General features: G+C 49.6%; 2 protein-coding genes and 1 pseudogene across 7 annotated transcripts; all 3 read left to right on the forward strand.

The window, feature by feature from the left end:
- The first annotated feature begins 25458 nt into the window (after positions 1 to 25458).
- On the forward strand, positions 25459 to 27144 carry LOC125406421 (ubiquitin-ribosomal protein eL40 fusion protein pseudogene; annotated as a pseudogene).
- A 12302-nt stretch (positions 27145 to 39446) lies between these two features.
- Positions 39447 to 86988, forward strand: Slc6a17 (solute carrier family 6 member 17). Of its 2 annotated transcripts, none has more exons than XM_087897663.1 (12): positions 39447 to 39814; positions 56679 to 57051; positions 61721 to 61878; positions 63448 to 63574; positions 64220 to 64401; positions 65933 to 66043; positions 76753 to 76994; positions 77251 to 77443; positions 79618 to 79810; positions 80386 to 80545; positions 82342 to 82504; positions 82996 to 86988. In XM_087897663.1, the coding sequence occupies exons 2-12, from the start codon at positions 56766 to 56768 to the stop codon at positions 83362 to 83364; spliced, it is 2184 nt and encodes a 727-aa protein (XP_087753789.1). In that variant the 5' UTR covers positions 39447 to 39814; positions 56679 to 56765; the 3' UTR covers positions 83365 to 86988. The 2 variants fall into 2 exon arrangements, with proteins under 2 accessions (XP_087753789.1, XP_087753790.1); XM_087897664.1 differs by lacking the exon at positions 39447 to 39814 and adding an exon at positions 40038 to 40164.
- A 7876-nt stretch (positions 86989 to 94864) lies between these two features.
- On the forward strand, positions 94865 to 116305 carry Kcnc4 (potassium voltage-gated channel subfamily C member 4). Of its 5 annotated transcripts, none has more exons than XM_048443440.3 (4): positions 94865 to 96354; positions 106021 to 106957; positions 108852 to 109055; positions 111177 to 115136. In XM_048443440.3, the coding sequence occupies exons 1-4, from the start codon at positions 95677 to 95679 to the stop codon at positions 111344 to 111346; spliced, it is 1989 nt and encodes a 662-aa protein (XP_048299397.1). In that variant the 5' UTR covers positions 94865 to 95676; the 3' UTR covers positions 111347 to 115136. The 5 variants fall into 5 exon arrangements, with proteins under 5 accessions (XP_048299397.1, XP_087753791.1, XP_048299402.1 ...); XM_087897665.1 differs by lacking the exon at positions 111177 to 115136 and adding an exon at positions 115969 to 116305 and having other exon boundaries at positions 94869 to 96354; XM_048443445.3 differs by lacking the exon at positions 111177 to 115136 and adding an exon at positions 115143 to 115508 and having other exon boundaries at positions 94870 to 96354.
- Positions 116306 to 142070: the final 25765 nt, after the last annotated feature.

Here is a 142070-nt window from a genome sequence, read left to right on the forward strand (position 1 = left end):
CAAAGTTCACCCCAGCTCTGGGGGGAGCAGCTTTGCTCAAGCCTGGCTCAGAGAAAGGCTGCCTGGCTCTAGACAGAGCCTCTCCTCCTCCAAAACAGAAAGACAGTTGAGTCTGTTGTCTGTCCTCCTCATAAACTCCAGACCCCCAGTAGTATAGAGAAAGGGAAGGGCTCTTAGCTGCCCTCGAACTCTCGTGAGAATGTTCTTGCTGTCCTCTTTGTGCTTCCATAGCTTCAGAGATGGGACAACAGGGACAGAAGTCAGGGAAACTGGTAGCATGGGCCAGTCCTGGGGCTCACAGAAATTCAGGTGAAGCTGCAGAATGACAGGAAACAATGGCAGGAAAAATGGTCTGCAAGTGGCACACTCATGGGGGCAGTTATGACCTTTGCACACTCATGGGGACAGTTATGACCTTTGCACACTCATGGGGACAGTTATGACCTTTGCACATAAATGAGGACAGTTATGACTTTTGCACACTCGTGGGGACAGTTATGACCTTTGCACACTCGTGGGGACAGTTATGACCTTTGCACACAAATGGGGACAGTTATGACCTTTGCACACTCATGGGAACAGTTATGACCTTTGCACACTTGTAGGGACAGTCTGAATAGTTATGACCTTTGACACATTCTCAGTATTTAAGGTAGCGCTGAACTCCTGATATCTGGCTGGGTTTGCTCAGTATTCCTTTGGAAGAAAACAAAATCAAACAAAACAGTACCAACCAGGCCCCATTTCTTCATGGGGTCTATGGCCTCAGTGAGAGAGGTACACAGGAAAAGCAAAGCGGCGTTACGGCAACAGCACAGCCTACACAGGCTCCATGTCCTGGTGCTTCCGACTTGCAGAGTATGCCAGAACAGGTCTTTTGTCTTTCCGGGGTTAAGAAGACAGCCCTAGATGAGAGCCAAGGAGCCCAGTACTGTGTGTGGGTGGGACAAGTTCAGGGTTGCTCAATGAGAACCATAGTCCCTCATTTGCTGTTGAAGTCCCCTACTGTACCTGCAGAAGTCCTGGGCGCTGGAGACAGAGACTTGCAGAGGGCAAAGGGAGATAGATGCTCGTCAAGGGACAGGAAGCAGTCCTGTTGTTCTGGGAAGCACTCTGCCCTCGGCCTCTAGGGCCCTTGACTCTCAGCTTAGGCCAACCGATATATTGACTGGAATCCTTCCCCTGTAGGATGCTGAGGCTTTCCACTTGTACCATAGTATCCACTCACCCCAGAGACATCAATGCAGGCAAGAGGCAAAGATGGTATAGTTGGGAGCAGTGTTTTCTAGCAGGGAGCTCCGCAGTAATGGCGGGAAGGGCCTGGGGATCCTCTACTGGGAAAGCCTGTTTGGTGGCGTTGTCCTGTCATTTCTTGGCTAGAGACAACTTCATTTTGCTGGTAGTATTCAGCTCTACCATATCTGATAAGGGGAGAAGAAAGTCAGGATTCCGAGGGTCTGAATGATCTCCTCCTGGACTCACTGCCCACAGGTGAGGCTGGGGTGGGGTCCAGGTTGCTTCAAGTTCCTATCCTGATCTCACTCTCATTCCTGGGCCGTTTGCCATCTGCTGGGAGGTCTCATGATGGGTCTGTGAATTCATTTGTGCTGGGCCAGTGTCATTTGCCAAAGGGGACAAGCTTATTATCTTTACATTAGGGGGACTAACAGTCCGTTTCCAGGAAACCTCTGAGAGATAAAAGTAAGTGGGCTGTTTTATTCTCCTTGCTGAGAGAAACTGGCATGAGGGACAGGCAAAGCCTTTGTCTCCTCTGGTGAGTCCTAGTGGCAGAGAGCAAGGTAAATCAGGTAGCCAGCCTCCTGCTCCTATGGCGAGCAGTTCAGGGAGGATGTGTCCAGTCCTAAACCGGGAAGAAAAAAAGTTGGATCATCCTTCTATCTGCGCTGTGTGTCTCATACTACTGAGTCCATCCTTCCCAAGGGCCCTCCTGCCCCATCTACTCTCAAAAGCTGAGCACCAGAGAGCATATGCTAACATGAAGCTTGGCAACATTGAATTTGTTAACTTCCCCGGAGATGGTGTCACTCAATGCAATAATTCTTGTTGTATAGTTATGGGCTCTGTTTCTGAAATGAATTAACATTTCTAGTCATCAGGGAAAAGCAGGTGCAGATCTATTGAAGACACACAGGGTGCATCAGTAATGTGGACCACATCCACAGCAGACCCCGAACTCCCACGTGAATCCTGCTGTGTGTGGATGACCCCAGTTCTTGGGTCACCCGCCACAAGGTCTCTCCATTATGCTAGGAATGGGTGGAAAGGCTGTCTGTTTCCTACTCTGCATCGCCACTTGGGAGGACAATAGGAATAGAGATCAAGCTTTTTCTGAACGTCAGCTTTGTGCAGACAGCTTGTCAACTCCTCATGCTATTTCTCTCCTTTCCCATGAAAGGGCGTGCATGTTACTAGCGGTAATAGCATTGCTCTTGGGACAGCTTTGTGTTCCTGTCCACTGAGAAACTGCACCCTCCATCATTGCTCCCTCCTGGTTCACCTACCCGGAGTCCCAAACCCCTTTGGTCCCTGCAAAACTAGTTCTTATTGAAATAGGAATGGCGTCTTGGCCCATGTGCTATCGCACCATTTATTTATTTCATCAACAAACATTTTTGGGCCTCTGTTATTGACTTGTATCAGTTCTATTGAGATTCCTTAGGCTTGGGTAATTGTCTTTTGAATATTAGATGCCTCCCATAGGCTCATGTGTTTGAACACTCAGTCCCCTGTTAGTGATGCTACTTTGGAAGAATGTGGGACCTTTAGAAAGGAGAGTCTTGCTGGATGAAGTAAATCTTTGAAGGCAGACCTTTGGTTTCTCTAGTCTGCTCCTACTTCCTGCCTAATGTGATTAACTGTCTCGTGCTTCTGCCACTGTGGACCACTTACCTGGACTGTATCTTCCTTCCTACATTGTGTTTGTCAGACATTTTGTCACCACAATGAGAAAAGTAATGGACCACAGAAACATGCTGACTACAGTTTTGGAATACTGGAAGTTCGAGATCAAGGTGCCAGTCAGTCTGTCAAGCTGCTCCTCATTGGTGGTACCTTCTATATGTCCGCACACAGGTGAAGGGCAAACACGCTCCCTCCCAGGTCTTTGCATGTACATACACATGAATGTATGGGCCTGTATGTGTGCAGGAGCATATGTGAGTACATATGTGTGAAGGAATGTATCCGTGTGTGTGCAAGCATGTCAGGGCCAGAAGTCCTCATTGTTTTCTGGGGTGGTTTGCCGCTGGCCTGAACAAAAGCCAAGTAGACTAGGTTGGTTGGTCAGCAAGTTCTAAGAATCTACCTGTCTATCTTCCCAATGCTTGGGATTACAAGAGGATGCTACCCTGCACAGCCTTTATGTAGGTGCTGGGAATCAATCTCAGGTCCTCATGCTCTTGTGGGTGACGAACACTTTACTGACTGAACTATCTCTTCAATGATTCTCTTATATAAGGGTAAATTCCAATCACAAGGACAGAGCACCTGCTAAAAGGTCAACCTCTTAATATTATTGCCTTGAGGAGAAAGTTGTCCATTCCCCATCAGCCCCTTTGAGCTTGGTGCTGGCAGCTTGAGCTGGTAATAGAAGAGCCCTGGCTTCTGGACAAGGGCAGTGCTCCCCCTGCTGTCTCTTGCTGCAAGGTGAGCTGAGGGCTTAAGTGGTTCTCCACCTTCCCGATGCTGCGACCCTTTAATACAGTGGTGACCCCAACCATAAAATTATCTTATTGTTACTTCATAATTATAATTTTGCTAGTTATAAATAGTAATGTAAATATTTGACAAACAGGATATCTGACATGTAACCCCCGGGAAAGGGTCGTTCAGCCCCCAAAGGGATCGTGATCCACAGGATGAGAACTGCTGGCTTGGGGGAGTCCCCGATATCCTGCTTTGACCTAAGATTGAGATGTGGCAGGTAAGCCACATTGCTTTTCTCCTGGTTCTGTTTTATTTATTTTGAGACTGGATGTCACTATGTACACCAGGCTCCTTGGACTCTCAGTCTTCCTGCCTCAGCCTCTTGAACACTGAGATTGTGGGCCTATGGCGAGGCCTGGAAATCTCCCCTTAGCTCTGAATGGCCAGGCAGACAATGGTCTGTCAGGGTGAAGTCTTGCAGATGTGGAAGAAGCTTACACTGTTCCAGAGCTCAAAAGATGCCTGGGTACCTGGTTTTAGAAGGGAGTCCCAGAGCTCTCTGCTTCCACCCCTCATCAGCTCCCCACCCCCATCTCGGCCTATTTGCTCAGGATTAAGTGAGACTTTGGTGGTTGTTTAAGTTTCCAGCTGTTTGAAACTGGGGAAGAGGGGCCTGGATGGGAGGAAGTGGAAGGCATGGGCAAACTCCCCAGAAAAGCACCCCAATCCAGTTGAGACGCCTGAGGGAAGGCATGGTAACACTGCATTGAGATGTGCACCAGATGGGATGGGCAGGCTGTGGGCATCTGCCATCTGTGCTGGCTGTACTGGGAGAGGTTCCATTAGGGGGTGAGGCTAGGGGTAGAGGGCCAGCTTCTATTTCCACATCTGGTACTTAGCTTGAACACAGGTTTGCTTTTGCTAAATGAAAACTATCATTGTGGGAAAGGCTATAATAAATGTAAGCCTGTCTGGATGTTATTCTAAAATTATTGAAGTTAATTAACCCTTACTACAGTGGAGAGGCTGTGTGGAGGCACCCGTAATCTCTACCTACTGGTATCTAACCCTTTATATAACCCCTTCCCCCTGAATGTAACTTGCTCCTAATTAATGAAATCGCAGTGTGAAACACAGTGTTCAGACCAACCCCCAGATAGGTATAGCCAGATAGCCATCGGCTGATATGGGAGCCCTGGGTGGCCCATGCTGCTTTACTGTTTGCTTTGAGCTTTGGGCGAGTCATTTCATATTTCTGAACCAGAGATTCCTTCACTCACACAGTGAGTTTGATAAGAGGAAAAGGGGCTGGGCTTGAATTCCAAGCTGTCTTCTTGGGCTAAGTCCTATGTTGACAAGAAGTCACACACATGATGTCGCCAGGTTGCTGGAAGCTGATGCTTGCATGGATTACTATGAGGCATTGAGGTCAGGGCTTCTCAGGATATGTTGTTACCAGGTAGCATGGAAATTATAAATACATTAAAATACACTTAAAATCACATAAAACATGTTTAGGGACACACACCTAGGAGGATATTATGATAAAAAGTGAAATTCAACTAAGGCAAGGTTTAGAGGGTTTTTGTTTTTTTATGAAGCTATGGTTTGGTAAAATGCCTAAGTGGGTATTGCCACCAAGCTTGATAACCTCAGTTTAATTCTCAGGATCCACACAGTAGAAAGATAATATCAACTCCCACAAGTTGTCCTCTGACCTCCACATATGCACCATGGTACATACATGTGCACACATACATAATAAAAACTTCAAGTTACTTATATCAAGTAGTGGATACATGGGTATTATGCACGATCTCATTGTTCAGTGGCATGACTTACATGCTCCTTAGGGTCTCAAAGCCTATTTGAAGATATTCAGTGGGCTGTGTTCCCATGTGGGAGCTTGATGGGGTAAGAGCCCACTTCCAAACTCACAGAGATTGTAGGCAGAATTCTTTCTGTCATAGAAACCAGGGCTTTGGTTTAATGGGATGTTGGTGCAGGCCATCCAGAGTTCCTCAAGACTGCCTCTGACCTCGTCATACAGGTTTCCCAACATGGTTGCTTCCTTTTTTCAAGCCTGCAAGGAGAATTTCTAGAGAAAAATAGATCAAGTTCTACTCAGGCCGATGTAATGCAGTATCTTATCCCCGTTTCCAGATTCTGTCAGAGGCAAGTCAGAGCTGGGGGCCATTCTACAAAGTCACGGACACCAAGAGGTGAAGATCATAGAGGCCCTTACACCTCCCTGCAGAAGTGTGATTACGTCACTGCATTTCTGCATATATAAAAATCACTGGAAATGAGCCAATTGCTGTATTCTGTTGATCCTAGCAGAGCACAGAGGAAGAGTGCTCATTCCTAGCTATGGCTTAAGGAAGCTTCATGGAGGAGGATATATTTGGGCTAGGAAAGCAGGGGAATTGAAGGATTGTAGTCACAGGGGGCTTTTCATGACACCTGGGGTCCACATGGCACTTGGCTGAGTATCCCACACATCTCACCTTTCTGGATGCTTCATGACAACCATGACCCTTAGAGACACAGACACACCCAAGAGGCACACTTACAAACACAGATTCTCCTATCTCCTAGAGCACCTCAGACCGCAGAGTGGGCTCTACAGTGGTAGTCTGACTTGAAGAAGTGAGTCAAAGGCCATTTGCACTGTGAGGATAAGATTTGGCCTTTCTGGTTCAGGCTGCTGAAACTGAGTTGACCCAAGCAAGCCTAAACCAGCCAGCATGTCAAAAGATCCTGTGCTACATAGTCAAGGACACAGAGGGAAGGCCTAGCAGAGCCAAGTAGAGGCGCTGTTGGGGTTGTAGAAAGAAATAGCCAGACCAGTTCTTCTCCCCACAAGCGGTGCAGGGTACAGTCAAGACAGAAGTGTTCCTGGGGAGCCCTGGACATGTGAAGGATGTCACACTTCTACAGTGGCCCCAGCTGGACTTTGTCAGGTGCCTACTCACATACATCAGCTCATACATGTATGCACGTGGAGCCCCTACTCTGTGCACACTCTTGGAGGTGACAAGTTTGCTTCTGGATGCCTGGCCTGGCTTGGCTCATTACTCTTGTGCTCTGGGCTGGGCTTGACTGGCTGCCAGCCTATGGTAGGGGAGTGGCCAGAGGGCAGGCTGCCCTGGATCCTGCTGCCAAGCCAGCTGTCACTCCCTGAAGTGGCTAAGGTGGAAACAGTTGCCAAACCGAGGTCCTGGTGCCCTCTGGAGCAGATGGTTCCCCCTGCTGGTCACCTCCCACTCTGGCTCCCTTCCTTTCTTGGGTGACCTTCCCTTCTTCTGTCCTTTCTGCTTCCCTTCTTGGGCCTCTTCTCTACCACAAGCACATCATCCTGTTCTCTCTGACCCCATGTGGGCCAATTAGACCGTTCTGTACAGACATCTGGGTGCTTCCTCTGACTCTTTCTGTTTCTTGCCTCTCTTTTCACTCAGCCCTGCTTACCTTCTCTTGCTTCCCATCCATTTGAATCCACAATAGTTGTCTTTCTCTGAAATATTGGCAGCCAGGCATAGCAGTGCATGCCTGTAATTCCAGCACTGGGGAGGTTGAGACAGGAGGATTTCTGAGAGAGTGAGACTAGGACTGAGCTACACAGCAAGTACAAGGCCAGTGGTGGTTTCTGACAAAACCTTGTCTCTAAACAATAGCAACAACAAAACATACAAAGCAAAACAGATGGAGACACCATCGGTGGTCTCTCTGTGTGAACTCTCATTTATTGCCCTAGACTTATTTATTTACTTTTTTTATTGGTGTTTTCCAGACAGGCTTTTTCTGTCTTGGCTGTCCTAGAGTTCACTCTGAAGACCAGGCTGTCCTCAAACTCACAGAGATCCGCTGCCTCTGCCTCCCTAGGTCTGATTAAATGGGTGTGTCACCACCCCTTGGCAATTGCCCTAGACTTAGTAGGCTGGCAAGAACAGATCTAGAATCTATGACATTTGGGTATGTCCCTGACCCTCTACTTCCACCATGTCTGCAAATCTAATTCATAGGTAGGTATACAGGCCCAGCCTGGTACTGGGGTGCAGTGAGAAATGGTTTCTTTTCATACATATATTGTTTGTTAATACACACCCCCAAACATCACACACACACACACACACACACACACACACACAAAGGGCATAGACAACTGCATAGGCAAGGTCTTCACAAACAGCCTTGGGCAAGACGAGCAAGCTGGCAGAGAGGTGAGAGTCCCAGGCAATATCTCTTCACCTGCATGGAGGGAGCCAGAACTCTGTGTTGCTCTGCAACACAGCAACCAGCACTTTCCATGCGGGGTTCCTGTTCTGTTCCCAGCTCTGCTCTGCGGGCCTTGGGTACCCTTATTCTCTTGACTCAATTCCTGGCTCCTTCCTACAGCACTGCTTGGCTCCAATAGGCTTCAGGAGTTTTTAGTTGTAAATCCCAATCTAGAAAGGCCTGTAACCTGAGGAGTGAGCAGGAAGCCCCAGCCCCTGGATGGCTCCTACCTGCCCCTCCATGCTCTCTGACAGCATTTCCCATCAGGGTGATTTAAAAGCTCTCAGGCTGCCTTTGGCGGCTCCCACTGCCCTTGAAGAAGGGTGATAAATCTGAGGTAACTACCGTAGGCCGTCTGGCTGTAAACCTGTCACAGCCCGCTGCAGCAGAGGCGGGTCTGCCGTGGGGCTGGGCAGGTCTACCTTCTCAGGCAGCAGCCTTTGGATGGGTCCCCTGGGTACCTGGGCCTGGAGTAGTATTTATGAGAGTCTCAAACCCTGGGATCAAAGCTTCCGCCCCTCCAAGAGGTCAGGGCGCTGGCCCTTGAAGCTCTCCTATGGGCCTTTCCTCTCATCCAGACACCTCAGGCCACCGGTGCTGCTTAGAATTGAGCTGTAATACATTTGGGGAAAGCCTCAGCCCCCCCCCCCCTCAGCTTCCTCTGAGTCCCTTCCATTTTATTTCTTTGACCAACTCTGGGTGCATCCCCTTTCATGTGTGCATATAAGAACATGGACTCTGAGGAGCTTAGGTGGTGGGATTGCAGGGCCAGGCCTCTAGCAGGGCAGCTGAAGCCTGGCTCATCAGGCCCTTGGACTTGGTCTCAGAAGGCCTGTGGCTGACCTCACAGGGCAGGGGACTCTGAGGTGTATGCTCATGTTAAACTGAGTGGCAAGATCTCTTCAGACTCAGGTTCTCTCTGTGGTACCCAAATTCCTATAATCATCTTGGTCCCGTGCCTTCTCTTTATGCATAAGATGGAAACCCATGGGGGCAAGGAAGACCGATGGGGTCAGAGCATAAGTCTAGTCTTTAGAATTCTCTGCGTTCACTTGGAATCCAGGACCTGGTGGCTTATGATTCTGTCCTAAGATGCTCCCAATGAGACTTTGGTCACCTGCTCACATGGACTCATCTCTTTGAGAAAGACAACACCACTCCTGTGGGATAGTAGATGGAGCCCATCAAGACGAGGTGTGTCAACATTTTATAATTCTAAAGTACAAGGCAGAAGTAAGAATTCTTGTTCTCACTCTCCTACCTCTATGGGTCTCTATTGCACTTAATAGAGACTTAACTGCAGTCCAGGTTAAGCACAAAAGAATCTATTGCAGGAAGCAGTGGGTTATAAGGTCAAGGATCCAGGCTTGGACATTTACCTGGACCACTGTGGCTCAGAGAAACATCATCACTGCCACCCTACTTGCTGCATTGTCCCTTTGGTTCCAGAAATGAGCCCCCCCAGGAACCCCAAAGTGCCTAAGTTTCTCTGTAGAGACATCTGTCATTTGGCTAATTTCAGCCTATAAGTCAAGTGAATGTGTTTGCTTTGAAGATGTCACTTTGCACTGAAATCTTAGTTGAAGAGGAGTCTTGAAGAAATATATTCCAACAGTTTTTTTACAAAAAGCAAAATGGTTGGATGGGTTTAAAGAGTGGCTGGATATGAGATGATACTGTGGTGGTTATGCTTGAAAAAGTCATCCTTTGGGTGAGAGACGGCTCAGTGGGTTAAGTGCTTGCTATGCAAACATAAGAACCTGAGTTCAGATCTTCAGAGCTATGTAAAAAGCCATCCATGACATCACGTGCCTCTAATTCCCACTCTGGAAGACAGAGACAGGAGGACCCCAAAGTCTCACTGCCTAACCAATCTAGCCAAAATGGCTAGCTCTGTGTTCAGTAGGAGATCTGGTCTCAGATAATAAGGGGAAGGGCTAGCAAGATGGCTTAGTTGGTAGAGGTGTTTGTAGTCAAGTCTCATGACTTGAGTTTGGTCTCCATGGACCACATGGTTGAAAGAACAGATTCTCAGTTATCCCCTGACCACCACATGTATACCATAGCACATGCACAGACAGACAGACAGACACGCACACACGCACATAACACATTATTTTTTTTTATTTTTCTTTCCTTCTCTCTCTCTCTCTCTCTCTCTCTCTCTCTCTCTCTCTCTCTCTCTCTCTTTTGGTGTAGTATAATAGAGGAACACATCTACCAAACTCTGGCCTCCACATGTATGCAAGCACACACACCATCCCCACGTACACACATAAAAAGCCATCCTTTAGCATGCATCACACCATCCCCACGTACACACATAAAAAGCCATCCTTTAGCATGCATAGTGAGGCAGTGATGCATGGGATGAGGTGATACATTTATTTCTTTTGGAATAGCCCAGGGAAGCAGGAGCAGGATGGGTTGGCTACAGGCCATCCTGGATGGTGATGCAGTTACTGGAAACTGGGGCCTGGGGGCTGCTTACTACTCCATTTCATATTTGTTTGAAATACGTCATAATAATTTCCGAAAGAAAGGCTGACTTCATCATCTGCTCTCAGCATGCAAAAAAACCTTTCTCCAGTTATATGGTGGCCTCAGGTGCCTCAGGAACTCTCGTCAAGATGAGCCATTCACCTCCTCTATTGCTGGCCATTTCGCCATGGCCTCAAAACACTGAGAATGAGTTCCAGATCCTCATTTCCTGAGGGCTTCTCACTTGGAATCTCTTCTGATCTGAATCATTCTTCTAAGTTGGGGGTGACAGATGCCATTCTGGCTAATGTACACAGACAGGAATTTATTAGAGGATGTTAAGTTGTTTCTAGAACTTTCTGAAGGTCCAGGAGATGCATGGTTTTGAGACAAATACCCTGGGGAAATCCCACCAGAGGGATCTGGGGAAACCATTACCCTTCTGTCCATACTCTGGGAATACTAAAAACCTCCATAGCTGCCCCGGGAAACCCTCATTCCCTCGGCCAGTGCTGTCTTTCATTGGCTGCCATTTTTGCCCTTTACCCTGCCTCTAAGGGTCATGTAGGAACTTCCTTGGTGAAGCCGGGTCACGTGTGAATCTTAGCTGCAAAACAGTCTTTTGTGCTTTCTAGTCTATCCTCTCCCCTCTCCTCCCCTCCTCTCCCCTCCCCTTCCTGACCCTCTCCTTCCCTCTTCTCCCTTCTCCTCCCTTCCTCTTCCCTCCCTCCTCTCCCCTCCCCTTCTTTCTCCTCCCCTCTCCTCCTCGCCCCGCCCCTCCCCTCCCCTCCCCTCTCCTCTTCTGTCCTCTCCTCTCCTCTTTTTTTCCCCTTTGAGACATTGTTTTTCTGTATAGCCCTGAATGTACTGGAATTTTTTCTGTAACAAGACTGGCCTCAAAATCTGCCTGCCTCTGAGTCTTGAGTGCTGGGATTAAAGGCATCACTACCACGCTCAGCTCACTTTCTAGTCTCTTTAACACAAGAAAACAGTCCTCCCTTTCGTCTCTCCCTACTCCTCCCTCCTTTCTCACTGTCTTCAGAAAGTCTCTTGGTTTCAGAGACCAGCATGTGCTTCTTGAGTGTTCAGTGATGTGGGGGAGCCCAGATTTGGGCGGGTGGGCAAGGAAGTTCCACACCAACATGAACTTTCCTCTGGACTGGTAGGATGGAGGTTTGGCACAGGCTACACTTTGTTTGGGGAAAAGAAACATTAACAGAGGAAACAAGTCCCAGTGTCATTGTCAATGGCTTTTCAGAAAGGCTCCGGGCCAGCCACATCCAGAGAATCCGGCCGCATTCAGAAAATCTGGTTGGATCACATGCTCGTTCAGTCCCAGTCCAACTGGCCTTGGTGAACTCTCATTAGATCAGTCCCCTTGTATCAGTGGGTGATCGCACTCCTCGCAGTCCTGAGTTTTTTTTTTTTCATGTTCTTCCTCCTTCTGCTCCTCATTTGGACCATGGGGGGCTCAGTCCGGTGCTCCAATGTGGGTCTCCGTCTGTATCGCCATCCATCGTCGGATGAAGGATCTATGGTGATAAGCAAAATCTTCATCAGTATGGTTATAGACCTTCCTGGACCTGGAGGGAGGGGGGAGGAACTTGAACTTCCCACAGGGCTGGAAGCCCGGACTGCTCTTAAGGATGGAGAGGGAGGAGGAGGGGGAGGGGGGAAGTGGGAGGGTGTTGGGAGGAGGGGCGGAAATGTAAACTTTCATAATTTAATAAACTTTGAAAAAAAAAAGAAGGGAGAGAAAAAACGTTTAAATAAAAGTGATTGCAATTTACAGACAAAGTAAAAAAAAAAAAGAAACATTAACAGCTAGGTCTGCTTGCCCAACTATTCATCAAGCTGAGACAGGAGGATTGTGGGTTCAAAGCTAGCCTGGGCAACTCAGTAAGACACTCTCTTAAAGTTACAAAAAGGTCTGAAGATTCAGCTTAGAAGTAGAGCATTTACACAGTATGTACAAGGTCCTGTATTTAATCCTCAATACTGAAAAAAGAAATGTGGTCTTCTTTTATGCTAGGCCAAGATGGCCTTGGAAACCCAGGTCTCTTCCTCTAGCCTTTTCTGATGTGAGGTAAATGGTTTTCTGTCCTCCTTCCTCTTATCAGACTCTCTGCTCCAGATGAAGTTATGAAGGAGTCAGGTAAATACCCGTTCAAGTCTCAGCTGCCTGTGAACTTTGGTAAATCATACACACACACACAAAAAGAATGAAGTGGCTAGATAGGTGGGTCAGAGGTTAAGAGAGTTTGTTGGTCTTACAAAGGACCCTCGTTCAAATATATAACTGAGCCACTCACGACTACCCGTAACTCTAGCGCCAGTAGATCTAACATCTACTTCTGATCTTAGACTCCCCTCACACGTGATACGTGTACACACACACACACACACACACACACACACACACACACACACATGTAGGGGGGAACAAAAGACAGAGACAGAGAGGGAGGAGAAAGACAGAGCCAGAGAAACAAAGAAGGGTAAGTCTTAACTATTGTGTTTTTGAGCAAATTAATTAAATTCCCTACAAATAAGCTGCTCTAATGGTTGTGAAAGATGGTGGCCTGTGGCTCAGCACTCTGCGTGACAGCAGGTGTCTTTATGAAGTAGGTACGTGATGGCTTCACTGACGCTAGGCAAAACCACACTCCCAGAATTCCCTTTCCTGTGTGGTTTCACCGACAGTTGGCAAGGAGTGATCTACTCTCATGGGACTTGGGGGACACGGCAGTTGAGTCATTTCCCTCTCTCCCCCCCCTCTTTCTCTCTCTGTCTGTCTGTCTTTCTCTCTCTCTCTCTCTCTCTCTCTCTCTCTCTCTCTCTCTCACACACACACACACACACACACACACACACACATTTAGTTTATTTTGTGAGGGGTTTTGTTAATGGTTAATGTTGAATGTATTCTCTACCCAGTTTTCCTACCATCCTTTTTTACACCTCCCCTCAGCTAGTTCTCTGTACCCTTCCCCCCAGTTTTATTTCCTCTATTTTATGCTGCATACACACATGGTTTTGTATATCTGTACAAAATATAGGAACCACACATGAGAAAAAACACAGTATTTTCTGGATTGGCTTAGATCACCTACTATAATTTTTCTCTGTTTGGATCTGTTTCCCTGCAACCAGCATGACTTCATCCATCTGGAAGGATGAGAAAGACTCCGCTGTGTACACAAACCTACCACCTTTTCTTTGTCCGTTTCTCTGTTGCTGGACACCCAGCTTGGCTCCATCATTTAGCTGCTGTGAAAACCGCTTTAGTAAAGCATTGATATCTAAGTATCTCTGAAATATACTGACTGGAGTGCTTTGGATAAGCAGGAGACACACTGCCCTTGAATTAAGTGTTCAGTTAAATGCTAGTGTTACTGTGAGGGATTTTGTACCTATAATCATGGCTCCTTGTTGGTTGATTTTAAGTTAGGGAAGTTATCGTGAGCAGGCCTGACCCAATCAGTTGAAGCTCCTTAAGAGAAGGTGGAGGCATAATTCCCACCAACCAGCTCCCAAATAACCACACAGAGGCTTATTATTAACTATAAATGTTTTGCCCGTTGCTTAGGCTTATTTCTAACTAGCTCTTAAAACTTAAACCAACCCATCTCTACTCATTATTTTGCTGTCACATGGCTCATGACTTGTTACTTCATCTTTTTTTAAAAAAAAAATATTTTATTTAGGGGGCTGGAGAGATGGCTCAGAGGTTAAGAGCACTGGCTGCTCTTCCAAGGGTCCTGAGTTCAATTCCCAGCAACCACAAGGTGGCTAACAACCGTCTGTAATGAGATCTGGTGCCCTCTTCTGGCCTTCAGGCATGCATGTGGGCAGAACACTGTATACATATTGAATAAACAAATCTTAAAAAAAGAAGACAGTGATACCTGTTTTATAAAAAATATATTTTATTTATTTGTTATGTCTGTGTGTGTACCTACAGGCCAGAAGAGGGCACCAGACCCCATTACAGATGGTTGTGAGCCACCATGTGGTTGCTGGGAATTGAACTCAGGACCTTTGGAAGAGCAGGCAATGCTCTTAACCTCTGAGCCATCTCTCCAGCCCTTGTTACTTCATCTTATACATATCCTGCTTATTTTGCATCTGACTGGCATCTCCCTCTTCTTCACCCCAGCACTCTTTCCCTGTCGACAAGTCCTGCCTAACCTCTTCCTGCCTAGCTATTGGCCATTTAGCTCTTTATTAAACCAATGAAAGCAACATGTCTTCATGGTGTACAAAAAGATGATGCCACGGAGAAGGCTTCATCCTCCCTCGAGAGGGACAGGTACCTGCCAGGTTTCCGTCCATGGCTTTCCCTCCTTTACTGCTGCACAGCCAGGTTCCACTTGGCTCATCTCCAGGCATGACTCCATGAACCTCTGCAAGTGCCGCTTCTCTGGGGACAGTGCTGGGAGATACTGGTGACATGCAATCAGCTGTGTTTGGTGGATGAGCCCCATATCTCCTTCAGGGGCAGAGGGACTGCAGGCTGTGGACACAGTGCATCCTGCCTCTGTCTGCACACGTATGCCGTTTGTACAGTTCCCTCTTCCTGCTGGTCATGTTATAAAAACAGGGTCGTTTATAAAGAGTGGATGAGATGGATGGTTAGCTCTACTTTTCACTTGAAGAATTGAGACTTGGTAAGGCAAGACACTAGACCAGGATCGCTCAGATAATTAGGTAATAAGTGGTAGAATTGAGATCCACTGACCCCAGGGGCCCTCACAGCCTGCAGCTGCACTCTCTGCCTTGTCAGTTGTATTTATGTTGGCTCAGAATCTGTATGTCAAGTGTCTCTGCTGGACCAATCCCTGAGCTGGGGCTAGGAATAAAGTAGGAGGCAACAGATTTCTTCTCTGCCCTTCTTCAGCAACTCCTGGGGAAAGCCCATGGGGCTGAGGCAGAGTTGATGCTGGGCTACAGGTAAGCTGCATTCTGCACACAGTGTTCCCAGGGGGATCTGGTTGCCCTGAGCAACGCACAGACTCACATCCTTGAGGGGAAACCTCTACAGAGGAAGGTGTTCCCTTCTGCAGGAAGAGCGGGACCTCTCAGAGCACCAATAGGGCCCTAGTGTCAGTCCCCCAGGCTCTCCTGGGCCTTGTTAGAAGCACAGGCAGCAGCACTAGCAAGTGCTATCCAGAGGGAGGTGGAAAGGGAGGGGGTTTAGAGGCTTAGGGGAGCGCTTTTCACCTGCATGCTGCTTATGGAGACTGAGCCTCTCACACTTCATTCAGTCCTGGGCAGGCCGTCCACAGATGTGAGGAATGAAGACAAGTGAGCACTCTATGTCAGCCACAGACCCTGGGAAATGAAAAACTGTCAAAGCCACATCCTACAGCCTAGCTGGTAACTTAGTTATTTGGGTGTCAAACTTTTAAGAAGTCAATGTATTCTGGCCGTTTATACAAACTAGACCAGTGTCTGTCCCCTCCCTATGTCCTAGGCTATGCGCAAACCAGCTTCTTCCATGTTCAATAGAATTGCTTGAGGCACCACCACGTGTCCTGCACTCGATCCCACCTCAGGCAAGGACACCAGAACCAGCTGAGCAGCTTGCTGAGGGCAGCAGGAACACAGACCTGCCTTGGAAGAAGGTGGTTAAAACACCCATCATAGCTGTCTGGTCAGTTGTTGGGAAACCTGTATTTCCATCTGTGTGCATTTACAATTTCCATCTGTCAACAGTTTTTAAATCCTTTCCTCTCTCATTCTCTCTCCATCTAATATAAGATGCCTGACTTAGAGTTTCTATTGCTGAGAGGAAACACCATGACCATAAAACAACTTGAGGTGGGAAGGGTTAATTTCAGCTTACTCTTCCAGGTAAGAGTTGATTGAAGGAAGTCAAGACAGGAACTCAAACAGGGCAGGATCCTGGAGGCAGGAGCTGATGCAGAGACCATGGAGGAATGCTGCTTACTGGTTTGCTCATCATGGCTTGCTCAGCCTGCTTGCTTATAAAATCCAGAACCAACAGCCCAGGAATGGCACCACTCACAATGGTATGGGCTCTCCCCCATCAATTGCTAATTAAGAAAACGCTTTATAGAGGGATCTTATGGAGGCGTTTTCTCAACGGAGCTTCCCTCCTTTCAGATAACTCTAATTCATGTCAAGTTGACATAAAACTATTCAGCACAATGCCCCAACTATTCAGGAGCTAAGTTACATACAGGATATTAAGCGAGAAGAGTCTGATTCAATTAGAAGAAACTATCAAGCATAAATTCCTCACCTTTACTGAGCTTACATTCTAATGAGGAGAGAAACAAGCAAAATACACAGGCACTAGTTATGGTAACAAAGGGATGGGGGAGTAAGTGTGCATGTGTGCACACATGTGTGCTACACAAATGTGTATGCATTCGTACGTGTGTGTGTGTGTGTGTGTGTGTGTGTGTGTGAGGAAGTGTGTGCTAAGCCATTCAGAGACCTTGAATGAACCTCTGTGTTTCCTGGGATAAAGGAATGACTCAGGAGAGCTGGACTAAGGAGAGCTTGCAAAGATGAGTAGGTGGAGAGAAGGAGGTTGGAAAGGGGGCTCCCTGAATAACAATGGCTTAGTATAGCCAACGGCCTTCACCAGCACATCTGGGCCTCACCTCTGGTTTCTCTGGAACTTCTGGGTAAGGATTGGGGAATCAAGTCCTCACCACACTGTGACTTAGCTAAAGAAGCTCTAGATAGACCTTAGGGGGCGCTGAACTCAGTTACCCCTAACCCTGCCTTTCAGTCGTCAGGCACAGGTTGCTACTAGGGGTGCGAACATGTGAGGGGTTGAGGAAGGAGGGACTGCAGGTGTCCTGTCCAGGGCAGTCCCTGGAGTGGGACGAGGGAGTTAGGAATTTCTCAGCAGAAATTCTAGAGGTTCTGAGGCTCTTCACGCTGCTCAGGGACTCTAAGGAGCTGGGATTTACGTCCCTTCCGCGCTCCCACATCTCTGTCTGGGGAGGGCAGCTCATTTTTCATGGGCACCTCGTGACTTTCCAGACTGTATTTTCAGCCTCGGTTTGACGTCAGGCTCGGGCTTGGTCCCGAGGGATGGGCTTTGTACATTTCCAGGCTGGCAGGGCTGGAGCCTCCTCCTATCCCCTTGAGCCTTTCATGCTGTCCCCTCCGCTAGCTCGCCAGCTCCCTGGGTGGTGCACCAGAGCAGAGAAGTCCCGATGAGCAGGGATATTTTGTGAGCCAGACGGTGGGAGGGGGTAATGCGGGTGGCATATTGGGGGTGGAAAGCAAGAGGCAGGCAGGCAGGCAGCCAGGCAGGCTGAGATGTGAGGTGGCACGTTTGTCTCCCGCCTGATTCTCTGCAGATGGGAATGGGATCTGTCTCAAGGTCTTAGAAGGAAGCTGGTAGTCGGTACAGAGGAGGGAAATAGAATGGCGTGTGAAGGCTAGCAGGTAGTGGCAGGGACAAAGGAAGGAATAACGGGATGGATCCATGGGAGAGCTTCCCATTTACCTTCCTAAGCCAGCCAAAGAAACACACACACACACACACACACACACACACACACACACACACACACACACACACACAGAGAGAGAGAGAGAGAGAGAGAGAGAGAGAGAGAGAGAGAGAGGTGTTTCTTAGCTCTCAACGTCTTACTCTTAGTCCAGTCCTGCCCCAGCTTCTATTTCACACTTAAAGAGCCAAAAACTGAGTGCCTAAGGCAGGGACCCCAAACCCTGACCATGCCCTTCCCTTCGGAGCGTTTCCATTTGGTCCTTTTTGAAATAGGATCTCACTGTGCCACTCAGGCTGGCCTTGTACTGCCTGTGTAGTCCAGACTGACCTCAACCATGTAATCCTTCTGCCTCAACCCCCTGAGAACTGGGATCACAAGCATGTCCCATCATTCCTTGCTTCCATCCTTTCTTGGAGTCTAGACTACGACTCCATTGGTGCCAGACTCAGCAGTGACAGTTGGAAGACCCCCAGTCCCCCTTTCTGCCTTCATTTCCTTTCCCCGTGACTCCAGGGTCATCATTGGTGTCTCTGGGCTTCAACTGATTCATTGTTTTGGTCCCATTAGTTTAGTGCTTTCTAAGCTAAATATAGCTTCCCTCTGGTCCCCAGGAGGGGCCCAGGTCCCTCCTCGTCATCATTCCTGTCTGGTTAACACGACCTTTCAGCTCTCCTATTCCAGGACTCAACTAGTCAACCTTCATTATTGCTGATAGTACTTCCTAAATCTTAGGGGACCACTGTCCTCCTGTGTGTCCCTTGGCCAGGGCTGTACCTTCCTGGCCTCCCTCTGGATGCTCTTCACCCCTACAACTCATTCTCTGGCCTCAAGTCTCACTGTTGCCCATAAAGGACAACAGTGGAGGGATGAAGTGGATCAGGCTAAAGCCCTGTTGCTGATTGGTTAGGAAGAGGACCTGGTTCTTTTTCTGGTTCCGGTTCTACTCTCTTTCTTCATAGAGAATCAGATGATGTGAAATGTGAGTATCTTGTCACACAATGGGTTTCCTGAGGACCCCCCCCCCTCCTGCCACACCTTCCAGTGGACAAGAGCTTTAACATAGTTTCAGTCATTTGATTTTCACTATCGCTTGGGTGTGCATGGCAATGTGGGGTTTTTTACCTGCAGTCTCTGCTCTGTCATTAGCTAACTGTGTGGCCTGGGGTAAGTTACTTAACCTCTCTGTACTCAGCCTCCTCACCTGTAAGGCGAAGATGATATTAGGCACACGTTTCATTGGTTTGTTATGACATTAAATGAATCCTACATGTACAGTTCTAAGAAGCGGTGCTTGGCAAAGGAGTGTTCAGCAAACACTAGCTTTAATGATTGCCTGGTATGTAATAACCCCCGATGCAGTCTTCTCGCTCCTAGTTTTGTCACCTGCACTGTAGCCTTTGCTTAGAATCCAGAGGACTTTTTCTGTCATTTCCAAACAGGCTTGCCACACAAAATACAGGATGTGCGATTCCAGTTCTAATTTAACTGGACGTCTGGCATTCTCATGGCTAAATCTGGCAGTCCTACCACCATGCTTTTTCTTCACCACCTTTAAAATAAAATCTCAGCACTTTAGTATAACATTCAAGATCTCAGTGATTCAAGCTATGGCCCTCAAGGTTCAATCTTTCACCTCCTTGTTTCTGATCAGCTCCAGCCCCCTCATCTTATGCTCTGACCACCTCTAACTGTCCCTTTGGGACCCCAGGGGTGACTCTCTTGACATTTTGGTGCTAGATAGACCATTGCCACAATTTCAGATGGGAAAGTTGGGGGTTCAAAGGGGTTAGGATCTGCACAAAACCACGGCAAGTAGAAGCAGCCTTTGGGGATCAGCTAACTGGCAAATAAGAAATAAGTCGGCCTGGCGGTGTGGGTGCATGGTTTTAATCCCAGTCCTCGAGAGGTAGAGACAGGTAGATCTCTGTGGGTTCAAGGACAGCCTGGCTTACAAAGTGAGTTCTGGGGCAGTCAGGGCTGCACGGAGAAACCCTGTCTCAAAAAAAAAAAAGGAAAAAAGAAAAAAGAAAAAGAAAAAAGAAAGAGAAGGATGAAAGAAAGAAAGGAAGGAAGAAAGAAAAGAAAAACATGCTTGGGCCAGAGGAGCGGCAAATATATAGGGTCAAAACCCTTGTACCCAGAAGGCCTGGTCAAGTGCTTCTCAGTTAAGGGTTGGGGGACTGCTGGCTTAGAGCAATTCCTGGAGAATGGCATCACTTGGAAGACTGTAATGTCCAGGGCATTTGGAGAGGCGGGAGAGATAATCTGGGAGGTTTGGGGCTCAGGTACAGTTAGGACGCAGCAGAAATGCCTTTCCTGGGACTGAAAGAGCAAGGCCATATTTTCAGATTGTCCATGGGGTTTAGTTTGGAGTGGAAACTTACTTTTTTAATTCCAGGTAACTGAGAGCAAGGATGCATTGAGCTGGGGATTCTAAAAACTATATTCTTCATTTATTTTGTGGGGGGGGGGGGTCGGGAAGGTGTGCATGTTTGTGTGCCATTCAGAGAAAAGCTTTTGAGAGTCATTGCTCTCCTTTCAACATGCGGTTCCTGGAAATGGAACTCAGGTTGGCAGGCTTGGCGGCAAGTGTCTTTACCTGCTGAGCCATCTTTCCTTCCTAGATTGGGGATTCTAGAATGTGCTAGATATTCCTGGTTGATTCAGTGCCTACTGGTGACCACAGGGGGAAACAGAGAGTAGAGGCCATCATGATGGGAGTGGAGGCAGGTTTCACCTCTCCTCATCACCGCTAGCAGACATAGTTTCCTAGCTGGATCCCAGGGACTACCTGGCTCTGTTTCAGCCACACTCGATGAAAATATCTCTGCTCAGTGCTGAAGCCTTGGTCTCAGTAATTGACTTGTATAATGTCCAAAGACTCTGTGCCTGTAACCAGCCCCAAGTGATGCATCATCTTTAGCAGAAAGATTTATCATGGAATCCGTGGCAACCGCCCATTTGTCGGTAGCAGAAATAGGAATGACTGCCCTTGCCAGGAGTCAGCTTTTGTCTTCAAAGCAAATTCCTCCATGGTTGGAGGCTTTCTGGCCAAGATCCACAGTTCTAGCATCTCTATCCCAAGGATCCCAGTCACAGGCAGCAGGGAGCAAGGCAGAAACTGAATCTCTGGATGCAGGAGTCCTCAGCTGTAGGATTGATGGCTACCAGCTGGTCTGTACCCTGGGCAAGTCTTTTGACATCCTATGTTAGAGGCTAGACCACAAATGTCCCTCCAAAGGCACAGTTGGTGAAAGTCTGGCCTCCAGTTAAGCACTTTTGGGTGTAGTGTAAACCAGTTGTGGTTTTAGTGGGAGGTCTTCAGGTCTTTAGGGGCAAGCTCCAGCTAGGAATTATGGAGTCCTGGATTTTCCTTTTCTTACTCTTGTTTTTAAAAAATAGTTTTGTGCCGTGGGGCAATGGTCTTGTACCCTGTAAAGATTTGTCACTTGTATTGATTTAATAAAATGCTGATTGGCCAGTAGCCAGGCAGGAAGTATTAGGAGGGGTGACCAGAATACCAGAATTCAGAGAAGAGGAAAGGCTCAGACTGCAGTGGTCACCCAGATACAGAGGAAGCAAGATGAGAATGCCTCACTGATAAAAGGTACCAAGCCACGTGGCTAACACAGACAAGAATTGTGGATTAACGTAAGATGTAAGAGTTAGTTAATAAGAAACCCTGAGCCAACCAGTTTATAATTAATGTAGGCCTCCGTGTGTTTCTGTGGGACTGGGCAGGACAGAAACCTCAACCAACAGTTTTGTATTACATTTATTTATTTATCTCTCTCTCTCTCTCTCTCTCTCTCTCTCCCTCTCTCTCTCTCTCTCTCTCTCTCTCTCTCTCTCTGTGTGTGTGTGTGTGTGTGTGTGTGTGTCTCTTTCTGTGTCTCTCTTCCTCTCTCTCTCCCCCCAATGGGTGTACATATGGAGGTCAACTGTGGGAGTTGATTCTCTCCTTCTGTCATTTGGATCCCAGAGATCAAACCTGGCTGTCAGACTTCCTGGTCAGTGCCGTTACCCTCTGAACCATCTTTCCATCCTCTCTCTGAGCTGGGGAAAACAGTAGAGCTGGCCCTGGTGAGAGAGCATGGGAGAGCCAGACCCAAGCGTGTAAGAGCGGAACTGGCCCAGCTCCTTGCTGCCTACTGCATTGGGTGAGCTAGCTGGGGCAGTGCTGGATAGCTTGCCCTGGTATTGATGAGGGAAAGCTGGCAGACAAGCTGTCCAACCCACAGTCACCCAGGCTCAGAACCAGGGCTATGAGCAAGCCCACCCCAACATCCTCCTCAATTATGAACTGCTGGAGTATCTGAAGGGCCAGATCTGCAGACCCAAAGATGCAGGACCCCCATGACAGGATATTCAGGAGGAGTCCCAGTCAGGGCCAAGTATGGATGGAGTAGCAGAATCTGGAGGCCTTGACCAACGATCCATTGCACAGAACACTTACAAGTAAAGATGTATGGTCTAAGGGGTGAATTGTGTGACTCCCTGTAGAAGCCACACCACAGCTTCCGCACTGAAATTTTTTGTATTTCTTGCTTTTGTTTAAGACTATACTTTAAAATTTTGTTTTGTTTGGGGGGAGGTCACAAGGGCAGAGGGCAGAGGTGAGGGGATGGGGAGAGGAGTGGGACCAGGATGCATGATGTAAAACCCACAAAGAATCAATAAAAAGTTTTAAAAAGTTGAACTATCCAAAAAATAAATATAGTTCCTTCATGTAAGCATAGGGTCTGGAGGCTCTAAAATGATAAACAAATAAAATTCTTTTCTTTTTATGTGTTGATCATCACAGTATATTGTTATAGTTACAGAAAGCTAATGGACAGATTCTCTGGCTTTTTCATGAGATAGAATCTGGGATCCTGCTTGAACTTCCTCATAGAAGAAATGCATGAGGAGTCACCTGTAAGCCCTAGGTGACAAGTCTCAGGAGTCATGGTGTAGAAATCATGTGAGCTTTGTGATCAGATAGATCTAGGGTCAAATCCAAGGCCCGTTTCTTATTTGTATTTGGTTAACATAAGTTTCCTAATCTCCTTGAACTTTGCCTTTGTGGAGTGGAGATACCAACAACATGGACTCCATGAAGGCTGTAAGAGATAAAAAGAAGGGGTACACAGGAACTTTTAGGACGTTGCTGGAGAGTGGTCCCCTATGACCTGCAGTTGCATGAGAACAAAAAGATGGGTAACGCTTATTCCAAGACAGGCCCACCCCTACGGCATATCATTGCTTGTTCGTTTACTTAGAGATAGTGTTTTCAAACATCCCAAGTTTGTCTGGAATTTGCTGTGCAGCTGAGGAGGACCTGAACTGCTTATCTTCCTGCTTCTGCCTCTACCTCCAGAATGCTAGGATTAGAAAGCACATGCCACCAGGCTGCGTTTATACAGAGCTGGGGATTGAGCCCTGAGCCTCAGGCACGCAAGGCAAGCACTGTTCTAGCTAAGGCATTGTCACCGTCATTGTGATGGTTAATATGACATCAACTGGACACTACCTAGAAGCACCTAGAAAAGAAGTCTCTGGGCAAGGTTGTGAGAGACTGTCTAGGTTGTGTTAGCCTCTGGCTATGACTGTGAGGGATTATTTTGATTGGGTTAACTGAGGTAGGGAGACCCACACTAAAAGTGTATGGCACCATTCCCTGGGCTTGGGTCCTAGATTTTATGAAAAGGAGAAATCTGCCTGGGTACAAGTTTTCATCATACTCTGTCTCCTGACTACATACAATGTGACCAGTTGCCTGGGCTGGCTCCCGTGAAGGACTGAATCCACAAACTGTGAGCCTTCCTCCCTTAAGTTGCATTTTCATTACAGTAACTACAAAAGTAACTAAAATCAACTTTATTTAAGGTCATTCTTGGTAAGATTCAGGCTGGTCTGCAACGTACTGTGCAACTCATGCCGAACCTTGAACTCATAGCCATCCTCCTGCTTCAGCCTCCTGAGTGATAGATTGCAGGCGTGAGCCCCTACACCTGGAATAGCTTATCTTTTAAAACCTTGACAACTCAAAATGAGGAAAGCGAGATTTGGAAAGGTAAGGACTGAATTGGGCCGATCCATTTGAGTTGGGAGTAAGCTTTATACCTGTTTCGAGCTGACTCCAAGGTCTATGATGTTTTGGTCATGCCTGTGTACATTACAGATGGAAACAGCACAGGTAGCCATGAGGAACAGTGCATATCAACCTGTGGGAACAGGTCAGCTCCTTGGGTTTGGATGGGAAATGTCCTCCACAAGGCTCAGGTGTTTTGACTTTGGTCCTCAGCGGTAGTGATATTTTGGGAGGTGGTAGGACCACTGGGGTGTACGCCTTAGCTGATGAAGGTAGGGCACCGAGGATGGGCCTTGAGGATGATATGCCCACCCTGCTTCACATCTGGGCTCTCCTTGTGCCTCTGTTATCACCACAGGAGCCGAGGTTGAAGTTCTCACCACCGAAGACCAATCCTTCTAGTTGTTAGATCTTTTCTGCCATGGTGGATTGCAAATCCGTGAGCCCAAACAGACATCTCCCTTTCATCGTTTCTGATGGACATTCTACAAAAGCAACTAATCCAGTGAGGGTGGTCTCCTGTCCCACCTGGGTTACCTTTCAGCTGCATGGCTGTGAACAGGGATTAACTCCTGTGATCTCGTCTGTGGTACATGCTCAGTCCAGTATAAAGGTGTTCATAGGATAATTCTCATCGTCATTGCTGTTAAAAGTAAGCTGTATTGTGCTCCTAAGGGAGGTGCCATGGTCACTAATAAGTACAGGCATAGTTGACTGAGGGACATTAGGGTGAGTTGGAGGTACTCAGGTAAGAAAGAGAAGGATGTAGGTTTGGTGGGGGCATGTCTTATTTAGGATTTCTGTTGCTATGAAGAGACGCCATGACCACGGCAACTCATATAAAGGAAAACATTTAAGTGGGTGGCTTGCAGTTTCAGAGGTTCAGTCCATTATCATCATAGTGCGACATGGTGGCATGCAGGCAGACGTGGTGCTGGAGCTGAGAGTTTTATCTCTCGATAAGCAGATAACAGAAGCAAACTGAGAATTGGGTGTGGCCTGAGCACATATGAGACCTCAAAGCCCACCTCTACACGGACACACTTCCTCCAAGAAGGTCACACCCGCCCCAGCCAAGCCACACCTCCGAGTAGTGCCACTCCCTCCGGGGCCGTTTTCTTTCAAACCACCACAGGGGGTATGTGTGTATGTTGTAAGTATGCACGTGTGTGTATGTTGTGAGTATGCACATGTGTGTGTGTTGACAAGTGTGTGGATGCACACTCTTCCTTCTCCATGTCCTGTAGGGGAAAAGAAGCGATTTCCACATCAGTTCTTTTTCCACGCCACTGTGACCATCATCCCTCACCACAGCTTCTCTTCAGGGTAGGTGACACATCCCTTCTCACAAGGGAAGCAACGGAGGCTCAGAGACTAAATAAGCTCTGAAGGCCACTTGTGTAAGTGACACAGCCGGAATTCAGATTCAGGCCCACCTCCAAAGCTGAGCAAAATGCCAGCATGTCCCAGGCCTTCCTGCATGGATGTCCCATGAGCCCTGCTGTAAGGCAGAGGAACGTTTCAGACACGGGTGCGGCAGAGTCTCCGGACTCCAGGGGCTGCTGTCCTGGCTGAGTAAACACAGGAACAGTGACTAGCATAGATGAAGTTCCTCCTTTCTGATGGAATAAATCCTCTGTCCCTTCCATGTTGGGAAACTAATTATTGGAGTCCCTCCGTTGGCTGGATAATAGAGGTGGGTGAGGACAGGAGGGACATGCTACTCTCTGATTTCTATCCTGAGGTATAGGAACATGGCAGGAGTGAAGAGAGGCAGAGCCCCTGAGCCTCTGCCTGGGTTTCCCTGGAAGCTGCTAGGCTGTAGCACACCCACGGTTGTGTGTGTGCGCACTTGTGTGTGTGTGTGTGTGTGTGTGTGTTAACCTCTGCAGAGCCTGCTGAGCATCTGTCCCAGGACCAGGTGACGATAGAGCCTGTAATTGCTGTTGCTGATCTTCCAGTCCCATGACAACATCTTCATTTGTTCTCAGTCCTGTGCAGAAAATTTTAACACAATGTTTCTTTATCTGAAGTAATCGCCTCCCAGGCCCTCTATGGTGCTTCTGCGGCCCATTTGAGGGAATCATATGAATGAGCTTGTGACCAGCAGCTAATTCCTTTTCTGAACCTTGGTCACCACAATCACCATGGTCACACTTTCTCCCCTGCCCTCACCGCCCAACCTCTGCCCCGAACATTTCCTCTTGCTCCTTCCAACCCATGTTTCAGGGTATAATTTTTTTCCTCACTTCCTGGAAGCCCACTTTGATTTCTATGGTTCACTCTAATTCCAGATCTGAGAACCTCTCTGGAGCGTAGTTTGTGAATTAGCAAGTCTCTTCAGACTGGGCATGGTGGTATGTACCTATAATCCCTGCATTGGGGAGGCTAAGATAGGAAGATCAAGAATTTGATCAAGAATCAAGAGGCAGCTCTTTCTCTTCCACGAGGTGGCCGTGTGAACGCCAGCCTGCAGATCTTTGTGAAGCCCCTGATGGGTAAGACTCTTGAGGACAAGTCCAGTGACACTATCCAGAATGTCAAGGCCATGATACAAGACAAGAAAGGCGTCCCATCCCAGTAGAGGCTGATATTTGCCAGCAAACAGCTGAAGGACGGCCACACTCTTTTGGACTACAACATCCAGAAAGACTCCACCTTGCCCCTGGTGCCTCGCCTGCGTGGTGGCATCATCGAGCCGGCCCTTTGTCAGCTTGCCCAGAAGTACAACTGTGACAAGATGATCTGCCACAAGTGCTATGCATGCCTGTACCCCCGTGCAAGAAATGTGGTCACACCCACAATCTGCGCCCCAAGAAGAAGGTCAAATAAAGCTGGGGCTATACCTGGCCCATGATCCCAGGACCAAATAAGGTTCCCTTCCATTGACTGGAGCAGGAAAAAAAAAGAGTTTGAGGTCAACCTGGGCAATATAGTGAGATCGTGGCTCAAAAAAAAAAAAGAAAGTCTCTTTGATTTTCTTACCCCTGATAGCTAATTACAGTGGGCATGTGCTCTCTGTGTGGAAAAACGTTCACTCCATGTCTCTTCATTTCACCTCAGAGTGAAACACGGACAGGCACAAGATAGGGTGGGTCTGAGACATTTTGATCATACAGAGATCACCATAGCTAACTAAGCCTGAACTGACTTTGCTAATTGCAGCGGGACCTCTGGTTTATTAGTCATTCCCTCCTACACTTATCAGTCAGGTTCAGGGCTGACCTGGCACAGACTAAATGAGCTCTGTGCTCACTCATGGCCCCACCCAGGTTCAGTAACACAGGAGCAAAGGAACCTCATGTCCTGAGCATCAGAGGTCATACTTAGATCTCTACAGGCCACAGCAGACCTTGCCCAGAGGGGAGCCCTACTTAAATGGAGAGGAATCAGGGAGGACTTGCAGCGTGGGGACGGTTGCCCCAGTTTTGCAAAAGTCTTGCTGTGTGACCTTGTAGAAGTTGCCTCCCCTTTCTGGGCCTTGCACTTCATCTGTACCGACAACAATGATAGAGGATTATTTCCAGCTCTGAATCTTTAATTCTCTGACTCAAAGGCAAAGAAATTTACTTCGACCTGAATAAAAAAAAAATGTTTCTCCTGTGACAGGAGCCGGAGAGATCAATAATTCTGTCAGAGCATCCTAACAGTCAGGCTGGAGCACCGAGCCTCTCCAGGGACTGGAGACATCATCCTTACTCATTGTTCATCCCTGTTCCTTCCCCTACCCTTGGTCCGCTTTCCACCTCCCTTAATCACTCCACCCTCAATCCAGGACGCAGCAACCTGCTATGAATGAAGAGTGGCTGGTCACGGGGCCAGTCACCATGGTGACGGATCCCCACAGCTGAGGTTGGCATCAAAGTCACATGAGAACCCCGGAAAACTGGCTGAGGTATTTATAGAAACAGCTGCTGATGCTTTTATGGAAACGGGTCTATATTTGAAGCTGGTCCTGAAACCTCCATGCCTTCAGTGAGCTGACGGGACGCGGGTTTTGTACCTTAAGTTCTCTTGGTGTTTGGTGGGACTGACGTCGCCCTCCCATTCCCAGAATTACCCAGCACATCTTCCCAGCCCCCTCCTGGCTGATGCTCTGGTCCCACTGAGCATCATTTACATCGAATGGCTGTTCATCCGCCAGACTGAAGTCAAGGCAGTTGGAACACCTTCTTTCTCTCCCTCTCAGGTACAGAGAGGAGCAATGTCCTTGCTGCTCATATTAGAGAATTTTGCTTGCTGTTTCTCTTCCCGAGCAGTTCGGAGGCAACTTCGGAAGGGAGGGAGTGTGCACATTTGAGTGTGAGGCTCCGTTCCTCCTGTCCTTCCTGGCATTCTCCCGGTTCCCAGAAAAGCTGTAAGCAGTAATTGTTGTTTACTGAGTGAGGGCTGTGTGTACTTTCTTCTTTACTCCTCACCAGCTCCTGTGGCCCCTCCACCAGCCTCACTGTGCAGCCAAAGAGGGGAAGCTCAGAATCAGAACCTAGCAGGTCTGCCCCAAGCAATGAGCAGGGCCTAGAGGAATATTATAGTTGGTATAGGGTGACCCTTCCTTCAGATCTGCCATGCATATAGAAACCCACAGTGATCTATGGGATACAGGGGTGGAGACATGGGGAACACAACACTAAAAGGCAAATCTTCATCCCATACCTGCCCCTGTTCACACAGCGCCTTACCATAGAGGAGACATAATTATTGACCTGTCAGGTATTGATCAAGAAATATCTCTGGCTCGACAGGCATACACAGCCACGCCCTCTTTATCCTTTCTGCATTTAACCGCCCATCTTGGAGACATTTCTAGGTCAGAACATAAAGAGCAGCCCCGATCATTTTAATGACACTAAGAATGTCACTGCATGGAGGTGCCATAAATGATTTAAACAGCTCCTTGCTGATAGATAGCAAGACTGTTTCTGTTTTCCATATTGCAGACTCTGCTCAAGGAGTATCTTCAAATGAGTGTCTTTAACCAAACGCATGCCAAATGACTGTATGTCTTCCTATTTTTTTTATAGACATGGCCTAGTGGTCAGGGGTTTGTGGCATTGGAATTTTGATAACTATAGCCTAATTCTCTTCCAACGAGACCGTACCATCTAACTCTTCCGCTAGCAACATGTGTGTTCTCAACCCCCTTTCTCATGTTTAATTATTTGCCATCATAATAGGGAAAATGGCATCCCATTGTTTTTCCAATTGTATTTCTCCTGTTACACATGGAACTGAACATCTGTTTGCATTTGTAAAAAAAATGTAAGAGCCAGCTATATTTTCATTTTTAGAATTTCCCCCAATAACATTCTTCTCTATATAACCATTTACTATTTTTCCTGCTGATATTTAGAGACCATGTAGTCAGTCAGTCAGTCAGTCAATCAATCAATCAATCAATCTCTGTCTGTCTGTCTGTCTGTCTGTCTGTCTGTCTGTTTCAGGCCCATCCACTTGCTAGCTCTTGTTCTCTCAGTGGTCTGGAGCTCACAATCCTGTCTCTGCCTCCTGCGTGCTAAGTTTATGGATGTGGGATGTCATGCCTGGCTTCAAAGGATAAACTTCTGGCAAGCCTTTCAGCTATACCATGCTTGTTCATGTCTTCACCTTCCCTACCGTCTCCAGCATCTCCTTCCTTCTGTCTGTTTGGGCCTGCTTTGTGTTTCTTTTCCTGGGGTTTGAAAAGGTTGCTTGGCTCATTGATTTTTCAGCCTTTCTTCCTTGCTAATAGACCTATAAGCAAGCTATAAGATCCCTCTAGGTCCTGCTCATGATGTGCAACTGTGGCTTAGGTTTTTACATTCATCAATATTGGCCCATCTATAATTTATGTTGATATAAGGAGCGAGGTAAGGATTCAGATTTATTTTTGCCTCAGATGGCCAAAGCAATATAATTTATTAAAATACATTTCTACCCATTTTAAATACAGTCTTTTCTGTAGCCCAAAAACGTCTTACCTGAGATTTTCTGAGCTTTATTGCTGCTTCCTGTATTTCTCTTGATTTGGACTACATCCATTTCAGTAGTTTTAGAATATACTCTCGCTTGTGGGCTAATTCTTCGCAAATCTCCATTTTCATAATTACCTGGCTAATTATTTTTTTCTCTCTCTGAACCTCAGAATCAGCTTGTCAAGAAAAAAATTGTTTTTTTATTATCGTAGTTTTTTTTAAATCAGTAAGAGAGAATAAACATGCTTACTATGTTTTGTCTTTGAGAAACATTTCCTCCAAAGATCATAGTCTTTTGTTATTGTTTATGGTTTTGAGACATTTTTATATGTAGCGGGGGCTGGTCTCACGCTTTCAGCCCTGCTTCACCAGCTCCCCAGGGGCTGAGATTACAGTGATGGAGCATTCAACCATCACCATTTCCTTCCTTATATTCAAGTCATCTTTTGAACCTCTCGGTTTTACTTGGACTCTTCTTCATATTGATTCTCTACGTATTTTTAATTTATATTCCTGTTTTTCTTTTTAATTGTTGTTGCTATGGTAACAGAATCATTTCTTGAGCTCTCTGCCCGGTGGTTGTGGATTGGAGGGTTACACACTTTTAGTTTGCTAATTTTTATAACCAAACGTTGCCGAATGGTTTTCATTAGGTTTCTTAGTTAGGTTACTTTCCAAATGAAGCTTTTCTCCTTCAAGGGGAGCACGCACTATGTGTTTTAAAACTCCTGGAGCAAATTGCTATTTAATGATTTAATGGTTTATAACATTAAGTGTTAAGTTGCCCAGAGCAGTGTTTGGTGCATCTTAAGCGCTCCTACTGACAGCAGCTGTGGCAGGCTGCCTTGAGTTCGTGCACTTCTCTAACCCTTACAGCATCCAGGCAAGCTCAGGGCACAGATTTCCAATTTCATTTCTTCCCCATTTTTGTGTGTGCCCATGCACACGAATGTGTGTGTGGTGTGGTGTAGTGTGTGTGTGCGTGTGTGTGAAGTGCCCGAGTGCTCCTGTGTGTGTGCAGAGGACACTGGGTGTCCCGTCCTGTCACTGTCCTCCTTATTCCTTTGGGAACTTGGAAATCACCATTTTACCTAGGTGACTGGCCAGGTGTCCTTCAGTCTTCCGTTCCTGTGACCCCTGGCTCTGGCTACAGGTACACACATGCCTAGCTTTTACATGCGTGCCCTGGGACTCAGGCTCTCACCCCATGTTTTCACCCCATGGGCTCTTACCCACCGAGCAATCTCCCCATCCCATTTCCATGTTACTTTTTTTCCAGATAGAGGGTATGGAGTTCATAGAAATTGAACAGTCTATCAGAGGTTGTTTGGTAGTGTACAGGTGGTGCTAGCATCAGAACCTCGTTTCACCTCGCTCTGCACTGCAGTCCAGGGCAAAAGAGAGAGCAGATCCTTTCCTGCAGTGAGATGCTTGCCTAGAATCCTGCCCTAGCATGCTTGTTTCCAAAGGTCTGCTCTGGGTTTGGCTCTGGACGGTGACAGTGGCGTGGTGAGCTGGGATGCCCGTCCTACCCAGAAGGAACTCTCTGAAATCAGGCTCTCTAGGAGCCATGTTTCCTACCATTGAGTTCCAAGACACAAAGGAATCAGACCACGCAGCCTGCCTGGTACATCTTGCTCCTGTGAAGGGCTGTGCATTCATATCTTCACCACCAGCATGATGGCCTTGTGTTGCCATGGGAGATAAGGAACAAAGCCATTCAGAGGCTCCTCTGAGTCACGGGTGGAGGAACATGAAGTGGCAGGCAGGAAATAGAGGCCTCCATTAGTTCTCTGTGTGTGTCATCCTCCGCTGTCTTCCTCTGGTCTCAATTCCATTCCCATTTCTCTGCCATTTTTCCCAAACCTGTTTGTCACTGGAGTCCATTTTAGGAATCTTCCTCAGGTCCCAAGGCGAGGCTATTATGAAAGACGCAAAGTCAACAATGAAGAACTTCCTAGAAGCTACCATGAGTGGACTCTAGGACTAGAAACTGAGATCTCTTCTGAAAAAGCAGGCTATTTCTGAAGGCCTCTGGGGTAACCGCTTCTCAGCTAAGCATCGCTAAGTCCTTGCCATGATGTCTTTTCCATGCTTTTAAACTTTCAATAGTTCACTATTATCTTTTGGTACTAGATCAAAAATACCCCCTGTAATAGTTTGAATGTAATTGGCCCCTATAAGCACAAAGGGAGTGGTACTCAAAGGAGGTGTGGCTTTGTTGGAGTAGGTATGACCTTCCAGTAAGGACAATAAGTCACTGTAGGGTGGACTTTGAGGTCTCATAAATAGTCAAGCCATGCCCAGGGCCTCGGTCTACTTATTGTTGCCTTCTGATCAAGATGTAGCCAGCACCATGTCTGCCTGCACACTGCCATACTCCCCACCATGATTATGGACTAGACCTCTGAACTGTAAGCAGCCACCTCAATTAAATGTTTTACTTTATAAGAGTTGCCATTGTCGTGGTGTCTCTTCATAGCAATAGATATCCTAAGACATCCCTCTTGTGCCTGTGAACGCACTCGTGTTTGATGTACATGTATGTGGTACATACAGACATGCACATGCTGATACACTCATACAGAATCAGAGGAAAAGGAAAAAAGGTTGAGTGTACTACTGTACCAGTCTTTTTTTAAAATATTTCTTTGAGATAGCTGAGAGCTAGGCTAAAGATCAACACAGTCTAGCAGTAATCTTCTGGTCCTCATGCCCACGGTTCTGGGTTTACAGGCATATATGGCTTTACATGGTTGCTAAGGATTTGAACTCAGAACCTCCTGCTTATGTAGCAAGATCTCATACCCAGTGGGCTATCTCCCTATCTCCTAAGTAGAAGCTGCTGGGCCTGACATGTCACATTTCTATATTAGAGAACTGAATGCATCTTCTGGCTTTACCCCCTGCTTTTTCCTTAAGCCCAGGAATGTAAATGGCCTCACTGGACCCACACCTGCCTGTGAGGTCAAGGACAAAGCTGCTGTGGAAGAATCCTTTCGTATACTGTAAAGATTTGTCACTCAAATTGGTTTAATAAAAAGATGACTGGCCAGTAGCCAGGCAGGAAGTATAGGTGGGACAACCAAACTAAGGATGCTGGGAGGAAGGACAGAGTCAGAGGAGATGCCAGCAGATGCAGAGGAAGCAGGACATGTAGAAAATGAGGTAACAAGCCAGGAGCCACATGGTAGAACTTAGATAAGAAATAAGGATTAACTTAAAATGTAAGAGTTAGCTAGTAACAAGCCTGAGCTGTCAGCTGAACACTTACAATGAATATTAAGTCTCCATGTCTGTTATTTGGGAACTGGTGGGCAGGAAGGAAAAGTCCACTTACACAAAGTAAGTTCCTTATTGCCCTCATTTGTGCTTACTTCCATAAGAGACACCTAGGAGGGTTTGTTCTACCTCTGCCTTCCCCTGAAAACAATAATTCTGCTAATAAGGCTTAATCTTCAGTAGTTATGTGCTGTGGTTTGCATCTGGAATATCCCTCCATCCTGTAGCCTAAAGGTTAAAGGCCTGGTCCCCAGCTTAGCACTACTGGAAAGTGATAGAAATTATAAGATGGGATCTAATTGAAGAATTCCAGGTCATTTGGGTGTGCCCTTAGAGGGATCTTTGAGACCCTACCTATCTATCCCATCCCCACACAGCATGAGGTACATGGTTCTACTCTGTCGAATTTTCCTGCCTAGACGCCATACCACGGGCACAAGACGATGAGGCCAACGGACCATGGGCTAGAACCTCTCTACAACTGAGCCGCATTAGAGGCTTTGTCTTGACAAATGGATTATCTCATATATTTGTTATGCTGACAGTCAGGTGACTTGACCCTGTTTATCAACCATTTCGCACTGTTATCTCAATCTTTATCTCAATATACGTTAAGACTCTAGGTTTCCGTGTTTATTTTCACAGTCCCTGCTGCTGCCCGCCGATTTGGGCAGGGAAGAATCTTGGGCAGTGGTGTTGATGATTGCGGACTCATAGCTGAGAGTGAGAGGCGTTCTCTCCCTGCTCCCCCCGACAAAGAAAATAGTCCAGACGTGAAACTATTAGAGTCCTTAAAAGTTGTGATAGAGAAGCAGAAGTGTAGCTCTTCACAGTTGATGGCTTCTGGTGGGGATTGGGGTGGGGGTGGGGTGGGAGAAGGACTCCGTTCTCTTTAAGGAGATGGCCACTGGGAGTTTGACCATGCTCCAGTGAGTATATGGGCAACAAATTGTACTTGCTTTTTCTTTCCTGGGGGTGGGGTGGGAGAGGGGTGATGCACAAGGATGGGAGGGTGGATCTGGGAGGACTGGGAAGCAAGTGTGTTCAGGGTGCATTGTGTTAAATTCCCAAATAATTAATAAAAACATGATGTTCCGTGTGTGTGAGAGAGAAATAAATAAATCATTTCTTGCCCCTCCCCCAAAGACTCTAGGTTTCTATTTTCTATAATCTTAGAAATAATCTCCATTATTGAAAATTTCAGAGCGTGGTAGTGGCCCTATGGGAATAACTTATACATCTTTGCTTGGGAGATGGGTCCAAGTTCCCTTAAGGAATACCAGGATTTCTTAGAGGAAATCTCAATTTCTATTTCTGGGTTCTACCTTAAAGAGAAGAAAAAAGAAAAGCCTCTAGGAGTGTTTTTTCTTTTTCTTTATGTATAAATAATGAAATATTTATTTATATTAGCACTACTGGGAAGTGATAGACATTATGAGGTGGGATCCAATTGAAATTAGAATGAAATATGAATGAAAATAAATCAATTAGATTTCTTCTAAAACACAGTACTCAGACCAAAAATGAATGGAACACCCTTGCCCTGACCACTGGGTGCTGGCAAATACCCTGTTTCTCGCAAATGGAAGCATTGCTCTCCTTGATCTAGGTGAAGTTCAGCACTGTCTCCTCACCACACAGGCTGCTTTGGGACGTTTACTAGGTTCTGGCCTGTTACAGAGAGAAGCACCCCAACCACCTCCCAGTTGTTCTTGACTGGTGTATCAGCCATTCCTCTGAGATACGCCAGAAACTGAGCCCCTTGCCCGACAGAGGGATGTTCCCAATATGTCATTTATTGGCACTTGAAACCCAGAGCACACTATGTGACAACAGGAGGAGGTAAGCGCTGAGCCATAGGAAGAACTGCCATCCCCAAGGCTGGTCTAAGCGGCCATGTGAGGAGGAGCAGCTGCCACTCCATGCTGTCTCTGCTCATGGAAGTCCCCTCCCCTTTTGGTGGTGGATAGGTGACCTTTGGAACGCTCTTGTGGATAGGCCAATCTCTCTTCCCTCTCAGAACTCCATTCCATGTACACAGGGTCACAGGAAGAAGAGCACCTTCACTTCTAGAACCTACCATGTCCTCCCTGCATCACCATCCCCGTCCCCATCTCATCTCTGACGCTGTGGCTGCAGCACCTCACACGGATGGAAGCTTCACCAGGCACCCACTGCTGTTAGAAATGTATTGTCACATCTTTAAATACCTCATCACGGTGTGACAAAGGCTACAGAGGGAAGGTACCCACCTGAGAGAATGGCATTATTCTTCTGCACAGTCAGAAGGGTGTGGAGGATTCTGTTGGGTGAGTGGACAGGAAGCAAGGGGAGAGGAGGAGGGGCTGTAACGGATTCCTGGTGGAGGGGGCAGATGGGCCGAAGCTTGAGCCAGGAAAGCGTGGGAAGAGTGGGGAGAGCAGAGAGAAGGCTGATGGAGCAAGTGGGCTGCAGGGAAGCCAGGGAGGGAGGAGTGGCAGATGAATCTGGAGGCAAGAAAGGGCCTCAAGGCACCGCAGGCTTGAGAAAGGCACCATTACATTTTACTTCTAAAAAGATTTCTGCTGTAGCCAGGTGTGGTGGCTCACACCTTTAATCCCAGTGCTCAGGATCTCTGAGCCTGAGGCCAACCTGGTCTACATAATAAGTTCTAGGACAGCCAGGGCTATACAGAGAAACCGTGTCTTGGAAAATCATTTAAAAATTCCTCTTGTATGGGGCAAAGGGGTGAACCTGATATCTGAGTCAGGAGATTCTGAGTGTTCAGGTGACTAATGGCTATAGTTTGAACTAAGATTGTGACGATATAATTAGAGAGAAGTGACCAGACTCTCATGGCCTTTAGGAGCTAAGACCTCCAGGATTTAATGGTGCCTATCATGAACTGATAAGAAGGAAGGGGTTGCAAGGTGATGATTGGTTTTCTGTGAGGGAGACTTGGAAGTGGAACAGAAAGAAAAATGTTGACTATTTTGCAGGCTGGGTCTCTGGATAAGGAGGTGATTCTGAGACAGGTGGAGTAAGTGAGTGTGCAGGGCTCAGGAGACTCAGGAGTCTCTGGAATGAAAGTAGCAGCAGGAGAGAGGGTGGTTTAGAACGATTTTGAGTTACAAAGGGACAGATGTAACATGAAAGCCGGCTTGTTGGGGTATCAGTCCCGCCTAGTACCCCACAGCCAGCAAGCCCCAAAGAAAATCACACATAGGACTCCATAAGAATATAAACTGATCGGTCCATTAGCTCAGGCTTCTTGTTAACTAATTCTTACATCTTACAGTAACCCATAAGTCTTGTCTGTGTTAGCCATGTGGCTCAGTACCTTTTCCAGTTGTCAGCTCACATGTTGCTTCTTCGGTGGTCTGGGCAGGAATGGCAGAATGAGATGGCTTCCTCCTCCCTAGCCTTCTCCTATTCTCATTGTCCCGCCTCTACTTCCTGTCTGGTTGACCCGCCTATACTTCCTGCCTGGTCAATCAGCGTTTTATTAAAATACATGATTGACAGAATACAGACAATTCTCCTGCACCAGACAGTGATCTGGGAAGTCCAGTACATAAAGGTCAGCAGAAGAACTACAGGGATGACCAGAGGGCAGAGGGAGATAAAGACAGGGACTTAAAGAAGGCGAGAAGTCCAAGGAAGTACTATACAGGGGACAATAACAGAAGGACTGGGGAAATGTCCTGCAGATTTAGTGAATCAGAGGTCATTGCTGACATCCATCTTGACGTCATGAGAGAGCAGGGTTGATTAAGAAGTGAAGGGGAGAGGAGAAAATGGAGACAGAGCATTTGGAAGAAGAAAGTTGGGGTGACTTTTAAAGGAGATATCTGAACGTGCTTCTAAGCCACCGAGAAAGCCCCAGAATCTAGGGTGGCCGATGTTGTCTGAGGCTGTTAAGAAGGTGTGGGCCAAGGGACCCAGGGGCTAAATAGGACCTGGATTCTGACAGCAGGCTCCCCTGCTCTCGCAGGGACTGGAGGGAGAAAGTGCAGATACTCGGGGGGGGGGGTGCAGGTAAGGCTGACACACAGCCCTGGGTGAGCATCAAGGAACTTCTGAGAGACTGAGGAGGTGATGGGTAGACAAGAAGGGAGGTTGAGAGAATAGAAAATTGAGGTGACCTTGACTGTAGAGAGGAATAGGTGGCTCATAAAGCCACATGGAGGTGCTGGGAAATGAGAAGGCCATTCAAGGCTGGCAACCATGAAATCAGAAGGATATGGGTTCTTACTGGAACTTCTTTTCCCACAGAAGTTTGAATGAAGAAACCAAGTACTGAGTTCACTCACAATTAGGGCTGTCATCAGGTGGACGTGATACAAGGGCCTTCGTACCTGAAGACATGCTGTTCTCAGTATCCAGGGTCTCTTCACCTTTGCTCCCAAATCTTCCTAGGCTATCTTAGTGACAATACAGTCACCCATTTACCAAGGGTATGTGATATCAGATCATTTAAAACAATCATCGCACGTGACCATCACAACCGCATAAAACATTATTTTCTTGCAGTGTGTACCTGTTTTATAGATGTGGAAATTGAGGCTCCTTAGGCTATAGATCTTACTCAAGGTATGTAAGTAATGGCAGTCTAGATTAAAAACTTAGGTTCACCAGACTCAAAAGTTCTTTTCCCATCTCTACACCAACTCTACAGCCCTCCCCCCAGAACCATCTACATCTGAGGTTTCCCTTCCTTTCACCCCTCTTCACACATTGGGGGGGTCACACTGAACTTGTTCACCCCCATCACAGCTCCGCACCTTCTGCTTCCTCCTTCCCCGCACCTCCATCCTGCTGGTTTCCTGGCTAAGTGCACCAGGATGTAAATTCCATAAGGGCAGGGATCATGATGGGTCTTGCCTGTTATGTCTGCAGGACTATAGCAGTGTCCAGCAAACAGTAGGCTTGCTAAATACCCGTTGACTAAAAAAGTCAGCGATTGGGAGAGATTATTCTCAATGGGCATCTTGCATTTCCAGATGTCTCATGGGCAGAGGCACGGATGGCCTCTTGATCCAATCTAGTTCAGCGGATCTTTGCACAGTGAATTGCCTCAGAAAACTGAGATGGTGGAGGGTTGTTTTGTTTGCTATCCTTTATGATTAAAAATTCTGTCGGTTCAAATCACCAGCAGGTTTTCTTGTAGTCCGTTAGAAAACATTAGACTTCCCTAAACTTGAGACTCCTCCCATAGGACTTGAGGATTAGGAGAAGCTGGCCTGAATATGAAGCGTGTGGTATTTGCCGTCCTATACTACAAGTCCATTGTCTCCAGCCCCGGAGTTCTTTGTCTTCTGTCAGCGTCCATAAGACTGTGGCAGGACAACTGATTAGACTGTAAGTGCAGAATCTCAGTTCCTTCTGAGTTCTTTCTTCTGGTCTTTATCCACTTTAGCTGGGATAATTAAGACAACTCCACCTTCTCCATCCCAAACAGGTACCTGCCTATGATATACCAAAGGCTCCCTTGAACAGAGACAATCGTTTCAGACTCCCCAAACAGCACTTCCAGCCAGCCAGATCCTGTCCCCAAGACTAACTTTGCCTCTCCCCACCCTCCAGCTCTGCTCCAGTTCAGCAACCACCTGTCTGCACACATTCTTCGCTCTTGTGTTTGCCCTGGTCCCCTTCACAATGGTTATCCTTTCCCCTTTCGTCTATACATTATTTAAGGCCAGCATAGTTAAACAACTTTTTGGTACCCAGTCACAATTTCCCTCTCTCTCATTGCCCCCACTCCACTCGTTTGTCAGGGTTCTGGGAAGCTGTGTTGTGCAGGGGTTGGTCTTGTAGGGTGGTAGGATGGAAGACTGACGTGGGAAAGGACAGCCCAAAGGTAGGAAGAGAGGCGACATTCACATGGGATGCAAAGAATAACCACCGAGTAGGGCTGAAATCCTGAAAGAGGGTCAAGAGGAGGTGAATTTGTAAAGACAGATGAGGTCTCAGGCTCAGGTAGGCCTATGGCCATGGGGGGCCCATTTTCCCCGAGGGTAGATGCCCTAAGAAGAGCACTGAGATCTTAAGAGGCGGCTCCCGGCAACCCTTCTGCTCCCTGCCCACCCCTCTGCTTGTGTCGGCCATCAGAGCCTCGTTCGCAGCCCAGAAGTCTCGCATTGACGCGGGCCCGCGCGTGAGTCAAGCCTGCGTCACGGCGCCCCGCCGCCAGGGTGGCCTTTCGGAAAGCGAGGGAACAGTGCGCGCCGCGCTCCGCCCAGCTCCGTTCCGCTCCGCAGAGCCAGTGCGGACAGGGCGCGGGGAGGGCGGCAGTCGGTCGGGGCCTTCGCAGCCACGCGCTCCCTCCGCCGCGGGATCTGGGCCCCGGGGTGGCTCCCCAGAGCCCCGAGCGAGCGAAGAGCGGGAGCAGGGTTGGGACTGACGGCGAGGGAGGGAACGAGGAGCCAGCTGAGCCGCGTGCGCCGGCGCGCGCAGCTCCGGGTCCCCCCAGCCCCGGACCGGGCCTGTCGCCGCCTGACTCCAGTTGCCCTCGGGAAGGACGGTGCACCCACGACCCGTCGGGGACCACGGCCACTCGGCGGTAATCCAGGGGCCGAATCCACGCGACGGTCCACGCGGGACAGGTGAGTCGCCGTCTGATTCCCGTCTGGCATACCCGGGCCAGCCACGGCAACTTTGCCTGCTGCGGCCCCGCCCCAGCCTGGAAGGCCGGAGGCCCCTGGTGCGTGGCGGCGCTCCTCCCGGTCCGCCCGACCCAGCGCTGGCGCGGGGGCTCCTCCTGGCGCTCCAGCCGCCGTTGCCTGGCGACAGAGCCCCGGGGCGGCGGTGATCTGGCGCGGCAAGGGTACTCAGCAGCTCCTGCACAGGTTGGACTTGGGCTTCAGCTTCTGGAGCTCAGGATGCCCCAGAACTCCGGAGGTAACAGGACAGCTGCAGAGGCGAGCACCAGCGGAGGACCAGCGAGGCCAGCTCGGTGGGTCCTTGTGCCTGGAGTGCGCCCAGGGCGCAGCTCCACCAGGAGGCTCCGGCACAGCTGGGGACCCCAGCCCCAGCCACTCGGTCTCGGGCCCGTGACCTTGACGGTAACATTGGCTAGAGAAGCAGTACGTTCGTGCCGAGATAAATATTTAATTTCCAGTTCCGGGGCTGCTCCTCAGTGAATTTGGAGTTAGAATGGAAGAGCTTCTTCCTCCCCCGAGGAAAGCGCATCTGGGGACCGATGGATAGAGATAGGAGGCGTGCACTGGGGGCCACAGTCTAGAGGGGCCTGCTGTCGGGAGAGAGGCCTCCGCCACATTTATACCTGTGCAGACGGTGCTTTGAAGGGATGTTCTCAGTATGCCAAGGCTGCTCCCCCAGGGGCGCGGCCGCCTTGGAAGGCAGCCCAGCTATCTCTTCAGCTCTGTCAGGGGTTCAAGTTCAGAAGTTCTGAGGGTACTCCGATCCAGTTGCTCTCAAGTGGACTTTATTCTTTGAAAATTTCCCTCCGTCCCTCTTCCCACCCTCCCTCCCTCGGCCTCCCCCCCCCCGTCCCTCCTCCCTTCTTTTCCTCTGTCCCTTTCTCCCATCCTTCTGCTCCCCCTCTTTAGAAATAGTTTAATGGGCCATATGAATAAGGAGATTTTTAAGTAGAGCTACTTTGGGCGGCAGTTTAGCTGTGAAGAAGAGGCAAGTTGGGTTGGGTTGGGTTGGAGCTATGGGGATGAAGAAGAAAGATCCCCATTGCCGCTGTTAACAAGAACTTCCGGGGACTGGGAAAAATCCTGGAATGGCTCAATAGTATCCGTCAAACTTTGGTGGGTTTCAAACTGTGTTTCATAAGCATCTTGTGCCGTCTTCGCTTCTCACATTGTATCATATCCAGTAAAGTAGATCCATCTCCTGGAAGGAAGGACTTTCGGGTCACACCTGGCTGCCCTTGGCTACGGACTTTTTCTCTAATGGAGCAGCTGTGGCCAAGTAGGTGGTTGAGTTGAATAGAGGATTTCTGCAGCTTAGCCTTCAGTGACTCAGTGCAGGAGGTGAATCGTGCCCACCAGCTGATCGGAGTTTGCTTAGCCTGAGTCACAGAGTCGTGTGTCAGCTGTTTGTGGGATCAGTGCAATTCTTTAGCAGCACTCGTGAGGAGACTGGCTTGAGCGCCAAGTGACTTAGGGGTGGATGAATCTTCAGAGTAGATCTCAGTTTGCCTGCTGTTAACATGGGCCTGTTGAACTCTGTCCTCATGGGGGTGGCCAGCAGAGTCAGGCTGCAGAGGAGGCACTGTGTTTATTGTCACGGTCTGGCCAGTCACTGCATCACAGAGCATCTGTTTCCACAGTTGTTAAGGAGGATGCTGGTGGTACCACTTTACCCAGTCTCACTCTGTGACCGGTGCTAGACATAGCAGGTGCTGCCAGATATTGGGTTCCCACCTCTTCTGCTGTGGATCTCAACCAGAGATGATTTCCACCTCTCGATGCTGTGCTCCTGAGCATGTGTGTGTGGGGGGGGGTGTATGAAGGTGGCCAGATCCTGTATGACTGAACCCACAGCTCAGCTTGAAGTGAACCTGTTTTTAAGTCTCCCCTGGATGGGAAAGCTGCGATGAGAACCAGGCTAGTGTGAGATAAGTAGTGTGGCCATTTACAACAGCTCCTAAATGGCTCCAACAGAGAGACCTGGACTGGCTGGTATTGTTTATGACTGTGGCCTGTCCCCAAGCTGGGGTACTTGCTGAGTAGATTTCAGGGGTTCTTTCTCCTTGAATGGGTCTTGCCATCTCCCCTACTCACCTGCCCTATCTATAACAGATCTGGAAGCTTCAAAAGAAATGCTCAGTAGAGCTGATGTTGGCCTTTTCCTGAAAAGGAAGGAGAAGAATGGGTCTCCTGCTTTTCTGAGGGATCCGGACTTCTTGTCCTCCCCTTATAAAGGGTCTAGATCTAAGGCTGACCTAAGATGCATTCACTTCAAAAATCAAGATTTCCTCAAGGTAGCAAGAAAAAGTCGGAGCTGACCCGTGGAACTACAGTTGGCTACTGGGAGAGAGAGAGTTGACATTGTCTGTCCACTTTGAAGTCAATGCCTTCCCTATTTTGTCTGGACACCTATTCCATGACCAATAGAAACAGGCGCGAGGACTCCAGAGCAGCATCCTCCTGCTTGGTGCTCTCCCGCCCCTCGGGTTCTCCTGTCCAATTCTGCTGCAGTAGGACGATTCATCATTAATCCGTCTAAAACCGCTCAGATAAGCAGCAGAAGAGTTTTAAAAAGAAAGTGGATTGGACGCTTCCCTTCCCCCACAGACAAAGTCTAACTTATCACTGACTTCCAGGCTATGCTGCAAGAAATCTTGACAGCCAAACATCTGAGAACCAGGGTGGGAAACGAAACAAAACCCTTGCACCCCAGACCCTGTGCCAGCCTCCTCTGAGGAGCGTCCTAGGCTGCTAGAGGTCAGAAGCATAATCCTGGATTGCTGGTACACTATCCCAGGCACAGTGAGGCAGTGCTCTGAGGGAAATGCCCCCTGCATTCCAAGCCCTTCTGGTACCTCTCCTCCCCTTCTCTCTCTCCATTCTTCTCTCCCCTACCTTTTCCCACTCAGATAGTGTCTCAGGTAGCCCACCCTGTAGCTGAGAATGACCTTGAACTCCTGACCCTTCTGCCTCCCAAGTGCTAGGATTGCAAGTGTGTAGTTGGACACGCAAGCTTTTAGCAGGGGAAAACGCAGCTCTGGACTGCAGCACTTGGTGCCGTGGCTGGCATGCACAGCTAATACCCAGTTTTTTTTATTGAGGCCTCTGTGCTGGGCTGAGTATTTATAGGGCCATCTTCTTCCATCATCTCCACGGTCCCAGGAGATGGATATTGCTGTCTGTAGTTTATAGATGTGGATTTTGAGGTTCAGAGAGGTTAACTAATTTGCTCAAGGTCATTCAGATTAGTGAGTGGCAACCTGAGACTTGGCACTTGCTTCTGTCAGACTCCAAATTCCAGGCTCTTAACCACTTTGTGATGTGTTTCCAATAGCAAGTTCTTAATGAGTGTGGCCAACAGCGTAGGCATTTATCAAAATGAAGCTTTATTAAAATCTGTGGGCTCTGATCATCCAACTAGTACCCAAGGGAAAGAAGAATCAGATTTCTGCCAGTGGGAAACTGGTATAAAATGACCAGACCCCTATTGCCAAGGTTTAAGAGCTATGACATTTGGTTCCAGGAGAGTCAGAGTCCAGAAGAAGACCTTAGGCTCTGTCTTGGTCCTGTCTATCTCTTCCTGACTGGACAGCCCCAGATCTCACTCCCTTGAAGTGTGTCCACTCAGGGCTGGTGCCTGGAGCCGGGAAGGATGAGGCGGAGCAGGTCGGATGCTGCCCTGAGAATCTCTGCATCCGCAGAATCAAGGACAGCCAGGCGCTGCTGGGAGCTCTGGTGTGTCAGGTTTCCCTGTTGGACAGTGTGTGCCAGGGATTTACAGTCTCTGATGAGGCCCAGACCCCAGAGCCAAGCTGCTGGCACAGCACTGTTATTTATCGTTGCTGCTGGCAGGGGCTGGTGAAGGGGGTGCCGCTTGCTTCCTGGTCTCGCATTCCATGGAGACTCACCTCTTCTCAGGCCTCTACCCCTGTTTCCTGGGCTGTTCTGGGGCGACTGGCATGTGGTTCCTCTTGCCTGTCTGTCTTTCCCAGAGGAAGAGGTCTGTATTGTTCTAGCCTGCCTCCCACCCCCAAACCACCAGACAGAGACCTTGAAGGGGAAGCTCCTGTAAATAAGGATGGATAACTGAAATGTAAGCATTAATGGTACCCTGCCCCAGCAGACAGACGTTATCCAGAAACCTTTGCTTCGGGGGCAGCCATTTTGTGGTGATGCCCTCTGCTGATAATCGTTCTTTCTCTCCTCTTTTCATGAGTAGTTTTCTTTTTTAATACCAAGGTGTTCATCCATGTGCAAATTCAGCTATTTAAAAACACATAACCAAATATCACTGTGCACAGGAAGCTCCTATGTGAGAACATAGGCTCAGAGGCAGTATGAATTATTACTGAGTCATGAAGGTATTCTTATCTCAGTATCAGGTAGGTTTTGTTGGAGAACGGTTCTGGGTCCAGTGCGTCTTAGGCTGCCTCTGTCCACAACTTGGAGTTGAGGTGTAAAGACCCCTTTCTTCTGTAGTTCTTGTGGGATGGGAGTGAGGCCTACGAAGGGCCAGAGGAACCCCAGCTCTAGGCCCTAGCAGGACGCTTTCGAGCTTACCCAGCAGTTTATCTGGAGAGAGCAGGTCGCCTCACCCCACTCCGTCATTTATACTCATTGGTTTAGCTAGAATTTCTTATGCGCTACGAATTCAACACCTATTCTTTTGTTCACAAATAGAATTCACTGGTCCATTCTCCCAAAACCCTGTCAATTATATTGTTCTCTCTACGACTGGAGACGCCTGTGGTTTAATGACCCACAGGGGCTGCAAGCAGAGCAGAAGGGCTGCTCACAAAAGATGTGACTGTCACCCAGTAGGGTGGTCCCAGCAGGTGCTGCCAGATGGGAAGCCAGTGAGGATTTAGACTACCTCTTCTTGTGGGATCTAAAGGAAGGGGAGCTGGCCTTCTCCTGCTGAGCAGTTGGACTGGTTCCCAGAATGGCTGGTGGGCGCTGTCCACGGTCCTGCCACACCCGGAAGCCAGCTGCCTACTGGTAATCTGGGACTTCCTTATAACAGCCAGGAAGACTCTGCTTGACCCAAGAGTAGTATGCTGTTAGTTTCAGAGAAGGACCCAAGGGAGTAAGGAAGCTCTTGACCTCAGGGAGAGGACATGGTCCATGAAGTTGTTCCACTTGACCTGTGGCGGTGCCCCGTTCTGTACGGCTGCAGGACACACTACAGGTCTTCCCAAAAGTTGCTAGATGGTGCCTATGATCCAGAAACCACGATGCCCATCTCTCTGGGACTCACTTGGGGATGGCCCAGAGTTGTGAAGCCTCCTTCATTTTCCACAATATTCCAGACCCGTATTAATTTTTCTGAGTACCCTGATTTGTAAACAGTTGGGAAACACTAGCACGTGAGAAGGAGTCTTCACTACAGAGCTTGGTAGATCGCTGTTTAAAGCTCAGCTCTTGCACTTAATGGCTGTGTAACCGCATACACGATGGTTAGAGTTTCTCCGCCTCAGAATCTTCTATCAAACGATGGTGGTGCTTTCCTTGTCATTGTGAGCATAGTAGGTCTTCGCTGTGCCTTGTCCCCAGGAAGGAACACTTTCTTGCCCAGCTGTCCACCAAGCTGCACAGCGAGCTAAGGAAAGAGATCCAACTCTTCTTGTTCCCAGGAAGGAGACGCCATGTGGGGACTGTAATTAAGGGTTTCTGATTACTATTGCTTCAAGTGCTCTTCAGAACTCTGCTGGCTAACTCAGGTAATTGGACACTCTGATCCTTCTGTATGTCTTTGAAACCAGAGAAAATAACGAGTTTAAGAAAATCCAGGTCAGAAGATTCGGGCAGATGCGAGGAGACCCGTCTGCCACCATCCTGAGTCCCCATGGGTAGGGAAAGAAGAGATCAAGGCCTTCAGCTAGTCACTTTTGTTTTCATATCTAATTTTAACCTTTTTCGTTCTTAAATTTGGTGTATACATGAATCTCATGTCTGGGGCCTGGAGTTTCCTTCACCAACCTGGCTTCCTGTGTTTCTCTCTTCAAATTTATGCCTCTTGCAACAGCTTGGTCCAGGTTATGACATCTTCCATCTACCTTCCCAGTTTCTCCAGTTGTTGAGTTACAAGCAGCTATTGATCCTTCTGAAACATCCCTGTCAGATCCTGTCTCAACACACAAATCTCCGAGACCTTTCTTCCAGCCTCAAAGAAATCCCAGACTGTTTCCCATGACTGTGGGTCCTGCCTTCTCTAGACAGTCCCCATCTTCCTGCTTCAGCCCCTCCCAACTTCCCTTACTCAGGGTGCTTTGGTCATGAAGCTTTCTGTTGTTTACATCCGCCAAACACCCTGGTCCCATCTCAGAGCCTTTGTGCCTTCTGGTTCCTCTCTCCTGAATGCATTCCCAGGATATCAGAATGGCTCGTTCTCTCTCCATTTAGGCCCTTGTGTTATCTTATCTGAGTGTGCTATCTTAACGCCTCTGTATCTCATAGCATCCCTGCCCCAACTCTATTTTCTCATACGTTGCATTATGTATCGTGTATTTATTTGCCTCCCAGTATGAGAATATAAATCTCACAGGGCAGGAACATAATTTCCTCTGTTCTCTGCTGTCGCAGAACAGGGTCTGACACATAGTGTATACTTATTGAAAGAAATAAAGGAAACAAAGAAAACAAAAAAATTGAGAATGTATGTTCAGTAGTGCCTCTAACTTACAGAACTCTGGGCTCCACTCCTCCAGCCCAAGAGGACAGAGGGAAGTCATTTTAGTAATGAGAACTTGCATGTCCCCAGCAGCTCACCATGTCTGTGGGCCCCTGTGTGCCTGTTCCACATTTATTTCAGGGCATCATAGGATCGCAGGTGAATGTTCCTGTGGATTGAGCCAAATTCCTACATTTTCTGTACTAAAGGCGGCAGCCAGTATTGGCTTTTGTAGGGTAGGGGCTCAGTTGACCACAGTCCTTCTGTTTTTATACACGTGGATCAGTTTTCATTCCCACCTTTCCAGGTAGAGGATGTAGGATCAAAAGAGGCTACATACTTTCCCAGAGACTCACTGCTGGTAGATGGCAGAGCAGGACACATAGTCAAGCTTACCTGCCTCTAACCCCATGTCTTCCTATGCTGGCAGCCGGGCTAGAGTCAGACCCTGGAGTCAGACTATGGCAGTGCAGGTCAGTGGCCTCCACTTTCTGGACATGCACTAGTTGCTCTATTCCATCCGTTCCAAAGTGCATGTTTATGCTCACTGATACATCTAAAAGCAGTCCATAGTGTGTAATCAATGTCCATTTCAAAATGGCAGCTGGTGTGTGGCAGGGGTGACCTACTTCCCTTGGCCCAAGATCAAAGACTCTTGAGCTCTGTGAAACATAGGCCATTCCTCATAGCCTGCACTTCTTCACTGGCAAAATGTGAACACCAGTGGCATTTTCCTGTTAGAATTATGGAGGGATTAAGGAGGGACAGTGAGTGAGGGGTGTTAGCACCGTGGCTTGCACAGCGGCAGAACTGAAGCCGTGTGACCTGTGCACCGTAGCTGTCATCGTATGGCTACACCCTGCCGTGCTTCCAGAAGCCCCCAGAAAAGAACTCAGCACCTAATTCCATCAGAGTGGACTCATGCAGAGGCACAGTGCTGCCCATCTTACATACTGAGCATGCATTTCCCCCTCATGTGAAATGGTAAACAGAACCGAACGATCTTATTTGCGCTGACCACGCCCACGTTCTCCAGTGCCAGTTCCTCCCCCTCTGGACCATCTGCCTCTTTTCCTGCCTCTTTTCTGTCTTGACTAAGAAAACAAAATATTAGCCACACAGAACACATCCAGCAGATATGACAGGAATGTGATGAGGGGCATCGCAGAAGTTACAATCGATTCCTTGGCCGCATTTGTTGTTGGGACCCATCCCCCCACAGCCCCCTGGCACATGGTGCCTATCCACACTCACTCCTGAGATGAAGATGAATCCTATTTGTGAGGTAGTGAAGGTGGAATATAAATACTGGCTCCTCTGAAAGAGGAAAAAGCCAGTGATCATGGTCAGGCTTTCTGGTGCACCTCAGATTTTAAACTACCACCGGAGGACATCCTTGGGGCATGACATCAGAATATTGCATCAGAAAATGGAAAAATATCTATACTAGGAAACTAAACTCAGACTGGAAAAAATTAAGGGGCCTTCAATATGCAGGTTCATTTTTTTCATAGCATATTTATTGAGCATGCGTGGATAGAAAAAAACATCAGAATTTAGTCTTGCCAAATAGGAGACCAAAATACAAACCCCACAAGCTGGAGAAATGAATGATCAGACAATCACCATTTCTTGTGTTTGATTCCTCAAGGAGTTTCTGCTCCTTTTCCTGCTGCCCATGTGGTAGCCAGATGCAGTTGGTAGGTAAGTGGTGCCCTCTGTTTTACAGATGAATAAGAAACAGAAACCTGGCTTCTATGTGCTGGGTCCTTCCCACATGCTCAGAGAGCTGCCTTTGGTGACTACTCTGGCAGGTCCCTGCAGTCTTCTGGTCCTGCTTGGTGTCTCCCTGGTCAGCTCTGCTCCTTCTTCACTCTTCCTCTTTGTTTTAAAGGCACTGGTTGAAATTTCAACATGGAAAGAAGGTTGTTCTTGGAGGGTGGGAAAGGAAGTCCATGCTTCACCCCTGGAAATGTTTCTGGGCAGCCTGTGTATAACAGGCGGTAGCTGCACAAGAAGTAAGGAAGGTGGACAAAAAGCTGACCCCTTGGTTCCTGCCTCGAGGAATGTCCTGTTTGGAAAAGGAATGGGCCATGTGAATAGCTGACTACCCCAGGAGCCAAGGTAGTGTCACAGAGTACGCGGAGAAGGGAAGAGGAAGCACAATTGTGCTTACTCGAAGAGTTATAGAAGGTGTTACTACGGTAAGGGGAAGAGGTAGACCTAAAAGGCTTCTGGAGGTTGAGAACATGAAGGGTTGCTGTAGGGGAATTGAAGGACAACATTTATGTGGACATGGAAGAAATCAAATGACTTAAAAAGGGCTATAGAGCTGGGCATGGTGGGCACACCTTTAATCCCGACACTTAGGAGGCAGAAGCAAATGGATCTCTGTGAGTTTGAGACCAGCCTGGTCAACAAAGAAAGTTCCAAGATAGCCAGGGCTACACAGAGAAACCCTGTCTCAAAGATAAAACAAAACTAAAACAAAGAAAAAGAAAAGAAAAAGAAGGGCTATGGGTTCTCTTTAGAGGACAGTGAATCTGGCTGACATGGTATTTCTAGCAGTTGCTTCTGAAGGTCACGTGTAAGAGTCAGCAAGATGGCTTAGTGGGGACAGTTATTTGCTGCTAAGTACTGTGGTGGACAGAGAGCACCAACTCCCACAAGTTGTCCTCAGACCTGCATGTGCATGCACACATACACAAGCATACACACTAACACAGACATATATGTATGTATGTGTATATATAAACAAAAACGTAAAGGCTTCTAAGCAAACAAAGGGCTTGAAGCGGAACAGGGTGGTGGGGTCAGGACAGAGATGGACACTCCTGCAAGACTTCATGACAATTGGATGGAGTGAGAGAAAGAGGAATTCGAAATGGGGCTGGGGGTCCCTGCAGGTGTGTCCTGGGAGAGGAAGTCCAAGGAAAGCTGCCTCAAAACCATGCAGGGCGTATCAGCTTACCTTTGGTGACTCAGAAATTTGGAGAAAAGAACTAAAAATAATTTGGAGGACAGTTTGTGCCTCTGATAGCAGTCCAGCCTGTGTTGAGCTGTGTGGAAGCCCAGAGGCACTGAGGTAATTAGGAAAACTGAGGTCATAAGTCCTTGTCACATGGAGCTCAGGAAGCCACTAAGCATTCTCTGAGGGGAAGGGGTCTAGCCACATTTTCTTTTTCACTGCCAGATATTACTGAGCTGGACCTTGGCCTCGAGGCCCAAAGGGTAGAGTTCTCAATTCCCGCTTAGCGTCTGCCTCCGTGGTTTTTCTTCAGAATGACTGGGTCACAGGATGCTTTCCAGAGCCATAAACTTTAGAGAGCAGAACTGGGCACATCCCAGACTGGAAAATGTGTGCACTGTAGTGTGAATAGTTGGGCGAACTGCCTGCTTTCCCAAAAATGGCATTGTGTTCACCCTGCTTCTCTGGGGAGCTTATGTTTTCAATGACCTGGTCCAACCTTTCTGAACAAGAGACACCCCAGATCCAGAGGAGCTAATCTAGCATTCCAGAAGAGCCTTTTTTTTTCTGTATTCAATGGCGTTGGGGTAGGGGGCTCTGGGTGTGGCGCTGCTCACAGGGTGAGAACAGTCTTGCCCTGCCCATGGCTGATTACCAAGGTGTTATGCCTGAACATTTGTTGTGGAGCCATTAGAGCCCTGGCAGGAGATATTCCTACCTGTCTGCCTCCTAGTCTCACTATATTTTTTCCCCCTCTCCTTTAAAGAAGATTCACAGTTCACTGCTCAGTCCTGCTTTTTTCGCATGAGCTATTCTGAGCGCAGAGCCACACGGGTTGCTAAGTGACTAGCTGGCGCTGAAGACTTGCTCTGCTCTCGAGCCCCTCTGTGTTGTGCTTTAAGTCATTGAGGCGTTCCTTTCAGAGTACTGTGCAACTTCGCCGTCTGATGTGCTGCTCATGAAAGAAATTACAGCCTACCCCAGCTACTACAGGGGGATAACTGGAGTATGGTGAGGTTGATTGTCAACACCTCCTTACTACACCCCAGCAGGATCTCAGCCAGTGGAGAGGGGCAAGACAGACAGACTGCAGAGCCTGGTACACTCAGTGCCTGGGTGATCATGTTTTGCTCATACCCACCTTCAGGAACAGCACTCTGGATATATGCTGGAAGGTTGCACAGATTCCTGATTCTTGCACACAGGGAAACTGAGGTCCTGTGAAGTTAGGGTGCTGGCTACATATCTGACTCATGGCTGGTCCTAAGGGATGTAAAGGCAGAGCAGAGAGAGGTTGCCCTCTTGGGGTTCTAGCATTGTGGTGTTTATCCAAGGCTGTTTTAGGGCCATTGGCTAGGTAACTGTAGATCCCCACACCCTGATCTGAAATCTGGCATTTAGCCATAGACCAAGCCAGTGCATGGTCTCCAGGCTTGCGGGTGGGTGTGAGGGCTTGGGATAAGAAATGTCATTTCAAGCTGCTGGTACCACTTTCCTTCTAAAGAAACTCTATAGGACTTCTGAGATGGTCTAGAAGGTAAAGAAAACTGTTGCCAAGTTTTGAAGTTGCCAAGCTTGAAGACTTGGGTTCAATCCACTCACATGGTGGAAGGAGAGCATCAATTCCCACAAATTGTTCTTTGATCTTCGTGTGTGTGTGTGCTGTGGCATGCATATATATATAGATATATACACACACACGTGTGCTGTGGGATAATGCTCTTGTACACTGTAAAGATTTGTCACTTGCATTGGTTTAATAAAATGCTGATTGGCCAGTAGCCAGGCAGGAAGTATAGGTGAGGCTAGAGAATTCTGGGAAGAGACAAGACAGAGTCAGTCATCAGCCAGATACAGAAAAAGCAAGATGAGAATGCTGCAGTGAGAAAAGGTACCAAGCCACATGGCTAAACTTAGACAAGAATTAAGGGTTAATTTAAGTTGTAAGAGTTAGTTAATAATAAGCCTGATCTAATAGGTCAAACAGTTTATAATTAATATAAGCCTCTGTGTGTTTCTTTGGGACTGAATGGCTGAGGGACCTGGAGGGACAGAAACTTATACTATACACATGTTGTTGGATTTTTTTTCACTCTAGTCCCACATTAGAACGCCAAAATGTTGGAACTTTTGTTTGTTTGTTTGTTTGTTTTATTCTTTGGTTCTTTACTCTTTTGGCTCCCAAATAAATTACACATGGAGTCTTATTCTTTCTTATAACTTCTCGGCCTTAGCTTGCCTCATTTCTAGCCAGCTTTTCTTATCTTAAATCATTCTATTTTTTGCCTCTAGGCTTTTATCTTTCTCTATTTCTGTATGCCTTTCTTTACTTCTTTGTCCGTGACTTGCTGTGTAACTGGTGGCTGTCTGCTGCTGGCCTCCTCTCCTTGTTCTATCTTGCTCCTTCTTGTTCTCTTACCCTTTCTTCTTCTCCACCCAGATTTATCCTTCTATTTATTCTCTCTGCCTGCCACCCCACCTATCCTTTCTCCTGCCTTATCATTGGCTGTTCATCTCTTTATTAGACCATCATGTGTTTTAGACAAAGAATCACAGCTTCACAGAGTTAAACAAATTCAACATAAAAGAATGCAACACATCTTTGCACCCTTAAAACAAATGTTTCACAGCATAAACAAAAGTAACACATTTTAAAATAATATTCTACAACACACACAAATAAATAAATGCAATAAAAAATTAAAACATGTCAAGGATGGTGAATAGCCTGGAGAATGAACAGGTCGAGGAGTAGACCTGTGAGGTGTGGCCCTTTTCTGGGTGTAAATGACATGCGTGTAGTTTACTGCTCGCTTCCCTGAGCTGGAGTGGAGTGCAAACGAGAGCCCATGGAGAGAAGCATTTGTGAGAACCTCTTTGAGTCTGTGGCTGCTGTCCTGCATGACAATTCTCAGAGCTGTGAGGGACACTTTAGAATACACCTGTGACAGATGAGGAAACAGAAACCTGGGCAGTTGATACCCAGTGAGGCAGGGATTTGAACCCAAGCCCAGCATAATCGATACCCATGCTACACCAGCATGATATGTTTTTTAAAATGGCTTCAAATGATCACAAATGCTATATATGAGCTATTTTTTATTAATAATACTTATCTTTTATAAATAATGTTGCTGAGGTTTTGGATCCAAACCACCTGGAGCTGATGGTATTTACTTGGCTCTTTTGGGTTCTAGGGTGTGATGAGTGGGGTGCTGGTGAGAAGCCCTAGGAGGGCCTCATTCTTGCTATGAAGAATGAGCATTTCTGGGGTGTGGATGTAGCTCAGCAGCACTCACTGCGCACAAGGCCCTGGGTTGGACCATCAGCAACACAAAAGACGAAAAGGGGGCCATTTCAACCACCTGCCACCTCGCACACCTCTGCTCACTCTGGTTCTTTCTTTCTTACTTTTTTTTTTTTGAGGCAGGGTTTCTCTGTGTAGCCCTGGCTATCCTGAAACTTGCTTTGTAGGCCAGGCTGGCCTGAGACTCAGAGAGATCCATTTGACTCTGCCTCCTGAGTGTTGGGATTCAAGGCATGCGCCACTCTGGTTCCTTCTGAGGAGAAAGAGGGGAATCATGTAAGCAAATACAAATGAGATCTTACATAGTTTAACGTACAAAGATGAATACTGCCAGGCCTTCAGACTGTAGCTGTCGGTGGCTGGGCCCTAGCTCTGTGCTGGGCACTTCCAGCCATGTGTTCCAGCTTTCTGGGAGAGGGAGCCTGTCATTAAATAGAGCCATTTTCATCAGGAGGGAATTGGCCCTTGGGTAACTAATGGGTCTTTCCCAGGAGCACACAGCTAGTGTGTGGTCAACACCTCATGGAGAATGCCCGTCCAAGTCCTTACTCCCCATCATGCCTTCCCTGCTCTCCCTCCTCGCCCTGGCCATTTGGATCACACTGCTGTTCTTGAATTACTCACAGGGCTTCCTTTCATAAGTGTGTGTGGGCATGCGCACGTATGTACGTACATGAGTGAGTGTGTGTGCATGTGTGCGCGTACACGCTTTTGTGTGTGTGTGTGTGTGTGTGTGTGTGTGTGTGTGTGTGTGTGATTCATCTCTGCTGGTGCGCTCTCCTGTCATTTGGGCCTCTGCTCCAGATGATGCCCTTCCTGACTTCTTTCCTCCCCAGCATGAAGGCAGGTGGTGCCATTCTGCCCATGCTGTTTCTCTTTGCAGCGCACATCACCCCTGGCCATTACATTTGATATTTATTTCTTTAGTACCTGGCTCTCCGAAAGAAAGGGGGTCTGTCTTGCTCACTGCAGCATCACATCCCCCCCCCCCCCGCATTAGCGACTAGAGCTGCTACTCTCCAGGTGTTTAGGGGAAACGTGCTCTAGCTGGTTAGCATCGAGACGGATTCTGCAGATGGTGGGGATCTCCCCTGGCTTTTTCCACTTCGAGCCTAATGATCAGACCTAATGCACTGCAGAACATCCCATGAAATCCTATGTGAGAAAGATAACTGGAGGAAATTGTAAGCCAAGGCATCCCAGATTGCAATCTCCAGACCCCCTCAGCCAGTATCCCTGGCTCCAATCTGCAGTAAAAGCTTTCAAGGTTAGTTGCAGGGGAGGAGCAAGTTCCCAGACAAGGCTTCCTCCAGTTGAGTGCCGTGGGGTCCATGGGGGCACTCGCCTTGATTTTCCAGGTCCAAACACAGGCCTCCCTAGGACATAACTTCTGTAGTTCTCTTTACTGTGTAGCATGGACTATGTGGCAGCGGGGAAGAGAGTCCTGAGGGCTGAAGAGCCTACAGACATGCAAGTGCCACCTTGGTCACCCTTTAGGGGTGTGGAAAAGGGACACGGAAGTCTCAGCTTGGTTACCTCGGTGCTCTCTCATGCTGCAGAGGACACCCATGAAAAGTGGGGCACAAATTTCTTGGCCTGTCTCCCCAGGGCCTATCCTGTCCTGTGAGGCAAGCCATAGAAGAGAGAGACACATTGCGATTTTCAACTAGCCCACTATACCAACTTGGGGCACCTTCCAGGATGCAATGGAATATTCAGCTAGCTCACTGTGGAATCTCAACAAAATGTCTTATTGGGAATTTTGAGGCTGACTCTGCCCCAGTTCCTCCAAAGCCCAAGACCTTGATGTCCTGTTCCTGGGGTGGAGAGGGCAGTTGCAAAAATTCACTGCTGTTCTTGAACAAAGAGAGCAGGTTGGTGTCACCTTCTGATGTGCTCCACAGCCTGGCCTGGGGAGAGCTAGCCAGTCTCACAGACTAGCATGGATGCCCCCACCCCAATCATCATATGGGCCTCATAGGTTTATCACACATGCAGCAGGTCCTGGCTGGAGTTAGCCAGGAAGGGTTGTATCAACCCCAGAAGAAAGAATCCCTTGTGCCCTTCTGCCGCACAGTGACCTTGCCTGTGCTTTTCAGGGGGGCACAGACACATGAGAAGAATAGTAAGCCTGGCTTCCAGAGACAGCTTGTTCCCTTAATAAAGTAATTACAGAGCTGGCTAATTTACATCCCTAGAAAGATGCAGGGCAACGGTAGGCTGGTGTGTGTGTGTGTGTGTGTTTTATTTTAAATTCTCCAGCCTCTCCTTAATGAGGAGGTGCCTTGAAATATAACAGAGCGCTGGATTCTTCAAAGCACTCGTTTTCTTGGTGCTTTCTTTCTGTAAGGGAAAGTGTAAAAGACAAATGCGGGGAGGCAGAGGGGGGAGGGCTTTGCCACCCCCGCCCGTGTTGTGCAGACGTTATCTGCCATAAAGCTGTCGCTTGAAGGATGGAGAACCAGCTCTTGGCTGCAGTGGCCCTCAGATAATGTCAGTGCTGAGCAATGACCCAGGATTTGTTGGCATCAAGCGAACATTTCTAGGGCTCTGATGCCAGAATCCATAGCTGAGCCTGGGCACCTTTCCTGCCAGGGAAATGAGAGGAACCCGGTAGCTACCGTCCAGGAGCCCCATAGTGAGACTCAGGGAGCCTTCTGAATCCTAGAGAGGCTCTCATTTCTACCAAACTCCTGGTGACTCCTTGGCCCATGGATTATGTTTTGAAAGGGAAGAGTTTAGAGAAATCAGACACTGAGTTTCTATGTGTATTATTTTCTCATGGCTGTAGCCAAAGATCTGACAAGAAGCAACTTAACAGAAGAAGGCCTTTGTCTTACTTAGGATTCCTATTGCTGTGAAGAGACCATAACCACAGCAGCTCTTATAAAGAAAAGGCATTGAATTAAGGTGGCTTGCATTTGCAGAGGTTTAGTCTGTTATCATCATGGAGTGGCATGGCGGCATGTAGGCAGACATAGAAGGAGCTGAGGGTCATACATCTTGACCTGCAGACAACAGGAAGTGGTCTGAGTCACTGGGCATGGCTTGAGCATATATGAGACCTCAAAGCTTACCGTTACAATGACACACTTCCTCCAACATGGGCATACCTACTCCAACAAGGCCATGCAGCCTAATAATGCTCCTCCCTATGGAGCTTACAGGACCAATTACATTAAAACTACAAAAGCATGGTGGTGAGGGCAGTGGCAGGTGGGCACATGAGACTGCTTGCTCCTATCTGCACAGACTCAGAAGCTCGGAAAGGGAAGGCTGACTTATTGGCTCTCTTTTACCCTTTTTACTCCATCTGGGACCTCAGCCAATGGGGTGGTATGGCACACATTCAGGGTGCCTAGTACCCCCTGGCTTCATCCTCTCTGGAAACACCCTCTTAAAATACCCAAAGGTGTTCCTTAATTCAGCAAGTTAATAGTTGAAATTAACTACCACCCCAGGGTCCCAACAAGTGGTTTTGGCTAAGTAGAACACAACAGAGGTAGGTGTAAGTCACAACCACACTACCTCAGAAGGGGAAGAGTATGGGCATCTCCAGAGTCTTGACCACTCTAGGCTATGATGATAAAAGATGAAGGTCATGGTAGAGGACTTGTATTTGGGTTTTGCAGGTTTTGCCCCATTAGGTTTCTAGCACCTTCTAGTGATACCCAGGCAACACCTATGGGAAAATAGCTCCCCAGTGAGCATCCTGGTGGGGACAAAGTTGAGCTCAACACTTGGAAACTCGGGGCCAGTATGGGATATATCCCAGGACTTGATTTGGGTTCTGTCTGTCTACTTCAGGTTCCCTATTTCTGGCATTGACCACCAATTCTCCACTGCTTGTCTGCTTTCACAGGCCTTTGGATGAGAAATCGCTGACGGGAGCCGAAGCCCACCTTCTCTGTGTGCTGGGGAACAGGGCTGCACAGCCCCAGTGGCACCCATGCCGAAGAACAGCAAGGTGACACAGCGCGAACACAGCAATGAGCATGTCACCGAGTCCGTGGCTGACTTGCTGGCCCTCGAGGAGCCTGTAGACTATAAGCAGAGTGTACTGAATGTGGCCGGCGAGACAGGTGGCAAGCAGAAGGCAGCGGAGGAGGAGTTGGATGCAGAGGACCGGCCGGCTTGGAATAGCAAATTGCAGTACATCCTGGCCCAGATTGGCTTTTCTGTGGGGCTTGGCAACATCTGGAGGTTCCCCTACCTGTGCCAGAAAAATGGAGGAGGTAAGAGGTACCCACGATTGATCAAGGGCACCTGGAAAATGGGTTGGGCTGGGGTAGAAAGGACTACGCCTTTGCTGAGGCAGACCTGGAGTCCTTAGAGATAGGAATGCAGAATTCCGGAACAAGAGCCACACAGTGGCTCATAGGTCTAAAAAGGCTGGAGGTTATGATAAGAATGGGGTTGTGGCTCCAGACTGCCACGGTTCAGATCCCATTCTAGCATAGCCAGTTAGGCCTGGGCCCTAGTACAAGCTGCTGGACCTCTGTTTGTCAGTGCTTACCCTGTAAATTGAACATAAGAGTGTTTCCTGCCTACTCTTGATAGTTGAAAGGATTAAGTGATTTTTATATACTACCTCGGTAAAGAGCAACTGTTGGCTGTTACTATCAAACACTTAGAGACAGGAAACGCTGTTGTAAACGCTTAATGGCTTAACTCTTCCTCTTTGAGCATCTTGGAACAACTGAAGCACCAGCTTCACACTGGTCACCCATCCTTTCCTCCCAGTGACCTTAAGGAGGTCATTGTCTTTACTGTAGAGACTATAAAACCAAGGCGCAGATAGGTTGGATAATTTTCCCAGGTCATGTGACATGAAGGTTTAATGCTAATGGAATTCCACCTGGTGGGTGTGGCCTGTGCGCATTACAGCACATGGGCCGGCTGCCTCTCGGGGATCCTCACGCTGCACCTGGATACAAATTCCTTTTGCGCACGTGGCATCCTATAAAATTGTCATGGGGTTGACAAAGCACAGAGCAGACAGATATCCCTAGGCGCTGTCACTCCAGAGTGTGGAAGTTTATCAGAATTTTCCAGAGGCAGGCTGGCTTGAAATGATGGGGAAATTACAGAAAATAAAGAAAACCGTGGTCAGCGCATGTTTTGGTTTCTTCTGTGATGAAATACTAACTAGAAGCAACTTCAGTGAGGGCACAGGCCATCATTGAGGGAAATCAAGCAAGAACTCAAGGAATCATGGAGAAACACTACCTGCTGCCTTGCTCACAGTATGACTCCTTGTTTGCTTTTTTTTTATAGCCCAGACCAGTTTCCTAGGGAATGGTGCCGCCTATGGTGGGCGGGGCTCTTCTGGATCAATTACTAATAAAGGAAATCCCAGAAAGACATGACCAGAGGCCAGTCTGATCCGGGAAATCCCTCAGCCAAGATGCTCTTCTCACATGGCTATAGTGAAGCTGACAGTGCTAACACAGAAAGCTAGAAACCGCATTTCCAGGCCCACGCCTGTGTCCCCGAGAAAGCTATCCTTTCTATGAAAGCTATGAAGGGAACCTCATAGCTCCTGAATCCCCTGCCCTGGGACCACCACACTCCAGCCTGTTGGATGGCTACAGCTTCCTAGGTATTTTGACTCAGCTTCTTCCTGCGGGCGAGTTCCTACCATTGTAGCCTTTCCCAAAATTTCTGCTCCATTCAGAGAGGGACACCTCACCTTTGTATCGGTTACTTTTCTTGTTACTGGAACAAAATAGTCAACAGAAGAAACTTGAGAGAGGAAGGACTCAGTTTGTCTGAGGGTTTCTGGGGAGCTCAACCTGTGAAGGTGGTAATGCGAATGAGTGTCTGTGTCAGAGGAAGTGCGTTGGGGAGCTCATCGCAAGGCAGAGTAGCAGGAAACAGGATAATACAGAATCAGGGACAGGCTGTTCCTCTCAAAGAACCACCCCGGGACCCACCTCTGCCAGCCAGACCTCCTGAGATTATACAGCAACATTCTTACTTAGTCTTCCTGTTCAAAGTACCTCATTCCTTCTTCACAACACCCTTTAGAGAGTGGAGGAGTATGGAGTGACATTTTTGTAAATAAAAAATGGACACATATCAGATATCCCCTATGGCTTCGTCTAATACTTTCACTCTGCATCTATGACAAAACAAGAGCAAAGCGAGATCAAGTAATTTGTCCAAAGTTGCAAAGTAGGTGGCAGAGCCAGGATTCCAGACTTGATAATCTGATCACAGAGTCTGTTCGCAGCTCCTTTTCAATCCATATTTCAGTTGACTGGAGGCCAAAAATAGAAAAAAGTGAGCTCTTAAGCCCCAGAAATAAATGGGCTGTGCCAAAAGCAAGGCATGGTGTATAGAAAGAGATCTGGCGAAGTGCAGAGAGTCAGGATCCACCCAGTATCCTAATGCCCTGAGGGATGCTCCCAGCTGTTCCGTCCCAAGACTCCCGAGAGACACTGTGGCGTCAGAAGAAATCCGGTTGCCTCCAGGTCGTGTTTTCCAAGGTAGAAGAGGGTGAACTCAGTGATGATTGGCACACAAGAGAGCCTTTGATTAACTATGAGCTCGGCTCACCTGAGTGTCCTGGCCTTGAGCCCTCTGGCTAGACTCAACTCCATGTGGCCCTGACCTGTAGTCATGACTCGGACAGAAGGAACACGGGACACGGGAAGCCAGTCCACCTTTGGACCACAGATCACTTTTAGAGGATCTCCCCAGCTTGTGGGAAGAGGGGAGAAACGTAGACAGGAGAGAGCAGTGTGCTCTGACACCCCAACACTCATCTCCCTATACATCGTGTCCCTCCTGAGCACCCTGAGGCAAAGTAAAACACCAGTGAGGCTCCTCCTTGTCGTCTTTCTACAGTAAGTTGCTACTGTTTCTCTCTACCAAAAACCAAGCCAAGCTAGAGGTCCATATCCACGACTTTTCAGGCCCTTCCTTTTCTGAGCATTTGATGGGGCTGCTTGTGAGTGATAGGATGAATGAGTGAGTACATGGGTGGGTGCCTGTGCATGCATGTGTGCTTGTGTGCATGCGTGTGTGTCTGTGTGTATGCGTGTGTGCGTGTGCATTTGTGCGTGTGTTAAAATGATGTTGCTCTGCAAGAGTCGGTGGGAAGCTTCTCTTGAAGGCTCTCCCCATGGGTTCCCTCAGCAGATGTGTGCTCAGGTGGCCCCCTGTGGTGTGACCAATCCAGAATGTGCCTGCTGACACTGCCTAAATGAATCTGAGGAACTTGCCTCCCGCGAGGTCTCCCAGGATGGCATCTGGGTCTTCTGTTCCTCCTGCATCCCCCAAAACCTGAATCTGGCATGGAGGAGATCCATGGTAAACAACTTTTGCTGCTGATTGACAGATTTTGTGTCCAGTAGTTGCCTGACCTCCAGTGTTCATTGGCAGATTAGGCGTGCACCTGAGAAGGGTAAGTTGCAGGGGACAGTGTAGCGCGAACTCTGGTTGTTCTTAATAATAAAAACTCAGAGTCAGATATTAGGGGGTAAAGGCTGAAGGATCAGAGAAGCAAAGGAGCGAGCCATTAGAGAGCCTTTACCTCTACCAATGCTCAGACCTAAGGGGCGATCCTGTCTCTACAGATCCTCAGACTGACTGCTGTCTCTATGAAACCTCAAACTGCATGCTCAGACCGAATCCTCAAACTACATCAGAGCTCTTGTCTCCTCCCCGCCTTATATTCCTCTCTCCACCCAGCCATATCACTCCTGTCTCCACCTCGCTAGTGCTGGAATTAAAGGCAAAAGGCATGTGATCCCAACTCCTAGAATCACCTTTTTTTTTAGACAGATTCAATCTCGTGTAGCCCAGGGTGGCTTGAACTCATAGAGGTCTGTCTGCCTCTGTCTACCTAGTCCTGGGATTAAAGTTTGTGCAACCACTGCCTGACCTCTATGGCTAACTAGCGTCTTAGCTCTGCACTCTGATCTTAAGGCAAGCTTTATTTGTTAGATTATAAATAAAATACCACTACAGGACAGAGCAGTGTAGCTGGGGCTTTCAGAGACCCCTCTCTTGAGCGGATCTCCCTGAAGGTGCTTGGTAACCCAGGAGACAGGAACAAGCAAGACAGTTTGACAGGCAGGGCCTGACTGATAGTGTTGCCAACAGGGCTGTGTTCTTGGCACAACTCTTGGTGGGGTGCACTCGTCCATGTCCAGCCGTGGCTTTAATTCCCTTGCTAAATGCCCTGTCACTTGGAATTGAGATCGTGTCTGCAGCTAGGTTTAAGACAGCAAGATTAATTTGTTATCTGTAATCTTTAGCAAGATCATTCCATCCTTTATGATTCCCTTATCACGCTTTCCTGAACAACTAATTTCTCTTCCATTCCTCCCAATTAGCTGTGGATTAATGGTGATGCTGATCAGACCCTCTCCCTGGAGAGCTTCCAAGCTCGGCTTCTCTCGAGTTGCTCAGTCTGCTGTGTCAGCATCTGTCTCAGAAGCCGGCAGGCCAGACCACAGAGAGGGAGGGTGGGTGGGAGTGAGCCCTTGGGAATGAGCGAGCAGGACCCGTGACATCTGGGAGGGCTGTGGACAGGTGTGTGTGCTGTGTGAGGCCAGTGTCTGTGACTTGACATGTGGCTCTCTGAGAGGCAATGAGGTATCTGCTTCTGAATCCAGCCTTGCGAGTGGAAGGCTCTGGTGTCTGTATGCGCCCTTGTTTCCCATCCCAAGTCAGAGGATCAAGGAGAGGAAAAGTCTGAATGGGCCAGCCTTGAGCAACAACATTCACGGGGAAGCTCCAGATGGCCTAAGATGTGGCTGAGTCTGTTGGACATACCACCTTTCCCTTTCTTTGTTGTCACTGCCCACACACTATATCTGAGACTGTTGGGCACGGCTGCCACCCCTTCCCTCACTCTGTCTCTCTGATCCGCACCTTCTCTTCTCCTTGCAGGTGCCTACCTGGTGCCATACCTGGTGCTGCTGATCATTATTGGCATCCCCCTCTTCTTTCTGGAGCTGGCTGTGGGCCAGAGGATCCGCCGTGGCAGCATTGGTGTGTGGCACTACGTGTGCCCCCGCCTGGGGGGCATCGGCTTCTCCAGCTGTATTGTGAGTTCAGAGCTGGGGGCTGGCACTGGGTGGGAGGCAGAGGGTCCACGTTGGGATACTGTGGAGAGGTCACCAGGTTTACAGGCCAGAGTCCTGACCAACGCAAGGGGAGCGAGAGCGGTCATCAACAGATTATTCACAGATGGTGTCTCGGGGCCATAGTCACCATATTTCCTAAACTTGAAGATGAAAGCACTGCCAGGAACCATATGTGACATTCACCAATGATGCAAAAGAGGGGAAACGGGACATGTTCACAAGGATATCTCAGTCCTTATCATCTGGGAACTGATAAACCATCCAGGTCCCCACCACTCCTTACCAATTCCTCATGGACTCCTTTCCCTTTCCTTGGGAAGTGAGTTTCAAATGTACATGGCTTAGCACGCCTTGCTAGAGCGCCATGCAATCAAACAGTTGAAATATTCAGACAGGAGCCTTATGACCAACCCAGGAGGCATGAGGTTTTGGGAGACCTCCTGGGCCTTGGATGGGGACTTCCAGGCTCATCTGTGTGTTTGTCGATGAAATTGTGCTGAGAGCTGTATACAGCTGAAGAAACTGAGCATCCCTTAAAGATGAAACCTGCAGGTGCCCACTCTCTAACTTGAGATAAAAACTGCAGTTCATTTCTGGAAGGGACTGAGGATTCTGTCAAACACGGTAGGAGGATTGTCCTGTTGTCAAACCAGGCATCACCGTCACATGGCCAGCTACAGTGTAAACACCAGGCTGGCCATGTTTGCACATGCAGGGGGAGGGGAACCCTCTACTTGGGTTGGAAACAACACAGTTAAGGAAAGGGATGCTTCTCTGCGTGTTTATCCCAGCGTAGCCCCCTCCCTCGTTTTCTCTCTGTGTATGTGAACGTGTGCTCCTCCACATAGTTGTTCATATGAAATGGGAGCGACCAGGAGCCCTCTGCATTCACACTAACAAGCAATCTAAATCATCTGGGACAGCCAGGCCTCTGGAAGGGCCCTCGGAGCATCCGGAGCAGATACAGCCAAACCCTGCCTGTTAAACATTGCTAGATCCCTCCTATTTTAATAAAACTGCCAAGCTTACTGCTTTCTCTCTAGAAGCAGCCTGCTCACTGTTCCAAAGGAAGGGCAGCACCCGAGAAAAGGGAAGAGGTGGGAGAACCAGCGATCCACACAATCTCAAAAAGTACCACCATCTGGGCCTAAAAGGATCAATGCTGTGGTGTGTCTCCATGGTCCTGGAGGGCATCTCTAATTAGAATCCTGAGTCATCAGGAAACGATGGGGGAAGGGCTTCAAGTATCTTACAGGAATTTCAAACTGGAAAGGATTAACATTTTAAGAGTTTATTGCTTAAAGGAGAAAATTTTAATAGCCCAGGAATTCCTTTGTGGACTGTCTGAGTACCAGATGGATGAAGGAGGAATGGGGGCAGACCCCCAACCCCCGCTCCATCTCTGCATCCCCCCGCCCCACCCACATCCTCCATCAGGGCTGGGTTTGAGCTGCTGGGCCTTGGATGGAGTGCAGGGAGGGGCGGCTTTACCTGCAGCCTCCGTGATCTTACCCTGACCCTTGCCCTCAGGTCTGCCTCTTCGTTGGGCTGTACTACAATGTGATCATTGGGTGGAGCGTCTTCTACTTCTTCAAGTCCTTCCAGTACCCGCTGCCCTGGAGTGAGTGTCCTGTCGTCAGGAATGGAACTGCGGCAGGCAAGTGTGGGGACCCTGGAGGAACCCCAGCTGTGGTCTTCGGCTAGCTCTGTCCCAGGAAGGAGTCTATACTGTTTAGTAATAAGATTTGGGGCTTCATTGGTTCAGTGAGTCACCTTGGAGAAACCACTTCACACCCCAATACTCACCTTTTTTTCTCCTTCTCCTGAGGAAATGATCTACTAATCTCCTGCTGACCTAGCACACAGAGATCTCGGGGATTGAATTTTGCTTAGTTATTTATTTCTCCAATAGCATATGTCTAAGAACAATTTTGACTTGTGTGCCCCACTCCATAGGTGGGAAAACAGATCCTGAAGCCCCCTTTCCCACGCTCATACTATCCTTTAACCAGTGACCTGACATCTGGATTTCCAGCCTCTGTCTCAGGGCCTTCCCCCAAGAACCTTTAGACAAATTTGGCACTTGTGTGCAGAGATGATCGAGGTGGGAATTCAGCCATGTGACTGTGGCTCAAAGGCTCGTAGGTCCCACCAGAAACTCAGGATTCCTCAGGTTCTGCCAGATCATGGTACAGTCCTCCCACGGCTACCCACTGTCTCACTGCTGCCTGGGCAGGGCCCAGCACAGGAGCTGGCCTGTAGGGCTGGAAGCTGAGGCCTGTGACCTTTCCTCTGGTTTCAGTGGTGGAGCCCGAGTGTGAGAAGAGCTCAGCCACTACCTACTTCTGGTATCGAGAGGCCTTGGACATCTCCAACTCCATCTCAGAGAGTGGGGGCCTCAACTGGAAGATGACACTCTGCCTCCTTGTGGCCTGGAGCATCGTGGGCATGGCTGTAGTCAAGGGTATCCAGTCCTCTGGAAAGGTGAGCTGGGACAAGGCAACAGGGACCCAGAGAGCAGGAGCTGGGATCCCAGGCCACCGGGGAAGACTACTTGAGCGACAGCATTAGCCTCACGGGATGGGTGGGAGCATTAGCACCACAGACAGCCCAAGGATGAGCTTGCTGGGTAGTCGTTCCTGGGGCCCCATCTGCTTTGGTGCTTACAGCTTAGGCCTGCTCTGCAAACACTGAGGAGCCAGAGGTACCGACCTTGAGGGGCCACCTGTCTAGATGGTGCATCCCCAGGTTCCTAAGCAAAAGCCCTTGCATTGGGCAGTCTAAGCAGTTTTTGATGAAACTCTGCCCTATGCTGTCTGCCGATAAAGGGCTGTTAGAGCCACAGAGAGCTTGGAGGCCCCCAAACAGTCCAGTCAGTGAAGGTCATTACCGCCCAGCCCTGCCCTTCTTTCCCAGCATTTTCAATCCTTATTATTTATGACCTCATGGGCTGCAAGGGATGGAAAGAGAGACAGACATCTGATAGCCCTCCACTCATTTTATAGAAAAGGAAACTGAAGTCTGTACTGGGGAAGGTGCCTCATCTAAGGGCTTAGAAGTTAGTCTGTCCAGTTCCAGGGCTCGAGCAGAGGCTCTTGGTTCTTTGTCAGACTTGATGAGTCAGGATGCTGAGTTGCAGAAAAGTGGTACCATCCCAGCCACCAGCCTCCTCCCTCTCTGGAGGCTGGAATAGTAGCTGACACTTCATGGCATTTATCAGGGCTGCCACGTCTGCACATCCCTGGCTCTCACCAATGTTAGGAGTTAAGAATATTGCAGCCCTTTAGAGATGGGGAGATGGAGGCATACTAAGCAGGTAGCCTGAGGCCCCAGGATTGGTTGATGGTGGCTGCAGGGTCAGTACACATGCAGATAGCTCTTAGCCTGTCTGTTGCCCTGTCCTAAGTGCCCCAGGATTGGTTGATGGTGGCTGCAGGGTCAGTACACATGCAGATAACTCTTAGCCTGTCTGTTGCCCTGTCCTAAGTGCCCCAGGATTGGTATCACTGCAGCCGAGGTCCCGTGATCAAATTCTTTGTGCGTGGCTCTGTGCCAGGAGCATGGGGCCATAGAGAGGTGCATGACATATATGAACTAGTAAGAAGCACGTAGTTCAGGTTCGGGATGCGTAGGGGCTACTCTCTCTTCTGATGGGCTCTTTGGGAAACAGTGTCAAGGCCTCCTAGATGTCTTCTGCTATAGAACTTCTAACCACAGTGGATCCTGGAACTGTCTACTAGGGACATGAGACTTAGGAGTACAAGCTGCTGGTTCGGCTCTGCCAGCTCTTGAAAGGCAGACTAGCTCCAGGCACAGCCATGCTGACTTCCAGCTTGTTCTGCTCCTGCCTGGGCCAGATGGATGGTGGGTTTGGCTCAGTGCGTGGGGGCTCCAGGCTCCGAGTTCTGCTGCCTGATATCAGAGGAGGCTCCTGGGCCCCAGCTGTGAGCAGGGAAGGGGGGTGCCGGCTGTAGAAGGGGCTCTGCCTGACGGGGGGCCTCTGTCCTCTCTGCAGGTAATGTATTTCAGCTCCCTCTTCCCCTACGTGGTGTTGGCCTGCTTCCTGGTTCGGGGGCTGCTGCTGCGAGGGGCAATTGATGGCATCCTGCACATGTTCACTCCTAAGGTAAGGCTCTGTGGTGTCCACATGGGGGGAACCCTGGCAGCTCCACTGGGCCTGCTCCGCTGCACACAACTTTACACCCAACCCCAACTGTCTGGCAGGTGTTTTGTGCTTTGTGCTTCAGAGAAGCCCAAGAAAGGGGTCTAGGCTCTGTCCTCATGTTTCAAGGAGAGGGACATTACTTCAATTTGGGTGAAATCCAAAAAGACTCCAGAAAAGAGGTGGCATCTGAAGTGAGCCTTGCCGAGCAGGAAGGGCTTCAGCAAGTATCAGTATGATTTACTAATCAAAGGAGATCATGTGAACAAGGATGTGAAAAAGCATCAGGCACACCTGCAGCGATGACAGAGGCATGTTCCATTTAAATGTGAGGGATGGGGCTTCAGACCTTCATTTTAGGGGTGTCTTCATTCTGTGGGTCTGTGCTAATAGGAGTCAAGAAGATGAACTCCCCTCAGGAATTCCAGTTTGTACCCAAATCAGGGAAACAAGGAGCCCACTCGGGCACCCTCCTAATCCTGTCACTAGCCCGTGAAGGGACTGCGAGGGATCTTTGCTCATAGAGGATGTGCTGAGAAACAGGTATTCTGCATATGCACGCCTAGCCTTCAGGAGGTGGTCTGTCCCCACCTCATGACCGTGGACACAACTACATGAGTAGGCTACGGGGGATTTTAATATCAAATTGTCCTAAACAATGTATGTCAGTGCCTCCAGTTGATGGGGCTGAGAATTTCACCTCCAAATCCTTCTGAGCTAGACTATGAACCCCGGGTCAGACGGGGCCAGATGGGGCCAGACGAGCTTGAAGCCTCAGGACTCAATAGTGCCACCATACATGTGTATACACGTGCACATACACACTCCCTTTCACAGGGAGTTCACACAGGGTGATTAAGAAAGCCCCAGATTCTATGGAGTTTGAAGTCCTCAGGCCCCATTGACTCTCCTGCCCTGCTATTGTGAGTGGGCTCCTGGTGTGTGGAGGATGGCCATGGTTAGGACCTATGCCACCCAGAACTGCACAAACTGGCCTTAGACATCCTTGGCCTGAATAACCAAGACCCAAGTCTTTGTGCAAGTTTCTCTGAAGTAAATACAGCAAAATTGAAATTGCTGTCTCAAAGGGTATGCAAATCTTCAGCCAAAATACTTTCCAAGTGTTTGCATCCATGAGCACACACACCAGGTATATAACTCCACGTTTGACAGGCTTCAGTTTTGCCCATCCAATAGATGCATATAGCTTAAGTCCTCAGAACAACAGAGCCACTCCCTTTCTCAAACCATTTCCTGGATGTTCCAGAAGCCATGTGAAGCTACCTGGCATTTGCAGAATCTTCTAAGCTGTAAAATTAAATGTAGAAGCCCCTAGAGGAACCAAGTCCCCAAGAACCAGCATGGTGCAACTCATGGCTCATCTGACTCGTTAGTCTCCAGGTCAAGTCTTTGTGACTCATCTGGGCATTGTCCACGGAGCAGTTTCATTGTGTAGCTCCTGCACCTGACTCTGGAGGCTTGTGTTGAGCAAGGAAGGGTGGCTAAGAAGACTTGAACACTCTCCTGCCCAGGGCACCCAGGCAGCCTTGCTATTGTTCGCCTGGAGTGTGGTTTCTATTCACAGATGCCCCCAGATGCTGTGCAGCAAAACATGAATCCACCCGTGGCAACAGCCATCTCATCTGATGGTCCGTCAGGATGAGGACCATTGCAGAGAAGTGGCTGTCGTAGCTCAGGACTGGGAGATACGAGGTCTCTGGGGTCATTTAAAGTTCTTGGTGCCACAGAGCACCACCAGGTCACTGTCCAGAGCTGTCCAGGATGAACACTGTTTCATTCATTCCTATGAATTACAATATTAACAATATCCCAAGAGGTTGTGCCATTCAACACCCTGAACAAAGTCAAGAAAATTTTGACCAAGGCATCTCAGACTCCTTTTTAGACTATGCTGGATGATGTGAGAGGTCCTTCTTCCTCCCCGGACGTCTTCCAACATCAGAAAATATCCAGGCTATAGGACCTATCCTTTCTGTCCCTGTCTGCAAGCAGAGAGCTAGTGGATCTGGTGTGCTGTGTGACCAGGATGCTATGATGACTCGCTAGTGGCCCTGATGAGAGAGTAACTGGTGTTAACAGCTAATTAACTACTTGAAATTCCCAGACATCTTTCCCTTATCATTTCTTTCATCCAAGGACAAAACCAGGTCAACATGGGGTGCCATGCAATTCTCATGTAATTTGCCCAACATATAATGGTGAATTATGGAGAGGTTTTTTTTCAGTCATATAAACTCTCAAACAGTCAGAATGATGAACATTCATGTCCTTTGGCCCAACAATTTCACTTTTAGGTATTTTCCCAACAAATGTAGCCGTATATAAGCAAAATGGTTAGTACTCAGTATTGGTTGATACAGCATTTGTTTTAGTAGCAAAAGACTGGCATGCTCCAAATGCCCAAATGTTTACCAGTCATGTTTGCATTCATCCAACAAAGGCTCACTAGAGCCAGACACTGTTCTAAGATGGATATCAGCCCATGAATACAATAGACAAATTCCCCAGCCCTCAGAATGGATGATATAAAATAAGATGCAGAACTGTTACTGACCAGTGTGGTGAGGGGAAGAACAGAGCAGAGAACAAAGAATTGGGGCATCTAGGGACAGGGTACATTTTATACAGTGTGGTCAAGGGGTGCCTCACTGAGGAAGAGCGTTTGAATAGTGGCCCTAAGGAGGTGAGGGCTCAGGCTACACGCAGATGTGGAGCTCACACCTTCCATTCTAGACAGAGAGATAACGACTGAAAGGGCCTTGAGCTGGAGCAGCTTGTGAATTCTAGGAAGTAAGGAGGGGAGAGAGGCAGGACTGTGGTCTGATTAGGGCTATGGGGGTCCAGGAGGCCATAAAGACACTTGGACATTTCCCCTGTGTAAACTCTGGCCAGTGGGAGGTTATGGGCAGAGGGATGAGATGCTAAGGCCACCCTGAGCCTCTTAGAGGAGGCTGCCATGGAGAGTCCAAGAGGAGAAGAGGGAGATTTGCTTTGTGGGTCACTGGATGAGAGGAACCGTGAGCCAAGCAGGGATGGAGGGCTAAGAGTTGGTTGAGTTGAAGAAACACTTAGGAAACAGACTCAAGAGGGTTTGCTGTGGCTTGGATATGAGGTGTGGGAGGAGCCAAGAGTGACTCCAAGGTCTTTTGCCTGAGCAGCCAGACGGATGGAGATGACATTTACAGAGATGGGAAGGATGGGAGAAGCAGAATTTAGGAGGAACACCCAGACTATTGTTTTGGATGTGTCAATTTTAAAATGTCCGACAGATAGGCAGATGAACTCGTGGTGTGGTAATTTGGCCCATAAATCTGGAAGTAACAGGTGAAGGAGCAAATTTGGGAGTTCTGAGTAGTGGATGGAAAGCTATGGCTTGGTTTACAATGCCTGGAGGGTGAGTTCTGTCAGAAAGGAGGACTCAGCTCAGAGCCGCAGTCTTCATGGGTTGAGGGAAGGATAGCAGGTAAGGGAGGCAGAAGAGATGAAGCACACATATCCACGCCCCCAGGCAGAGTCAGGGAAATGCTTGAACAAAGGTGAGCCGGGCAGATGATGAAGACAGGAAATAACCAATCATCTGGCAACGGAAGCGTCATTGGTGACCTTCATAAGAGATGTTTTGATAGAACATTGGGGACAAACTCTAATGGTGGTGAACCAAAAGAAAATGCGAGGTGATGAATCAGAGACAAGTAGGAGAGGGCGTTTGTATTCAGTAGTTTCACTATAAAAGGAAACAAAAATGAGAAATGCAAGAGTAAGTGGAGAGGGCCCTGGGGTCAAGGATATTATCACAGAATTTATATAATGCTGAAAATAATTCACCGAACACCGACAGGCTAGAATTAGTACAGGAGCTTAAAAAAAAAAGTCTAGTGTTTCCGTATGATGCAGTAATTCTACTCTTAGACGTGTATCCAAGAAAACTTAAAATGTATATTCACACAAAGTTGGAGCATGAATGTTCATAGAAGCGTGGTTTATAATAGCCCCAAAGCAGAAACAACCAACATGTCAATCAGCTGTGGAATGAACAAAATGTGGTAGATGCATAAAATGGAATGGTATCCAGCTGTAGAAAGGAAGGATGTACCAGAGCTGTGATAATGGCACAGTCGGCAAAGCATGTACCATGAAAGCATGAGATCTGAGTTTGATCCCTAAAATAAAAGAGACAGGCATGGAGGCATGTACCTGTAATCCCCTGTCTGTGGATGTGGACATGGGACGAGCCTTAGGGCTTGGTGCTCAGCTAATTTAGCTTCTATTCTAGCCATCCATGTTCAATGAAGCAGTAATCCCGGGGAGAAACCCGTCTCAAAAATAAATGGTGGCGAGCAACTGAGGAAGAGATGCAAGGTTAACCTCTGACCTCCACTAGTGTACACACAGATCTAGACAACCTTACCCCTATGAACATGTATGCAAAACACACAAGAATAAAGTACGGACACATGTCACGGCATGGAAGACCCTGGAAAATATTAAGCAAATCAAAGGATTTAGACTTGAGAGGCCACAACGTGTGCAATTCCAAACATAGGAAGTGTCCAGCATAGACGAATCCATAGAGACGGTACACTAGTGGTCACTGAGGGCTGCACTTGAGGGAAGGCATGAGGAGCAATGTTAGTAGAAACATGCTTCTCTTAAGGGCAAGGAAGAGGCTCCAAACTGATAGTGCTACAGATTGCTCAATACTGGTGTGCTAAACGTTGTTGAACTGTACACTTAAAAAAAAATCCAGATGACATCAGGGAGAGGCCCAGTGTCTTTGGGGGAAGAGTTGATGTTAGCTGCATCCACACACACCAAGGGAGAGGGGAGCTCTTGGTACCGTGCTGGCAGGAAGAAGCTGTAGGGAGGGGTTCTAATAGTCCTCTTCCCATAGTGGCATCTTTCTCAGTGAAGCAGGAAACCAAGTGGCCAACTTGGAGTAAGCATGAAGGAGGGACCCTGGAGGGCTAAGGAGGTGTGAGTGTGAAGTCACTGTCCATTTGGGAACAGTGTACAGGTATGACCCTAAAAGCCGTCTGATAGATGTGGCTCCGGAGTGGGTGTGACCTCAGTAACACGGGCCACCCCTAGCTCTCAGCAATCTGAGGTGCAGCTTTTTGCAAATGAACATTCTGAGAGCACATTGCTTTCCATGTCAGTGAGGTGCTTAAACAGTTGTGTTATACTCATTGTATATATCAATTCATTTAAGCCTTCTAATACCTCTCCGGGTAAGTGTTCTGATTACAGTTGCTTTCCAAAGAGACGAATTAACTGTGAAGTGAGGCAGAGCAGAGCCGTGCGCTAGGCATTCTGGGGCTCTTTGGGATGCCAGTTCAGCACACTGAGGAAGTGTGGAGACCAAGAGCAAGATGATTTGCTCCAAGAAAGGGGGAGCTCCATGGAGTGTGGGAGAAACATACACATGCATGTCTGTATATATGTTGTAACAAGAGATGTCTATCCTACATGCTGGTGTCTGTCTGAACCTCACTGGAATAATACTCAGAAAGCCAAAATCACAGTTGCTTATTTCTGGGGAAGGAAACTAGACTTCTGAAATTTACTAAGGGGTAAAGAAAAGGAGCCTGTAGCACGATTAATAAAAACCCAGAGACAGAAACTGGGTTTCAACCTGAAGGTTAGAAAAGCAAACAGCCACTGGGTCTTACTTCTGCCTTAGTGTAAAGTGGCAATTCTGCCTCCAGGAATCTCAGAATGAGACTGTATCTGAGAGCTATCTCCTCCCATTTGATATTCCTTTCTAGTGTTGGGATTAGAGGCATGCACCACTACTGCCCGATTTCTGTGGCAAACTAGCGTGGCTACGGGGTTAAAGGTGTGTATCACCACTGTCTGGTCTTTAAGGCTGATCAGTGTGGCTGTTTTACTCTCTGAACTTCAGACACGCTTTATCTATTAAAATACAAATGAAATATCACTACAGAAGCCCAAAGGACTAAGAATATATATTAACTCTCAAGGAAAATCAGAGAGGTCCCTGGAGGTTCCAAGATTCCAGTCAAACAGTCTGGTTGTGAGATTTCTTGACTCCCATTTGAGCAAAGACCTCTCGGAGAAGATGCCCAGCCTTGTGACCTGTGACCAGCTCACCACCCAGTTTCCACTAGGGAGGTTCTTTGACTCTTGGGGCCCACTTCTACAGCTGCAAGAGGGGGTGCAAGTGATACCCCTCTGCAGAGCTGTCAACAGAGCTCATAGGACTGCTCCTGGCAAGTGGGGTACACATGGCAAGCACGAGCTATTATTGTCTCTGTCCCTTGTGAAGGTGACACCGTTCCTAGGCAGTGGGAACTCTGCACTCCAGTGCCATCTGGTGTCTTGTAGCTCGGTCTGGCTCTGCCGTGGCAGGTGCTAGAGAAGTACTGAGAAGCAAGGCTGTGTGCTTCCGTCACGCGTGTGCTGCTGTCACGTGTCCCTCAGGCCGGTGCTCAGCAGCTGCTTGTGCATTCCGAAAACATCTTCTGTGCTGCAAAATACCTCGTTCCCTTGGCAGGAAGTGACTTAGACGCGGTGCGAAAGAAACAGCAGGAAGCCAGTGCTACATCACGCTGGGCTCCGGGGAGGGAATGGGCTTCTCTCCAGAGCAGAAAATCCTGCCCACCTCTCCTCTTGTAGTCTCATCCCAATGTTTGGAGCATCCTGTCCCAGTTGACCTACGCTGACACTTCCTGAATCTACATACTGTCATCCTGTGAAGCCTGACAAGAGTCTCCTTTCAAATCAAGTAACGTCAGGCGTTCTGTCCCGAAGCCTCCTGATGTAGTCCACTTCCAGATTAGCTTTGGGTATCTCCAACAGCAAAAGTGCCCCCATTTAAGCTATGGACTAGGAGCGAGGGTGTGGGAGAACACCCACGCAGGGCAGTCACCCCTCCAAGGGCGAGCTTTAGTGTTAGGTGGTTTGTGTGGATCCTCAAACCTCAATATGTAGCTATCAGTCTGGTTCAAAATCATCTAGGGCTGGGGGTAGGGGTGAAGGAGAAGAACGAGATTGGTCTCCTGTGGATCGTGTTTGAAACTGGGTAATGGCTATAGCAGGGGCTGGCTGCACTGCCCGTCTCTACTTTTGTTCATTTTATAATATATGGGCAGCAATGATAACTGTGGTCCTAACAAAAGAAACAGTTGTTTCTAACCAAAATGATTGCGTGTCCCTGAACCCTGCCCTGTCCTTTGAGATGTCCCTGAAGCTATTAGACCAGACCCACTAGTCAGCTTGGGACTGGGCTGTCTCCCCCTGGAATAGCTGCTTTTGTTTAAGGAAATTGCCCTGCACAGGGATGGGGCTTGACCTATCACGGCATTCTCGCTATAGCTTTAGGGAATGACAAGAATCCTAACAAAGTCCCATGCTTAGGTCTCAAAGACAGGCGAAACTGTCACAGTGGACATCAGGAAACACCGGTGATGGCCAGCACAACCACATATGTCATATATGCAATCCCTCAGCACATTTCTGGAGCCTTCTGGAGAGTCGTTGAAACTCCGTTGCCCGAGGGGTCAGGAGAGGGGTGTTTAAAGAGTCATTTCTCAGAAGCCCACGACTGTTTTCTTTTCCTTTTCTCTAATCTCTGCTTTTCTATTTATCCCAGTACAGACCCCTGTTTCTTAATTTAAAAAAAAAATGCTTTGATTCCTGTAGAACCCTCTTGGAGGGCAAACAACCTGCACAGATGCGAGCCTATTTATAGTCTTTATTGATTCACTCGGTGTGAAAATTTCTATTGTGTTGCTGACATCGCGAAGTGTTTGATTACGGGGTCCCGCCCCAAATCTTGCTGGGGAATGTTCACGTGGCTGTGTCTCACGGCACCATATTACTGTCCTAAATTAAAATCAGAAGCAAAGCCTCACTCAAGGCCCAAGGTTTTACATAGGAGCCCTGGACCCTGAGTACTTCTGCAAAAACCAAAAAAAAAAAAAAAAAAAAAAAAATCAAAACAAAGCAAAAGTCAAAATATTTCATCCTGTATCAAAAGCCAGACTTCTGTATGAGGGGTGGAGCTCAGAAGCAGAACAGGATCCTGGCATGGAGGAGGCCCTTATAGTGTACATTTACACACACACACACACGCACGCACACACGCATGCACTCGTGCACACACGCACTCACACACACAGTGAAAATGCGTTGGACATAATGGTGTACACAGGAAAAGCATGAGTTCTCGGCAAGTCTGAAGTACACAGTGAGGCCCTTTCTCATAAGACAAACATCAGCTCTTGCAGACCTTTGCCTATGCACACGCAGTGGCCCACAGCAGTGCAGGCGATCCCTTCCCTATTCCCAGGACCATTTGTCTCCCAGGCTCCTCCATGACCACTGATACAGCATCTACCCTTCCGCACCCTCCCCTCTTGCTTTGCAGGGAAGGCAGGGCTATCAAATCAAAAACCCCTCAAATGGCAGGCAGAAACTGGAGGTGCCGACCTGCTTGCAGCCTGTCCTGTCCTTCTCCCTCTTCCATTTCTAGTGAGGACTGCAAAGGGCTCTTGTGGAAGGCAGCTCTGCTCTCCATTCCTACATCCCTGCCCCAACCAAGTTTTTTATCCAGTCATCAAGTCATAGCGCCGGAAACAAAAAAAAATCACAATGTAGAAAACCAGCAACACCGATTTCACAGATGTTTCCTGATAATACCCGTTCTGCTGCTCAAGGCTGGCCCTTCCAAGGACTAGCTTGTATGCCTTGGACTCTACTCTTTCTCTAGGCTTCTTGCCTTCCCTCCCTCCACCTGGCTCCAGGGCATCTGGATCCCTGAACAGCTAGTTCCACCTGTGACCTCCTGCTGCTGGCACCCTCCCTGGGGATCTGTCACTGAGAATGCGTACTTTCCCTGTACGATGCACTACCCCCAGGTCCTCCTACTCCTACCCCTCCTTCTTTACGGAACTCCTGCTGCCTTAGAGATGACTTCCTCTTCCCTGCTTGAAACTCTAGAGATGGGTTTGGCCCGAGAACCTGTCCTCTTCTCACTGTCTGTCTACAGGACAGCCTCTCTCCAGCTGTGCTCCCTGCAGTGAACTGCACTGTCTGTTTACCTGTTCAACAGGTCCCAGATCATTAAACTCAGCCTCTCTAAACTGCTGTCTAGACCTGCTCTCACCAGTCTTGGACCTCTCTTCCCTCAGCCCCCTCTCCAGGGAGACCACAAACATGGCCGTCCAGTCTAGCAAACCCAACTCATCTTTAAAGTCTTCATTCCTTCTTTTAAATCTCTCCCTCAGCACCATCTGGCCACAGGCAAAGCCACTATCCCAGGCCACTTGGACCTCCAGAAGGTGCTTCCTTGCAGCTTGCTGGCTCCATACACCGATGACTGTATGCACATCTAATAGTGGACTTCTTTCTTCAGCTCCTTAGTGTATCCTGGATCAAGTGTTTTCTTAGAATGAATGCAAAGATCTCTACAGGCCTTTGCCTCTTTGGGTTTCCTCAGCACCACCTTGCTGCCCTATCCGAATTATCCCACCTGCACTGTCCCTTCCCCAATCTGCTTACCTGTAATGTCTCATAATACCAGCCTCCCCTGCAACACTGTTGCATGCTGTCTTCTGTTTACATCACCCCAGCTGTGCCCCCTGCTCCTGCCCACATCACCCCAGCTGTACCCCCTGCCCCATCCCACCTGTATCTCCTCTCCTGCCCACATCACCCCAGCTGTATCCCCTGCTCCTGCCCACATCACCCCAGCTGTACCCCCTGCTCTATCTCCTCTCCTGCCTACATTACCCCAGCTGTACCCCTGCTCCATCTCACCTGTATCTCCTCTCCAGCCTACATCATCCCAGCTGTATCCCTGTTCCGTCCCACCTGGATCTCCTCTCCTGCCCACATCACCCCAGCTGTACCCCCCGCTCCATCTCCTCTCCTGCCTACATTACCCCAGCTGTACCCCTGTTCCATCCCACCTGGATCACCTCTCCAGCCTACATCACCCCAACTGTACTACCCCACTTGCTCACCTCACCTGCACCCCTACCTGTGCCAGCCCATTTATTCCACTTCACCAGTCCAGCCACACCCCCTCAGGCACTTCCATGGCTCTTTATAAGCCACCCTATGCTCACACTGATTCCTCTTCCTCAATATTCTTCTCATCTCTGCTGTCCCTGGCCAGATGGCCAGCTTGAGGCATCCTGACCTGGGCAGCATCCTGACCCTCTTGTCACAAGTGTTCTGAGCGCTGAGTGCCGACTGTCCCAGCCATGTTTGCAATTTAGCATCTGTTGGTGGGATCAGTTTACCAGTGTCCGTCTCTCCAGTAAACCATAAACTCCAAGGATGCTGGAACCCTGTCTTGTTCATTCTCCTTGGCTCCTACCTTGAGGAATGAAAAAGACTTTGGAAATAGCTCCACGCCACCCAAATGCTCTTATAGTTCAGCCTCCTGTGTAAGCACTCAGCATTTTTAATTTTTGAGGTTGACACTCTCATCTGTCCTTTGCACCAGAGGAAGCTAAGGCGTGGAAGAGTTAGGGGAATTGCTCAGAATCTCCCGGCCACAACTGCTTAATACCAGGCCGTGTTGCATCAACTCTGGAGGCTGCGGAAAGGGTGGGGATGATGGGCACATGGGTAAAACCATCATCTCTCTGTTTCTGTCTTTGTCTCCCTGGTCATCCCCATAGCTGGACAAGATGCTGGACCCCCAGGTGTGGCGGGAAGCAGCCACCCAGGTCTTCTTCGCCCTGGGGCTGGGCTTCGGAGGTGTCATCGCCTTTTCCAGCTACAACAAACAGGACAATAACTGCCACTTCGATGCTGCCCTGGTGTCCTTCATCAACTTCTTCACCTCGGTGTTGGCCACCCTCGTGGTGTTTGCTGTGCTGGGCTTCAAAGCCAACATCATGAATGAGAAGTGTGTGGTCGAGTAGGTGGCATGGCCCCTCCGGTCCCTTCTTTCCCTGCCTGCCTCACCCAAGGGTAGCAGGTGGGCTGGTCAGGATGAGAGGCCCCCTCCATCCCATAAGGGATGAGGTCATCATCTTCCTCAGCCCTGGCCCACAAGAACAGACTCCTGGATGTTTCTGTCAGTGGCCTATGGGTGCCCTGCCTGGGTTTGTGGGAGGGGTCTCTCAGGTCCCACACTTCCCTTCTTACCCGGTCCTGCCCTCTTTGCAATGCAGGAACGCTGAGAAAATTCTAGGGTACCTCAACTCCAACGTCTTGAGCCGCGACCTCATTCCACCCCACGTCAACTTCTCACACCTGACCACCAAGGACTACTCCGAGATGTACAACGTCATCATGACTGTTAAGGAAAAACAGTTCTCAGCCCTGGGCCTGGATCCCTGCCTCCTGGAGGATGAACTGGACAAGGTAGTGGAACAGACTGCCCTTCCTAGGACAAGCAGGAACCCGAAGATAGCTTAGTGGCTGGAGCTTGGGAACAGACCTTGAAAGCCCATAGAGCAATGGTTCTCAACCTTCCTAATGCTGTGACCCTTTAATACAGTTCCTCATGTAGTGGTGACCCCCAACCATAAAATTATCTCGTTGCTACACCATAACTGTAGTTTTGTTACATTTGTGAATTGTAATGTAAATATCTGATATGTGGGGTATCTTATATGTGACCCCTGTGAAGAGGTTGTTTGACCTCCAAAGGGGTCACGCCCCACAGGTTGAGAACCACGGCCATAGAGTCATGCATTTACTAACAGGCGAAGACTCACTATGCACACAGATGGAGAAAGGCTGTAAGTGTTGAGCTGCCCAGAGGGAGGCTTCTGATTAGATGGAGGGCCAAAGGAAACACTGACATCGCAGGAGCCCTTGTCAGTTTGAGCCAGGATCCCCATTTATTGAGCAGGCTTCTTCTATGCAGGACCCTGTGTAAACAATCCACTTAGAACAGCAGCTGTGGACCAGGTAAATGCTAATTCCCTCCAGTTCCCATTTCCTTTGACCCCCCGCGGCAGATCTATGAGTCGAGTATGAATAGTGTTCCCAGTTTTATCAATCAGCAGCCTGTAGGTTGAGGGAGAGGGTTGATCAGGGTCTCCCAGCGAGTTAGTAAGCAAGAAAACAAATTAGTGCTCTTGTTCCAGAGTCCTGGTTCCGCCTCATCCCTTGAGACGCCTGCCCTCACCACTGCCCCCACTTCCACCGTCACAATGACACTTAGCTCCTGGGCTAAGAGCGGAGGTGCTGCCTCTCATTAGTGCTCAGGCTGAAGTGGGGATAACTTTCTCGCGTTTGTATTTGCACCTCCGAGCACTTTCAAAGTGACTGTTGTGCAACAGTGGTACCAGCAAACCAATCAGACAAATCCACAGATCCCAGGCCTCTGGCTAGAGCCAAGGCTCATGTTGGGGATAGCAAGCCCCATTAGCCCCTGAGTTTCTTCGTGAGACCCGAGGCTTCCCATTAGGTATCTGAGAACCGTGCCAAAGGCGGCTCCCCGGCTTGGAGCTGTGGTTTTGTTGGTAGAGTGTTTGTCTAGCATCCATGGAGCCCTGGGTTTGATTCTGTGCCCTTCAATAAAAAGGATTAACAGAAGAAAAGCAAAAAGACAGCTTCACTAGTCCATGAGCGCGGCATCCCACTGCCTCTGGCTTCTCTCCCGTGCTCAAGAGCAAAGGAGCCCAATGGCAGCATCCTCTCTTTCCACCCCTTCTCACGGCCGTGACCTGGTCTTCTGACAATGCTAGGCATACAGCAGGCTTTTCCACACTAGGCAGCCTCAAGAGTAACTAAATGGCAACTGAGAACTCAGGTGGGGTCTTAAGTTCCCTCCAGGTAACAGGGCACTTGTGAGTGGCGTGAGCAGGCAGTGTGGCCCTGTATTAAAGCAATGGCTCTGTACTTGGGCTGTCCACGAGACCCCCCCCCCCCCCCGATAGCTTTAGAAAACGTCACACCAGCTTAACCTTCGCCTAGTGAAATCGTGGTCTCTGCAGGAGAACCTGACAGGGGTGGGTATTTAAAGACTCCAGTTGCTTCCATTGGACAGCTGAGCCTGGGTATATTGCATTAAGGTCTGGAATTCAGCAGGTCAGAACTGTGGTTGCAGCGAAGATGAAGTCTTAGAGGAGCAGGGTCCTACACTGTGTGTGTCTCTAGATGGAAGCATCTTCACCTGGACCACTGGGATCCTGAAACAACCTGTAGAATCTAGGTCCCCTAGGGAAACTCTCAGGGACTTTTTTTTTAAACATTTTAGTTTAGTGTGGTAGCTTTGAGACAATCTTAATCTGTAGTCTAGGTAAGCCTGAACCTCAATGTGAAGTTCAGCTGGCCTTGAACTCGTGGCAGTCCTCCTGCTTCAGCATCCTGAGTGCTGGAGTTTTAGGTGTGAATCACTACAGCTAACTTCCTGCAGAGATTCTGATGTTCACTATGGTTTGAGATCCTCTCTTTCAAGCTGAAACAATTCAAGTAGCAATGAGGAGCCCTATGAAAAAGGGAACAGTGATGCCTATTCCTCCAGAGGGAAGGAGGCGGAGGACTTCCGGAGTAAGAGTAGCCCCCACTCTCTGCCCCTCCCTCAGTCTGTACAGGGCACAGGCCTGGCCTTCATCGCCTTCACTGAGGCCATGACACATTTCCCGGCCTCCCCCTTCTGGTCCGTCATGTTCTTCCTGATGCTCATCAACCTGGGCCTGGGCAGCATGATCGGGACCATGGCAGGAATCACCACACCGATCATCGACACCTTCAAGGTGCCCAAGGAGATCTTCACAGGTAACTAACTCCCTGTCACCCTGCCAGACACCAGCCCAGCATGCGCATGACAATTAGGTTCTGAATCGATTGGGCAGTTTGTCACCCCATCTGCAGAAGGCTCTTCTCCCTGACGACAGACAGTTGGACCTGGATGTGCCGTTCAGGATACCCGTCTACCTCTTCCCTGCATCCCTGGGGAGGAGGAGCGGGGTAGTGTCTTCCTCCTCTCAAATGGGAAAGCTAAGGTTTCCTGGGAAAGGATCCTAGGACTGATGAGTTGAATCATCTCAATTCAGTTCAGTATTTAAGTGGAGCAGCTGCCTTGGGCTTGGTGCTGTGCCCGAAGCAGGGTGCATGGGGTAAAGAAAGCTGAGTTGATGCCTCCCTCAAGAGTCCCCTGCCTAATACAGGGGGAGCTCAGAACCTCAGCTTCCAGCGCTCTCCCGCAGGGCCATGCCTGTGAATCGTAAAGGGGGCAGGCTGCAGGCCTGCTTGGGAGCAGTGTGATGGGAGGTAGCCGGGTCCCCCCAAACCCCCGAGGTCCCACCCACCCTGCACCTTTGCCCCCACGCCGGCCTCTCGGCTCTCTGTAGTGGGCTGCTGTGTCTTTGCATTCTTCGTGGGGCTGTTGTTCGTCCAGCGCTCCGGAAACTATTTCGTCACCATGTTCGATGACTACTCGGCCACCCTGCCACTCACCGTCATTGTCATCCTTGAGAACATCGCTGTGGCCTGGATTTATGGGACCAAGAAGTAAGGAGGTCATAGAGGAGTGATGGGGACAGGTGGGGGGAGGGCGGGTTCTTTCTTTCCCATGAGGGCTTTCGGGGGAAGTCCTGTGTTCTCGAGGCTGCTTGTGAAAGGGGCAAGTGATTACAGACTATCAGAGCTAAAGGGCCCCTTGGCACCAGGAAACTGAGGCCTCTAAAGAGGGCAAGAATATTGGAGGCAGCTTGGTTAGTAAGAGACAGAGCCATGCTAAGGACCTTGGGATCCTAGGTTCAGGTCCTGACGTCAGCCTAAACAATTAACTACTGCAGCCCCTTTGCTGAAGACCAGTCTGTAGACGGCCGCTTAGCTTGTGTAACACTTGGCTGGGATTCCAAGCCCCCCTCCCACCCTCCAAATAGACTTCAGCAGCCTGATTTATAATTTTAAGAAATGGGTTTTGGCCTCAAGCTTAGATTTTGCGGGGAAAGAGGGTTTAGCAATAAGGTCGGGTCTGGCTTCATGGTCTGACCCCAAAGCAGATCTCCACTTATAGCCAATTCTTATTTACGGTCAAATCTTCATTCCCAGGGACTCCCAGGACCGCCACCTTTCTACCTTCTTGGTGTTTACTGTGTTCACTGTCCTTGTCCTCAGAGAGGCCCAGGCCTTCCACTGTGTAGCTCAGCCTGAGCCTCCTTGATGTCCAGATGGGTTTGGAATCCTGTGTATCTCATAGGAGACATCTGCTTCCTGGGAGGGCACAGGAGGAGGAGGGGCAGGGCATAAGAGAAGGAGCGCCCAGGACAGGTGTGAAGACAAAAGCCTATTATTCTATCATGTGTGAGACCGATGCAGGATTGCCACGCGTCTGAGGCCAGCCTGGGCTACACAGTAAACCCCTGTCTTGAAAGACAACAGAAGGGAAGAAAGGAGGAACGAATTGATGGCGGTATGAGAAAAGGAAGGGACAGTGGATTCTGTGTCCACGCCACCCGCCGGGGCTGGAAGGCTCTGCCGGAAGGGCTCGGACTGTGGTGCTGTGGACTCCTGTGCGGCTTGTGGAAGCCCCTGTGCCTGTCGTCACAGTGTCCCTTTCCAATGCACGCAATCAGCTATCCATAATTATATAGAAAACCAACGGTACTGAAAATGGACTGAGCATCGTTTGGTGTGGTTTAGTGTGTACTCTATTTGTGTCACAGTAAGTCTGGAGATCTGGTTGTAGGTCTAGTAACGGCTGCCACTTAAGAGCAGTGGTGGACAGACGTGCTTCTGGTATCTTCCATAGCTGGTACAGGATAAGAAAATGTCTGATTCAGTCTATTGCGACACAGTCGTAAGTAGTGCTAACGCTCTTGAGGTTGCTTGCACTTACAACAGAAGGAATGGCCAGGTTAGCGTGATTGATGTAAAGATGCATTTTGTATACCACCCAAAATTGTAGCCTGCCTGCCTCCTTGAATTCTAGCGCACAGTCTAATTTAGAGACCTCAGGATTTTTAGAAGCTTCTTCCTTCCCACGCTAGGTAGGTGCATTACTGCCTCTTCTCCAGCAGGGGGAAGCGTGAGCACGGCAGGTGGGAGGCAGCAGCACCCTGAGAACCCAGAGCTTTCTATCCCCATCCACTGGTCCCCAGCCTGCCTAATGCATCAAATCTCCGGTGTGAAGTAGGCAGAACAGAGCCTCCTGGAGACCACTGGAACCTCACACTGTGAACCCCGAAGACAAAGGCTAGCAGAACCCAGAAGGGATTGGTCAGAAATAAGTGACTGTAGGGGAAAGGGAAGGCTTGCTGGCGAAGGTACCTACTGTTCTTGTCTTCTTCTCTACCTGGCAGGTTCATGCAGGAGCTCACAGAGATGCTGGGCTTCCGACCCTACCGCTTCTATTTCTACATGTGGAAGTTCGTGTCCCCGTTGTTCATGGCTGTTCTCACCACAGCCAGCATCATCCAGCTGGGGGTGTCGCCCCCAGGCTACAGTGCCTGGATTAAAGAGGAGGTGAGTGGTGGCCCCCTACAAACCCCGGAATCACTTGCAGCTTCTCGGGCCTTTACCGTAGCAGATAATCGGAACAAACCTTTCTAGGACAGCAATTCCATGACAGGTCTTGCCAGGTGCCCTGTATTCCTAATGTGCAGTCTATATGACAACCCTAAGGAGTGGCGTTATTCCTCTAGCACAAACGGAAAAACTGGAGTTGGGCAAAATCAGCAAACTCCTTAGGTGTTCCAAGGCAGTGTCTTTTCGTGTCTATAGTGTGGAATCGCCTGCCCTTTCTACAGATGTAGATACTGAGCCCCCCCCCCCTTTAACCAAGGTGATCTACTGAACTCAAGTAGCGTTCCCTGGGGACACCATCTCTACTGCTGGTCAGGGTGGAGGGAGGGGAGGAGGGGAGGCCATAGGCAAGGGTGGGAAAAGATCAGCCTGTAGGCTTGGGGGGGCATTGCCTGGTGCCCTGCAGCACCCTCCCTGCTCTCAACCCTTAGGCTGCTGAACGCTACCTGTACTTCCCCAACTGGGCCATGGCACTGCTGATCACCCTCATCGCCGTGGCAACCCTGCCCATCCCTGTGGTGTTCATCTTGCGGCATTTCCACCTGCTCTCCGACGGCTCCAACACCCTCTCTGTGTCCTACAAGAAGGGCCGCATGATGAAGGACATCTCCAATCTGGAGGAGAACGATGAGACCCGCTTCATCCTCAGCAAGGTGCCCAGCGAGGCGCCCTCCCCCATGCCCACCCACCGCTCCTATCTGGGGCCTGGCAGCACATCACCCCTGGAGACCAGCGGCAATCCCAATGGACGTTATGGAAGCGGCTACCTCCTGGCCAGCACCCCTGAGTCAGAGCTGTGACCACCGCTCCATTCTGCCCGCCTCCCCTCAATACCCAACCTGCCCACTTGGCTGGGCCTGGTCTCTTCCTCCATGGTAGCCGCCAGACCCAGGCCAGTCCACGGAGAGAGGATCTGCCCAGCCTTGTTCCCCACCTTGTTCCAAGTCCCAGCAGACTCCCCACCTATGAGCAGGGGACGGGGGATAATTCCATCCCCTATTCCAGGCCTCCAACCCATGTAACTTTTTGAGAACTCTTGCCAAGTTGCAGCCATGTAACCACAACAACCCCAGTATGGGGGAACTTCAAGTGGGCACTTTAGGAGTCACCACCCCCTCTCCCTGTGAAACCCACCACTTGCAGTTCTCAGGTCTTGGGGAGGCTCGCGTTGTGCTGTTGGTATTGGTGGTAGTGGGCAGAGGCTTCAGGGCCGAGGGCAGAGGAGGTAGACTTTAGCCCAGTCTGTCGTCACAACAGAGTGCATCGTCCTGTCAGCCCAGCATGGCTGCTGCTGAGCTAAGATGGGGATAGTGACACGTGTGTCAGGACTTGGGCTTGTAAGGAAACTCCTCAGTTCCGTCTTATGAGATAGGAGGTACCCTCTGGCTTGAGTGAGAACCTGAGCATTGAATGGAATGCTCCACAGCCAGCTCATGGAATCTTTGAAATGACTCTGTTTCTCCTGCCAGGGGCAGATGGGGTATGTTCCTGATTCTGCCTGGAAGCATGGTGAAAGGAGGGGGTCACCTTAACCAGGGTTTAGCCATTTTTCGGTCTCCAGTATCCAGCCTGGAGCCAGGAGCGGTGGTCTTTGCCTCTGTCCCAGGGAGAAAGGGGGCAGCACCAGGCGAGGTTTGCAGAGCACAAGCTGAAAGGCCCCAGCACAACCTAGGTTTGGAGCACAAGTGAAACCCTCTCTTCCGCTCACACCCGGAGCTTGCTTTCCTCTTTCGTGGCAGCTTCTCTCCTGGAATGGGGGTTCCTGGAGTTCAGGGCCACGTCACCAGGAACCCTCGTTTCTAGGGAAAGACAGGTCATTTCACTGCCCCTTCCGGCTGCCACTTGCTCTCCCTGTTGCACAAGCACAGCCGCCAGTGTGCACCTCGTGTGAAGACACCTTGGACACTTCCCCAAACTCCCCCAGCCTGTTCAGAGACACAGCACAGGTAATTCTGGGCAGGATGCAGGTTGCCGGAAATGGGAGGCAGTGGCAAAGCAAAGAGCCTCTGGTTTTAGGCCCTGAAGGAAGGTACAGCCTCTGACAATGTCCCTGTCCCTCTCTCAAAGCTCCCTTGGGAGAGGGCCTGTTTCAGAGCAGCCTGTAAGGACTCAGAAACTGACCTGAGAATCAGGGTATCTCTCTGCAGTGTGACCTCAGAGAGATGGTGTATGGATATATATATCCATATATATATGTTTGTGTGTGTGTGTGTGTGTATGTGTATATATATGTATGACTGGAAGACTAGGATGGATGGATGGATGGGTGGGTGGATATATATATACACACACATACATACATGCATATATATGTATGTATGTGTGTATATATGTGTATATGTATGTATGTATATATATATATTTCAAAGTTTTGGTGGACAGGAACTGACCTGGGCAACTTCCAGAGGTTTCTGGGGTCATTTTCATGGCCCTGACTTCCCTCAGTACTGGCAGACTAGGCCCAGATGCCCACTTTCTACTTCTATGCCTACTGGTTACCTCCCTTCCTAGCCTGAGAGGTTCATCCCCTCAGCCTGTCATCTCTCTCTTCCCTCAGTTTCTCATGCCTTCTCTCACTTCTAGCCTTCTCGGTTCCACCTGTCCTAGTATTTGAGGTGAGAGGGAGTCCGAATCTCCCTGAAGAGATGCGCTTTGGGGGCTCGGCATCCCATCATCGGCCCCCTCACCTGACAACACCTCCTCCCTGGCCCCATGCCTAGTCCCGAGCAGAATTAGAAAACAGGAAAACCAGGCCCCGGCGGACTCCACTATCTATACTCCTCTCTATGCTATTTCTATTGTACATTCAATCTGTACATGTGGGTGTAAATGCTATGAAATGACAAACCCAATATTATACTGTGGCTGGTGGGCTATTTTCATCCTCAGTGCTGTACAGATCTATTTTCATTGTATATTTGATATATTTTTAATTTTGTAGCGTGGCTGGGCCAGGCCCCAGCCTGTGAGCCTGCAGTGAGTGGGGGGAGGGGAATCTGAGCTGAGGCTGTTTGCTTATGCGTTGTGGGCTCTGTAGTGTTTGTTGTAGCCTTTAGCCGTAGGCCGGGAACCTGTCCTGGTTGCGTCTTTGCTGTGAGTTGGACATAGGTCCTAGAGGACATGCTCTCTTTCTCCGTGAGTGTGTGTGAGTGTGTGTGTGCCTGTGTGTCACGTTGGTAGGTGTGCGTGCATAAGGTGCTGATCTGTGATACCCCCACCCACCCACTCAGTGTTCACCACCTTCTGAAGACCTGGGTCTTCCTCTCAGCTCTATGGGGAGGTCTCAGGACAGACGCTTCAGAGAGCATTAGCCATGGGGAAAGGCATGCTTCCCACAGGTGACTCATGTCTTGTGTCCTTACACCTTTGGTGGGAAGGAGAGCCTGGGGGAGGAGCCCCGTTTATTTTCCAGCCACCATTCTGTTGTTCACCCTGGAGGCACCCGGTCTTCAGCAAACAGCACTGGGTTTCTTAGGACAGCTGTCCGAGGGAGGCATCTCTCTGCCCTTCTGTCCTGCATTTGACCTTGAAAGAGTCCTGAGTACCCAGAAAGCAACAGCTACTCCTTAGACCTCTGCTGGCTCCTCAGGAGAGATGAGGTGAAGTCTCCGGACACTGAAGATCCAGCCCCAGCGTCCTTGGAGGACCTGGCAGTGAGGGCCAGGGTCCCCACTGCAGCTGGCTAGTGCTGCCCATACAATGCCCACCAGGAGGCAAGGGGTTTCGGGGGCTGGGAGTCAATTGAGTTGGGGCAAGGCAGAGGTACAGCTGAGGTCCCCTGTTCTGCCTGTCCGCCAGCCCCAATCACCAGCCTCTTGCTCAGGGAGTGTGAAGCCTGAGGCCCAGTTTGAGTGGTGGGGGAGATGTGAGGCATCCCAGGTAAAGCAGGTGAGGTTGGCGTCTGCCATCAAGCAATAAATCTTCAGGGGCTGCTGCTTTTTAAGTGCCAGGAAATGCCCTCCAGAGGCAGCCTGTGTGAGCCCTGAGGCTGTGAGCCAGCCCCACGCAGGCCTGCAGTATTAACAGGCAGGAACTACCCTTCTTCCCTTCCTTATTGTAACCCTCCCCCAACCAGAGTAGGCCCTACTGTGAAAAGGGAATGAGAGCGAGGAGGTCGCAATGCACCCTTGACTCTGTGCACTGCCGGTCCCTCCCCTTAGGTCTGAAAGGGAAGGGAACTGGGGGAGGAAGGGTCCAGCGTCATTTCCCATGAGAAGTCCTACTTTGTACAGACCTAAACACATATCAGGCAGTCACTTCAGGTCCTGGCACAGGTTCAGAACAGTTAGAGTCCATGTGTCCCGGACTGGTCAGAGCCCCGAGTCAGGATACTCAGCCCAGGAGAGGGGATGAAGCATTGCCGCCCCAGGGCCCCTCCTTCATCTCCCCTACCCTGGTGTACAATAAAGTGTCTGTTGTTACCACTCTCTCTTGCCTTTCTTACACTTACAGGGGCACGGGGAGCTGAGGGAGGCTTTGGAACAAACGTGTGTTTTTATCCTCATGGATGCTGTCTGAGGAATTTGAGGATGGATATCAAGTCAGTTTCCTGGCAGCCTCCCTAGGTATTAACGATGTGCGCACAGTTGCTGGCCTTACTGTGTCTCAGCGACTGTACAGCTAAGGTCTTTTCTCTGAGGGAAATGCTTGGAACCTATGTTCTTTTTCTGGGCGAGGAAAATGAGGCTCTGTCTAATATGAGGATGGTGCTCAGTGTCCTCTTCCAGGGCTTTTCAGGGGCCACTCCTCTGCCTGGCTTCAGGGAAAGGCTATATATGGACACTCCGCAAGGGTGCAGTACCAGAGGTCTGTGGGGACACAAAAGGCAGGGGCCTGACTTGGTCCCTAGGGAAGTGGGCTGGTTCCAGCAAGCCGTGCTCTAAGCGCTGAGAGTCCCCCCACTGCAGATGCCGTCCTTCGGAATCTTCAGCGGAAGCTACAGGTGAAGTATAAGGTGTGATACCCCAAGCTTTGTTATATAAGCACCCACTGAATGCAGGACTGTGAAGAACAGAGAGAGCTGGTGGCGGAGAAGCCCCTTTCTTGCCTCCACTAGGAGCACAGTCTCCGGAAGAACCTCACTCTCATCCAACCCCATCCTGGTCTGGATCAACGCTGGGCCCTCTCCATCTCATTGAGCAGGGCCTTCCAAAGGGACCTTCCATTTCCTGTCCCTGCCACCCATTGTTCCACGAGCAGCCAGCAGGTGGCAGGAACTCCTTTCTGTCCACATTTTCGCCTGAGAAACCTCTTCAACTGTCACTGACTCTGCAGGATATTCATTAAATAAACATTAGGAACACACCATGGGGCAGACTCCATGTTAGCCAGAGACACCCGCCCCTCAACAGGCAAATCAGCACCCAGTGCCCTGATTTGACCAAGGGAGGCACCTCTTTTGTCCCATCAAATCCCCCTACTTATCTCTCAGACAAGGGAATGTCCCAGTGTTAGACAAATCATTCCATACACAGCTACTCGGACTTTTGGGAAATCTGGTTGAAATGGCAGCTATCCCTCCGGGAGGGGTACACAGACACTAAGACACAATACAAGGCTTCACGGCAGGGGAGCTCTGAAGCCAAGTCCTCAAAGTCAAGTTTAAGTGTCAGGTGGGTCTTGTCTTTCCTGAGAGACCTTAGGCAAGTTACTTATCTCTCTGAGTCTACCTTTTCTAATTTGGAAGAGGGGAGGGGGAAGAGGAGGATGGGGAGAGAATAGTCTGAAGGAGGTAGCACACCCTGAATCAATTATCTCTTGTCGTGCTCCGAGTCAGTCCAAATTTTAAAACAACCATCATACCATACCTCATGATTTTGTGAATGAGGTATTCCAGTAGGGATTAGGCCAGCATATCAGTGGGAACTAAGGGGTATTCAGTTGGTGGAAGAGCTGGTCTGGAAGTCCCAAGGGGGCCTTTCTCACATTCACTCAAATATCTAATTCTTGGGTAGAAATGGGTAGGAGTGGGGTTCAGCTGGGCTTGCTGGTCAGAGTGACTTTCTGCAACTGACCTTTCTGACACAGTTCATTCCTAGGGACCAGATTCTCACTTGATGGCTCACAGTGCCCGGGGAGACCATTTCAAGAGCAGAGAAGTGGAAACTCAGCTGGAAGCTGCCTAGTTCTTGAGGCCTGGGCCTGGGGATATATCACCTCCACCATGGTCTATGGGCCTTGGCATCTGTTCATAGGGCACCTAGACCTCACTGTAGATTAGAAATGGGAGGATGTCCATGTAACAAACCCACTCTGGGGCATCAGATGTCTCCATCATCCATCGTTGGCATGTTTGTGGATGCTTTTCCTGAGAGGATATCAGTTTGAAGCACAGAACTGAGACACACAACGAATCTCTCCTAATGAGGAGGTGAGCAGCTAAATTTGGGGCCTGAATGGAGGCAGTGAGCAGGAAGAAGATGATAAGGGCATGCTGAAGAACACAAGAGAGTTTCTGCCCCATTTTCACCCCACGGGCAGGCAGTGTGAGGTTGTTCCAACCGTGAGTCTGTCACCAACCTTGGTTAAGCCACTTAACCGTCTGAGCCCTATATGACAATAAAATCTCTTCCTTGAGATGCTGGAAGAAATAAACCAACTCCTGAGGTACCAGTTGGAACCTAGCAGAGAACTTTTTCCATAAGGGGTTCTAACATATGATAAGTAAGCATTGCTCTCTTCTCGATTCCAAGCCTGGGTGAGTGCATCTACCCTGTTTCGCCTGTGCAATAAACAAGCATCCTAGGACCATTGTTAAAAGACAGTCTCAACCTAACTCTGGAAGAAGCCAAGGAAGGAGAAAAGAGATGTCCCTTTCCAGGGAAGCGGGTGCTCACTAATCCCACCAGGGTCATGTTTGCTCCTTAGCCACAGCCAGACACAGAGCCTCATCCAGTCGGTAGGCATGGGCTAAAGAATGCCATAAACTCCAGGAATGTGGCGGCTCATTTGTTGGTGAATTAACCCTTCTCTCATCAAGAAGATTCTCTACCTTTCCTCTTGAATTTGGGCAAGCAAATCCCTCCTCTGACCAGCAGAAAATGGGGGGAATAATACGATGTGACATGCAAGGAAGGGTGCATCAACAAGGAGAGTTCCACTTCCTCGCAGTGTTCTTGGGATAAGAGTTCCTGGGGGAGCTCGCCGCTTTGTGAGGTTAGCCCTGGTACCTCACAGAGACTACAGGGCTAGAAGCTGCGTGTTTATGCTTCTATTGACGGCTTCGGCTGAGCTCTTAGCCCATGGCCGTGTCCACCACCAGCCATGTGAGTGTGTCGTATTGAACATTCGGCTCAGGAGCCTCACGTATTTGCAGTACCAGTGGATGTGTGGTGTCAGTTGCATGAGTTCCATGTGCTGTCCAGCTGAGCCCTTCTTAACTTTCTGGCCCATGAACAAGAATGGATGAAAGAAAACGACCGTTAAACTTACATTTCAGGTCAATTTGTTTCACAATGAAAATAGCCAGAAAGTGAATCTGATGGCTTCTCTGACCAAATCACCTCCTATAACAGTTGAGGACATAGAGGCCTGGGGTAAGAATTCCTACAGCCAAGCAGAGGGGAAATCGTGGCCAAAGCCTGCTTCCCAGACTTCCAGCCCAGTGGATTGTCTACCACACTGCAAGGCCCTGATGGGAGGGACCCCAACCGTCTCCTGTTTCTAACCCTTGCATCAGGCATGGCACAGGTATTCAGAGTGCCTAGAATTGTACTAATCACTGAGAATCTGCACAAAGGCTCAGATCAGGCAGGGTTCCTTGTCGTCTACAAGCAATCACAATGAGACTTGGTGTGTCCACCTCCCTGTGGTAACAGACACACTAGCTTAGGTGGGAAGGAACCTGGGAGCTGGAGAGAAGACGAGAAAGTCAGCAGAAAACGTATCATAAATAAGATCACCCCATGTAGGCCAAGTGCTGGCTGCACAGCAAAAGGACCTGGTAGGAGGCCACTCTCGGGCTCCCAGGGTCTTCCCTCATGTCCAGGGCTAAGCTCAGAAGGGCTGCATCTGTGCACTTTATGATTGACCTAACTCAACTGGGTTTGAGTTGTCTCTCCAGACAGCTGCTCCCCTTTCTCCGGGATCCTGCTGGAGGGGATCCGGCCCATCCGTACTAATTAACTACTCTACTGGAATGAACCTGCTCCTTTGGAACTTATCCCAGATGGGAGGAATCTGTACTTTTCTGGATGGGAAGATGTTGAGTGCCAGGGAGTCGTGCCAGCTGGGCCCTGCACTGATGTGTGTGTGTGTGTGTGTGTGTGTGTGTGTGTGTGTGTGTGTGTGTGTTCACGTCTTGGTCCTAGCTGCCTCCCAGAGCCCAATAGCCTTGAAGGAAAAATGGCTGGAGGGGTCCCTTAAGCTGCCTCTGTGATTCTCATTTATACTGTTCTACAAGTGGAGACCACACAAGCCTCTGTACTTTCTCTGTTTTGGGCCCAAACCCAGCTGTGTAGCTCCATCTCCAAGGTTCACGGCTGCTGCATAGACCTAAAATCCCTTAACAGGAACATGCCTCTGAGGTAGCACTGGGTCCCTCCCAGCATGCCCTGCTCCCTCCCAGCTCAGCCCTATGACACTAAGCCACTGTTTCTGAAGCCCTGAGGTTTGACCCAGCCCTAGCTTATGATCTGCACCTTTCTGGTCTCTTCCTTTTAAGAGATGAAAGGGAATCAAAGGGCATCTGGAGTTCCCTGAGATTTTTAAAGCAATACAACCCTGCCTGCAGCTCTTGTCAGAATCGGTGTAGCTGGCCTCCACATGGCCCACAGTGCTCTGGGCTATTGTCTTAGGTACGTTCTTTCTAGACCCTTCCTGAGACAACTCTCCCATTTTATTTGGAGCCCGAGAGCCTGGGGGTGGGGGGTGGAAGAATAAAACGAGCTGTTGAGCAAACAGGTTTGCAGTCTTCTCTTGCCCGCCCTCCTCACCCTGCACAGGATAAAAGCCTGCCACATGTGCCTGGTGATGAGCTCTGATAAAGCAATTCGATTTGCTGGGCCGAGAGAGCGCAGGGCATGCTGGGAAAGGATGCTGGCTCTTTGGCCTGGATCTGAAAAAGGAGGGGTTAGTCTCTGGAACGATCTGGAATGCTAAGAGAGAGACGTGAGCACCAACGGATTATGACTTTGCCCTGATAGCCATAGGCCAGTTCCTTGGCCTGGAACCTCTCAGAAAAGGGGATCCCAAAGGACGGTGGAAAACAGGTCAGATAGCACCTGTTACCCCAAAGAGGGAGACCATATACATGTCCTTAATGGGGGAAAGACTTTGGTGTTAGCCTTTCAGTTTCCCTTTGGCCTCTGTAAGGAGGAGAGAGGCTTCTTCGAGAGCCCTACAAAGGATACAAAGGATACAGGAGCTCGAGAGCATGTACCAGCCCCACTCTGGATTTCAGCTTCTGCCCTTATTCTTTGGCTAGCCCATTAATTCTAGCTAGGAAACTTACTTGGTCTGCTCTCTGATTCCACAGTGTGAACTGGCTCTGGGTGCTCTTTCCTACAGCCAAAAAGAAAAATCACAGGTGAGAAAAGAAGAGGAAAGACTAAGACAGAGAGAGCCCTAGGATAAAGCCGCAGGGTGAAGCTGGGGAGAGGATGGGGTGAAGCAGGGGTTGGAAGTAGGCTTGCTTACTTTTGTACGCTGTCAGGATCTTGGGAAATGAAAAACAGAGAGAGTGGGCATTTTCCTAGGAATGTTAAGGTGGGGCTAAGCCTTGAGGTCTTGGAATCAGCAGGAATCCGTGGACCAGCAGCTATTAGGAACCAATAGCAAGCAGCCCGTTACCCACACACCTAACAGCTTGGAGCAGAGGACAAGCTAGTTAAGCACCACCAGGGGGCAGCACCCACCCACTCACAGTAGGGCAGGGGGCTCACAGGCTCACATTTTTCAGGAGTGTAGATTTTTGGAAGAGAATAGCATTACCTCACACACAGAGATGAGAGCAATAGGCCTTGGCGTGCCAACCTTACTATCCCAGAGAAAAAGGTCCACGAAGTGGGTTAATCCAGAGCTTTAGAATAAACTGTCAGTAGGAGCTGGCCCTCCTCCTAGAACACCTTTACCATTTTTTTTTTCTTAAGCTCTTCTTGTGACCCCCTAGCAGGGCTAGAGATGGGGGCTGTTTTATCGACAGATGTATGTTCAGTGTCTGGAATAGCTCCTGGAAGGTAGTGTGTATTCAGTGAATAAATGAATCAAATCTGAGATACTGTGATCTGTTTTCTTTCTCCCTCCCACCAGTCCCATCCGCTTGCCCCTTTTCTCAGGCTGAAGAATGGAAAGTGAAGAGAGGGTCAAGTTTGCCAGGACACCATCCTGAGAGGACGTCAAAGCAATCATTACCGTCAGTTCTTTGATATTCCCGTGGGAGTTCTTCCTTTCTCGCTCCAGCTCTGGCCAGCCCTGGATTTTCTCAATCATGTTGCAACATTTGTTTTTGCTGCAGCCAAACTCTGTAATCCTGACAGCCTGTCTAAGGAGTCAGGGGGTGCACAAAGAGGATCCCACAAATGAGCTCTTCTGACTGTAGTGAAAATGAGGGTGTGGCCCTCACCTGTGTGCTAGTATAAACCATCAAAGATTATTATCATTATTTACTTCATTCACGATGAGACCTTTGCTTATAAAAATCCCTTGGATTTATGTTGGATTTTTAACCTCTCTCTGAAGAACAGGAAAGCCCCATGCTTGTGGATAGTTTGTTGTTTTGTTTGCCTCATCCAGACATCAGATGGCACACAAGTAGTATGAGGTATGATGTGTCAATCCCCCTGAGCTCTGTTTAAACCTCCTCTTCATATCATACAGAGCGCCTGCAGCAGAGAGGCAAAGGAGATGGAGAGGAGGATAGTAAAGACATAGGTGTGGTTCTGGGCTTAAAAAAAAACAACTAGAAACCAATGAATCTGGAAATTGCTCTTGGGACACGGCCAGCAAGATCCAATGCTTCATGTTTTGGATATGGCAGCTTCTCAATTACTTAGCAAATGGGTCCTCAGAGGCAATATGAAAAAACACAGTGCAGCCTAGAGGAACCCAGAGACAGGGAGAGAAGATGAACCAGGGGGAAAGACAAACTGCAAGGAATGGGACAGTAATAGGACACTAAGATGGCATAAGGCAGAGCGTGGCCCTTTCTGTGGTCCCTTCATAGCAACAGGGAGCAGGGCCTTCAATCTGATGATCTTCAGGGCCACAGGGCCACACTCATCATTTTTTCAAGGAGAGCTTCAGTTTTAGGACTTCCCTCCACCTAGACCAAAAGCACTTCCCTGCTCAGGGACATGCTGTCCTGGCTCCAAGGTGGAGGCTGTGATGACTATGGCAGAGGTCATGACTATCAAGATCTAGAGCACCCAAGATACGGGCCATGGTGGTCAGAAGGCCCTAACAGTGTTTCCGGAGGAGGAGAGGACAGCTTCTTTGATGTACAGCCTTACCACTCTATTCCATCCTGGATTCCACTCACCCACAATGAAACATTGAAACCGCAACAATACGACCGGGTTAGCTGCAAGCGAGACACAGGTTAAGTTCTGTGTGAAGAGGTTCGGAGAAAGAGAGAGGTTAGAGGTCAGGAGTCGAGAGCGCTGGGGTGTCACCAAGGGCTGCAGTGGGTGGAGCTGAGGGATAGGGAGAGGCGGGGAGAGGGGCGAGAGGGGATGGCGGCGGAGGCGCGCAGGGGCGGCGCGCAGCACTGGGCACTAGCTGTGAGCGGGGTACGCGCCTCGGTTGGTTTGGAATGCGCGGATGAAGGCTGAGCTCCGCCGCCCGAGCTCCGCAACGCACCTAATCTTCCCGGCGCCGCGCCGCGCCCATCCCGCCCCGCGGAGGGCGCGCCGGGGTCAGGCGGGGCCGCGAGGAAAAGGCGCCACTTGGAGCGCCGTAACCGCTGCCATCGCTGGAGGGAGACGCAGAACCCTCGGAGCCCCATTCTTCTGGCGCCCAGGCGCTCCCTCCCTTAGACCACCTCGCGCCCGCCCCTAACAGCGAGCCAAGGCCGGCGCCCCGCCCGGAGATGGGCAGACGCGTAGATGGCGCGGCTCCCGGCGCCGCCAGATCGCAGGAACCCGGCGCCGGGGCGCTGCGCTGAGGCTCCCTCTTGGCGCGGCCCTGGAAGCCTGCAGGTGTCCTTGGCCATTCGGCCGCCGCCCGGGATACTCCTTCGCCAGCACCGGGTGCCAGATTCTTCAGAGCAGCCCCGCCCTCCAGGCTCTGCGCCGCGCAGGACGCCCCGTCTGAGCCCCCCCTCGTCCCGCTGCGGCCCCCGCAGCGCGGCATCCAGCCCGGCGCAGATCCCGGCCGCGGACGCAGGACCCAGGCTCTCTGCTGCGGGCGCGCTTGTTTTCCTGCTGCCGCCTGGTCCTACACAGCCCCCGCCCGCCGTTCCCTCTCTCTCGGTTCAGCCCCGCCCGCCATCGGTGCCCCGCGCTGGATTTATGAATGGGGGGAAGAGGCCACATGCAGCCACCGCCGTCTCGAGTTGACCGCACACTGCTCGGCCCCACAGAGCTCCGGCTACCCTAAGAGCATCCGCCTGGCTCCGGTGGCCGCTCCGAGGACTTGTTGCTGTTACGCTGCTGCCGTTGCCGCCGCCGCCGTTGCCACCCGGAGAAAACCAGCCACCTACAGGCTCGACGCGGTCTGGGAGCCAAAAGGTGGCCCGCGTGAGTGTGAGCGCGCGCGCCGCGGACCCTCGCAGTGCTCTGGGACTGTGCGCTTCTCGGTCTTTCTGGGGTTGGGGGGCGTGTCCCCGGCCCAGAGGATCCTTGGGCTTGCCCCTACCTCCTGGGACCCCTGGCTTGAGTCCTCGACCCTGGTCTCCACTTCCTGCCTCCCTAGGCTCTGCCTGCCCAAATCCCAACCACCTGTACACCAGAGAAACCCAACTCCTCCCGCTCCGCGCCCTGGGGGGTGGGGAGGGAGGGAGGCAGGGGCAGAGCCACGCCGCAGAAGGGGCCGCCACTGTCTCCTGCCTCCTCCTCCACCTCCTCCTCCTCCACCTCCTCCTCGTCTCCTCCCCCTCCCCGGTCTGACGCTGCCTCCTTGGGAAGGGTGTTTGGAGGGCAGCGGCCGCCCCAAGCCGGAGCCCCGCAGCGCTTCTTATGATCAGCTCGGTGTGTGTCTCCTCCTACCGCGGGCGCAAGTCGGGGAACAAGCCTCCGTCCAAAACATGTCTGAAGGAGGAGATGGCCAAGGGCGAGGCGTCGGAGAAGATCATCATCAACGTGGGCGGCACGCGACATGAGACCTACCGCAGCACCTTGCGCACTCTACCGGGCACCCGCCTTGCCTGGCTGGCGGATCCCGACGGCGGGGGTCGGCAGGAGTCGGATGGTGGCGGTGCAGGTAGCAGCGGCAGCAGCGGTGGCGGGGGCTGTGAGTTCTTCTTTGATCGGCACCCGGGTGTTTTTGCCTATGTGCTCAACTACTACCGTACCGGTAAGCTGCACTGCCCCGCCGACGTCTGTGGGCCTCTCTTCGAGGAAGAGCTCACCTTCTGGGGTATTGATGAAACTGATGTGGAGCCTTGCTGCTGGATGACCTATAGGCAGCACCGCGATGCTGAGGAGGCACTGGACATCTTCGAGAGCCCGGACGGGGGCGGGGGTGGCGCAGGGCCCAGCGATGAGGTTGGCGACGATGAGCGGGAGTTGGCCTTGCAGCGACTGGGCCCCCATGAGGGAGGCGCGGGCTCTGGTGCTGGATCCGGGGGCTGCCGTGGCTGGCAGCCCCGAATGTGGGCGCTCTTCGAGGATCCCTACTCATCCCGGGCAGCCAGGGTGAGTGGCAGAAGCCAGGGTCTCCCCATCTCGGTGTCCAATGGGCTCTTGTGCTGGTGTTGTTGGGTCCGATGGGGGCGGGGAGGTGGAAGGAGACCGACATACCTGGCAGACTGTACCTGCCTGCCTCCCAACTCCCTCATGGACCCTTGGAAGTCACCCCCTCCCTCCTGCATGCTCCATTAGGAGATTGCACACACTTGACTTTCTTCTTGGACCTAATCCCAGCTGTCTGCCTTGCCACATGCCCCTCAGTGAGTGGCATGCCTTCAACTTGGCTTTTCTCTCTCCTCTTTGGTCAGCGTAGTTGCCCTGAACAGGACCACAGTCCTGGAGTGCTTGAATTTGGCCTTTTGCAGGGAGTAAGGCAGGATCAAGAGAAGGAAATCATGGATTGGGTTGGAAGCTTACCTGTTTCCATCTTGCCGGCAGCTCACTGTGCACTCAGCTAAGCATTGCAGAGAAGGGGGGCATAGTTTCCAGAATGCCTAGCTCATAAGAAGCAGAGATCCTCAGAGCCCAAACCTTTCCCGATTGAGGACCTTTCTTCCAGGGAGCAGGCCCTGTCCCAAGGCTTTCTGCACCACTGTCATAGCCTGGTGTCTCTGAGGTGGACGGGATAAACCTACTGCTTTGGGCTCTGCAGGGTCCCAGGACACTGGATAGCCAGGAGCTTGCTAGTGATGGTATCAGACTTGTCTCTTTCTGCTCTGCTCTTTCTGCTCTAGCACAAAGTGGCTTCCCAGAAAGCCCTGGTTCAGGTTACACTGGAAATGGCTGTGTGGGGAGAAGGGGAAACAGGTTGATTTAGACAAGACCTAGTTCCTCCCCTGAAGGTGGTAGTGGTATGGGGGGTGCTAGGAAGATATGTATTCATTCATTCCATCATGCTTGGTCAGCTAAAACCCTGAAGAAGGCCTTAGAAATTTAAAAATAGAAAAGCCTGCAGGCTGGTATCTGCTCTCATGGCCTTAGCCTAAAAGCTGGCTGAGATCTGTCTGGGAGACAGGAGAAAGAAAAGAGAGACAGGGTGATGAGCTGTGTTTGAGATCTGTTTCTGTGAGCTGAAGCTGGTCTGATTGGAGTCCCAGGTTGTCATGTTAATGAGTCTCAGAGCCTTGCTCTCTATCTCTCCTCAACACCCCACGGACTGGTCCTCACCCTAGTCATGGGAGAAAAAGTTCCACTTCCTACCCAGGGGAGAGTGGAGGGTTGAAGAATGCAGCTAAAGGGATGGGTTAGGCTGGTATAAATATAAGCCAGGGTAATGCAACTCCTCCCTGGAAGAGAGAGGAGGTGGAGATCCTAGCAAGAGGTTCCACGCAGGGCTGGGACTTGAAGTAGCCACTGGAAATCTGGACACTTTTCCAGGCCCTGTCTATTCTAGCTGCTTTGGTTTAAAGCTTTATGGTCCTGAAAACCAGCTAAGAAGTAGGGAGCACAGCAATGCCTCTGGCCAGTGCACCCCTGCTGGGACTTTATTAGCCCTGATGGCCCTTAGTTTGCCTTTACTAGGAGAGAGAGAGACAGTCAAAAGTCATTGAGACTTTCAAAGTCACGGGGTAGGGAGGAGGCAGAAAGGGGCCAAAACCAGGGAAGCCTTTATGGAAAGAGATGACTAAGGGAACTGGGCCCTATTTCTGAGCATTCTGGTGCTACTGCTTCCTTTTTCCCTCTGTAATTGTGAGAGACTCTACCATGAAGTAGAGGGTTAGTTCTCCAATTTAAGCAAGGGAAGAACCAGGATTCGAACACATTAACTGTCTGGCCAAAGCCATCTTTAGTTTCCATCTTTCAGATCATTAGCACAGATGGGAATAACGCTGTGGAGCTCTGGCTGACAGGTGTCAAAAGGCTTGCCCACAGCTGAGGAACACAGGCAGAGACCAATTCTGAACTGTTCTGGTCACACAAGTGAGAATGCACAATTTATTAAAAAATGAATAACAACTCTTTATTGAGCATCCTGTATCAATACTTTTCTTTGAAGACATTACATTAATCTCTACTCTTTCTAATGAACTTAAAACAATGTCCAGTTAACAGATGGAGGCTGGGAGCAAGTAAACCACTGGCCTGGGATTACAGCGCTCCTGCAGGGCTTTGAATCAAAGCTGGGGGTCCTTATACTGTAACTACCACAAGCCTTTCCTACTGGGTGAGGCTGTTTGCTGGGTGAAGAAGTGGCTAGCTCCTTGCTCCAGCCTGCTTGGAGTCCTGAGCCTCTTCTCTACCGTGAATAAACATCACGGTAGAGGGGACAATAGAAGGGCTACTTACCCTGCTACTCCTTAAGATTTGAGGGCCCAGTGGTAAAGAGAGTTCGGAAGCTGCATTTGTTTTCTCCACTGACCCCCAAGTTGGCAGAACTGTCCCCACAGAAGCTCTCTGCTCTTGGATATGTGCGCGTCCCATCCCAACCAGCTGCAGTTGCTCCGGGAAGGAGCTTGCAACACTAGGGGTTTGTAGACTCACAAGGTCACCTAGGAGGGCACCTGAGGGCAGAGTTGCTGTGCTCTCGGCCTTGAGGCATCTCTTCACATACAACAGTCCAGTCATTTGAATAGTACGTTATGACAGGAACAAAGCAGACGCAAACACAAAGTGAACTGAGCTAATTAGGAAAGCCTGTTGCCTAGCTCCTGGACGGGCTATCTATCGGCTGGTCCATTCAGGAAGGCTCCTAGGCAGGATGATCACCCCTACTGCCTCCACTGTAGTCAGGCCGCTCCTGCGGTTCTGATTCTGTGGCGTGAGCTGAGGGCAGGCTGGTTCTGTCTTCAGCCTCTCATGGACACTGCCCTGGGGCAGAGCAAAGGCTTCCTTAGGCTGTTGTATAACCCAGGAGAGGCCAGGAGAGGTTTGTGCAGCACTCAGGTCTATAAACTCTTGCCTTATTCCTTCTGAGAACAGACTAGAGGCCTACCTCAGGGACCCTGGGCTACCTTGCTTCCTTGTTCTGTTCTTTAGAGTTCCCAAGCTGCGATGGATTTCTTTCAGCTATCAGCTGTATAAAGGGCCACGGCCCTTCTCTTTTGGCTAAGGTTCCTGGTTGGATCTTTTTTCTTTCCATGTTTCCCTTCAGAATAGAAGGGGCTCATCACAGGAGCCCTCAGGAGGGCAGCTAGACATGAATGTTTCTCTTTCTCAGGCTGTGTGATAGAAGCTTGGCCTGGGCTTTCTTCTGCTACCTCCTCTGGCTCAGGAGAGGCAGGAATCATTCACCTCAGCGAACAGATATGAATGGGGAGTCACAGTGACACCTGTCCAGATAGCACAGCCCGTAGCATTAGAATCCAATCTCAGCTCTCAAGCGTTCACTCTGCTGCTACTCCTGCCTCGCAGCTCCAGCCCAGAAAGGGTCTCTGGCTTCCGGAGGGCTTGGGGGTGGCCCTCACTGGAGAGCCTCCTCCTCCACTCCACTCCTGGCCCCTTCTTTATTTCTTATCATTTCTAAAATTGCCAGGGTCTGACCCTTCGCTCTCACTTTTTCACCAGGTAATTTTGATTAAAAAAAAAAAAGAGGCCAGATTTGGTTACAAATAAATATTAGGTTGTGGGGCAGGGGGTCAAAACTTATGCCCCTTTTTAGAGGTCTGACATTGTTGGTAGCCACAATAGTCATGGCGGGCTTCAGAGTGAGGGCCGGTGATGCCGTGCCCTCTGAGCTTAGGTACAGGGTGAACATGAAACATGAGTCCAGAAGGGGAGTGCCAGCCCACCCTGGGCAGTCAAAGGCTGCAGACTCCCTGCGGATCCTGCCTCAGGCAGCCTCTCGGGTTCCTCCGAGTGTTGTTTCTCTTTCTCACTCTGAAGAGATTAACATTTGCCTCAGAGCATCTTGTCTATGGATGATGAGTTGTTTCTGTTTGTCACCATTTTGGTGAGAATGTGGAGTGGGGGAGGGGAGTGAAATTAAACAGCCTCTTTTGGAGACCCAAGGAAGAAACAGACAGGAGCAGAGTTAGATAACCGGGCTCTGGGGAGAGCTAGCTCCTTGATCTTTCACCTCCACAGTGGACATTGTTAGTCTAAATACGAGGACCAGCCACTCCTAGCAGCCTGGATACTACCAACCCACCACGATGGCCCACCTTCCTGCTGATTTTCCTTCTGGCCATGAAGTAGTCACCCAGTGCTTAGCAAGGAGTCCCGTCAGAAGTAGGTTTGGTCCGCTATAGAGTGTTGTCAAGGTGCTAGGTCCCTGGAATCCGGAGGTACTCCTGGGGATACCTTTGTCACCTCTGGCCCCAGTCCCGTAGCTAATGATCCCTTCTCCTGACAGCTTGCCAGTCCTGTGAGAAGAGGCTACATTTCCCTCGGTTCTAGGCATCTAGAAGACACTGACTTTGCACTTGCTGCATGGTAGCTACATGTGGCTGGGTTCTGTAAAGAAGAGGCCAGTGGTCTGGGGAGAGCTAGAGAAGCTAGAGAGGCGTTACTGACAAGGACCGGCAACAGTAATAGCAGATGTGTTGTGATGGGTGATGTGGTAGTTGTAAAAGATAAAGCCCAGTAGGCAGAGAGGAGTGACAAGCCCCACCTCTAAATGGGGTGATGACTTATCTCCTGGAATAATGGCTAAAAGGAGGCATTGCTATAAAAACACATGGTGCCCAACTCTGCAGAGTCAGGGACAGGACTGTCTGGCCAGGGAAGGCAAGTCTGCATGGGACATGGCAGAATGGAACTTGACCAAGAAAGAGGCTCTTGGACAGTGACTTGGGTTGGATCAGGTCCCATTTGGTTGAGGACTCACAGGAAGGTGAACACAGGGGAAGGGCAGCACTAGTTGCTGGAACTAGGGATTGCTGGCTCACAGCCAGGTTTGGTAAAAAGAAAGGGGAAGTGGCCCTCAGCTAGGATAGGGCCTCATGTAAGTCTCACTTAGGAGCCAGGAGCCGCTTGGAGCTGCCTTTCTTAGCAGGCCCTGTTCCTTCCTTCCTTTTAACCCCAAGGCTCCCCACTCCCTAGCCAGCACTGCCTGGGTACTAAGATCTGACTTCACCAGGAGGCTCAGCCCCTCACCCTGTCTCCACAGATCTTCTTCCTCTGCAAGCGTCTTTGGCTGTGTTCTCAATTTTTCCTTCTCCTACACGTCTTCCTTAATATAGGTTTTGGGCATGAGTATCTTTATGTTTATCTGTCCATCTGTCTCCCTGGTCCTCCTTCCTTGGACTCCCCTGCCCAGCCCCCACTGGTTGTATTCAGTTCCCATTGACTAGTGTCTGTCACCTCTCCACTCACCCAGCCTCTGCCAGATTCCGGGCCCTCCGGGCTCTGTGCTAAATTTCACAGGTATCATTTCTTTTAGTTCTCAAACAACCGCACTAGGTAGATTCTGCTCTCATCCCCTCTAAGACTTGGGGTCTTCGCATGGTTGCTGCTGCTGCCTCAGGCGCTCTTTCCTTTAGCGCTCCAGTCAGATGTCATCTTGTCCTTGTGATCTGGCCTGACCATCCGGTTTGAATTAGCCCCTCTTTCTCTCCTAGCCTCCTTGTTCTCTTTTCCTCCCTAATGCTCATACCATTGGATATGCTATGTAAGATGTCTGTCAGCAGTTTCTACCCACTAGGATGCAAGATCCAAAAGTCAGAAGTGTTTCTCTAGATTTTTCCTGCTGTTCCCAAGCATAGTGGCACATAGTAGGTATTCAAGTTTCCTCTTGATAAATGACGATTTTGAGGCTACTTGGGGCTAAGAAAGTCACAGGGGTCTCAGGCGTTTGATAACAGAACCCAATTTGAACCCAAAAATGTGACCTTTCGTTTGTTCCAAGGCAGTGGAGCGGAAGGAAAAGCTGGTAACTGGGTTGGTAGTTGCAACACTTGGGCCTTTAGTGATGGGCAGGTCCCTTGAAGGCCATCATGGCCAGCATGTATGTGAGGGTGTCTCAGGGGAACAGGGAGCTGGAAGAAGTGTTGTCCTGATATCCAGGGTCTCCTGTCCCCGGTGCTGAGGCCCAGCTACCTCCCCTAGCAGACACAGTCAGTTCACACCAACAGTCTTCTGCCTGGGCAGTTTTGACTTCCATTGGAATCCACAGCTTGTGTCCTCATGCCAAGGAGAGAGCAGCCAGTTTCATCCGTGGCCTCCAGGACAAACCGCTTCTAGCCTTCAGGTTTCCTTGTCTCTAAAAGCACAAAGGAAGCTGACTTGTATAAACTTCTGAGGATTTGGTGGCTTGTCGGTTTTAGACGCGGGAGGGGGGCTCCCCCAGAGACTACCTCCACCTCAGCTCAGTACATGCTGTGGTGCGGCTCACGCATCCTCCAGGGAGAGTGTGAGGTGAGCACTTGTACCGTCCCAGCGTACAGGGAGAGAATGGCACAGAGGGCACACACTTACCTGACGGATTGTAAGAGATGGCAGACAACCCAGCTGATGCCACCAGCCTAGTGCTCTTTTGCTCTGCTTTGCCCTCGGGCTGGCAATGCAGGGCCTGATGAGAGGGAGGCTCAGGCGCAACTGACAGACTTACTCTACTGCTCGTGGGGGCTAATGTTTAAACACAGGCCGTGACCCCTTGCAGGTTGCTATTGCTGTAGCTGCTGTCTCTTGGGATCCCTTTTGTCCTGGGCAGCCTGAGTCAAGGGCCTTGTGGGAAATGAAACAGTATCCCTCCCTCAAGGATGAGGCCTGGCAAAAAGCTCTAATTACACCAGCCAACCACTTAGGAAACAATTGTCTGAGAGCAATGTAGAGGAGAGGAATACTGGAGGTCACTGGAGGCCCTAAAGGACCTGTACCACCTTATGGCAATCTTGGGACGGCTTTGTGGAAAAAAAAAAAAAAAAGACAAAGAGACCACAAGAGTTGGGGATGTTTCTGCCCCATGCGAAGGTGGTCTGGGCCTTCTGTCAGTACCTGCGGCAGAGGCAGCTGAGGAATGTAGGCTGTGACAAAGGCTGGGCACCTCCCTCCTGCTTCTGTTCCTTGTACTCAGTTCCTTGGCAGCTCTGCCTGACCTTGTTTTTCCACATCACTAATTAACCTCACACTCAGGCTCCCAGGTGGGCAGACTCTGTTGGCTAACGGTCCCTCAGAGGGAGAGAGAGAGAGAGAGAGAGAGAGAGAGAGCGAGCTTGGGCTTCCATGCCTCCTGGCAAAATCAGGAAGTGCTGTCCTAACCCCTCACTCTGGTTCCTTCTGCTTCTTGGAGCACAGGGTGGAGCCAGGACCTTGGATTCCACAGCCTGCCACCGGCAGGCACTGTCACCAGCTCCTAATTGGTGGCCATGGAGAGCCTGCAGTAGCCTGCGTTGTCTTGGCAGCCCATGTCTCAGGGGAGAAAAAGTGAGGCCAGCAAAAGCACTTGAAATTTACTTTCCCGAGGAGAAGTAGGTAGATGGACCCTCTTCTCCAGCCGGTTCCTCTCCCTGCTGTCTATGTTCAACCCATCTAAAGAGTAAGGGAAATAGCACTGTCATGTATGATGGGGACCTGTCGTGTGAAGGCACGCATCCTCACTCTGGAATAATGGCCACCAGGGAAGTGATGGCACAGGCGCAGTCATCGGGGCCTGCATCCCTGGGCCTGTGAAGCAACTCTGCTCAGGGATAGTAAAGACGATGTGGTATAAAGGAACATACAGACCGCATGGTCTTGGGGTCATACCCTGTTATTACATGCTCTGGGCAGTGTGGTCCCAGAATAGATATGCAACCTCTCTGACCACCAGTTCTTCCTATGTGAAAATGGAGACTTGCGGTCTGTCTGCCTTGTCACTAAGGAGATGGAAGGCAGAGACACAGGTAGGGTGGCGGATAGTTCCGGGGAGAGAATAGATGGTGAATGTCATGACCAAAGTTCCTTCCTTGACTTTTTCTATCCCAGAGAGCTCTGGGGATGTAGTTTCTGGCTTGGCTTTCCATATCCTCCGTGTTTTCTGTTGGTGTCTTGTATTGCTTACTTCCTTTCAGCTTAGGCACTCTATGAGGAACCCCCCCCCCCTCCCACAGGCAGAGCTGAGTGCTCGCCGCACGGACATAAGGAAAAGGCCAGGTAGAAATTGGGGCAGGGCAGGCACGGAGTCGTCAAATGTTGTACAGCCACCAACCTCCCTCAGTTACCTGTGTGGGTTTGGTTCTCCACCCAGCGGGGGAAGCCAAGTCCCGTCCACCAAGCAGGACCGGGAGCAGGAGAATGGACCCTGACAGTGAGTGTCTTGACAGTGCCACCGAATGGCAAGGCATGAATAACCAATGAAGGTTCTGTAATTGGTGTTATTACACATGAATCTCATCTCCATTCGTAATGACTGGACACTTAGTCCAGCCGTTCCTCTGCCGAATACTGCTGTCATCATTCTAGCTTAGATCCCCATGGCTGTCAGGTCAGCTGCTGCCATTTTAGCCCTGATAAGTACAGTTCATTTGACTTGGAAGCTCAGCGTCCCATTAGCGTTAGTTTGCAGAAAAGGAGACAGTGGTTGTTCTGAGAGCCTCCTCCCTCAACCTCCTGTTGCAGGCCATGGCTTGGAGTTTCTGTTGCTGTGAAGAGACTCCATGACCACGGCAACTCTTATAAAGGAAGCATTTCATTGGTGTAGCTTACATTTTTGGTGGTTTAGGCCATTCTCATTGTTGCGTGACACGGAGGCTTGCAGACAGGCAGACATGGTGACTTGCAGGCAGACAGACACGGTGGCTTTCAGGCAGACATGGTGACTTGCAGGCAGGCATGGTCCTGGAGAAGTACCTGAGAGTCCTACATCTTTACCTGCAGGTAACAAGAAGTGGTCTGGGATTCTGGGAGGTCTCTCAAGCATATATGAGACCTCAAAGCCCGCTTCCACAGTGACACACTTCCTCCAACACAGTCACACTTCCTAACAGTACCACTCCCTCTGGGGGCCATTTTCCTTCCAATCACCACAGCCCATGTTTGTCTTCATTCCTGGACTTACCACCGAGGCAGAAGGTGGTTCTAGGTGGCGGGGGCGGGGGGGTCATGGAGGCAGATCGTGTTAATGGGGTCAGTTGGCAGAAAGTGGGTATTCCTTACAGCCCTTGTCTCTGGACATCCCCTAAAGCAATAGACCTTTATCTTGATGTATATCAGGGTCACCTAGATGGTTTCCTCACGTTCTTCTTAGGTTCTGTGTCCTCCAAGTTTCTTTTTCAGTAGGTCTGTGTTGCTGAAATTTGTGTGTCTAACCTGTTTCTTCTGATGCTTCACACCTGATGCTTCTGGTGTAGGCCCCCACTTTGGGAGCCTGATTATTCTGGGGGTGGTGTGTGAATTACACTTCCCCTGGGAACCTGTTAGAAAGGGGGGAATGTAGACCCTTCCCTAAACCTCCTGAGTTAGCCACACCGGAACAGGTTTGTCCACACACCACAATTTGAGAAGACTTAAAGCATAAATTGGACAGAGCTGTAGTAGTCAGGACCAGGAAGCTATGGTACCCTGACTTGTGGTTTCCAGGCAAAGCAGCCTCTGTCTTCTGAGCACCCTGGCAAAGATTAGGTGAAGCATTGCTCTGGAGCATCAGTGCATGCATACAGATAGATCCTCTCATGCCTCTACCTTACTCCTACCCCTTGACTAGCAATGGGCTAGTAGCTAGTAACCTATATGCTCTTATTTCATGAGTAGAAGTCACTGCTTCCAATGAGGCCAGCTGCTGACCTGACAACCACTCCCTGTTCTCCTGACCTACAGGTGGTAGCCTTTGCCTCTCTCTTCTTCATCCTGGTCTCCATTACGACCTTCTGCCTGGAGACCCACGAGGCCTTCAACATTGACCGCAACGTGACAGAGATCCACCGGGTAGGGAACATCACCAGCGTGCGCTTCCGGCGGGAGGTAGAAACAGAGCCCATCCTTACCTACATCGAGGGTGTGTGCGTGATGTGGTTCACTCTAGAGTTCCTGGTTCGCATTGTGTGCTGCCCAGACACACTGGACTTTGTGAAGAACCTGCTCAACATCATCGACTTTGTGGCCATCTTGCCCTTCTACCTGGAGGTGGGACTGAGTGGCCTGTCATCCAAGGCGGCGCGGGATGTGCTGGGTTTCCTGCGCGTGGTGCGCTTTGTGCGCATCCTGCGCATCTTCAAGCTCACGCGCCACTTTGTGGGGCTGCGGGTGCTGGGCCACACGCTCCGAGCCAGCACCAACGAGTTCCTGTTGCTTATCATCTTCCTGGCCCTGGGTGTGCTCATCTTTGCCACCATGATCTATTATGCTGAACGCATTGGGGCCAGGCCATCTGACCCACGGGGCAACGACCACACCGACTTCAAGAACATCCCCATTGGCTTCTGGTGGGCCGTGGTCACCATGACAACACTTGGCTATGGGGACATGTACCCGAAGACGTGGTCAGGAATGCTGGTTGGGGCCCTGTGTGCGCTGGCTGGCGTGCTAACCATTGCCATGCCTGTGCCCGTCATTGTCAACAATTTCGGTATGTACTACTCCCTGGCTATGGCCAAGCAGAAGCTGCCCAAGAAGCGCAAGAAGCACGTACCGCGGCCAGCCCAGCTTGAGTCACCCATGTACTGCAAGTCTGAGGAAACTTCGCCCCGGGACAGCACCTACAGTGACACCAGCCCCCCTGCCCGGGAAGAGGGTATGGTTGAGAGGAAACGGGCAGGTAAGTCAAGCTTAGGCACAGGGCTCCTTTTCCCCAAGTAGTCAGGGAGTTAGTTCCCTTAGCCCTTGACATTGGCGGCCATGCTATACTGGGCAAACTGTTGTGTGTCAGGCGTGCCTCTAGGAGGGCCGTGTATTAAGATCAATCGTTTTGTCCCATGGTTTAATGATCGTGGCGAACACCAGGGTCTGTGGAGTGAATTGTCCTTTCAGTGTAGGATGTGATGGCAGTACATAGGACTTTGTGTTAGAAGGCATGGTTTCTAGTTCCTTCTCAGCCCCCTTGTTTTGTTTGAGAGTCCCTCTCCTCTAGGCACAACATATCAATAGAAATGGCGTATCAGGATCCTGCCCCCAGATGAGGGGTGGATGTGCCACACTCTGAGCAGCCAGAGCAAATGCCGGCGTTGATCCGATTAGCCAGAGACCAGGGCAGCTGTTCCTCCAAGGTGCATCAACACATGACTCACTTCTTTCCCAACATGCACGTCTGCTGTCTCTTGGCCTAATAGATGTGATAACGTAACCATGTGGGAGGCTGCCTTCTGTTCAGCTAAAGCAGGAGTGAGTCCTGGGCTCGGGGTTTGACATGGGTAGAAGGGAACCAGGGAAGAAGTAGCCCAGGGTCTTGGAAAAGCATGGGGGTGGGGGGATAGGGACATGGAAGGTGCTAGTGTTTGTGTCCTGACAGGAGTAAGACTAGGCATCAAATTCTGACCTTCCATGGAAGGGCCACTCCAGAAAGCTCACCTGCCGTGGGTCAGGAGACCAGAAGGGAAATCAGCCTGGTCCCCAAGAACATGGAAAGAGATTAAAAGACAGGCAAAACACTATCAGATTCAATGAATGGGCAGAGCTCTCAGGAATGGTACAAGCCCAGGTCTGGGGGGAAGGTGACCGGGTGTCAGGCCACTGAGGCTGGGCTGGGTAGAGCTGGGAAACTGAGGCAGCAGTTCCTGGTTAAACTCTAGAAGTGGGGCTGGTTCTCCAGAGAGGTGCCTGAGTTGAGACACTTACTTGTGACCCCTTGGCATGCAGCCATCACATGTGTTGGGGCTAGGTGCTCTCTGGAATTAACTGGGGTCTCGATCTTCCTTGATAAAGACCTTAATAGAAAAGTTTCCTTCTGCTCCTTACCACAGTGGTGCCTCTGATCCTATTGGAATCAGAGATGTGCTCTGAGGCCCAGGCAGAGCTCAGAGAGGATCCACATGTCCCAATACAAAGGACCTTAGGCAGCTTCCTAGATGCACACAACCCTGAGGCTTGACTGGCCACATTGGGGTCTTGCATGGCCAATGCCAGCGTCTTCGGGCTAAGTTAACCCCACCACATATACTCAGGGACCATAGTAGCTGTGCCCCTCTTTGACAGAGGCAAGGTGTTCCCACAGAGAAGAGTTGAATTGGAGCCTCTTCTCTATACCTTCCCAGACAGAAGAGAGCTCTGCCCAAGCCCTTCAGCACTGGCCCGGGTGCCCGGGGAACAGAATAACTGCCTTAAGTGGTGCAGGGAGAAAGCCAGAGAGCTACCGAGTACGCCTGGCACAAGAGCCACCACCCATTATCCCTACTAGCCAGGTCTTCTCTGAGGAATGCAGACTCATCAAGCGCCTACCTGAGCCAGACCAGAGGGGAAATAAGAATCTGTGCCTGCAGTGCTTGATCTCTGGGGACATCCTTAGAAGCCCATTGGGGGAATACTGCCACTGTAGGATGTCTGTGTTGTGTTCCAGCCCACAAGGGAGGCTGTAAGCCAAAGCTGAGAAAAGTCTTCAGACTAGGCACCGCCATTTTGCTTTTGCTTCCTGGACCTGGAGTCTGAGAGGCCCCAGATTGTTCCCTTAAGAAGGCCCCAGCAACTGTCTTAGGTCTTTTTCTCTCTGCCCCCTCCAGACTCTAAGCAGAATGGTGACGCTAATGCGGTGCTGTCTGATGAGGAGGGAGCTGGCCTCACCCAGCCCCTGGCCTCGGCCCCCACCCCTGAAGAGCGTCGGGCCCTGCGACGCTCAGGCACACGAGACAGAAACAAGAAAGCAGCTGCCTGCTTCCTGCTCAGTTCTGGGGACTATGCCTGTGCCGATGGCAGTGTCCGAAAAGGTATGGTGGCTCCCTGGGCTGGGCAGGTTGGGAGCCCCTCCGGAGCTGAGTCTCCCCAGCCCTCCCCACAGAGCTTGAGATCTCCCCCTCCTCTAAGCCCATGGCCACCATCTCCTCTGCCTTGGATGCGCCCTCGCATTTAGAATGAGTATGTGGATTAGAAAGGCCTGTAGTATTCCCTAGGAGTCTATGGAGCCCCTCCCTCAAAGGTACCCACCAGGAGGAACAGTGCTAGACTTTTTATGGGATGCTCTATCGCCTCCCTGGCTCTGGTCCTGCAGGCCTAGCCCACAGGGTCATACCCAGCCATGTCCCTAGTCCTAAACACTACCAAAGCTTCCCCCAAGGAAGCAGACTCAGGAATTCCAGGTTCTAGGTCCTGTATCTCCAATTCTTCACTGGAGGCCTGGATCCCTTGTCTGGCAGCTGTTGGGATGTGATGGTCACGGGACCGGTCTGGGAGTGGCTAGGAGCAGTTGGGCAGGGAGCATGGTTCTCTCTCAGGAGCTAGCAGAAAGATTCTCAAAGTTAGTGGAGCAGCCTCTTACCTGTCTGTCAATGAAGTCTGGAATTCTATCACCAGGCTTCCAGTGTGTGGCAGGGACAAAGCTGAAGTCTTAAAGGAGAGGGAAACAGAAGCCAGTGGAGTGACAAGGGCCGGTGATGACTGAGAACCAGGAGGCTCAACATCAGAGCCTTGTCCTCCCTGTCTCCTGATCCCACTTTACCGTGATTGCCCTGTGTCCTGACCTCCCTAACATCCTGCCTATTTCCAGAAGAAGCTGTGTTTCTCCCTAAACAAACATCATCCCCAAGCTTTCTCTCTGGCCACTTCTCAACTTGCAAGGTCCCCCCCCCTCAACTTCCCAGGGTCCCAAATCCCAGACTGTGACCTGTTTGAATCAGACAAGGGTAGTGGTTGCTGCAGAAATAGCCTGCAATGTCTCTGGGCCCTAAAGATGGCTCCTAGCTACCCGGTCCAGGCAGTCTCTGGGGCACCTTCCCCTGTGCTTCTTAGGCATCCTGATCTGATAAGCCGTGAGAAGTGGCCATTCGGCTTTGCTGTGCACCTGTCTCACTGAGTGGCAGCAACAGGAGCCGCAGTCTGGCACCTGGAAGGAGATGGTCCAGAGGTAGAGAGTGCTCAGAGCTCATAGACCCTCGCCTGTGACTTCCATGCTCCAGCCTTCAGGCCCTGGACATGCCTTTCTCCCTTGCACCTCAAGAATACAGTAGTACCACTGTATTCTCTCTCACACCTAGAGAGCCTTACTCAGGCTGCCGCCTGCTAAGCCACGGTGTAGAATGTATCCCCCACTCTTGTGGAGGACTTGAGAATACAGGGCTGAAGGATGAACACCCTGGCGTCCCTTCTCAGGCTGTGCTTGGTGGCAGTAGAGTTGTGGAAGAGACCGTGAGAACACAAGTCAGGAGAGCCCTAAGGGCAGGTACTCCGATATGTACCAGCACGATACAGAAGAACCTCTATCCCTTCACGTTGCCTCCCCAGGGTGCCTTTGGGGGCCGATCTGCTCTATTTTCAAGATGCCTCCACACTGCTTCTTGGCAACAAGCATGTAGCTCAGCCAATTAGAGTGACCTTCGAGAGGGAACAGGTGGGTTGCTGGGAAACAGGCCCTGCTAAGCAAGTGTGGCAATTAATATCACCAGACTCCCAGCGCGCACTTCACAACTTTCCCCACGCCACACCTCTCCACAGTCATATAGACCTAGGACAAGGGGAGGCTGAGTCCAGGCCTGTTGCAGCCGTCACGCTGACCCCATCACTAACCAGTAGTTTTCCAATGAGCCCGGAGTGTATGTGGCATGGGCGCTCACGGGGGAAGGCAGGTATTGGAAGCTGTGCAGTCTCTGCAGCTGGACCAGCGAGAGCAGGGCAGGACACAGGTTAGCTGTGCGGAGGTCCTATGGTCTGACCTCAGGAGCCCAGGAGACTGATGGCAGGGAGTGGCAGGAAGCCACTCACAACAAGGAGTGATCCCTTCACCCCAGTCCGGGGCCACCCACCCTATAGAGTCTCTTGAAGTAGCATGGATCCCATGGAGCTCCCTTGTTGAGGAGATAACTCCACTTTGACCCGTGTGCCTTTTCTTCACCAAGGCTGCGAAAAGTCCCGGAGTCTAAACAACATAGCAGGAGCGGCTGGAACCAGTCTGGGGCTGTCTCCACTGGCATCGCGGTACAGCTCGCCCTATCCTCCGAGAAAGCTCCTGCTCTCGCACCCCTTCCACCCTCTCACCAGCCCCCCACCTGGCCACTCAGGTCCTTAGCTGTCCCACGGCCTTCCTCAGCTCTGACACTGGGACACATATCCAAGTAGGCATGTTTACATGCCATCCCAGCCCTCATCCCTCCTGAGGTCTGAGAAAACAGCAGAAGGGAACTTCAGTCAGGATGGAGAATTCGAGTCCCTGAGCCAGCCCTCCACGGCACCTGGCTCCCCCAAACGGTCAGCCCTGGAACCTGAGTACAAAGGGGGAGATACTGTCAGCTTCTCCCTGAACCATAGGTGCTGGCGCACTCAGGACCTGTGTCCCTGGATTTTGCCTTCAGCTTAGCATCCTATAGGCCAGGGCGTGCGTGGTACACGGAGTATCGGAACTACTCAAACTTGCCTGCAAATCAAACCTACATTTGTATTTTAATCACAGAAATTTAATTTGCATTCCTTATGGCCTTTAACCAGTAACCAGCTTGTCTGTCTGTCTGTCTATCCACCCCACACCAAGATCAGCAGGTAACAAGGCTGTCTCATGGGGCATCTCTGCTGGTGTAAAGGACATTTGGCTCCTTGGACCAGCAGCACCTGTCGACAGAGCTGCCCTGGGAGCAGGACCTGGTGTTTTCCAGCTGTACCTTGGGGCACAGATGGGAGTTCCTAGAACCCAAGCCCCAAGCTTGGTGCAAGCCCTGGTGTGGCAGGGTGTGTAAGTGCAGGGAGGCCCTCCTCCCCGAAGCCCGTGCCCAGATTCAGCGGGTGACACCCAGCTTCCCATCTGTGCCCTGCGCTGCAGCATCTCCACACTGCTTCCTCTGCTTCAGCGACAGTTTGCTCCCTCTCTTTCTCGCTCCCTGATTCCCAGCCCTGCCTCTGAGTCACCTGCCACTCCCACCCAGCCTCTGCTCTGTATTCCTGCCAGAACCGGAGACTCATCTAATTTCTATAATTAAGTGTATTCATTTACCTAACGAGCCCAGGAGCACAACAGGTTTGTGAGTCATTGGGTGAGCAGGGGTACACCTTGCACAGAGACAGCTGAGGGGAAGTGAGGAGACAGGAGCGCTCCTACCCACACCTGCCACCGGGCCCCACCTGCTCCCAATAAGCCCCTCCCTCAGCCCCGGGCTAAAGGACAAAAGCCTCTACCAAGCCTCCCTGCTTTACCTGATGGGAATTGACCTGACAGCAGAGCCTCGCGCCTGGCAATCTTAGAGTCCGATTATGCAACTTTGAAAAGGGCGTGGCTAAGGAAGGTCCATATTTGCTCCCTACAGGGTAATAAAGGGACCTGGTGAGGCAGCTTTAGGGACCTGGCAGGAAACTGGGAAATCAGGGGGGTCAACACAGAAGGTGGCCCAGGCATAAATGTAAGCTCGTTTCCTGAGGTTGGAGCTTTGCAAAGCGTGTGACAAGCACTGTCGCATGAGCAAGCACTAGCTGACTGACCTTCTGGAAGTTCTGTTAGATCAGGCCCTGGCAAACTCCTGTCCAGCCGTGCTCTACAGGGCCTGTAGCCACTGGCTCTCAGGAGGAGGTGTTTTCTGAGAGGTAAGATGAGGAGATACAGGGAAGCCTGGGAAGCCGGCTGAGTCTGAATCGAGCCTCCTTGTGGTAGATTCGGCCCCACCCAGCGGGGCTCCTGGCACCAGGAGACTGTGGTCTGACAGAGACAGGATGAGCCCGGTGTCCAGTTTAGCATGGGTACCACAGCTATTTTCTCTGGCTTGGCGCTCTGGTTTGGGGAGCCGAGGCAGCTTTTTCTGTGGCAGCTCTCAAGCTGTCAAGAACCCAGGTTTCCACGGCACCCACCGCCTCCTCCCCTCTTCCCTCCTACAAGGATGGGCATGCTTACAGCACCCCTGTGGGGGGCACAGATGTCCCTGGAAGACACAGTACATCTGCCGGGTTGAAGCCCCTAGCATTTGGTTGGAGAGATGGGCTCCTATACCTACCCCTAATCTCCTGGCTCCATAGGGAAGAGGCAGGGCCCAGTCGATGGAAGAGCTAGGTGAGTTATCTGCCCTCAGCTACCTCGTAGGACTTTTGTGTTTGCCCAGGGTCCCAGGAAAGAAAAAAAAGTCCATTTTGTATAGAGTCTTCCATGCCTCCCCTAAGAGGCAATTGCCTATATAAGCCTCAGATCCATTCAGGTGTTGAATGTCCTTCACAAGGAGAAAGGTTTATCCCATGGAGACTGACGGCATAGTTAACTTTTCCTTGCATTGGACTTGGAATTGGACCTGTTGCTTTTGCCTTTAGAACATGACCCTGTAGCTGGGGACTGGGGGCCCTGCTTAAAGAGCAAGCAGGCAGCCTAGGATCAAACTCAGAGCCTTACCTTCCAGACTATGCCAGGACTCCTGACAACCCTAGAGGTAGCTGTGCAGCCCAGTCTTCTAAAACAAATGGCTGTGAGGTGTCCCCAGTGGGAAGGGGCCTGACCATCCTACAGCCTACAGGTCAGTAAGGACTTAGAAGGAATTCTGAGTACTGGTCAAGGCTCCTGAAAGCATCCCTGGGCCTTCACAAAGTATCAAGAGAGCAAGACTTCCCTGCCCTTGTCAGTTTCTCTCTGAAGCTCCTGCCCCGATCCTAATAAGTCGTGTGGGATGGATTCCAGCAAAAGACTGCTAGAAAGAATCTCCCCAACTGACTGTCAGAGGACCCCCAAATGTGGAAAACATAGAAACCGTTGACCAAAGCCACCTGAAGCCATTCTTTCCCCAGTGGATCTTAGGCTCTAGTGATCTTTAGGGTGCCCCAAGCCACTCCCCTTTTCCTGGTGAGTAGGGACCAGTCCATGGCTGACGCTTCTGAACGTACACAGACAGAGCAATGTTAGAACGTGGTGTAAAGAATAGCTCTGTCTTGTCCTCAGAAATGGAGTGCTGGAGAGTCTTGGGCTCACTCCTGTGGTTTTCTAAGGGACTGTGTTTAAGGAGGTGCTTGGGGCCACAGTCTTAAGGAGATGGTAACAGGTCATGCTGAGATGAGAATATATATATATAGTAAAAAGCCTTTAACATGTCAGGGAGCCCTAGTGTAGAAGCAGTGAGGCTTGGATGCCAAATGACATTCAGAATAGCTGTACTAATCAGTGTTGGGGTTGAAACTTCACCACACTGTTAGCTCAGCCTCCCTAGCTGTCTAGCCAGTACTGCCACTGGGAGATAGAAAGAAGACCCAAGCCTCAGATATCTGAAACTGAGGGCGTGGGTTTCTTAGTAAGATGCCATATGCCAGCCTGCTCTCCCAAGGCAATGTGCTCTCCATACCCACGCCCCAGGACTCTGCCTATCACTTTGAGGTCAGGGGCTGGGTGTGACGTGTCTTCCCACTCTAGAGCCATCTTCACTGGCCCCTTGGGACAGTGGGGTTGTCCATGGTGGTGAGGGCAGACGGGGCTATTTGGGGGAGAGCACAAAGAGAGCAGAGGGCAGTTGGAGTGAGGGGCCACAGAGCCATAGTCTACAGCAGGAATTTTCACCGCTGCCTCCCTGCTGGGCTCTGTGGAGTCTGCTATGGTTCCTCTCCCTGCCGCAGTAGACCTCCGAAGACCTGAAAGGCTAGTAGTTCTTGGAAATGGCTACCTGAGTCTCAGTGTCACCTGGGTCTCCTCGGCCTGGAGTCGGGTTGGCAGAGGAGAGATGAAGGTCTCGCCGCACTTGCTGTACCACCCCGGTTCTTCCTTGCCTCTTAGCCCGGGGTCCCCTCTGCCTTCCAGCTCTGCTCTTGACTGTTCCTTAGCCCACAGCCCGTGGGTCAGCAGCTGGCTGGCTTCCTTCTAACGTCTCACTCTTTGTTTCTCCCTTTCTTTTGCTGAACTCTTGACCCCCCCCCCCCAGAAGGCAATGTTGAACGGAAAGTGTGCGTCCCAGTGTCTCACACCTGTGCTCTTTAAACACAGAGACCTGCCAAGACGCCCTCTCGTCCAACTATGCCCACGCTGAAGTCCTCACCCTCTCTTAAGGCGGCACCAACGTGAGAAAGACAGGCAGACAGACAGAAAGCCAGAGGCTTAGGGAAACTCTGGAATCCAGGCACGCATCCTTTGCTGGGAAAGACTCAGATATCCTTGTTTGCACAGAACTGGTGGAGAAACCTCCCAGGCGACTCTCGGGCCCCAGAGCCATCTGGGTCTGATGCTCTGTTCTACTGTACATTGAAGAGACATATATGCACATAAAGTATCTATATTCATACGTACTCTATACTCTTGTGTGTAGTGCACGTGCTCCTGGTGGTCTGTCTTCATTGTTAGGCTATGTCTCCCAAGTCTTCTTCCCACCCTGTTATCCCCTCCCCTCTTCCTTCGTGGATTGTTCCTTCTGACCATGTTGTATGGAATGTCCCAGGGAAAGTGCTGGGCCTGGCACCTGCCCCTCCAGCTGGGTGGTCCCAGGCTGCTCTCACTTGGGGTGTTTCCCCTGCCAGCAGGTGGTCTGCTGAAGTCTGTTAAGGCAAGATTGCCCTCCAGGGTCACTGCTTCACTAGCCCAACCCCACCCCAGATTGGGGTTCTACCTCCCACCCCACACCCCAGTTTGTGGGGGCACTTCCAGGGGCTCTTCTGTAGCCTCTGTAGCTCCTTCCAGCACCCCCTTCTGTGCCCTTAGCAGAGGGGAGTTTCATTTCTTTTGTGTGAGTCTCCTTCGTCCATTTGTTTTCAAAGATGCTGCTGGGCAGATGGAAGGGGATCTGTTTGCCCATCTGGCTCAGGGGTCTGAGAAGGGGACACCTTGGGCGAGAGAGGAGACCAGTCGCAATACTGTACTTCCTGGCCGGCGGCCAGAGGACGCGTGCAATAGCAGAGGCCAGGTGACCCCTTCAGCCTTGGCCTCTGCCCCTCCCTCGGCCCTTCCTGCCCATCCCTGGTATTGGTCAGTCCTTTTCTAAAGCTGTTCCCTCGTGTGTGTCTGAGGCACGCCTAGGCCGGGCCCCTTGTGCCCTGTCTGCACGCCCTCAACTGTCATGCTGTGCTCGAGCACCAATAAAGACATCCAAGTGTCCTGCTGCTCCTCTGTGAGCATCTGCCTCGCCTCTCTTTTCTGGCTGTGGGTCTGTGGGGGGGGGGGCGGGGGGGGCTCCCTGAGTTCCAAACAACCTCCTGTCTGCGTCTAAGGAATGCACGCACACCTGAGCTCCTACCAGGGATCCTCCCAGTGACCCAGCTCCTGCATTTTACAGCTAGCAGTAAGTACTCAAAAGTGACCTGCTCGAGGCAGCCAAGGGCATAGCACTGAACCCCTCACTCCTGGGCAGTGTCCTGATACCCGCTGCTGCCACCTGAGTGACCCCCACCCCCGCCATAGCATGGAATAAGTCTTCCGTGTCTAGGGAAGTCTACTGTATGCCTGCTTGTTTGTCCAGGGACTCCCTCTCCCTGCGACTGCATCAGTTTTAAGTGGGCCAAGGCTCTGGGGAGGCCAGCCATTGCAAGGACTGCATGAGGGCTGAAGGACCAAAGCCAACACTGGACCGGTGTGATACAACCAAGGGCCCCGTGGGGATGGAGAATGGGCAGACCTGGAGTACGTGGACTAGGGAAATGGCAAGTTCGTGAACCCTGGTGACCCTCACTAGTCCTTTCACCCCCGCTTAGGGGCATACACGAGGCTGGCTTTATGGATGCACAGCCCCGCAGTCACCCAGAAAGGATCCCCATACTGTCATCACTAATCCTCAGAAAGATCTGTGGTTTCGTTTGTGCTGGGCTCTACAAATCACACAGCCAAATCCAGGTGCATGTTCTCGTCTCCCTACTCCCCACTGTCTAAATAAACCTCCATAGGTGCCTCCATTTAGTCTTGATCTGCCTCTTATTAGCTAGCAGTCTTGGGGGTAACTCCTCAGATCTGTTTTCATGCCTTTAAAATAATGGTGCTTATTCCAAAGACAGCATAACAGCCTGGCCCAAAGTCAGGTGTCTGCACAGGGCATACAGGGGACAGGAGCTCTCCCGTAAATTCTAGCTCCCCGCCTCACCCTTGCCTTCAGTTCAGGCTTTTTTCCCCCACAGATTTCTTCATGTCCAAACACACTCAGAAAAGACAAGAACACACCAGGAGCTGTCTAGGGCAATGCAGAATGGCAGGGTGAAGACCGCAGGGCCCTGGGGAAGGAAGAAACAAGGGGAAGCCTATTCCTGAAGTGGCATGGAAAACCAGCCACGAGCCTGGGCCAACAGTAGAGGCAGGATGGTGGCAGGCGGCCAGTTGTCAATTAAAGATGAAATCTCTCCTCCAACTGGAGGGCAGATAGGGCTGTGCCCTCCCCCCCCCCCCCCCCGGCCCCAAGAGAAAGCCATTTGCAGCCAGGCTGCTCGGAGAAGCTTGGCCAGGCGATAATGGGATGGGATGTACTGCTGACTCCCTAATGACATTACGCATCAGGGCCCACATCCAGAATGGCTGTTTTTTACTTTAGCTGGTTTTTTTTTATTTTGTTTTTTTAACATGAATCCATATTTATGGGCTCAGAACCTAGCAAACAGCACATGGGTATTGGATGCCAGAAACATCCAAGGGGACCTACGGGGGTGTAGCTGGGATACACAGCGACACTTCAAAACTCTGGAATGGGCAGATGCAGAGTTGCCCACGTGTCCCAGAAGCTCCACCATGAAGGGAGACACACGGTAGGCTTCTGCTCTCCCTGGGTCCAGCACTGAGTCCTAACTTGGGAGCTGCCTTAGAGAATAGAATCACTGTGCTGGGATGGGCTTTTAGAGTCAGAGGGACTCGGATGTGAATCTCAGATCTGTGACTTCTTAGTTCGGCCTTGCTGAGGTTGCCTGAATCTCCATTCCTCATTGTCATAACCGTCATAGTTGTAGGTATACTGAGCTGTAGAAGAATGATGCTAGGTGGTACCAGGAAGTTTTCTGCACAACATAATCATCGCTTACTGAGCTGGCAGGATTGCTCAGTGGGTAGAGACCCTTGTTGCCAGGTCTGACAGCCCTGAGTTTGATCCCTAGGACTCTCATGGTGGAGGGACAGAACTGGTTCCTGCGAGTCATCCTTGGACCTCCACATGCACACAAATAAATAAATTACTAAAAATCATTGCATTTAAACAAATACGGAGGGGGGGGGGGCATTCCTGTGAGGCAAACTTCAGCCAACAGCGGCAGTTTGGTTTGATGCCTTCCCTTTTCAAAAGAAATGCTATGAATTAGCCTCCCTTTCTTTTGACAAAGGAGACAAGGGACTAATTAAACAGCATGCGTGTATTTCGCCTGAGACACGCGTGTAATGTGCATGGAAATGCATTCCGAGATTGATATGACGCTTTGCTCCACAGAGAAGAAAATGCAGCACAGCACATAAGGTCATTTCTCCAGAATTACAGTCCTGTAAGAGCCACAAAAGCTGAGACCGAGGCCCACCAGAATGACTCTACTGCCCCAATGCCTGGACAGCATCTAAACTGGGGAAGGCTTGGGAGGTAAAACCCCTGGTGTGGAACTTAGAATGATTTTCATTTCCTTAATCTCAATTGACGCCTTTAGCAAAAGTATTGGTTCCCCCTTAGAAGATAAGAAAACCAGGGCTTAAAAAAGTGGGTTGAATTCACTCTCTCATGCCTGTGTAAACACACATACATACACACACACACCCTGGGGAAGAAGGAACATCTTGACTTCATTAATTAATGACCAAGTGGCAACACCTAGCTCAGGGAGTGACAAGTCCCTTCCCAGTGACACACAGAAGGGAAGCCTGGGTGGGACTGGCCTGGAAACCAGGGAACAGGGGGAGCGGCTTGTCCTGGAGAAGATCTGGTAGAAAACCAGCTCCCAGGCTCAGGTATTTGACGAACACTGCAGTAGTGGGTACCAGTTATTGGTAGAAATGTTCAGAAGGTCAAATGAAAAGCACTATTTGGGGGTTGGGGCGCTGGCTTAGTCAATAAAGTACTTGCTTTTCAAGCAGGAGGACTTGCATTTGATCCCCAGAATCTACATCTTTAAAAAACTGAACATGGCGGCGGTGTGTGTTTGTAATTCTGGCACTGGGAGGCAGGACAGGCAGATCCTTGAAGCTCACTGGCCGGCTAGGCTAGTCCATTTATCAAGTCCCAGGCCAGCAAGAGATCCTGTCTAAAAGACAAAGGTACATGACATGTGAAGATCGACACCTGAGGTTATGTGCATGTGCACACACACACACACACACACACACACACACACCCCTTATTTTTGTTTCCTTCACAGACTTAGTGGAAAATGTTAGAAACCCTCCCACACCAACTCAGCAGAGAAGCCTGGATCTCCTTCCCTGCACTTCACTGTCCCCCAAGAGGTGGTACTGTGAGTGAACATCTGGTCAAGGTCTTCCAGGCCTTCCGACATCAAGCTTCCCAACAAAACAACCAAGAAACGATTAGGAACAGCCTCCGCTATAGGCTGAGGGGAACTCCATTCCTAGAAGTATGAGGGAACACCAGGAACCGAGTGCTGGTTGTGGGAGGAATTCCTGCATGGCGTGCAAGGTGGTCAGACCTCTGACTGGAAGGCTGACTCAGCCAGGGCAGGCCCAGAACTTAGAGATTCAGGGAAGACTCAGATGAGCTGCTTTCCTGATGGGACTTTCCCAGATTCCGTGCACCGACAAAGAACATCTGAGACATTACAAGACAGCAATGACTCAGTAGACATGGACTTAGGTTGCCATGTGACCCACCACCAGCCCCCAGGGATCCCTGTGGCATTGTCATAGGGAGCACCTGTGTTTAGCTCAGAACTCCCAGCCTTTGTGCATGACAGTGCTCACATACTAGCTGACCTGTGAGCTAGCCCGGTCCCTGAGGACTGCAGTCATCACACTCAGGCTCAAACGACATGTGACGTGCGTTGCTCCCTGTCGGGACTGTCAAGGACTCGAGACCGGGCTGTCTCTTAAGTACCCCAGCTTTACCTTCTGCCAGGTGTCTGCTTGCCTTTCCAGAGACTGCTGGGAAGGGCATGGTTAAAGTATGTACTCGGGTCATTTGCGACTAGATTACTGGAAATGCAGAGTCTTGGTCTTGGTTGAATTTGGGTCCCTGCTACCTAATGCAACAGTCCCCGGTTGTTGGGAGGGCCCCCTCTCTTCTCCATAGTGTTTCCTAGGTGACCTTGCCCGCTCCCATGCTTTAAACATTTATAGATGCTGATAGCATCCCTGTTTCTAGTCCCATTTCAGAAATGCCCTCTCACATCTGTCCGGTCATTCAGCAAGCACACAGTGGACCTCCTTCATCGCATGCTGCTCTCTACACTGCCTGTGTGGCCCTGGTGCAGCATCTTTCCTGCTGCCCCACGGGCCTCTGATTTCACCCTCTGCCTTCCCTCTGTCCACACACCCTACAGCTGACCAGAAGCCGGGTGGAAGAGCGCAACCATAATCTCACCTTCTCACTCCCGTATTACTTCACTCCCTGTTTTCAAACACAAGATTGTTAAATGCTGCGCTTCATCCTGGGGAAAGAGCGGTAAACAGGACCCCTGCTCACACGGAGCTTGTGTGCTTAATGGGGAAACAGGTCAGCCACGATACTTTTCTGCCTTGGAAATGTACTTCCGATATTCTCTTCCTGCTCCCTTCCCAGATTGTCTGTTCTGTCTGAGGTCCCCAGCCTGGTCCTTTTGCAGGAGGCGCCTCCCAGGCCTCCCTGTGGCCCTCAGCTCCTCCATCATCCTCTCCAGTCTCTGCCCAGCAACCAGAGAGCAGCTTCAAGTGGATCAAGATCCTGTTACCCTTAAAACCCTTGGTGGCTTCCTTCCCACTGCATTTCAATAAATTCAAAGCCTTCAACGGGGGCTTGGGGCATGGTTGTTTCTCAGCCCCTGTCCCTATCCAACCCACCTCCACTTCTCTCTCTCTCTCTCTCTCTCTCTCTCTCTCTCTCTCTCTCTCTCTCTCTCTCTCTCTCTCTCCAGCCTCCTGAAAGTGTTTTGACACATGCTGGTCCCCTCACAGGAACCACTTCCCTTCCCCACCCACTCCAGCCCTTCCCTTGGCTGGGTCCATCTTACCCTTTGCATCTGGCAACTTCAGTGTGACCTCCTCACCTGGCCCCAGCCCTCACCTCTGGTCTCCATATATATTTACGTAGTTTTTCTTGCATTTCCTTTTCTGTAATCATGGGTGCTGTAGCAGTTATATTTATTTATTTGTGTGAATGTAGTATATGTAGATGTTCCTGTTGCACATGTCTATCATGCCATGCCATGCATGTGGAGGTCAGAAAACAACTTTCTAAAGGTGGGGCTCATCTTCTACCAGTTTCTGCTACTGCACTGCATACTCCAGGCTAGTTGGCACGTGACCTTCGGGCAGATTCCCCTGTCTCCTCTTTCCCTCTTGTAGCAATGCTGGGATTGCATTGCATCAGGCTTTTTGGGTGGGTTCTGAGAATTAAGCTCAGGTTGTTGGGCTTGGGCTAGTGTGGCGAACACCTTTAGCTGCTAAGCCATGTTCTAGATCCTCTACTTTTTGAAACACTCAATCTGGGTCTCTTCAATTCATCTAGACGGAGTGGCCAATGAGCTCCAGGGGATCCACCTGTCTCTGTTGTCCCGCTCTCCCCAGTGCTAGGGTTAAAGGTGGATACTTCCTTACCTGGATTTTTTTTTTAATGTGTTCCGAGGATCTGAATTCAGGCCCTCACACTTGTGCAGCAGGACCCTTTAACAACTGAACTATCTGCCTAATGGAGCAGCAGCCCCATCTTCTGCCCTTTCCTATGTCAACCAGCTGGTTTTCTTCCTGCCACTTGTTCCTCTGCATCGCTGCATGCTTGCCTCATGTTGGCCTCTGTGAATTTCTAGGTCCTTAGCACAATGCTTGGGGCTCAGTCCCTATTTTATGAATGAATGAAATGAATGAATGAATGAGCAAAAGGCCAACCTGGCTCATAGCTGCTAAGCTCAGCCTTGCCTCCAGCTGGCCTGTGTGCCTCACTTCTAGGGCATTCCTGGGAGCCCTTGGGGAACATGTGAAAGCTCTTCTCTTTCTATTATGCATTTTCTGCCTGAGAAGCTGTCAGAATAATGAGAGGACAGAGAGAGAGAGAGAGAGAGAGAGAGAGAGAGAGAGAGAGAGAGAGAACAAGGGCAAGCATAGCAGCTCTTCACCTCTGTTCTTCAGAGCTCTCCATTTTCTGAGTTTTCTTGGCACCGGTGGAGTACCCCCGCCCTGCTGCAGGCTTCCCAAGAGTGCTGCCTCCTGCCTTCTCCCTCATAGTAGATGCTCAGTGAAATGTTTGCCTGGATGAGTAAATGACAAGGAAGAAAGAAGCAAGCAGGAAAGAAAAGACCAAGATAGAGGAGGAAAGAGGAAGAAGATGTGAAGAACTGATGAAGAGCAGAAAGAGGAGAACTGAAAGTGAGGCTGGGGAGTGGTGAGGAGAACCCCGCTGCCTGGCCCAGCCTCAGGGGGGATAGTAGGGCTCTCTGGTCCACTGACAAGAGGGGCTTCCTATGCTGTGGGTCACATACCCTGGGGTCTCTGGGTGTGACTGCTCATGAGGAAAATATTCGTAGGGGCAAGAGACCAAGGTTCCTTAACCGAGGCTCAGCTCAGCTCCTGATTTCCAAGACCCTCATCCTTTGTCCTTTGTATCTGGTGTCTTTATCACTCAGTGGTGAATGTTTAGAACAGCCAACAGAAACCTTTGCAAGCTTTTAGACCCAGAGGCCAGGCTTAGAGAAGTGGCTGCCTCCGCTTCTTCTTTGAGGCCCAGATGAGCCAGCCACCCCCCAGGAAGACCAAGGAGACAAGCCCAGAAGGCCTGGAAGCCCAGAGGCTCCTTGATGCTCTGCAAGAGCTGTTGCCATAGTGGTTTCCCTGGGGTGGCAGCTCCCCAGTTGCCATGGAGAACAGAAGGGTACCGCTGCACCACCACCATCATGGATGCCTCTGTGGAGAAGTAGCACCTTCCTGAGCCATTAGCCAGTCAGCCAGGGACTAGTCAGTGCAGTCTTCCATGGCTGGGGAGCAGAAGCTAGGCCAGCCTCACCCTACCACCTTGAGACACTGGTGTGATAGCAGGACCTCTCATCCCCTTAGGGGACAGCACTGTTTATACTCCTGCAAACCCACTGAGGATGACATTTCTCTTAGGATCTCACTAGAGGTAGCAATCAGCTCCCAGGAAGCCTGGGCAGGAGCGGGAGGGGCAGTGCATGAAGGCCCTGGGGTAACCATTCTCTCTCTCTGGACCTTAGTGCTGGATTGTGACAAACTGGATGTCCTTACACAGGGTTGAAATGTTGGTTTCTAGAATTCTCCATTTCTTCCTCCCAGCCAGGAGGCTCTCACTACTTTCCCCTTGCTGCGGCCGTCTCCACCCCGTTTCAGGGCTTTTCTGGTCCCTCTCACTTCATCTACTCTAGGAACAAGAAAATGCTAATCATCCACAGTCTGGTATAAACTAGGCTCCACGCGTGCTTTATTTCCCAGGAAATAAGACCTCTCTCTCCCCTTTCAGAGCAGAAGCCCTGTTCGCTGTTACAGAAATTATATCATCAAAGAGCCCTAAGCAGGGTAGCTTTTGTTTGTTTGTTTGTTTTTGTTTTGTTTTTAAATTTAGAGAAGAAAGCAGATCTTCCTTGTGTGGGTAAAAATGGGATTGATATGTAAAATAAGAAAGATAGTTTTTAAAATAAATTAATTAATTTAAAAACTAAAACATTAAATTTAAAAAGTAAAATAGAGAGGCAAAAAAAAAAAAATTAGGTGACGGAGTTCTCCATGAAATTCTCACTTGGCTCTGATTAACCACAAAGCACATGAAGGCGCTTGGGCTGTAGTTTAGTGATAGGGAGCTTACGTGGCATTTAAAAGGCCTGGAGTTCAATCCCCAACACTGAAGGAAAAAAGCAGAAACGCTGTGCATTGGCATTTGCCTTCTTCTAAAAGATCCTTCTCCTTTTGGCCCCTCCCCAGCCTAGTACTGAGTCTTTTTCCTGGTAAACTCACACCTCTCAAGGCCCACTCAAGCATCCCCTCCGAGCACCATCCCTGAGCTCTCCCAGGGAAAGCGCTCCGCTCCGTCCTTCATTATGCAAAGTGCACACTAAGCACTTTGCATATTTATCAGTGATGACTTCCTTGCTGGCTTTACTCAGCTAAGCCCCTGCTCCGTGCTCATTGAGCCTAAAGGGAAATGGATAGACGGATAGCGAATGAGTTGGCCGCCCACCATTGACTCCTGTCAGCTTCTGGCTTCCACGTCTGTCATTCCAGCCTACAGCTGAGTCTCAGTTTGTCCAGAACAATTCCCTGGGGTGCTATGCCCTACAATCCCACCACCGAGTCTCCCTGTCCTCCCTCATCCTTAGCTCCCACCTCAGTCCTCCAGCTCCCGGGCTCTAAACAATTAAGGTTTTTTTCCTGGGGTTAGTGACTGTGGACCTACAGAGTCTACTCGGGACAGCCAGGTTTGGCTGTGTTCTGGGCCCCTTCCCTTCAGCCTTCTTCCTTCTTGGTCTTCATGAAGAGTGCTCTGTGCTTCTTGCCCTCCCTAGCTCTCACTCAGTATGTGGTTTTTTGCTCCTGGACAAAATCTCTACTGTAGAAGGAGCCACACAAAGAGAGGCTTGGAGAAGGGAACAGTGCTCCCTGAGGTCCAAGCCAGGCCCACGATGCTGCTGAGTTTCTGCCTCCACATTTGTGAACCGGGAATGAACCCACACAAGCATCACATTTCCTGAAGGTGTTCTGGAAAATTAGACTCTGAAAGGGTCCTCTGGGACCCTTGTAAAGCAGGAGTTGGGGTGAAGGGCTATCAATCCCCTGCCCTTTTGAAGGTGTGGGTGTTCTGTAGTCAGAGGCAGTTAGTTCCAAAGGAAGTTAAAGAAAACAGCTCCCTTTGACTCAGTACTTGCAACAGGGCAGAGTTAGTTCTTACTCTGCGCAGTCACTCATCTGAACAACCCCATTACAGACAAGAAAAGCAAAACAGAGGGAATATTTCAACAGAGACTGCAGGCCAGTTTCAGGGGCACAAACCCATTTGGGCTGGATCTGGCCTGGCACCCCCCGCCCCCCCGCACTGAGATTATGCCCAGACCTAGCCAGGGATCTCACTCAACCCCACCAGGACTATCAATTCACACTGTCTATATTCAGCTAATTCCATCTGCAGCTCTTTTGGCTGCTTTGGAACTCTATGGCCTCGGGCAAACAACTCTCTGAAACTGGTTTCTCCTCTAAGGATCCCTGCATCTCAGACTCCATTGAGAGCAGAGAGATGGGGCGTGTGAAACACTGGGCAGACCCAGTCAGCTGAACAGGGATCAATGTATGTCCTTGGGGAAATGAGCCAGGAGATAGTTTCAGGCCTGATTTTCATCATAGAAAGTAGCAGAAATCATAAGTAGCTCAAATCTCTTGCTAAGACCATTCACTGTGGGATGATGGGATGGTGTGTCTCTAGCTTGAGGCCAAGCCCTAGGATATTAATATTCATGAGACTCTTTACCGGTACGTCATTTCCTGCTTGGTGACCCCAGAAGCAGGACAATATGTGTTTGCTTGCTAACCACAATGCCATCTGTTTCCTGGGCCATACCGGGCGTTAGGGTAACTCAGCCCTTATTTTACCAGCTGCTCTTTGCCTCTATCCCAAGGCCCAGGACTTGTACACACACACACACACACACACACACACACACACACACACACACACACATACACAGTGGTATGGGAGGACGTATACAACACATTAGAACCTGTAGGATACAAGGCCTGGTGGGAAGAAGTTAGGCTACTTGGGGATTGGCATTAAGAAGGATATTGGAGTTCTAGTCCTTTCCTTCCTCTTTGCGTCTGGGACTCTATGAAGTGAGCAGACTTATCCGTAGTTGGACACCAGTCCCTCACTCAGCCCCATCCCCGCTATCAATTCACACTGTCTTGCATCGCTTTGCCTTGTGTTCGTACCATGATATACTCTTTACCCATGGGCCCCAAACAATAGAGCCGTGTGACCACAAACCAATGCCCCTGAAACCGTGAGACAAATAAGTGTTCCTCCAACAAAGCCAAATTATCTCAGGTATCTGTTACAGTCACAGGAAGCAGACCAAAAAATCAAGAGTCTAAAAGTGGAGGAGATGGAGGAGAAGAGAGGAATGGGAAAGCAGAAGATAAAGAAGAGGGAGGGAGGGAGAGAGAGACAGACAGACAGCAGAGAGAGAGAGAGAGAGAGAGAGAGAGAGAGAGAGAGAGAGAGAGAAGAGGAAAGCCTGACGTGACCATTGAAGGCCGAGGTTACGAAACCTAAAATGAACCAAACAGTCTAGAAATAGAATCACTGGGCAAACCCCACACATTCATCTGCTGAGCAAATGCCCACATGGATGGAGCAAGCACAACAGTTCACAGAAGATGCAGATCATTTCACCTCAGAGGTAGGTCAGTTCAGGAGACAGACATTCCAGTCTGGCACAAATTAGTTAAGGTTCTTTTTCTGGGGATGTTTTCCTCATGTAATCATTACTTTTAACAAGCTGGCTTAGAAGTGAGTTAGCCTGACACCACCTATCTTTGGCAAGTGTAAAGTTACTTTACTTTGTAAAGAGACCAAGACTATTCTGGGTTTTTATTCTATGTATGGATGCTGCTGGCTACAGGGGAAAAGATTTTTTAAAAATACATTTTTGTTTTATGTGTATCGGTGTTTTGCTTGTGTGTGTGTGTGTGTGTGTGTGTGTGTGTGTATGTGTGTACCATGTTCATGCCCAGTGGCTACAGAGACCGGGGGAGGGGGTTATCAGAAGACAGCATTGGATCCCCTAGAACTAGAGTTACAGCCACCATAAGCTGCCACGTGGGTGCTAGGAATCAAATCTGGATCCTCCACAAGAGTAGCATGTGCCCAACCGGCAGGCAGCTTGACAGGTTAGTGTCCTTTTTAGGTAGATCAGTTGGTCTAAGCCTTTCTAAGGCGGTTCAGCTCATCTCTCTGCTTCTCACAGGCTGCTCAACTGACCTGATATCTCTTAGAAGCCCTTGCTGTTTATATACACACTTAGAGAGGGAGGAGCCTAGTGAGTTTGATCAGTTTCAGAGACTTCCTGAGCTAGTTTGATTGTTTGTTTTGGGTCTTAAAGAGTTCTCTTCCCTTTGGAACTTCCCTGTTATTTCATCTCCCTATAGGCATCCTGTGTATTAACCAGTTTCTCTCCAGAGTGGAAGGTTTTCATTTTGGAAGAAACTGCTACACAACACCAAGACACCAGCAAGTTTCACCTTGGGAAGTGCCCAGGCCCTCAACCATTGCACAGCTGACTCTCTCTCTGGTCCCACTGGCATCCCTCTGCTTCTCCTCCTCCCCTGACGAAACACTGCCCCCACCCCCATGTTCCCTGCACTTATTTTCTCCCAAAGCATCCATCCTGTAGACTCCCGGCCTTCAAAAGAAATTGACTGACCCCCAGAGCCCATGAACCTCCGTCAACTGTAGCAAAGGCTGTAGGTATCGATGGGTTAAAGTACACTTTTCAGGAAAGAAGACCTAGAGTTCCATTAGAGTCTCAGTGGAGTTTGCTGCTTTTCCCCTGCACTCAAACTTGAAGTTATACACTGTGGCCAAAGAGATGCTCAGCAGGTAAAGGCACTTGCCGCCAAGCCTAATGACCTGAGACCGACTTCCGGGCCCCACATGGTGGAAAGAAGAGAATGGACTCCATCAAGTTGTTCTCTGACCTCCCCATGCTTGTCATACTGAATGCACACGTACACACAAGTACACACATTATTAAAAAAATTTAAAAGTGTTATCTACTACATAGACTTTGAAAACAGCCATCCCTGACGTTTTTCTATCTATTCCAAGAAGTTTTTGTTTCTTCATTGTTTTTTTTTCTTACAGTTTAGTTCATGGCTCTTTGGAACCCACTGGAGACAGGACCTGGGGATCTTGAACTCTAGCCTGGCTTCCCCCCGGGCTATGTGACCTTTGGCAGTTGACTTAGCTTGTCTGAGCTGCAGCCCCCAACTGTCATCATTCCGGGTACCACTGTCAACCTTCGTCGGTTCCTGGGGCTTGAATGAAATCCCATACCTACTACGAAGCTCAGAAACTGATGCTCATGAAGCTTCCTGGCCTTCTCACATCTTTCCCTTCTTAAACTAGGGCAGAGTGACTGAGCATAGTCATCCACAGTCTCCCCTGAAGGGCTGGGGCTGGGTGCTTAGATCTGGCTGAAGGTGGGAGATAGTGAGACCAGAGGTCTCCGCAGAGGCGCTGGCAGCTGAGGTGGCTGGTGGAGAGACAACCAAACGTGCATGTGATATTTGGAACACAGCTGGAGATCACACTGCATCTTGGCTTTAACCAACTATTTGACATTTTATGGAGCTCATTTCTAAACATGGAGCTGGAAGTTGGCAGGCCTGGCTCCATTCTCGAGTTCCAATTCAGTAGCCTCTGCTGCTTGGGGCTTTAGTTTTCTCTTCTCTCACTATCATCAGAAAGCACTCCTGTAAAATGCATCAGCAATCAGTTCATAGCACCAAGTGTGGAAACTGAAGCGGAGGGCGTCTCATCACCAAGGCAATGAGATCAGCATTCCCCTGATCCGACTGGATGGTTAGTCTTGCCTGTGGTAATTGTGTAGCCCCGGGAGGGGGGGGATGAGGACCCCAGCGAGAGTCTGCAGCCTCCCAAACACACCGGCTCTCCAAGAAGCTGGCGTGAGACCCAGCCCTACCCCCACGAACGCACGAGTGCGCAGGAGAGTCAGCTGACCGCAGAGCATCGTGAAATCTCCCCCACACTGCCTCTTCTCTTCCTGGCAGCTACAGACTCTGTGCTATAGATGCTTTTTCTGTGCCCATGTACCGTTTCTCCTATAGAACTAAGCAGTGAAATGAGCCCGTTTCCTCCTGATGCTGATAGGTTGGGGGACCCTGGAGGATAGTTCTGAGAACTGAGGCTTGGTTCTTGGTTCTTGCTCTGTGATCTATCCCAGCCTACTCCCTTTTGGCCTGTTTTTTCTAAAAACTAAGACCAGTGACTTAGAGACCACTTGTAAAGGACTCTGAGCTTCTCACTAGAAAAGGGCAAGAGAAATGAAAGTCACCTCTTTATTCCCCCTGCCGATGATGAAGATGAAAACTGTCCAGCTATGCCCCTTCTTGCTCACTTGGCCAGGAGGTGAGCTAATGTCAGGCTTGGATGTTCATATCTCCTGTGAACCTGACCCAAAGGCTGTCTGAGTATCAGCCATGAAGCTACCGATCCATAAATCATCTTTTAGCCTCCCTCAGTCCCAGGAGTCTTTGCTCACTGGAGACCTTAGAAGACTTAGAGACTCTATGCCCCCTCTACCAATGCTTTTATCATTCTGGGTTTAAACATCATCTCCTCAGTTGATGGCCAGAAAATGCTTTTAGCTACCAAGCGTGATACAAATGTTTCCATCCATTCAGAGTGGTGGAAACAAGAGGGGAGGAATATGAGAAGATTTGATCAGCTACCAGGCTCAGAGTCCCTTGAAGGAGCTCACTATAAGACGTGTCCTTTTCTTTCTGGATGTAGAGGAGATGTGCCACCATGACTTCTCCAGACCCTTGTCCTCAAGGGCTCAACCTGCCTACCAGACCTTAGTCAATCCCTGCCTCTCCTCCACGCACCCTGTTCCCCAACCACAGCCCACATCACTGTTTTCCCTGCACTGGGCTCACTTGGCCTTCTGCTTAGAGTGTCCCTCCACTATATCCTCCGTCTCGCAAACTGAAATCTGTCCCGTTCCACTGCGTCCTGTCCACAGGATGTTGTGTCTTGTAGCCCTGCACACCCACGGCTTTGCATAAGCCCCGTTAGAATCCGTAGTTCAGAGTCACCTTCCCTGGAGCCTTTGTCTGTTGGGTCATAGGAACCTAAGAACTCTTGTTAAAAAGAATGATCTAAAGTGCAGGTGAGACCAAGTGGGGGACTACATTTCTTCAATGCCGTATGGAAGCTTTGTTGAACACATCCACACAAAGATTACTGGATTCTCTAGGTCTATAATTCACTGATGGCTGTTGAGGTCTTGAAATGTGGCTAGTGCCATATGCCGAAATGACAATATTTTGGACTTGTCGGGTTAAAACATATTATTCACATTAATTTTTGTGTCTGTTATTGCTTCTTTGGTGTGGGGGTATTTGTTTGAGGGTTTTTATTTCTTTAGAGACAAGGTCTCATTACACAATGACCTCTTGTCTCAGCCTCCTAAATGTTGGGACTGCAAGTGTGTGGGCCACGTCTAGCTTTTGGTTCTTTCTTTGTTTTCTCCTTGATAGATCTCATTATGTAACTCTAGCTGTTCTAGATTCACTGTGTAGACCAGGATGAACTCACAGAGATCCACCTGCCTCTACGTCCCGAGTGCTGGGATTAAAGTCATGCGCCACCATACACAATTTATGGGTTTGTTTATTTATTCACTTCTTTCTTCCTTTTCCTTTTCTTTTCCTTTTCTTTCTTTCTCTCTCCTTCTTCCATCCTTCCTTTTTTTTTTTTTTTGACTTTTTGACTTTTTGAAACAGAATTTCTCTGTGTAGCCCTGACTGGAACTTGCTCTGTACTATTCTGTCCTCTAACCCCCTCCCTCTGCCTCCCAAGTGCTGAGATTAAAAGACATGCACCACCACCACCCAACCTGCTTTCTTTCTTTTTAAAAAATCAACTTCATGGGCTGGTGAGATGGCTCAGTGGTTAAGAGCACTGACTGCTCCTCCAGAGGACCTGGGTTCAATTCCCAGCACCTACATGGCAGCTCGCAACTGTCTGTAACTCCAGTTCAAGAGAATCTGAAATCATTATACCAATGCGCATGAAATAAAAGATAAATAAAGTTTTCAAAAAATCAACTTTATTTCTTTATTTGTGCAACTGTTTTGCCTGTTTGTGTATCTGTGCATCACCAATGTGTCTGATGCTTTCCGAAGCCAGCACTGGCTCCACTGCGATTGGAAATTAGACATGGTTGTGAGCCTCTATGTGGGTGCTGGGAATTGAACCTGGGTCCTCTGAAAGAGCAGCAAGTGAGCCATCTGTCCAGCCCATGGTTTTATTTCTTAATGTGGCTACTAGAAACCGCTAAATCATACTCAGGGTGCACATCTATTGGAAAGTAACTCTAGGATGTAGGTTGTCGTGTATTATTAATATTAAACTGCGGATTCAGACTGTGAAGTTGCATGTTAACTTGAGCTGTGTTTTCTTGGATAGAGCTCCAATGACTCCTTTGCTGTATAAGTAAACTCAGTTTCATTGTCCTGCTGTTAATCCAGTTTGCCTTAAGTGTTAAAAACAAAACACAACAACAACAAGAAACAAAATCTTCCTATTTTTTTCTTTTCATTTAAATGCTATTCCTTAAATGGTCTTTAAATCAACATTATCATTTTATTGTTAATGAATTCAATGAAACATTTTGTTGTTGTTGTTGTTATTTTAGAAATAATATCTGGGAGCACTTGTTTCTTTTTTTTTAATTCTTGAACAATTTTATACAGGTATACAATGAATGCTGGTCATTTTCAACCCCCTATTATTCTCCTTCCCCAACCCCCCTGCTGAAATTCCCCTTACCAATCAACTTTTTTTGTTGTTTTTTAGAAAATTTTTTGAAATTATACTTTGAACAAACAAGCAACAAAAGAAAATTATGCTTTGATAGATTTTGTCTTTGCCCATCTTTAAAGCAAATTACCTAACATTACCCTCAAGACTCTGTAAGTGTTGAGTGAATAAAAAGCACTTGTTTGGAACTGGGGCCTGAAGTTGGCACCACCAACTATATTACCAGTAGGGTTCCTCCGAGTTCCAGCTCTTGGAAGTAGAGAGGCAGAAGAAAGCATGAGATCCTCTTTCCAGACCCCACACTCTAGGTTCTCCAGTTCCTAGGGTCTGTGACCCCCAAAGGGAGGCTGGCCAAAGCAAGTTGTTCATGAAGTGAGAGCTAGGTTTGACCTCTTAGGTATCCTGCCCTGGAACTGGACTGCTTGCCAATTCTAGCGCTTCAAAGATTCTATCAGCCAAGTCTCATGCTCTTTCGGCTAGACCCAGGCATTTTTATTGTTAGTGGTCGGTAGTGATGTTAAGTAGCATGCCCACCTCAAGATCCAGGTCATATGGGAGTCCCAGAGAAATGTCTCTAGGTCCTGAGTCTTGGCCAATAATTGGAAAGCCTTGTCTCTTTCGCTTTCCCTCCTAGGCATTCTCAGAATGAAGCCTGGTTGGCAACTGAGGGCCAAGGTGATGACAAAGTCCCTGAGGACAGAGTTTCTCATTTGCATGCCTGGCACCTGATTAGCACATGGCCTGGTATACTGTGTGCCTGCATCTTCCTTCTCCCCCCTCTCCCTGCTCCAGCACGGAGGAAGCTTCCAATGTACAGACTTCTTGGCCTGAACAGAGAACCATTAATCAATGCCCCCTCTGGGAGTCTGCAGGATCAGCTGATAATTAGGGATCAAGCTCAGTGCTGCTGACCTTTCAGAAGTGTCATAGTGCGTCTTCCCTTGTCCACATTCTTCAAGAGAAAGAAGAAATCGGTAAAAGCTTTGCTTCTGGACTGGAATAAAAGCAACATTTTTTTTTTGAATTGTTAAAACAGCGACAACATAGACTTACTGTTTTAACCATTTTTATTGCACCCGTGACATTAAGTGCATCTCCGCTGTTACGCAGCCAGCACCATGGTCCGTCTCCAGAACTCTTTGTCATCTCTAAATGAATTAAGCACTAATCCCTCAGTCCCCCAACCCCACACCTAGATGCCATCAATCTACTCCCTTTCTCTGAGGTTGACTACTCAAGTACCTCATCGAAACAGAATTGTGCAATCTGTGCCCTTTAAGAGCAACATTTAAATTAGCATAATATCTTGAAGGCTCATTCAGGTAGGATGTGTCTGAATTATCGTGTGTGTGTGTGTGTGTGTGTGTGTCTGTGTGTCTGTGTGTCTGTGTGTGTTACTAGGATTAAACCCAGGGTCTAAAATATGCTAGGTAGGCAGATTCTTCATCACTGAGCTGCACACCCAGACCTTTATATTAAAAAAAAAAAAAAGTCCTTATTTTGAGATAAGGTCTCACCGAGTTGCCCACGCTAGCTTTGAACTTTCTCTGAAACCCAAACAGGCATTGAACTTTTGATCCTCCTGCTTGAGCTTCCTGAGTAGCCAGCATTACAAGCCTGGCTGGTCTCCCTTTTCAAGGCTGAAAAATGTTGTATATGTAGGTAATATTTTATCTATCTCCACCCATTGACAGGCACTTAGTTCCCCCCATCTCCTTGGCTTATTGTGGTTAACATTTCCAGGAACATGAATGGACCAATATCTACTCAAGTCCCTGTTTGCATCCTTTGAGGGGATATATTCACAAAGGAGAGTTCTGGGACCTGTGGCAATGTTATGTTTAGTTTTTCAAAGCAAAAGCAGCATGTCTGAGCCATTTTATGCTGGCTCTCAGGTGTAGTCACATTATCTACTTTAACCAGCACAGCAGGGTGGAGATGAATGTCACCACTTCATGGAAAGTGAGGTTTTAAAATAACTGACTTGCTTCAGTGACTGACAGCAAGTTTTGAACCCAATAATGCTTAATTCCAAAGCCACTGCCATTCCTGCACTGAGGCACTGAGTCATGGGAGTCTGTTGGCTGAGGTTTTTGTCCTGCCTGGTTTCTGTCCTCCCACCAGATCCACAGCCCCAAAGAAATCACACAGAGGTCTACAACTCTTATAACTTATATTAGCCCATTATTCTAGTATATGTTAGCCACATGGCTCGATACCTTTTTCAGCAAGGCCATCACATCCTGCTTCTTCTGTGTCTGACAGGACTGCAGAGGGAGCTTCCCTCTTCCCAGAATTCTCCTGTTCTCATTGACCTGCCTGTACTTCCTGTCTGGTTGATCCCGCCTATACTTCCTGCCTGGCTATTGGCCAATCAGCATTTATTTAAAATATAACTGACAGAGTATAGACTATTGTCCCGCATCAGGAGTCCAATGTTTGCAGCCTGTGAGGTGACACTGGGAGAAAAAATAGGAAAGAAAACAGGGTGTGCATTAAAAAAGCCTCTAAGAAGGGGTCCTACCTTGAAGCCATTATAAAATAACCGTTCTGTTGGAAGAAGGATACTAGTTTATTCCCAGATGCTCAGAACCAAAATAATCACACATGAACTATATTATTTAAATCACCACTTGACCAATTAGCTCTAGCTTCTTATTGGCTAACTCTTATATCTTAATTTAACCCATTTCTATTAATCTGTGTATCGCCATGTGGCTGTGGCTTACTGGCTAAAGTTCTGGCATCTGTCTCTGGCAGGGATATAAGGCCTCTCTCTGGCTCCACCTTCTTCCTCTGAGCATTTCTTTGCCTACCTCTATTCCCTATAAAGACTCAAGACAGTTTCTTTATTAACCAATGGTGTTCACAGAATACAGAGGGGAATCCCACATCACCCTTCCCTTTTCTAATAATAACATCTTCGGGAAGCACTTGCTGACAAGAACAGGCCATAGCTCCCTTTTTTCTTGTATCAAATGAAACGATCTTCTCAATGGTTTCCAGATCCAGCCCAACTGTTGCATTCTAACCCTTCTTCCCCTCAGTGCCAGATTATCTCCCTAACCTGACCTCTTAGCACAAACCTTATACTCTCTAGAAAATCAGCTGTACCCCACACCCTCCCATGGGCTCTTCCATGGTTTCCTGTGTTCTGGGCTTTCCACAGAAGTGTTTTTGTCCTTGTTGCTTTATATACTAGCTTCCCTGGGGCATAGTTCACATCAAGCCCTCTGTATCGTTCACATACCGATGAATCTTGTAAACTGAGAAGAAAAGGTCATACCTATGAAAGAATTTGCAAGGTGGATGGATTGACAAGAACTTCATGATGGTGGAACGTTGGAATATTCCTTGTCCAGAACCAAATTATCTTGGGCTATTACTTTGCTTAGCAACCATTCATTTTCCACCTCTGTGTCTGATCCAATATCCTTGTGACTACCAAGAATTCTAGAGTATGTCAACTTAACAGACCTCTAGCGTCTACTAACTCCAAAGGTAAGAAGGCTGTCAGCATCTGGCGCCTAGAACCGACACATGCCTGCCTTGCTGAAACATACGCATACAATGTCTCTACCAATGGGACTGAAGATGCCCTGATGTATGACTTTCTTTTGTTTTGTAACTATAAAAACTCCATAAAATGGTTTCCATGACTCGTGGTATTGGGGAAACCTGCATCCATGTTTCCAGGCTATGATCACTCATATTCGAATCGAGTAAATTCGATTCCCCCTAAGGAGAGAGGTTTGCTTTGAGTGGATGACCTGACGCTCTGAAGCCTGGGAATCACTCAATCGGCAGCATCAGGGAAGAAGGAAACAGGAGAGAGCCAGATTTACCTCCTCCACCCAGACTTTGTGAGAGATCTGGTTGTTGGGCTCATGGTACAGTTTCTGTGCCATATTTGCTCTCAGAAGCCTGAGCCATTTGTGATGAGAAATTCTCAAGAAAAGAGATGAAATTATCCTTTCTGACAAATATTTCCACACAGTTGGTCTAGGGGTATGATGGGGGGGCTTTCTGTTGGGGGCTGGAATTCCTGTCTGGAAGGAAACCAAATCCTCAATGGATGGTTTGTTTTTGAGACCTCCCCGGTCATTCCGTCCTGCTTCCATCCTTTCATTCATCCCACGGACACACAGTGGGTCCTCACTGAAAACCCTATGGGCCCACAGTGGGTCTTCATTGAGGTAAACAATACAATAAAAAGAGGAAAGAGAGACCTTCTACGGGATGACTGTAAGATGGGACACAGCGTCCTGCCAGGAAAGGGCCAGCAGCCTAAGAGAAGCTGACTTCAGAGGGCTCCTACCCTTAGGAGGCTCCTGAAGATAAACAGGAAGGCTGTGGCTGCAAGCCTCTGGATAGCCCGGAAGCCCTGACCTCATCTTCTGCAGGTTCAACTTATGCTTTGATGTGAGCACTGGGGGATGGGAAGAAGACCATGGCAGACAGAGAGAAGGGGGTTAGTCAGCACAGAAAGAAGCAGCCAGGTATCCTGCATGGCAGCTGTTTATACCCAACCCTTAGCAGGGCAATGCCTGTGGGGTGTGGGCTTGCTGGCGAGGGCCTACACAGGAGAGGTCCAAGCTCGTCATCCACCCCTGGGCTATTAGAGAAGCTTAACTCCGGGAAGTCAGTTTAGTTTGTTGTAGACTATTTTAAGATGTGTTCCATTTGTTTATGCCGTGGAACATTTCTTTTAATGACGCAAAGATGTCTTGCATTCTTTTATGCTGCATTTGTTTAACTCTGTGAAGCTGTGATTCTTTGCCTGTCTAAAACACCTGCTTGGTTGGTCTAATAAGGAACTGAACGGCCAATAGCAAGGCAGGAGAAAGAATAGGCGGGACTGGTAGGCAGAGAGAATAAATAGGAGGAGAAATCTGGGAGGAGAGGAGAAGGAGCAAGAGAGATCAAGGAGTGAGTAAAGAAGGGGCCTGACAGCAGGCTACACAACCAGCAACAGGGTGAGAAAGAAAGAAAACGAGAAAGGTAAAAGCCCAGAGGCAAAAGATAGATGGGAGCAGTTAAGTCAAGAAAAGCTGGCTGGAAATAAGGCCAGGCTTTTATAAGTAATAATAAGCCTCCATGTGTTTTATTTGCGAGCCGGGTGGCAGGCCCCCAAAGAGCAAAGGGTAAAAAGAGTAAAGCGACCAACAACGTGGGACTGGAGGAAAAGAAAAGCCAGCAGCAGCTCTTCCGCTCCACGGGCCAAAGACGTGAAGTGTGGAGCAGAAAGACACAAGTGGAATGTGCTCAGAAGTCGGGGGTTGGGGATTATTTGCCCAAGAGAGAATGAGGCTCTGAAGTGAGTCGGCTGTGATTAGCTGTGAGGTGTTGAACTGGCAGCATTGACTCAGAAGGTCTTTACAACAACCCTCTGAGATGAGCAGGGCAGGCACAGACAGCGATGCTGCTGCACGGGCAAAGAAAACAAGACACCCAAAGGTGAAGGCCCTTTGAGCTACTCATCCATCCTTTAAACAAATGGAACTCGACCCCAGTGTTTCTGTCCTTAGCCCAGGTCCTTGCTTCGGAAAGCTGCCTGCCCACTAGGCATGAGTCCAATGAGCCCCACATCTGCTGGACTCTGAGAACAAGCCCACACTGCTCCAGTTAGCTCTTTTGAGGACTGACCAAGCAGAGGTGGGGACAGACTCTGAGTCACCTTGGCAGCCCACCACAAGCCACCTCCACTGTAAGCAGGGTACCTGGAGCCCCATTGGCCGTGCACTTGAATGCTTTTATCTGATGAGGCCTTGGCAGGGGTGGCTTGAAGAGCTCGGAGTCTGCAGGGCTGGGGGAGGATGTCCAGGTTCTGTGACTCAGTGTGCCTGCAGGAAAATAAATCCACTAAAATGATTTATTTTTCCCTTTCATCAAAGAACTGAGTTTCACAATGCATCCCTGGCCACCAAAGGAGAGGCGTTTCCAAATGCCTAAACAACCCTGAGTACAGCTATGGAACTGGTCACTGGGGTTTTTGGAAATGAAAGGCTGCCTGGCAAGGTGGGTATGAGGCCTGCTTCACTTGTTAGCTCCAGTCTGGGAGGGCTGGGGGCAGAGAGCTTTGCCATTTGCTGGGCTCTCCCTGCTGGGTACAGTTATGTCATACCTGTCGGAGTACTCTGAAATGTTCTCTTTGGTCACAGGGGAGTGTAGATGGGCCAGACGGGGATGTGAGGGCCATCATCGTGTGGTATCTGTCACATCATCTATTGCCAGGGCTAACTCAGAGGATCTAGTGGGCTAGGCAGGTGTCCCCTTTCTACCTCACTGTCCCATGTGTGTCCCTCTCAAAGTTGTGTACTCAGTGTATGAAGATGGCCTTCCCTGAGGGAGGAGGCTAGTTCTTCCATCTCTAAGGGTCTAGGAGTAGCTACTAGCCCTTCTAGAACCTCTAAGACAAGCTCTCAAGGTCCATTTGTAGGAGAGTGTGGGAGAGTCAAGCTTCCAAGACTCCAGACACATCCAAATGGGGAGCTACATATGGCAGTCTGTCTTTCTTTTTAATTTAAATTTTTAAGAATTTATACACAAGCACCAAATTACTCTTGCCCCCTCCAAATCCTCCTGTGTCCTCCCCTCCCCCTCCAAAATTCACGATCTCTTTTTGTTATCAACATTACATGCATATACATGTGTGTAGATGCATCTATGTGCATATATGCATATGCAACCTACCGAATCCATTTGACCTTGTTCACATGTACATGTGTCCAGGGTATACCTCTTGGGGCTGGGAAACCTATGTGGGAGTTCCTCCCTGAAGGAAATCGATTCTCTCAATAGCCATGGGCCATCTGTAGCACTTCATCTAGGGGTGAGACTATGCAGAATCTGCCCTGTCCACATTCAGCTGGTGTTGTCGTGATGCTGGTCTTGTTCAGACAGCCATATTGTTGAGATGGGTACATTTCCCCTGATATAGCTAGGGAGTGCTATTTAACAGCAAGTGTCCTGGGCCTCTGGCTCTTACCATCTTCCTACCCACCTATCGTGCAAATTTCCTGAGCCTTAGGTATAGGAGCTGTGTTGCAGCTGTATCAGTTGGGCTTGGGCACCGCTCAATCACCTATTTTGACCAATTGTGGGCCTCTGTAGTCTCTGACTGTTGCAGAAAGAAGCTTCTTTAATAAGAGGGAATAATATCTGTGGGAATAATAATAAGTATTTAGATTACAGTGAGAAATTATATTGGTTTAGAACAATGGCAGCAATAGGTTCTCCTCTCAGGTCTATGGCTTCTCTAGCTATGAGGACCTGGCTGGGTTTACTCTACCATGCATGAATTCCCTCCCGTCCAATGAGCCTTGTGTCTAATTAAACAGCTGTTGGTCAAGATAAAAGCACCACTGTTACACCACTGCGGATGCTGTGCCAGTCCAGTCATTGTTGTGGTTTGTAGACTTTACAGTCACGTAGGACTCCTGATTGCTCTTCTCCTCTGGCAGCTAGCATAGCATCTTCTCATACTTTGAGAGCCACTCCTCAGAGAAGACGATTCCAGGTCAGTCAGCTCAGTTTCTCCAAGTCCTGTGCCCAGAGTGTGTGGTCTCTTCAGCAATAGGGTCTTACCCTCAAGTTCTGGAAGGCAACCAAGGGCAATGGCAATAGCTCATATTATCCTGGAAGACTCTTGCTTTCCTACTACCAACAACTGAAGGGGAGGCTCCCCATGCCTAGCACTGGGGAGGGGGTGTTATATAGTATATCTTGGGAGGAATAGCATCACCCCATGCGGCAGAATTCCATATGTAGAAAAGGTGATGCTACCACTGTAAAGGTGGGAAACACAGTGTTCAGGGAAGGGAACTTACTGAGTTGGTCAGCTAGTGAGTCACAGAACCATGACCTGAATGCAGCATCCTCCTTCAAATGTATGGCCATGTCCAGCTCCAAGACTCAATTTATATAGATGTTGTCAAAAGGTTTTCACTGATGAGGAAAATTGAGTCTTGGAGCTGGACATGACCGTACATTTGGAGGCTGAGTCAGGAAGAGGACCATGATTTTAAGGCCAAATCAGCCCATATAATGAGGTCAATGCTATTTAGGACTATATAGTGAGACCTTGTCTCAAAACCAAATAAAACATAAAAGGAAAAAGGAGAGAAGTCAAGACTTTGAAAGGCTACTCACATTTATCCAAGGTGAAGGACTGCAAAATGAGACACAGATTAAAGACACTGGAGGCCACAGACCAAGTCATGTTTAGGACTGTACCTCCCACAGGCTCAGAAGGAAACCAAACTTATGACAGACTAAAGGCACCGCCCTTCTGCAGACTGAGTCCACTGTACTTCCCACCAGTCAGTGCCCTTAGCTAAAGCCCAGGAAGGCAGTCATGGGTTGCTTAATATAGGACGTGTTCTGAGGAATGTCTTCTTGGGTGATTACATGGATGTGTGTACCTAAGTATGTTTAAATTAAGATGTCCGTGATACTACTGGGTGATATAATCTCGTGGGAGCATCGACGGATATCTGGCTCTTCAGACATAGAAATGTTCCAAGGGATGCCAGGCGTGGTGGTGCAGGCCTTTAATCCCAGTCCTCAGGAGGCAGAGGCAGGCAGATCTCTGTGAGTTCAAGGCTAGTTTTGGTCTACAAAACAAGTTCCAGGACAGCCAGGGTTTTTACCTAGAGAAACTCTGTCTCAAAAACAAAACAAAACAAACAAACAAACAACAACAAAGCATTACAAGGTGAACATGGCTGTGTCTCGTCACACTCCAATCCCAACTTTTCTCATGAAGGCTCTCCTGACAGTCTGAGCCTTCCCCTCTTCCCCTCCTTTTATCTCTCATCGCTTTTGCTGGCCCCCAGGGCCCTTTGTCACCATCTGTTTGTGTCCTCTTGTTTCACACATGTGAGCCTTCCTCCTGTGTCCCCTAATGAACAGCAACCATTTATGCCAAACGTCACATTGCCCACAGTCCTGAGAGGTCCACTCCAGAGCACACAACTTCTTCAGGGCAGAGGCCACCCCTTCCCTATCTGTTGCAACTCACAGCACAGTGCTGGCCACACAGAGGTTTGGAACACACTTGCTAATGTTCAAAGCATTTGAATGTACATTGTCCCATTGGATCCTTCTGAAAACCTTTGACATGGGACAGGTTCTAAGGGACGAGTGCTGTATGTAGTTAAGGTGACTAGCTGTGTGTAGGAACAGCGTGGCAACAGGCCCAACACCCCTCCTCTGCAGAAGCTGCAGGCATGTAATGATCTACTGCCTCTGTCCACTGATTTCTCTGGTGTTTCTCCTGTGACACAGATCCTGCCAGGGTCTTGTGAAGGGGGTCGTCAAGCTGGCAATTCATGTTCAGGGTAGGGGAGCAGGGGTAAAAAGCCCATCAGGAGAAACCGGAAGGACTTCAGCCCCAGCCATGCTGAAGTCTATCCAGAGAAGACCCTCCCAGTGTCTTCAAAGGGTCCAACTAATCCTAGTTTAGAGGTCTCCAGGGTCTGTGCCCCACATCCTGACCATAGTAAGCCTCCAGTGGAGGCAGGTGATGTTTTAGAGCAAGTTCCAAGAAGCCCCAAGACCCTTCCTCTAGTGGGAAGGGGAAGGAAAGCATGGAAGACTGGCTTCTCTGTCACCTGACTGAGGAAATAGAGCAGAAGGAGGAAGGAGCTGCTGTCTTAGCTGCAGGGTTGCAGAGAGATCCTGAAGTAGCTCTGCTGTGCCTGGTCCCTCCCCCACAGGCATCCTTGGAGCTGCCTTGCCAGGACTGAGGATTAGGTAGTTCATATTTGTTCTCATTTTCAGCCAGACTTAGGAGTGCTTCCAGGAACCCTGTTCCTTCTCTGTTCCCACAGAGTCGGGCCCCCAAGACTCCTCACAACATTGTTGGGTGATCTGGGGCATCATTTGTACCTAAGTTACCGTACTGAGTGCATACTAACAACAGTCCCCAAGAGCTGTGGTCATGTTCCATTTTCCCATCTGTAGTTTATCTGCCTGTGGAGGATGCTGGAGTTGCAACTGGAGCCAAGTGTGTGACACCTGTTTTGTTTTATTTTTTTGTCTTTTTTTTTTTTTTTAAGAGCAGTCCTGGCATGGGCTGCATGCTTTAAACTCTGTACAGCCTCCTGCTCTGGGAAATGCAGAATTAATTGAATGACATGTGCAGTGATTATGGGAAGAAGGAGATGGCGGCGGGGGGGGGGTGTGGGGGGGTGGTGAGGA

Source organism: Myodes glareolus, chromosome 17, assembly GCF_982192425.1.
Source record: "Myodes glareolus chromosome 17, mMyoGla1.1, whole genome shotgun sequence".
Taxonomy (NCBI): domain Eukaryota; kingdom Metazoa; phylum Chordata; class Mammalia; order Rodentia; family Cricetidae; genus Myodes; species Myodes glareolus.

Coding starts and splice junctions, on each gene's coding strand:
- Kcnc4 (XM_087897665.1), top strand. CDS start 95,677: ATGATCAGCTCGGTGTGTGTCTCCTCCTACCGCGGGCGCAAGTCGGGG. Junction 96,355..106,020: donor ACTCATCCCGGGCAGCCAGG/GTGAGTGGCAGA, acceptor CCTGACCTACAG/GTGGTAGCCTTTGCCTCTCT. Junction 109,056..115,968: donor CGATGGCAGTGTCCGAAAAG/GTATGGTGGCTC, acceptor TTGTTTTCAAAG/ATGCTGCTGGGCAGATGGAA.
- Slc6a17 (XM_087897663.1), top strand. CDS start 56,766: ATGCCGAAGAACAGCAAGGTGACACAGCGCGAACACAGCAATGAGCAT. Junction 66,044..76,752: donor TGCACATGTTCACTCCTAAG/GTAAGGCTCTGT, acceptor TCATCCCCATAG/CTGGACAAGATGCTGGACCC. Junction 79,811..80,385: donor GCCCAAGGAGATCTTCACAG/GTAACTAACTCC, acceptor GGCTCTCTGTAG/TGGGCTGCTGTGTCTTTGCA.